This window comes from Mirounga leonina, unplaced genomic scaffold (genome assembly GCF_011800145.1).
Source record: "Mirounga leonina isolate KUSES-001 unplaced genomic scaffold, KU_Mleo_1.0 Mir_197, whole genome shotgun sequence".
Lineage (NCBI taxonomy): Eukaryota > Metazoa > Chordata > Mammalia > Carnivora > Phocidae > Mirounga > Mirounga leonina.
Window position 1 is genome coordinate 14,806,819 of NW_023270494.1, and position 138,938 is coordinate 14,945,756.

The following is a 138,938-nucleotide window of genomic DNA, read 5'->3' on the forward strand; positions in this document are numbered from 1 at the left end:
CGGCTCGGCCCAGCCCGGCCTCGGCGGCGCCGCTCGGCCCGCCCGCCCGCCAGTCTCTCAGTCCCTCAGCCGCTCCGTCCGGCCACCGTTCTCCACCTCAGGAACGCTCCGAAAAACAAACCGCTGGTCGCGCAGCTCGCCCCCTTGTCTGTCACTCACCGCAGCGCCCGCCAATCCCAGGCAGTCGCTGGACCTTCGTACCACCCCCACTCACTTCACCAGCCAATAACAGGGAGGAAGTCGCTGCCCCAGTCGCCCCCCAACCCCGCTCTCTCCCCAACACCCTAACTCTCAGTCGCCAGCTAATCATCAGCACCACACGATGAACCAATCCCGCCTACTCTCGTAGGATGCCAATGGGCGAAGCCAAGGCCGTTTCCGAGGGCTGTCTAACTGCCTGCCAATCATCGAAACAGCACCCGGTTCACTCTCTGCTAGCCAATCACGCAGAGGGCTCTGAGCACCCGCCTCTGCGCATCCCTCGCCGTCTCGCCCTCCCTCTCTCCCCGGGAGGTGTTGGTTGCTCCAATCACAGCTCGCGCGTGAGGCTCCGCCCACATTCCCACCTCCCGTGGGTCACTGAAGGCTCGGCGGGCGCGCGGGCTGGCGCTGTTCCCCTCCGGCTACTTTGGGGCTGGAGTTTGGGAAAGCGGCTGGAGGGGCCGTCGGCCTCCCGCCCTCCCTGCTCTCGGCCGCCAGGGTGGCCCCTGAGTCCGGCGTCCTGCTCCTCCCTGTGCCCGCACCGGGCGCGCAATAAGCGGGGAGGGTTCAGGCTCTGAGCGCTTCCCGGCCTGTGGCCCCCTCTGCCGCCGGATCCCCTGACAAGTCCTCCGGTCCGGACGCTGCGCTTGCCCGGAGGCAGGGGCGGCCTCACCACTGCCCGCCTTTTCCTGGGTCTCCTACCTCCGGGGTCACACCCTCCGAGGGGCTGGGGTAGTACTGGAATGTGGGTCCTCGGAAGTCTGGGAGTTCCGCTGCTGGCCAGGGCCAACACCAGTAAGTGACAAAGTCAGAGAGGTTCTTTCGGATAAAAGCTTTTTTTCTTTGGTTATGAAAGCAATACAAGCTCTTCGAAGTAAAACTGAAAAAAAAAAAAAAAATTCCACCCCAAGGATAATTTTATCTCTTTCCTACCAAGATATACGTTTGACAAAAATAGCTCCGTATTGTTTTGTAGTATGCTTACATTTTATTATAAGTGTTTTCCCGTGCCACTGAAATATTGTTCCGAAACAATTGTACTGGCTGCATATTTCAAAATAGAGAATGACCATAATTTCTCCAACCCTCATTGTTCAACATTTTATACACCCAGGTCTTCAGATGCCAAGTCCATCACAATCAATATGGGCTCCCTTCCTCTAGTCCTTGTTCCGGTGTAATACAAATCAGACGCCGGAATAATCTTCCTCTGATGCCATTTCCAACCGTCAACTAAGAATCTTTGGTGGTGGCTTTGCCTTGGGTGCCAAATCTCTCAAGAATTATCTTGGACTCCTCTCTTTCTTTACACTCCTTCCTCCCCCCAATATTTAATCAGGCCCCTTGTCCTGGTTTTTTTTCCCCCCTCCCCAACAAGCTTTTAAATCTGTCATTCTCCCACTTGATTAGATCCCTACCCAGTTTATTGTAGTTCCTGACTATAATAATCTTTTTTCTGGGAAGGGGAGAAAGAAAAAAGGGAAAGAAAATTAATAATTATGTCATTTATTATATGCCAGGCACATCATCTTATTTAATCTTTCCAATAACTGAGGTAAGCAATACTATTGGCATTTAAATGATGAAATTGAAGCTCAGAGAAGTTAAGGACCATGTCCAAGTGGTAGAGCCAGGATTCATACCAGGTCTATCTGCCACCCAAAGGTCATGTTCTTGTACCAGACCAGTGTTTCTCAACTTTTTCATTATCCGCCCCCCCAGGAGAAAATTTTGCATTACTTAATTAAATGTAAATTCTAATGAGAGAAATTAAATACTAAGGAATAAGATTTGGTCAAGTAGGGTTGAGCTTTGAAGGCCACATACCATTGTATTATCTAAGATTTTTTTTCACCCCTTAATCATTTTTCACTCCACTGGGGTATCACCTTGGTGAGAATGTGTGTAATAAGCCAGTGCTGGAGGTCCCAATCTACCAATCTGAAGCTCATATCTGACCCTTAATTGTATAGACCTGTGAGATAAATATAAAAGAAAAACAGAACTATGCAAGTGGAAATCTAGTACTCACTCCATTGCCTGTATTGGAAGGGTTATTCAGCAGCTTCTCTTAGAATGTCTGAAACACATCTCCAATTTCACAAGTTTCACACTGAACTCTTTATCCTTTCCCCCTCCCCCTAAAACAGCCTGCTCCTCTATTTTCCAATTATTAAAATACAAACCTAGAAGTCTTCCTTGGTTTTGCTCTTTGCCTAACACCCCTATATCTAATCCTTCAGCAGGTCCTCTCGCCTCTGGTTTCAAAATATATCTGAATCCAACCACTTCTCATCACTACCACCCTGGTCCAAGCTTCTACCCTCTCCTGGATGACTGCCCTAGCCTCCTAACCCGTTACCTTGTTTCCTCTGTGGTCACCTAAAAAATGATTCTCTACACAGCAGCCAAAGCAATCCTTGTAAAACGTAATTCAGATGCCACCGTCCTGCTGTTAAGCCTCCAATGGCTTCCCGTTGCACTTAGAATAAAACCCAAACTCTTTGTCATGGCCTTTAAGGCTCAAGAGGAGCTGGCCCTGCCATTCTCTCCTACCTCATCTCTACCTCTCTCCCACGATCACTCTTCCAGCCACACTGCCTTCTTACCACATTTTGGGCCTACCAAGCTCAGGACCTTTGCACTTTCCATTTGTTCTACCTGGAATGCTCTTCCCCAAAGTGTTCCCATGTCTAATTCCTGCATTTTATTCAGGTCTTTGCTCAAATGTCAACTCTTTTGAGTTTCTAAGCACCCCATCCAAAAGAGCCTCTCTCCTCTCCATCATACTTTATTCTGCCTTATTTTTCTTCATAGTGACTAAATTGTATTTTATTTGTCTTTCCTCTAACTACAATGAACATAAGCTGTGTAGCAGCAGGGATTTTGTCCTGTTTACTGCCTTATCCTATCACCAGCACTTAGAATAGTGCCTCACACATAGTAGAGAACCACAGTACAACCACATAAGTCTTTAGCTGAAAAGAGCCTTATGACTTTCCTTCCTTCTAGTAACTGCTTCCTTTCCATTTTCTGTCTCTTAACAGCCATCTCAAACATTCCCATGCTGAAGTTACCGTACTAGACTTTCTTCTGAGCTCCCAAGACATCATCCTCTAGCCTCCCATAGGCACCTCAAATTCTACAGGTCCAAACTGAATTCATCATTTTCCTCCATAGTTCCGTATTTCCTCTGCCATCTTCAGTTTCACAAGTTGGCTCTGTGAACTCTCTACCTTGGAGAATTCTTCCTCTCCATTTCCCTCCTCCCACAGCTAACCTTACCAATCTGTCCATTCCTCTCCCACCCTCAGCTCCACCATTCTAGTTCAAACCCACTATAACAGTGTCTGCTTACATCACAGGGTGATCTTTCTAAAACGGACACCTGATCCTGTCATGCTCTGCTTAAAAACTTTATAGTTTCCTATTGCCCTTAGGATAAGTCAAATATGTGGATGTAGTTAAGAAGGCCCTTCAGGACTCAGGCTATGCCTCTCTAGCCACAAGCTTTTCCATTTCCCACCTCTGCCAGCCCCATCCTTCAAATTCTATGTTCTGGCCACACAGAACCACTGGAGTTCATCTCGCCTCCACACCTCTGCATCTGCTATTTTGTTTTAAACACTCTTCTCCTCCACTCTTCCCCCCACCCCCATTCTTTCAGGAAAGAACTAAGCCTGAACATCACTCCCTCCATGAAACCTTCCAGACAAATACTCACAATTCTGGGTACCAGAGCACCTAGTACTTTCTTTATCAAAGCACCTATCCCACTCTGTTGTAACTGCCTTTAAGGAAGTAAGCATAGAGACAGAAGCTGTCATTCAAATTGGTATGCCGAGCATCTTTCACAGTACATTTAAAAAACAAACATTTCATTTAAAAAACAAACATTTTCTTGAATAAGTGAACCTCAACTGGGGTTGTTAGTAGTTGAATGTAATCTCCACAAGTGTGCCCTTTTAGTTTATTTTTTTCTCTTTCTATATTGTTTCTCTCCTCACTCTTCATTTTCCCCATGTGAAGCCTCCCATCTGGGCCATGCCTTCTCAAGTCTGTTCCCCCGGTTTCACACTGTGTAGATGCCCCTGGTTAAGTACCTGAGTCATACCTGATCCCAAGGATCACAACCTGCCCCTAATGCTCAGGGCTTCAGGCAGCTTGATGTACCAGCTGAACATTTTCCTTTTTCTCTTTCAAGAGCATAGGGATACTTGGACACAAGATAGGGAATAATAAACATGAATGAATTCTTTTCAGGGATAGCTCAATGAATTTGGTATTAAACAAGAAAACAAGGGGTGCTTGGGTGGCTCAGTTGGTTAAGGGTCAGACTCTTGATTTCGGCTCAGGTCATGATGTCAGGGTCAAGACTGAGCCCTGCGTCAGGCTCCAAGCTGGGTGTGAAGCCTGCTTAAGATTCTCTTTCTCTCTCCCTCTGCCCCCCACCCCTGCTACCACCTGATTTGGTGAAAATTCTTTTTTTTTAAAGATTTATTTTTATTTATTTATTTGAGAAGAAAGAGTGAGCATGAGTGGGGGCAGAGGGAGAAGCAGACTCCCCACTGAGCAGGGAGCCCAATGCAGGGCTCAATCCCAGAACCCCGAGATCATGATCTGAACTGAAGGCAGACACTTAACCAACTGAACCACCCAGGCGCCCCTAATGAAAGTCCTTTTAATTCAGAGGTAAAGAATATATTCAGATCACTAGTTCAACCAGTTATTTTATCTGCATTATTAAGGAATGATGTCTACCTCAGAGAAGATTTTTACAACTGTGATATTTTATATATTATTGACATTAACTAATAGGGAAAAATTGCTTTTCATTTAGAAATTCCATTTCTATAAATTTATCCTAAGGAACACTAGGCAAGTGAGCAAAGGTAAGTAATGTTCATTGCAGCATCCAGGTTACATTGTGAAATGAAAAAAACAAAAACAACTTATAAAGCAGAAATGTAGAAGGTGATCACATTTCAGTTTTAAAAAATGTTCATTCATACTTAGTGGGGGTGGGGGAAAGGCCAACATTTATTGAGCACTTACTATTGCCAGGCACTGTTTTAAGTGCTTAACATATGTTAACTTACTTGTCAAAATAGCCCTATGATATAGGTACTATTGTCCTCATTTTGTAGACGAGGAAATAGATGCAAAGAGGTTAAATTTTTGTCCAAGGTTGCTGGCAATTGGCAGAGTTTAAATCTGTTCCCCAGCAGATTGGTTCCAAGGAGTAAAATAATACAGAGTAGATTGTTAATGGTGGTTATATCTTAGGAGGAAGGGGGTAGGGAATCCCCCCATTTGAGGGTCACTTATTCATTCCAAAAACACAGACCTCTTTCACATGGACAAAAGAAAGACAAAAAGTGGAAAAGCAAAAACTACTATCCTGTTCAGCGTCTGGGGAGGGCATAAGGGGAGAAAGCGGTTCCGGTCAAGACTAGTATGGTATCTATCATAACACTCACTCTTGCCAGACCTACTGGCTCATTTATTTCCTCTTCAGAATGGCTCCAGAGGAGTCCCCAGGGATTCAAATAAAAGTCTACAAGTTGGGGTTTCTTCGAGTGTGAAGTTTTATTCACTGTTGTGCTATAAGTTTCAGAGAGTAAAACAAAACAAAACAAAACAACAAAAGAGTAACTCAGGCCATGGCTGAATTTCCATTGTGGGCTGGAAGCAGAGCCTTCATGGTTCCTGTTCGATTTAGCTGGGGCCTCTGGCAAAGGGAAGGCGGCTACATACCACGTGAACGCTTCTTGTGAGAGTCAAGGCTATGGACGGAACCTGTCACAAATACTCCCATCCTATGGAAGGTCACTTGAAAGTGAGCTGAAGCCAGCTGCAAAGCACTGAACGATTTTGTCTGCTAAGACAATGACCAAAGATAAGGCCAAGCCAAGACCAGATCTCATTCTTTGGAGTTTAAGGTATGCCTGACTCCTGGCCTCTCACCTGCTGTCACCCTAGCTGGACAATAATGTGACTAGTTTTCTTTTTTTAAAAATGTTTCCCCTGATAAAATATATGATTATAGAAAATAAAACTCAGTGATAACATCACCACTGAGAGATAACCAGTTTTGAGATTCTGATACACTTCCTTCTACTCTTTTTCTTTTAGAGTTCATAAAGTATGACTATATTTTTAAAATTGGGACCATATTATACACATAGCTTTACATCTTTGTTTTCCACTTTACATTGTAAACATTTTCTGACATAAAATTTCTTCAAAAAATAATTTTTAGTGGCAGAATAATGCATATCCTCTCTACTTAACTATTCAGTTAAATAGTTACTTAACTATTTAACCTATGTAGCTAAGGGTCTCTTTAGCAGTCTTAGAGGCAGAACAGGTCCAAATAAGGCTTCATTTCTGCCTTTCCCATATTAGCCACAGGAAAGACTGCAGGGCACCACCAGGGGTCAGTGCAGAGCCATTCAAAGCCTTGCTGTAAGAAAACTGGTTACACAAAAGTCCTGATTAGCAAATCCTATCTATTACATTAGAGGACTATTCACATGAATAGCCAAGTTCCCTACCAGAGCAGACTCTCCTGGTGCAGATTTCTCAGATCAGAAATTATCAGATTCTTCCAAATTATAATTATATTAAACATTTATAAAACAACTATTTTTATAAACCTAGGTCTATCAATGTAAGGTGTAGTATTAGACCTATTCTCACCTGCTTGGCTATGAGACCATTTGTGCATAAAATACTTGGCCTGATTATTTTATAGGTTTGCTGTGAAAATAAAATAAATAACACGTAAAAGTATCTTATAAATTACAAAGCAGCACTTAAACTTTGAAGTGCACTATTTGGATGAGTTATCTCCTTTAAAAACTAAGGAATGTGGGGCACCTGGGTGGCTCAGTTGGTTAAGCATCCAACTCTTGATTTCAGCTCAGGTCATGATCTCAGGGTCATAAGATCGAGCCCTGTGTTGGGCTCAGTGCTGAGTGTGGAGCCTGCTTCGGATTCTCTCTCTCTCCCTCTGCCCCTCCCCCTGCTCTCTCGCTCACAAATAAATCTTAAAAAAAAAAAAAAAACTAAAGAATGCCAGGTGGTATCATGATTATGAAATTAGGTATAAGAGATATGCTTTGGCATTTTGTGGGTTATTTCATTGGTTTTTCTTTCCTTAGCCTTTGCTCTCCAACTGTTAAAGTCATCATGGAATTAGTAATCTGTTTTCCTAGAAGCTGAAGTTATTATTTATAGTCAGCCAATTTGGTTTTTGTTCTCCTCATTTACCCGAAGCTCCTTCAGGAAAATTACTCTGATCTCAGAACTGGCTTACACGACTTATGAGTAGGTGAGTAACAGGGATCAAAAAGCCATTTCTCACCCAGCCTTTGGAATATAGACATGCATACTTCTTTTTTTTTTTTTTTAAAGATTTTATTTATTTATTTATTTGAGAGAGAATGAGAGAGAGAGAGAGAGAGAGCATGAGATGGGGGAGGGTCAGAGGGAGAAGCAGACTCCCCGCTGAGCGGGGAGCCCGATGCGGGACTTGATCCGGGGACTCCAGGATCATGACCTGAGCTGAAGGCAGTCGCTTAACCAACTGAGCCACCCAGGCGCCCGACATGCATACTTCTGAAGGAGATTATGTAGCTACCACCAGGCAAGGGAAAAAATCCAAACATATCCCCATCCCCTTCTTTCTGCCCTGATTGCAGTTTAGGGGATGCAAAGACGTTGCTCATCATTTAAGATTCCAGTCTTGGTGCTACATTTTAAGACCTGGACATCATATGGCTATAGAAGGGAAAAATGGGACAAAGGGCCCCTTCTCCACCTGATGACCAAGTCTTCTGGGTCCTGCCTAGTACAGAACGAATTAAGGGAGAATAAATGATCAAAAAGCCACTCCAGGCGTGACATGTGTGACAGGCCCCTGCACAGGTGACTGGCACTCCCGGTCTCTCTAAACCCAAAAGTGACACTTAGGAGCCAAAGGTACGAAGGGTCCTCTTTCCCAGCTGGCTAGGCTCTGACTCAGTCCTTCACCCTCCTTCTACTCTCATTTCCTCTCCAGTTCTGTGCCGCATCATTTGGCAGCAGGGATGAAAAGGAGCTAGGGCGGGCATTCTGGCGATCAAGTAGCTTTCAAAGCCAGCTTGGCGTAGCCTTTCCTGAGAGCAGTCCAATCTGCTGACAGGTCTGCTCTGACCAATCTCAGAACACATGGGGCCTGGGTGAAGCAGGGCCTGGGAGTCCCTTATCATTGGCACTTGATTTCCTACTGTGTTAGAGCCTTAAGCTGTCTGGCAGAAGGAGGGCACAGAGGCCCCAAGAAGAGACCAAGGATGCATGCACAGCAGTTCACACTGCCCTAGGGTAGTCCCAGCAGACAGCAGTCCTGTGTCTGACCTCTGAGGTCCTATGTCTTAGAGCAGGATCTAACACAGGGCACCAACTGAACAGCTTGTGCTCCTGGTTAAGTGCAGTTCCTGGCACACAGGTGTTTGACAAATACTATTTGCATGATTAATGACAGCTTTAGGCCACCAGACCAGCATTAGAGCACAGAGTGGTGCCTGTAGAGAGCTACATTTCTCTGGTCAAAAAAAAAGGGCTGGGACTGGAGTAGTGAAACTAAACCTACAGACTTCAAAGGAAGTCAAGAGCATCCCAACAGCTGGATAAAAACCCAGGAAAACTCAAGAGCCACACAACAGGAGTATAGCAACTCAGATCAGTCACATTATTTAAGAGCAGTTTCTAGTACAAGGGCCCTCAGGGCACCTGCCACGCCCACAAGGGCCAACTTCCTAAGATCAGAGTCTGGTTAGCCGGCTGGCTCCACCCTGCAGCCAGGAGGGCTCTGAGACACCAGCAGAGCTGACAAAGAGGCCCCACGGAGTTGGTGATTCCCTTGGCCACAAAGCTGCAGGTCTTGGTTTTATGCCTCCTAACCTGCTAGGCCTCCAATCTGCTTCAGTCTCAGAGTCGCTGCAGAAGCCTGTGCTCCAGAATGAGCTGCCAGTTGCCTAAGAAGGCCCCCGGGGGCACACAGAGCCTGGTTACTCAATGTTGTCATAGACCTGGATCACGTCGTCATGGTTGCCAAGAGCCTGGATGAGAAGGGCGGCCTGCTCCAGGTCGGGGTCAGCCAGCTGCACCTTTGTGTTGGGGATGAATTCTAGTGAACACGACACCGAACACAAGCCCAGGGAGTCCAGCTTCTTCCTCACTTGATGCAGTGAAGAGGCATCACAAATAAACTAGGGACAAAAGAAAGTCAAGAGGTGAGGCCAGGAGATAGCAGAATAAAGCCAGTCAGAACTCTGCAAAACCTGAATGGAACTACTGTATGAATCACTGTGTTTAAGTTCTTAATAGCAGAGATACAGTTTTCAGAGTTCTGAATCTTTCTAGTAGTCCTGAGTAAGCCCTATCTAGTATTTGCTTAATAAATGCTTATGCAATACGTGAACTCTTTATGTCACTTGTACCCCAGGGCATGAGAAAGAAGAAATAGAAAGAAGCACGCCTTAATGCATCTATTAGGACCCTCTCGAAAGTCCACCAAATGTCAAGCTTCATACTCACTTTAAAAATGTTCTTTTCCTCTTCGTCTTCAGTTTCCTTGACATCTTCAGCCCCTGCTTCGATTGCCAGCTCCAGGGCATGCTCTAGGTTCACAGCTTTCTTCTCTCTGTCCTCCACTCCAACCACGATCACCCCCTTTTTGTCAAAAGAGTGGCGAGCTCCATCAGCCATCATTCCCCTCAAAGGAAAGGAAACACGCCAGACTGAACGCCTGTAGACACTCAGCTCCACACAGCACCGCATTCTAATCACTCTATTTCTCACCCAGCCTTTGGAATATAGACATGCATACTTCTGAAGGAGAATATGCAGCTACCACCAGGCAAGGGAAAAATCCAAACATATCCCCATCCCCTTCTTTCTGCCCTGATTGCAGTTTAGGGGATGCAAAGACGTTGCTCATCATTTAAGATTCCAGTCTTGGTGCTACATTTTAAGACCTGGACATCATATGGCTATAGAAGGGGAAAATGGGACAAAGGGCCCCTTCTCCACCTGATGAGCAAGTCTTCTGGGTCCTGCCTAGTACAGAACGAATTAAGGGAGAATAAATGACCCCATTTGGATTCTGCTAAGGATGAAGTATGCTTACAACTTGAAACACCACCAGCAACAACTGTACTTTCCTTGCAAAGAATTGGAACCTCAAGGCTTCATACCCTTCCACTCTCCCCAGACCTACACCTACCCATTCTTGTTCAGGATATGTCTGATGTCTGAATAGCACTTGGAGCTACTGTTAGATAATGCCTCAATGAGCAGAGAAGAGCCACCAGGGCCTCGGCCCTCATACAGCAAATAAACATCCTTGGTTTTCTGCAATAAACAACATGAGCACATTTTCCTATTTCCCAATTCCCTCTTGCACCCCAGCCCAGAACACAGATACTGACTCCATGGGATGGGCACTCCGGGGTACAGCTTAGGGTCTCAAATCTTTATTGTCGCCCCCCCCCCCCCCCGAGAAGTAGCCCTTTGGGACCAACTTTTGAAGTAATTACAAGTACGACCCCTTACTGGGAAGGGAGTCTGTTTCTCTGGTCCCTGAACAATCAGTCATCTCCTAGTTTCATTTCCTCCCTGTCCCAGCTGAATCCCACATCTAACACACACACCACCCCCCACACTCCTACCAAGACTCATCCTCCTACACCCAACCCGCATGAAACCACCTGTGAAGTCTCCTACCCCTGGGGTGCTGAGTATCGCTTTAGGAAATAGCACACCTGGGCCCTATCATAAGAACCACTGAAAATAGCATGGCCACAAAATTCCAACAATTCATCAAAGGTCTAGTGACCAGTCTCATTGGACCTCCCGTGCCGCCTCCACTCATCCCTTGCCCACACATCTGACCTTCACCACTCTCTCCCAGCACCGCTGCCTTTCCAGGAATTCAAATGACAATTTCTTCCTTCTTCTTTCACAAAGGAAATAAAAGATCAGCAGGTGGGGAGAAATCCTCTACTTCCACTTTATCCGCACCAAAGCCCACATGAAGGCATGTGTATGTATAATGGTTAGAGAACAGGTTCTAGAGTCTGTCTGGTTTCAACTCTGTCATTTTCCATGGGACTTGGTCACCTAATCTTTCTGTGTCTCAGTTTCCACTTAAGGTTGCTTTGAGGATTCAGTGAGATAATGCATACAAAGTTCTTTCAAAGTGGTTGGCCTAGAGTAAGCACTCAATAATTATTAGCTATTAAGATGCTTATCACTTCCTCAAATCCTTCCTACTGTCCCAGAGGAAGAGGTATCCTCTCAGCTGGGCTCAAAGACAATTCCCATTACTGGGCTCTAACCCTGCCCCTCACTAATGCCCCGTCTCCCTTTCTACTGGCTCTTCTCCTTTACGGCATAAATACCTGAAAAACACATCCTTCCTCAATCTAACATTCCCCACATTGTAGCCCCTTCTTTCTACCTCATCTCCTCACACTTTGGCTGAGTAGTCCTAGGCCGTCTGGTTCTGTACATTGTCTATTCATCCTATTCCTGATTGTACGCCCATAACCAATGTCCAAGGTCAGAGAGCCACCAGAAGGCTCTGTATTGAGGGTATCAACCACAATGCTACCCGTCTCTCTGATAATCTAAGGAGTGTTTGGTGGCCTTCCAGACATGGGCCCTGGAGGGGCTGTGATCAATAACAAGAAGTCAAACTGAGGACACACCCCCATTTTCAGCGATGCCTCAATCGTTGACTTGGGCATGTGCTTGCTGCGACACACCTCTAAGATGTTGGCCAGACTGCTGTTGTGCTCAGGGTTGGGGCCTCCTTCTGAGATAGAGAAAAAAGAGTGAGTGAACACATCTCATTACAGCCGGGGAGAAAGAAGGGATTTCTGCCATTCTACCCACCCCCACCCAGCCAAAAGAGCAGCAAGTCACCACTTGGCTCTCAGTTAATTTAGAATATTTATTCAGTGTTTAAATGGAATATGGAGAAGTATTTTGGAAAAGAAGTTTCTAATTCACTATTTTATTTTTTTTTAAGATTTTATTTATTTGACAGAGAGAGAGACAGCGAGAGAGGGAACACAAGCAGGGGGAGTGGGAGAGGGAGAAGCAGGCTTCCCGTGGAGCAGGGAGCCCGATGCGGGGCTTGATCCCAGGGCCCTGGGATCATGACCTGAGCCGAAGGCAGACGCTTAACGACTGAGCCACCCAGGCGCCCCTCTAATTCACTCTTTAATGATGGATATCTTTCTGCTAGGTTTCAGCAAATACCACTTTGCATCAGATGAAGAGGTAAGGGATGAACATGGTACCAACATTTCCTGGACTTATTAATACCCCTTGCTGTGACTCTACTATTTTGTGTGTAATTATTGAAATGCTCGTATGACAGCAGGTAATCATGCTGTCTCTCAGGGTAGGGGCTATACCTCATTATTCTGTGTTACCAGTGCATATAACAAACAATAGTGTTGATCTCACTCAATTATCAAGAATTTAGAAGGAAGCCAAGAGAAATATCAGGCATGAGTTCTAGGGGTAAAGTAGTATTTACTGAGTGCCTATTATGTGCCAGAAACGACCATACGGTGGGTACTATCCGAGTTTTACAGAAGGAAACTGAAACTCAGCAAGGTTAAGCCATTTGCTCAAGGTCATACAGTTAGTAAGTGACAGAAACCAAGTCTTCCTGACCCCAAAGTCCATGATTTTTACAGGACTTTTTTCTCCACTCCTACAAGTATCTGACACTAAATACAAAAACAAAAAAGTCCTCTTGCAGTGGCTACACAATTGAAAAAGACAAGGTTGCAAACTTACCTTCCAGTAAATGTGTCTTCTTAGGAAACCCTAATGAAGCAAACTGAGACTGGGCCAGTAATAGATTTACTCCATGCCCCTTCCACAGCCTATGTGCTACCAGAGGGGACTAGAGGGCTTGATTTGTCTCTTCAGGCAAGATACACATGTGACCTTACTCTTAGGGTCTGTTTCTATGAAGTACCCGGCTACACACTAGAATGAAGTCACTTTTACCATTATTTATCGTCCTAAGAGCAACTCCCTGCCACGCAGGCGGTGCTCAGCATCTGGAAAGGTGAGTGGAGACATACAATGTAGGTAGGTGCCCTGAGCGTTTATGAAGTGGGAATTAGGGAAAGAAAAGGATATGAAGGACCAAGGTGGGGGGGGGGGGCTGGTTTAGCTGTGGGCGCAGAGAGGGCAGCAGCGGGTGACTTACCTTTAACTGCCAGGCGGATGCTCAAACAGAGCTTGGAGAAGATGCGACTCCTTTCGGCGTCCTTGGGACCCTTGATATGCCGGACTTTGGACCACTTGTTGTGCCCGGCGGGGACCGCCGCGGTGAGGTGCAGCGTCCTGCCCAGAGCGGGGGTACAGCCCGTGGGCTCAGGCTGGGAAGCCGCGCGGGGGGGCGGAAGAGCCGCCCGGACCCCGGGGCCTCGCGCCCCCGGCAAGCACCGGGCAGCGACCCTGCTCAGGCTGACGGCGGCCCAAGCTGCCATCGGCTCCGACCCTGGACCAAGGTCAGCAAGAACAGCCAACGAGCAGCGGCCAAGGTCAGCCCGTGGCGTCCGAGGCGGAAACGAGCAGGTCCTGAGCCTGCGGCCGCCTCTACCCGTCACCAGAGACCCAAGGGCTCAGGCCAGCCCCGGGCAGCCCGGACGCGACCGTCCCAATACCAAACCCGCGGAAGCCGGGCGCGGGTGCCTTAGATAATGTAGCGCACTTCCTTTCCCCGGTCCGTTCCAGAAACGCGCCCCCACCGCCCGAAAAATCCGTTCCGCCGCACGGTACTTGCTCCTTTCTCGCACCCGTGCAGAGCCGGGGCCGAGGTGGGGGCGACTTTTATCAGAGTCCAACTCAAATTTTTAGCTTTAACTAATATTTCACTTAGGAATTTATTATTGTTGTTGTTTATTATCCAAGCTACTCTGTGATGGGCTCGGCACTCTCCTCCTTGAACTTTGCCATATTACAAACATCAGACTGCTCTTGTACTTTTCCAAGTTCCTGTATTCAGCACAAACCTGGGGCTTTGCTGATCCTTGTTCCACTTGACTTCGCCTCGCTAAATTTTGTTTTTCCTTCAAGATTCAGTTCGGACATCATTTTCCACCAAAGGAAAACATCCCCTAATTCTCCTGTTGGGCTCAGATGCCCTACTTTGTGCTCACATGATCCTTCATACTCGCCTGTACCTTAGCACTTACCCAAAAATGTTTGTCTCCGCCACAGTATTAAATTCTTTGAGAGCAGGACGGGACCCCTGTGTCCAGCATAGTTGTTTTTTTCTTAGTAACAGCTTTATTGAAATAATTCACATGTCATACAAGTCACCAATTTAAAGTGTATAATGGTTTTTAGTGTATGTATTCAGAGATTTGTGTTACCATCACCATAATCAATTTTACATTTTAGTCACCCCAAAAAGAAACCCTGTATCCATTAGCAGTCATTCTCCATTTTCCCCCAATTTACTCAGTCCTAAGATACTACCAATTTACTTCTTCCTCTATGGGTTTGCCTATTCTGGACATTTCACATGAATAGAATCATACAATATGTGGTCCTTTGTGACTGACTTCTTTCACTTAGCATGATGTTTTCAGGGTTCATTGATATAGCATGTATCAGTACTTCATTCCTCTTTTATTGCCAAATAATATCAATAATGCCATGAAGCTACAATGTTTTATTTATCCATTCATCAGTTGATGGACACTTGGATTTTTTCCACCTTTTGACTATTATAATATTGTCATGAACATTCAAATACAAGTTTTCGTATAGATATGCTTTTGTTTCTCTTGTATATACCTAGAAGTGGAATTGATGGGTTGTGTAGTAACTCAGTTTAATCTTTTGAAAGGAACTGCCAGACTGCTTCCCAAAACAGTTGCATTATTTTATGTTCCCACCAGCAATGCATGAGGTTTCCACTTTTCTCCACATCCTTGCCAACACTTACCTCTTTTTGACTATAGCTGTTGCCACTAGTGAGTATAAAGTGATATCTCATTGTGCTTTTGATTCGTATTTCCCTCATGACTAGTGATGTCAAAGATCTTTTCATGTGCTTACTAGCTATTCATATATAGTATTACTTTTTTGTCATTTAAAAATATAGTTTAATATGTAACTTTGAATAGCAAAAAGAAAATTAAGGGAATTTATAAGCACAAATAAGCATGAAGGCCAAAGTAAAGTCTGAGATTGCCCTAGTCCAAGCAGCCTAAGTCTACCAGGGCAAACCTGTAGTTCAACAAAGTCAGGCTACAGACTCAGTCCAACAAGGAAAACTCCACACCAGAAGGATGGTGGGGTGTCTCACCAAAGGAAAAGATAATTATTATAGGATTGTGGGGAAAGGTGGAAGTTAGGTGAAATTTCAATGAAATAGAGTTTGATAGGCTCAATGGAACACAGAGCTGTATGAGAAGTGGGTCAACATCAGCTCTGGACTGCAAAGCAGACCGAGCTCAGTTTCTGTGCAAACTACGAAGCTAAATGGGGAGTGCCATGTTCAGAAACACCTGCTCTGAAGTTCTATACCTGGGTTGGAAATAAAGGCTGCTTCTCTGTCAAGAGTGACTTAGATTCTCCAAGCAAGACTACAAGTCTTCATTCTCCCTGATAGAATTTCAAACAGGAGTCTCTGATTTTAGAGAACAAAGTTTCTCAGTGAATTAAAAAAAAGAAAAGCAGTCACTCAGAGAAGGGAATTTTATAACACTCTTAAGTTGCAGGTGTGCTTGGATGAAATATTGTTTCCTGTTAACTTTGCAACTGGTTTTATGTGTCTATCTGTGATGAACAGCAGGGCAGAATTTTACTTTCTGTCTAAGCTAATATTCAAGATAAATTCACAGATGACTGAACCATCTCTAGAGCCTGGTTTTCAGGATCACTGAAATCATTAACAATGAGCTTGGCTGCTAATTTGATGGGTGTGGCAGAGACAGAACTATTTATCCGCCACTTTATTTCCTCTTCCTAGGCATACAGGCAGACTGTCTTTCTTAAATGTCCTTGCAGTTAGGTTGGAATCATGTTACTAAATTTGGCAGATATGGGCAAAACTATTCCTAACATAGTTTCCCCTTCTAAGCAACCTTGGAGGCCACAAGTTCTGGATGATGTAGCTGACCAAACTCGAAAGGACTTCACATAAGCAAAAAGTAAAATTTTGTTGTGTTCAGTCTGTGCAATGTGGGGGTTGGTTACTGCAGCTTAGCCCAGGCTAGCAAGATGAATACTGCCAGTACGACTCTCCCAGAGCTCCCCTTAAAACAGGAATCTCCTATTTCCCATACATGTTGTTGACCATATAGCACAGTTCTAACAGAGCCAGCAGGTGCTCATTTGGCCACGTAGAGTCTAAACTCTTGAAAGTGGTTTTTTGTTTGTTTTAAAAGTAGGCTTCACACCCAACGTGGGGCTTGAACTCACAGCCCTGAGATTAAGGGTCGCGTGCTCTACTGACGGAGCCAGCCAGGCGCCCCATAAACTCTTAGAGGACATACTTTTCCCCAGACCTACTGCCACCCCCAGCTCAATGCTTCTGACACGATGGCAGTTACTTGCCGAATACTGGCTCACAAAATCAATCACAATTTGCCCTTCTCTTCCCTTGAAATGACTAAGTGTGAATCCAGAATGAAAATAAAAATAAATGGAGGGAGTATTCAACCAGGACTTAGAGCATTTGAATAGCAGTGGGGACAGGCACTCCTCCATCTTACCACGCTGGGGCGTAGGCTGAGGAAACTGGCTTGGACTTGGAAACCCTAGCCAGTCATCAGAACCTGGTGTCCAAGCACACAGGGTCTGGAGTTATCATTTGCCATCCTTCAGAGCCAGTAGTTTACTGCATCCTGACTACCCTGTCTCTTAAATCTCTTCAGTTATGCCCCGTCCTCTCCTCTCCTCCTGCTCCTGCTTTAGGTCAGGCTTTTACTTCTCCTCGTCCTATTACAATAAGTGAACTGCCTCCCTGTTTCACCCCCTACTCAGGCATTTTCTTCACTGACTCCTAAAGTGCAATTCTGAGCATGACTTCCCTCTGTGTGAGTTTTCCAAAGTCTCATACAAAAGACTCTGTCTGATCTGGCTCCTGCTTACCTCTCTAGTCACACTCCCCATCATTCCCCATTCAAAACCCCACATCAACTTATAATTCTCTTAATATGGCCATATTCTTTCTTGCCTCTATAGCATTGTACATGGATGTTCTCTCTGCTTTAAGTATCTTTCCCTATTCCCAGAGAACTCCTACTCAGCCTTCAAAACTCAGCTTGAACATCCCTTGTCTTGTGAAGTTTTCCCTGACCTCCTCTGGCTCCTACCCAGACGTAGGGGATCACCTCCTCCTCAGGGCAACCAGTAAGCCTAAACACACAACATTGCCAGGAACTGTTTATCTGGGAGACTGCAAGCAACTTGAGGGTCATGGCCCCTGGCACAGAATAGGTGCTCTGTGTTTTATTAAAAGGGAGGACTCCGGCTGTCAGATAGTGAGATGGGCTGGGGTGGACTCTCAGCCCCCAGCCAGTATCTCTGGAACAGGACCACAGTGGCAGAATGAGAAGAACTGAATTCATCACAAGAAGAAATTCAGTCAATCTATACATGTTCAAGTTTTATTACAAAGTATGATGGGCAGAAAATACGGTACTTCTTATACAGGAGGCTGAAACAGAATGAAAGGGTGAAAATTAGGTTTAATATACTCAGGAAGCAAGAAATAAAGTCATAGATGTAACACTCCACTTTCAGGTGCCTTTGAAGTCGCCTTCAATGGAGATTTACCATTATGGTTTCACAGCACAGTGTTAACATTTTATTACAAGCCCTGTGTACAATCAGTCCTGTGATAATAATATTTTAAAAAGAAAAACGGGTGATAGTACAGTTCTGTAGGGGGCAGCTTCCTCTCCACCTGACCATGGGAGGTCACAAAACCTAGAGTATAGAGGAAAAGTTTAAATATGTAACAAGAAATGAAGTTCAGACGTACTAGGCTAGAGGGGACAGAAATTGATTGGCTAGAGCTTAACATCTCAGAGAACAAGGAATCTCCGTTTTCTACACAGAGGTTTGTACAATCATGCTACAAGTTCACACTCGGGGGAGGACAGGGGGAAGTCACTGACAAGGTCATAAAATACACAGGAACCCAAGCAAGTGATTCATACTCAACTCAACCGAGTCAAAGCTGTAGCTCAACAAGTCTCGTTGCACACCGGATTACCACAACCAACCCCAGGCTAGAGCATTTCTCTTAAACGGCAGACACCACAAGTCCATAGTCACTGGGTTGTCCTAAAGGTGGGTCCTTGTAAGTTTTCTAGCTATTACAACGACTGCCAATACCTTTCTTCTTGAGTTCATACTTTCACTAGCTTATTTGTTTCTGGTTTGATACACCAGTCCAAGCCTCTTTGGGAAGGCACCTGCACGTTTCCAAACTTAAAAAAGAATATCCACAAAGTAGCCTGAGAGGACAGGGCCCGCACTGTGTAGCCACACCTTTAACTCTGAGAGCCAGCGGCAAAGACAATCGTGGGAGAGGAAGAGGGTGCAGGAGGGACAGGTGGGCAAGGCTCTACAACAGGAGACGCTGGGGGCAGCTGGCCCAGCCAGTACGAAAGCCTCGTCCAGGGCTCACAGTGATGCTCAGCTCAGCTCAGCTCTCCTCCCTCGGAAATCCCAACTTAAGTGCCAGGCATGACCTTCCTTCCTCATCCTGGAGTGCACAGAGTAAAGGGAAGCATCTGCATTGAGAGAGGCGTCTACTTGAGTAGTCTCCCTTACTCCAAGCCAGGCAGGCAAAGAAGCTGCCACATTCTCAAACTGGGGATGGCCCTCCCAGGTGTGGTAAACCCTGCAGCTCCCACCTGTCTTCACCGCCTCCGACTTGAGGCCCAGGCTGTAGCAGAGAGAAAGTTCTACGGGGGCAAGGCCAGAGGAAGAGAAAAGAAAAGGGAGGGGAGGAAAATCGGCAGGACTGTTTACAACCTCTGCTCTGTACAGGCCTACAACCAAGGAGAGCCATGATGAGGAATGGCCACGGGACGCCCACTACCTGTGGATGTTGCCACCGAACATCACCTATAGCTCAGTGCTGCAGGAAGGGGCTCCCTGCCCGAGCTGCCATCCTGTCCCCACAGTTAGCCAGTGCCACAGATACCTGACGGATGGTCCAAAATGGCTGACAGAGGCTGTGCCCCCAGCCTCATTCCATGGCCACCCCAGACCTTTCATGCCCTCTAATATCTTCTCCCTTGATCTAAAGAAACACTTACCATGGATTTTCTCCCACATCCCAAATCTCCTCTGAAAATTTCAGCCAAAACTATCATCAAAACCTTGTAGGAGTCTCAATTTTTTCTGTTTTTTTCCCAAATTTTAACCGGTTCTTTGAGAGCCGATCCTGGTTCTGATAAGAAATTCTCACCCAGTGATCAAATATCTTCCCTCTTCAAGTCCTCGACTTGCAGCTCCCTTCCTCCCTAGAAGGTGAGGGTTCCAACTCTTTTGGGTGTAAATACTCAAGCCCCTGAAGGACTTGTACCCATTCACCAACTCTCTGATGAGGAACCTGAAGCCGAATTTATTTAGCACCTCTCCGTCCCCTCAGAGCAGACAAGGAAAACAAAGGCAGCTTCGGCCCAGGGGGTAGGAGCATACGGAAGGGCCACCGCCAGGAGAACCAGAGCCCGGACATGCTGCCCTGTGGCCTTTCCAGGGAAGCCCTGGCCACTGCTCTTCTCACACTTAAGGAGAGCAGATCCAGAGCCTCCCACCCATTCTCTCTGGGTGGCAATCTGAAAACCTGAACAAATTAAACAGACACTTGCTTTTGAAACTACAACAGATCTCTGCTTCCTGGAGCATGCCTGGCTAAGAGGCTTTCTCAGTCTTGAGACTACAGAAATCCCCTCCTCAGCCATGAGGCCACCTGGCCTATGGTGGAAACGGAGGGAAAGGGAGCTGGGACTTCAAAATACCGGCAACTCAGCAACCGTGAGTGTGTATGTGTTTGCTCAGGGAGACTGGGGAGTCTCACCTGGGCCCCAGGTCGATGCCAGCAGGAGGAGGACCGCACTGCAGGACTTAGGGAGGGGTGAGAGGTCTGGGAGCCCACAGGGCAAGGAAAAAAAAAAAACCACCAAAAGTTGCTGGTTTCCAGAGAAGTAGCAACTTTATGCAAATACATTCTAATTACTACTAATTTTTTCTCCTGATTGTTTTCCAGTTCCAGTTGACAAATCTCACCATGCAGACCACGTTTAAGTGTAGATCAGGAAAGGAATCTTAACTTAGAACTCAGTGCAGTTAAGCCCTGCCCCAGGACGACCAGCCCCTCCTACACTCTGACCTCCATCTCAGACCCTTCCCCAGGGGAAGGACCTGATGGCCTCCTAGAGCAAGCAACCATCAACTTAGACTTGCTACCCTTAAGAGAAGGACCCTGGAACCAGCAAATAAGAATTACAAGCAGAGGAGGGTTCTGACCAAGAACTGCTCACTTTACACCGCTGAATGACACAGTGCAAATCTGGTAGTAAATGAAGGAAAGTCAACCTCAAGTGGATGGCCAGCTAAAGAGCCTCAAAATCAGAGTAAGAAAGTGAAAAAGTAGAAGGGGAGATATGCTAAGAAAAGAGCCTTTTTCTTTGGACAAGTGCCTGTGTAGTAAAGCAAAGAGCTGTGACTTTGGAGATTAAAAATACATCTGCTCTGGAAAAGGAGACTCAAACAAAAGAGTTTAAGGGCCCAGGAGAACAAAACTGTTTTGTTTCTCAAGAGCAGGTGAGAACCCAAGTGGACAAAACCACCAGCCGTAAGGTCTGCTACTCTCCTACTCAACAGCTGCACAACTCAGAGGGGCTCAAAAACCTGTGGCAGAACATGCTAGACCAAAGTCCCCCAGACTCTGAGCATGTCCCAAACCCTGCCTGCCCAAAGACTCATCTACCACCGGAATCACACACAAGCCCTCTCCGTGGAACTCACTCATGTAACGGAAACAAACACTGCAGCCTGCAAGTCCAATACTGCTCAGCACCTAATGGTGGGGGTGGGGTGGGGATGGGGTGGGGGATGGGGTGGGAGGGTGGTGACAGGTGCACCTTAACTGGCTGGCCCTGCAGCTATCTATTTATTTGACGGCCTGGGATTATCACAGCCTATTAATCCACTCCTTCCAGGAGCTGACAGTCTCCCATATCTAAAGAAGATCTTGTTCAGGATTAGACACACAGACTATGTGCCTTTCAAGCAGGACTCTCTCACTCAAAGAGTGGCCAACCATCAGTCACAGTAAACCAACCAAATCGAGATACCAAAGTTCAGCTTACAGACTGTGCTTGCGTATCATTCAAGACGTGAAAGAAAATGGCCTGGGAATTACATCTGGAGGGAAACACCGACTCGGAAACTAGGTACTGGAAATGCACTCTAAGCTCAGCTTTTCTGAAACCATTCCCTTCAAGTCAGACACGCTGTCTCTCTCAGCCCTACCACATGGCCAGCAGGTCCCAGTGGGGTCGGACAGAGGTACTTCAGGAAGTAACAGAAGGCTTCACGTGTCTGTCTGGGAGCCCAGAATGCCCTTGAGAAGAGCCGGGCTGAGAACAGGTGAGAGAACTGGCCGACTTCAGAGCACCAAGGCGGTCTGGGACTCCTGGTCAGGTACGTTGCAGTCAGGCAGTGATTCAAGAAGGCAAACTGCTCATGGGGTCGAAGGCCCAGTGCTCGATCCAGGCACTGAGGGAAGAGAGGAAGTGCTAATGGGGTGGACTATGAGACAAAGGAAGAAACCGGGAAGAGTAAAGTTCTTTTCGTAAAAAAATCAGCCTGATAGGTAAAAAATATACAAAGTTGAAATTTGTTAAAGACATTGATAATAGGAGGAAAGACAACTCCAAATTGGTATTTGTTCCCACGTAAGTGCTAACAGGACACAGACACAGATTGCCGCCTCGGGCAGCAGACAGGTAAGAGACATCTGGGGCAGAGGAGTACAAACATAGCCAGTGCCTGCAGTGCTCATTAACACAACAGCTGACAAACAAATATACAGAAAAGTTTAATGGAGGAACCAGAGGAGAAGAGAAAGGGAGAGAAAATTGTAAAACTCGGCCCTGGGCTGAGGAGGCGCCACACTAGGACTGAGCCTGGCGCAGACGGCGACGGGACGACTGGCCAGGAACTCCTAGAGCAGCTTCTGCTAACAGTGATGCAAAGCAGTGAGACACATACTGGCCACCAGAAACACGCTTCTTCTTACTTTGGGGATGGGGCAGAGGCAGGAAACACACAAGCCCCCGCCTTGTGGGCAAGGCGCCGCCAATGCTACACTCGAAGTATTTCCAGGCAGTTGTTGTAGCAGATGGCAATCCAGTCGGGCTGGGTGGACGCCCACTGCACGTTGTTGATCTCTCCTTCAGCTGTGTAGGCCAGGATAGGGTCCTCGATGGCCCGGGGCATTTGCTGGATGTCCCAGATGAGAGCCTGGTGATCATCCGCTAGTGACAGAGAAAGCCAGCAGCAAGGTCACAACTTGGGCAAGGAGGAAAATGGCCCCTGCATTCGGGGAGGGTGGAGGGATCACAGTTCACAAAGCATTTGCTCACCAAGATCCCAGCCAGGGAGGTTTGATTTCAAGCCCCCGTTTTATAGATGAAGAAACTGAGGCTCAGAAATGTTCAGGCCCTTGCCCCGAGCCCCAGAGCTATGCAACCCGTGAACGGCAGAGCCAGCACTCAGAGCAAGGCCTCTGATGTGCCCCAGGGCCCCGGTCACTGCGGCAGAGCTAGGATGGTGGAACGGGACCTAGACGGGCACCTCTTACCCGGGGCAGGCATCAGGAAAGGACCACGGGATACAAAAATGATCCCCAAACATGTCATTTGCAGCCACTTAAAGTACTTGAGCACTTAAAGATCCCTTTCTGATGATTCAGCTTAATGGGATTTTACCCTATTTCATGAACTTTTATACTTCGATGAGGTGTTACACAGATGAGATGAAGTGCTGAGTGGACATGTGCTATTAAAAACAATCTTCCCTAGAAAAGCTACCTTCTTTGCCCTGGGAAATACCAGAAAGAACGCAATCACCTTAAAAAAAATACATAAGCACGTGAAAAAGGACTGGAAGAAAATATATCAAAATGAGAACAGTGGTACTATGAGGATGGCAAAGTTATGAGTTATATTTGCTTTTCTCTAGTTGGTAAGTGATCTGTAATGCGGTCATTTACTTTTATAATCAAAACAATAAGTTCTTAATTTAAGGGAAGAAAAATAAAAAGGCAATGACCTTCAATACCACAGTGTCCCCTGATCCCATCAGCCCATCCTGATGTGAAAACCTATCTCTGACACACAGGAGATTTGAGGAGCCTAACATGCCAGGCAGGCTCGTGTGGGCAACACCAGCCTCGTGCCACGGCCATATAACCCAGACGAGGTGCAAGATGCCCTTCCCAGGGGCCACCTCTGTCAGGGGCTCCGGGGAGCTGTGCACAACACTCAGCACATCTAGAGCACTAAGTTCTTTGTCCTCAGTGCCACTCTCAACCAAGCACATTCTTCAGCCATAGCTCCTTCAACTGAGGGACTCGGGACAGGTACTGTGGGCCCAGCAGTGAGCCGCACAAAGGCAGCCACCAGGAGCGGAAGATGGGCTTCTACTGGGGGGTGCTGGTACCGTTCTCCATGAACAAGGGACAGCGTTCTTTCTTCCTTCTCCCCCCCTTCCCTATCCACTCCCCTGGGGAAAAAAGAAGGCAATCATGAAGGAGTCAGACCACAACCTGAGGTACAGAGGAAGGCAAAAGGCCCCTAACTGCTCCTCAGTGACATACAGGCATGAGCAGAAGGCCAAAAACAGGAAAAGTTTCATGCCTTTCAAATGAATACTGAAATAGCACAAAACCACCAAACTACTCTGCTCCTTTGGCTTCATAATGAACAAGGAAATGAGGATGCTACGGATTAGTGAGGAGAGGAAAAAGAACGTTAGAGAGAAACCTGAGGCACCGAAGATGAAAAAGATAAGAAGCAGAACATTATGGGGTGAGAGTGGAATCCTGTCTGTGTAAAATAAAGGGGCAGACATTCGTACTGGGGGCTATATGTAGGCATGTACCCACATAAAAAGGTGTCGAAGGAGACACAATGACTGTTGTCAGAGGCCACCTATGGAGAGTGGGACTGAGGTGGACATAGGACAGGAAGGAGAAAAGATGACTTTCACCTTCCTATTTTATATACCTCAGTATTATTTTAATTTTTAATAACAGGCTTATATTATTCCTAGAATAAAAGCACACTGACAGCCAGCCTATTTTTCAGGGGTACTCTTTTCGGTCTGGCAAATGGTGAGGTGGGGACTACAAGTCACACACCAGTGATCAAGCCACGCAGGGCCTTCATGGGAGCAGCACTGCTGCCTGCCAAGTTGGGGCAATCCAGAGCCTACTGCAAAGTCGTTCTGCCTCCCCAGGGAGTGTCAACCGTGGCCATTCCCAAACATTCTGTTCCATCTAAGAGAGATTGCCCCCCTTCTCCACAGTCCTGGATCTGAGTCCTCTGGGCCAACCTAGATTTCAGGGAGGCACAGCCTGTAACTGATACATGATGTAAACAGCACACGGCAGGAGCTCTGCTATCACTGAGGGTACGAGATCGTCTGGAAATGTGGACTACTTCAATTTCACAAGTGGAGGGAGGCTCTCAATTGAGTTACTTTGCTTAGTCTCTCAAGCCACCCTTAGGAAATAGCAAGGATTACAGTTCTAAGGAGACAAGAGGAAGATCTCCTCCCCTCGCCCCCCCCCCATGGCTCCTCCCCACGCCCGGCCACCACGATTACCTGCGGTACAGATGTGGCAGGATGAGTGTGGGGCCCAAGCAATGCCATTGACACACGCTCGGTGGTTGTTCAACCTGGCGACAGGTGTACAGGGAACTCGGACATCCAGAATCACTACCTGCAGAAATAACAAGTAAACGGCGCAGGTACTTCAGGGTGTAACAGGAAAACAAACAAGACACCACAAAAGAAAAAATAATTCTAAAGCATAACGTCTTGGTTTGTGGATTTAAAGACCATTAGAGGCAGAGGGTCTTGGGCCCAAAAGCAGCTACAGGACTGAGGAAAAAGAAAACAAAGACACAGGCAGTTTATAGTCTCTATCTTAAGCAATGTAGGGCCTTTATTTTTTTTATTTTTAAAGGTTTTATTTATTTATTTGACAGAGAGAGACACAGCGAGAGAGGGAACACAAGCAGGGGGAGTGGGAGAGGGAGAAGCAGGCTTCCCGCGGAGCAGGGAGCCCGATGCGGGGCTGGATCCCAGGACCCCAGGATCATGACCTGAGCCGAAGGCAGACGCTTAACGACTGAGCCACCCAGGCGCCCCAATGTAGGGCCTTTAGACTGGTAAGGAAGGGAAGAAGCAGGAGTAGGTAACATGAGTTTGGATAATCCACCAAGTCCTATTCGGTGCGTGTGCTAAGATTAAGAATTCCATGCATGCTCAGCTGGACAGAATGAGAGGCCTCTCCCCACAACCCCCAAAGCAGAATTTGAAATGTAAGAAGTCTGAGGTACCGGCTTCCCCAAAAGTTAATCACTGCATCATCTCGACGCACACTTTACTGCTTTTATTAAGTAACGGGCTATGAAGAGTTGTCATTTCCGTGTCTGTTTGCTAAAACTGGAAGAATCTGTCCAGACCATAGAAGGGGAAAACTGCCTGTTTCTTTACTCAGCACCATAAGCACATATGATTTGGTTTGCTTTTTAGACACTGCTTTTCTTGGCTCCAACTCCAATGCTCCAGTATTAAAAGTTCTTAGCACACAGTCCTTGTTTTAGATCAGGCTTTCTCAATCCTAGCGCTACTGACATTTTGGGTCGGATCATTCTTGGGGTCGGGGGGCGCTCTTGCATGCATTGCAGGATGTTTAGCAGGACCCCTGGCATCTGCCCATGAGATACCGGTAGCACTGCTGCCTGCCAAGTTGGGGCAATCCAAAATGTCCCCAGAGAAAACTGCCACCAGCCAAGAACCAGTCTGCTAGGTAGCCTCAGTGGTGTCACAGTTAGGTGGCCAGGCCTATGGCAGCCCGAAGCAGGGTACTCACCTCCATTCCATCCATGGCCATGGTGGCCAGGTAGTTAGGGTCCTGCTTGTTCCAGCAGAGGCGAAGCAGTGGGTGATGCTGTGGGTCTTCATAAATGATGGTGCTGTGTTCTAGATGACGGAGGTCAAACATCCGCACCGAGCCATCAGCGCCCACGGAGGCAAACATGTCCCTGCCACCCCCAGCCCGACTAAACGCAATATCATAGACCTGTGGGTGAATAAGAAGCTTCAGTCAGATTCAGATCTGGGACCTTCTTTCCCTGTAGCAGGGAACCTACTATCCCTAGTTCCCCTAAACCCCATCATGACACAGAAGGAGGTGAATAAAGCCAAACGGTATCTGTGAGTTCTGGCGCCTGAGACCTCTAACCTCGGTGACTTTCTGCTATACAAACTGGCTGGCTTCTTCCTGCATTTTTGCTTTCTGAGTCTGTTTCCTCCAACCCTCGTGATAAGACAAAGAGTATAAACCCTGCTGAGCAACAGAGCACAGGGCGGAGTTTTCTATGTGCTGTCAGCCAATGGCTGTCCTCGGCCACACTACAAAATTGAGACATTTATTTCCCTGGCCTTGATGGCTTTCATTTGTGTGTGATCAGAGACAGATCCATGCCCACATTAAGGCCACTGATTTGAGAGGTAGAGGCAGCCCTCCTGTGGCCACTTAGCAGCCAAGCGGGTTCTGCTGTGAAACCCGGACCTGAAACTCATTTTCTTTTCTTTTCTTTTCTTTTTTTTTTTAATTTATTTGACAGAGAGATAGAGAGTACAAGTAGGCAGAGAGGCAGGCAGACGGGGAGGGAGAAGCATGCTCTCCACTGAGCAGGGAGCCTGACATGGGGCTCGATCCCAAGACCCTGGGATCATGACCTGAGCCGAAGGTAGTGGCTTAACCGACTTGAGCCACCCAGGCACCCCTTCAAGAAAAAAGAGCAGTTTTGAATCATGGGACACTCAGGTGTTCCTGTCTTCACAAAGAGGTTCAGGATCACTCTCCTGTCCTAGGACATGCTCTATTTCTTCTCCTAGTTGGTTTGTATTCATAAGTGAATCAATTTAGGTTTTGAATCATTGTTTTCTGCATTTATTACTTGCTGCAAACACTGCACACCACTAATACCTATGAAAAACAGGGGCAGAGAGCAACAGAGAGCTTCAGAGGAAAAAAAAGCAACAAAGCCAGAGCCAGAGTGGAAAGAGAGAAAAACTGAAAAACCAATTCCAAGGATCTCCTGGGGTCAAGGATAGTAACAGCTGACTTCTGGGGAGACATGAGTGGCATCTCTCACTAAATACCGCGACTCCAGCCTTCTTGAGGTTCTGCTTACTAAGGGACATTGCCAAAGAAGCATCTATTTCTATTCGACCTCATAAATTCCTTTTTCTCTGGCTGACTACTAAATTACACTTCTCTTTCTATGGTAGGAATTAGGAGTGGTACAAAAGCAAACCCAGCCGGTCATCACAAGGAGGCCTGACAGATCACGGCTCTGACCAGCACTGTCCACCCATGTCAGGGCAAGGGTATGTTTACAAGATGTGTTCCCCACGAGCTGGCTCCCAGGAATCCCAGGGACAGGGACACCTCGGCTGCCCCGCTAAGCGCTCAGGTGCCCCAGGCAATGCGGCCAAGCATGTCAAGCTCTCTCAGCTCTTTCTTCTTTCTCCACCTAAGCATTTCCTCCTAAACCTAGGGAAGGTGACAACTCCTGGATAGACACTCCCCTCCTCCACACCCAGCCCTGCGGCAGGCAGCAACAAGAAAGAGCTTCCAAACAAGTCTCCACTTTGACAAAGAGGTGGATTGAGGAAAAGCAAAGGTCTAGGAGGTGTCGCTGTTTCTCTGAGAGCCACCCTCCCAGGTCTGTTTCTTCAAGGCTGGGGTGCCAGGTTAAGATCCATCCCTGGCCCTTGCCCTAGGGAGAAGCTAAGGTATTTCTAATCCCCTCTCTTTGTTCCCGTAGTGTCTCTGTCAATGGCTGTGTCCCCTCCGTGGTTTTAGCTTTTGCCAGGGAGACCAAGCCCCTGGGCTCCAGGAACCCTGTCTCCTCCCTTCGCCCCTCTGGCCTACAGGCAGTAACAGCTTCCTGTGTCTCCTATTCTCCACCTTACCTCACTGTTGCCAGTGTGGCCTCCCAGCTTCACCATCATCTTTGTGAGCAATGCCCTAGGTTAAATCCCAAGTTTAAATATTTATAGTAGTTCTAGTCTTCTGGGTTGGACCCCGACAGAGAAGAGCAAACTAGGTTGTCACAGAACTAAAATGTAGCAACCTGTTCCACTTGATGTCAAGAGGGTTTCCAGAAGTTCCTTACTGGTCCTCTCCGTAGGACAAACTCTTCCTTTGCACTTTAGCCTAGCAGAAGCCAAGTCTGGCAGTCTTGTAACAGAGCTTACCTGAGGAGTGCAGAAAGCCAAAGACCAGCCCCTTACTAAGAGTGATAACCTGGTCACCATCTTCCCATTCTGAGGACAACCTCAAGTGTCTGACCTGAGGGCAAGGCATTCTTTATATCTGGACTAATACTCCTCGCTGAGCAGGGTAAGGGAGAAAAGAAAAGGAAACACGACCCACAGGAAATCAAGAGTACAAGAGGCATGCAGCAGCTCTGGGAAGAAAAAATTTATGACTGGTTTCCAAAAGCTCTCCTCAGAAGAATGCTTTGCTCAAAACACAATCACAAATAGCTCCCCTCGGCTTTTCCAATAAACACAGGAGAAACATCACCATGAAAATAAACCATGTTCCATTCCAGACTGTATTAAAAGTATTAAAGAACATACTAGAATTTCATAAAACAAGTTGAGAGAAAAAAATGGTGATTTAAGTTTGTCTGCCAAGAAATTTTCCCTCTTCCTGGTTTCCCCCCATTTCCCTCTCCTCCAAAAAGTAAATATATTTCAAGATAAGTGTTATTTTTTAATTCCATCAGGTCCAATAAGAGCGTTCATTATTACGAAACAGCAACCTCTGGCACAAAAACTATACATGTAGATTAAGTTGTTTACTTAAAAACAAAAAAAACCCACGTTAGTTTACAACAGTGTTGTTTCTCACTATTGGGACACACTACTATTTTCAATTTCAACAAGACATCAGCATTATGATTTTTCACATACTCTGCACAATAGTGAAAGGATGGTCTGACCTCGAACTGAAGGCACAGAAAGCAGCTAAGGAAAGCAGAAAGAGGAACAGCATCATTACCTCCTTGTCATGCGCGATCAGCTGGGTCTTCACATGACCAGACACAAGATTCACTCGCCCCAACACCTGCCCTGTCTCCAGCCCCCAGATGGTACAAGTCGTATCAATGCTGGAGGTACCTGGAAACAACCAGTGCATGTCAGTGGCTGACAGGAGTGAGGCTTCCCTCCTTGTGTCTACTGCTCTGTGTAGCCCAGGAGGCGACATGCCATAGATACTTGCGAGCCAACAAGAGTCAAGTATTTAATCCCTACCCCAGGACCTTGGACTCTGCTGACTGGAGAGATAAGATATATACACATGGGAAGCTCAGCTCCATATGAGGAATTAATAACCACATTCCATATTTAGCCTCTTTCCCTCTGGCCCATTTTAGGCTGATGCATGGACCTCAGGCCCAGTGTTATATCTGAGGAAATGTATCTTTGCTTCTTCAAACTGGAATACGCACCCCCTCGCTCCCTTACCTAACAGATAAGGATCCACCTCATTCCAGTCAAAGGAGGTTAGAGGAGCACAGAAATCTGAGTTCTTGTTATTGTTTAGCAAACATTCCAGCCGGGTTTCTGTTTCACCAACCTGAAGGAACAATAATTTTTAAAAATCAGCCAGTCTTATCTTCACAGAAAACCTTTAAAAGCTCCAATTAGACAATATATTACTAAACAGAAGACATAGGGGAAAACCATTTTTATCACAGAGTAATAAAAGCCAGAGGAACTCCCTGAATGCTACTTCTTTCCAAGCTTTCTCCTCTGCCCCGCTTTGTTTTTCCAAATGTTCACCCCTAGATTTTCCTAGAGAGGAGATCTTCTCACCTTGCCCGACCCAGAACCTCTGAATCCTGCCTGGCTGGGCACTACACCTCCAGGCTAGGAGAGATGCTGCGGCTGCTGGGCTCAGCTAAGAGAGGAGGTGAGGCTCCACAATCCACTCACATACTTCACTAGAATCAGTGGCCCGGTATTTTGTTTTTAATTCACTCAAAAATATCTCGGCTATATACAGAGTAAGAAGCCTCAAGCATCCCCACCTCCCACTCCACCCCCAGAAGGTTCTCTTCATTTCATCAGGTTAACCGAGCCTCCCAAGTTCCAGAGCCGACTGTGGCCTGACCACAGCAGGACTTCAAGGAATGTTGGCTAGATTTACCAGGGAATCTGGTGAGTCAAACGAGGTCATTCCAGATCCACTACCATTTGTTTCTCCTGGGCTACAATGGCACTCACTGCCTCCAACCCCATTCAGTTCTGTGACTCCACACTGCTTAGTAACAGCCAACACAGAGAAAGCCCGTTGGTCTGGCTCCTAATTGAGCACCTGCTTACCCTCCACACACGGAGATAGTCACCACTTGTCGCCAGTAGGTCTGGATAGACGCCTTTTGTGTCGGGGATCCACATGAGCTTTGTAGTGGGGTACGGATGGTCAAAAGTGTTTCGGCAAATAAACTCCGAACTCTCTTCATCTAAACCAACAAGCTGAACCTGTAACACAACCAAATGGAGCCAGGTAAACATTTGTTTTTCTGGAGCAGTATCAAATACATCAGCTCCTTCCCCCTACCTCCCAACACACTGGCTAGTAACAAGCTTACACATAAGCATGTGTCAAAGGAGCATTCAAGAAACCAAACCACCGGGGCACCCGGGTGGCTCAGTTGGTTAAGTGTCCAACTCTGGATTTTGGCTCAGGTCATGATCTCAGTCAGGGTTGTGAGATCGAGCCCTGCATCAGGCTCTGCGTTGGACCTGGAGCCTGCTTAAGATTCTCTCCCTCTCCTTCTGCCCCTCCCTCCACCCTTCCCCCCAAAAAGAACCCAAACCCACTGTAACTGGCAAAAAAAAGTGACTGCCATCAATGGCAAAGTTCCCTGGTTTCCAGCCACTTTTTCTTAGAATTGATTTGGACCAATATTAACTTCTATTCTTTTCTGTCAAACTCCATCTGGCTCAATGAGAAAAGCCACTCAGTATACAGTTGTTTATGAACTTCTACCAAATGGAAGATGGAATGGGGAATTTTTGGTAAAGATCCAAAATAAGTGGGTAAGCACCAACCACACAGCAGAAAAACAGAATTCCTTCTAGTGTTGCCTAACTTCAGGCTCAGATACCAGTATTTTCCTGCTTTTTTTTTTTTTTTAAACAATTTAGGTACAGTTGCATGCAATAAAACTCACTTTAAGTGTACAGTTCAGTGATTTAGAATGTATACATTTGCAAAGGTATACAGTTGGGAAACCTCTCATGATAATTAAGATATAGAACATTTCTATTACCCCAAAAAGTTCTCTTGGGCTCCTGTGCAGTTAATCCCTTACCCCTAGCCCCAAGCAACCACTGATCTGTACTTTTGGCTTTTCTGGAATACCATACAAATGGAATCATATGGTTATGAGTCTTGACTGGCTACTTTTAGCACAATGTTCCTGAGATTCATCCACATTACTGGGTGTATCAGTAGTGTCTCCTCTTTCATTGCTGAAAACATTGCATTATGTGGAAACACTATAATTTATGTCCATTTACCAGCTGATGAACTTTTAGGTTACTTCTAGTTTGGGACCATTATAAATATTGCTACGAATATTTATGCCTAAGTTTTTCTTGGACAAGCTTTCTTTTTTAAAGATTTTATTTATTTATCTGACAGAGAGAGAGAGAGAGAACAAGTAGGCAGAGAGACAGGCAGAGGGAGAGGGAGAAGCAGGCTCCCCGCTGAGCAGGGAGCCCGATGCGGGGCTCAATCCCAGGACCCTGGGATCATGACCTGAGCCGAAGGCAGCCGCTTAACCGGCTGAGCCACCCAGGTGCCCCTGGACAAGCTTTCATTTCTCTTGGGTAGACAACTAAGAGTAGAACTGCTGGGTCATGCTGTAAATGTAGGTTTAACTGGATTAAAAAACAAACGGCCAACTGTTCTCTAAAGTGGCTGTGTCCTTCTGCATTCCCACTAGCAATATAGAAGAGGTCCACACCCTCCACATCCCTGTCAGCACTTGGTATTGCCAGCTTAAAAAAAAAAAAAAATCATTCTAACAGGTGTATAGCAATACTTTAATTTGCATTTCCCTACTAACTAATGATACTGTGTATCTTTTTTTTTAAAGATTTTTTATTTATTTGAGAGCGAGAATGAGAGAGAGAGAGAGAGCATGAGAGGGGGAGGGTCAGAGGGAGAAGCAGACTCCCTGCCGAGCAGGGAGCCCGATGTGGGACTCGATCCTGGGACTCCAGGATCATGACCTGAGCCGAAGGCAGTCGCCCAACCAACTGAGCCACCCAGGCACCCCACTGTGTATCTTTTCAGGTGCTTATTTGCTATCCCTATTTATTCTCCACTGAAGCCTGTTCAGGTATTTTGTCCTTTTTTTAAAAAAAAAGACTTGGTTTTTTAGACTCAGAAAAATTGCGCAGAAAGTAGTGTTCCCATATACCTTCTGCCCCTACATGTGTACACCACCTCCACTAACAAAACACCTGCACCAAAGTGGTACATTTGTTCAACTGATGAGCCTACATTGACACATCATCACCCAAAGTCTACAGTTTACATTCGAGTTCGCCCTTTGTGTTGTACGATCAGAATCACACAGAATAGTTTCACTTCATTCTTTACCAGATTGTTTTATTTATTGAGTTTTGAGAGTTCTTTGCATATTATGGATACAAGCCCCCAGTTATGTGTTTTGCAACTATCTTTTCATAGTCTACAGCTGTTCTATCATTTTCTTTTGGTGATTTTTGAAGAACAGAGATTTTATTTTATTTTTAAAAGTTTTATTTATTTATCTCTACACCCAATGTAGGTCTTGAATTCACAACCCCAAGATGTAGAGTCACACATGCTCTACAGACTGAGAGAGCCAGGTGCCCCAAAAAACAGAAATAAATTTTGATGTCAGTTTATTGTTTCTTTTTTTAACTCATGGTTTTTGTGTCCTTGCTAGTAATTCTTTGCCCCACCCACAGGCCACAAATTTTTCTTATGTTTTCTTCTAAAAGTTTTATAGTTTTAGGCTTTACATTTAGGCCTATGATCCATTTCAAGTTAATTGCTTTATATGATGTGAAGTATGAATCAAGGTTCACTTTTTTTTTTAAAGATTTTATTTATTTATTTGAGAGAGAGAGAGAGAGAGAGAGAGCATGAGGGAGGGAGGGTCAGAGGGAGAAGCAGACTTCCCGCCAAGCAGGGAGCCTGATGTGGGACTCGATCCCGGGACTCCAGGATCATGACCTGAGCTGAAGGCAGTCGCTTAACCAACTGAGCCACCCAGGCGCCCAAGGTTCGCTTTTTTAATATATGAATGTCTGACTGTCCCAGCATCATTTGATAAAAACTATCCTTTCTCCTTTGAATTACTTTGGCCGCTTTGTTGAAAATCAATTGACTGTGTATTTGTGCATCTACTTCTGGACTCTCTATTCTGTCCTATTGATCTATATGCCTATCCATTTACCAGCACTACATTGTCTTGATTATAGCAGTTTTCCAGTGAAGTCCTGAAATCAGATGGTGTGAGTTCTTCAACTTTGTTGTTCTTTTTCAGAATGATTTAGCTATTCCATATATTTGCTTTTCTGTGTAAATTTTAGAACCAGCTTGCTAAATTCTTTTTTTTTTTTTTTAAGATTTTATTTATTTATTCATGAGAGACAGAGAGAGAGACAGAGGCAGAGGGAGAAGCAGGCTCCCCGCGGAGCAGGGAGCCCGATGCGGGACTTGATCCCAGGACCCTGGGATCATGATCTGAGCCAAAGGCAGACGCTTAACCGACTGAGCCACCCAGGCATCCCCAGCTTGCTAAATTCTAAAAAAGCCTGCTAAGATTTGGCTTGGGATTCTGTTGCATCTATAAATCAGTTTGGAAAAACTGCTTTCTTAACAATAATGAGTTGTCTAGCCCATAAACAGCATATTTCTCATTTAGGCTTTAATTTCTCTCAGCAGTGTTTTAAAGTTTTCAATGTACCAGTCTTGCATTTTTTTCATTAACTTTATTCCTAAGTATTTTTTATCCTATTACAAATGAAATTGTTTTAAAAATTCCATTTCCAACTGCTTACTCCCACTACAATGGAATTGACTTGATCATTAATCTTGAATCCTGTATCTTTGGTTAATTAGTTATTAGTTTTAGTAGCTTTTTTGGTAGATTCCTAAGGATTTTTCTATGTATATTTATAAATCTTGCCATCCATGTCTGACTTTTAAAAACCTGATGATGACTAAATCTAAATATTCATTTTTATGGAACACCTACAGGCTTTCAAAAATAAAAAAATATAATGTGTTAGGGGAGATGATGTATGAAGATGTAAAATGAGAAAAAACCCACTTTCCTAAAACACAGTAACACTGCCCTAAGACAGCAATAAAAGTGATACCACAGGTAATACATGATAAGCTGCTTATTTATAACACAGATAACTGGTAATAGTTTAGAAGAAAGAGCAATAACTCAAAGGGGGCAAGTGAGGAAAAGTAGAGATTGGATCTGAGCAGTCTTTAAAAGTGTGTGGAAAGGTTCTGGGGAGGCAAAGAACAAAGGGACTTCACCCCAGGCAGATGGGAGAGAAGGAACAAATCAATGTACTAAGGGGACAAACTAAATGACCCAAACTAAATGGCAGCAAGAAAACCTGTTTCAGAGACCATCTGAGAAAGCAGTGCAGATGGGGCTGGGAAGGTGTGCCTGGGGCAGGCTGCAGAGCCCCGAAGCAAACTGAGGACCTAGGTGGGCTTTCCCCTGTGAACGTGTCTGAGAAGGGGCAGGAGGACTATGAGGCCTTGGAAGTAAGAGTATGAGACGTGGTAATGACAGGACTGTCTGCCGGGCAGGGGGCTCAGCCCAGGGACCCACAGGAAAACTGGAAAAGGTTAAGGGCCTATGGTGACAGGCAGTGAGAATGACAAGGGACAACCAGAGATGATCACAAGAGGGATTTTGACCGAATGAACAGTTCTTTGAGAATTTAAAATGCGGACCTTTGCAGAAAATAATACATAAAGAAGGAAGATTCTAGATGGAACAGGGAAAACTGGCATCAACTGTGGTGGGGGAGGGAGGAACAAACAGATGAGAGGTTAAATTTTTGGGCTCATTGGGCAAAACAAAGAATAAGCCTCTCATATAGATTTTGAGCCAGATATTTCATTCATGTACTTATTCAATGAATTGTAATGTGTGGCTACTAGGTGCCAGGCACTGTTCTAAGTGCTGGGGATACAGGAGCAAGCGCAAGAGACAGAATCTCCCTAACCACGCAGATAACACTGTGAGGTTAAACTAGAGAAAACACTACACTCCCTTTTAAAAGCTACCTTTCAAGTCATCAGAGATTTCACCCCAACCCTGAAATATCAGATCCCGGGGCGCCTGGGTGGCTCAGTCGTTAAGCATCTGCCTTCGGCTCAGGTCATAGTCCCAGGGTCCTGGGATCGAGCCCCACACTGGGCTCCCTGCTCAGCGGGAAGCCTGCTACTCCCTGTCCCACTCCCCCTGCTTGTGTCCCCTCTCTCGCTGTGTCTCTGTCAAATAAATAAATAAATTCTTAAAAAAAAAAAAAAAAAGAAGTATCAGATCCTGTGAGCATTTGCCACTTAGGATTCTCTTAACCAGACATTCAAGGCTCTTCACCACCTGGCCCTAGCCTATCTTACTTCCACTCTTATTTATCTAGTCACTGCTTCTCATCTTTTTCAGGTTCCTTTCCTTACACTGCCCTCTATGCTTGTAAAACCCTCCTACCTCCTTTCCAACAACCTAAATCCCACCCAATTTTAATACAGCACAGTGGCATTAGGAAGCCAGGGCCCCTTACTTACCATTTGCTAGCTGTAGGACCTTGGACATGTTATTTAACTTTGCTAAACTGGTTTTCCAATCTGTAAAGTGAAGACGTTCACAGTACCTACCTCAGAGTTCTTTGCAACACTCTCTGTATATAAACACCTTTTGTATGTAAATTGTTTAGGCTAATGTATACTCGTACTCAGAGTGTTGAGCTTTTAATATTACTACTATGCCTCACCTCCTTCATAAACCATCTGTAGTCTTCCTGGTACAGGGATCTTTCTGTACTGATCTGTACCATCCATTTGATGACCAACCCCTAACTACCAAATGAAAGTACTTACATTACTGTCTTCTGCTATTTCACTTAGCAAATGCCTTAAAAACAGGCCCTGTCTTACTTCTGCTTGTACTGTAGACAGCAGTGGTCTCCAAATCTGGGCATCAAATTTACCTGGAGTGCTCTACACATTCCTGGGGCACCCAGCTCTAGCCCAAGATTCTTTATTTATTTAAATAAACATATAATGTATTATTTGTTTCAGGGGCACAGGTCTGTGATTCATCAGTCTTACACAATTCACAGCACTCACCATAGCACATACCCTCCCCAATGTCCATCACCCAGCCACCCCATCCCTCCCACCCCGCTCCACTACAGCAACCCTCAGTTTGTTTCCCGAGATTAAGAGTCTCTTATGGTTTGTCTCCCTCTCTGGTTTTGTCTTGTTTCATTTTTCCCTCCCTTCCTCTATGATCCTCTGTCTTGTTTCTCAAATTCCACATCAGTGAGATCATATGATAGATGTTTCTCTGATCAACTTATTTCACTTAGCATAATACCCTCTAGTTCCATCCACGTCGTTGCAAATGGCAAGATTTCATTTTTTTTTTTTTTTTTTTTATCTAGCCCAAGATTCTGATTCAACAAGTGTCAAGTAGGGCCCAGGAATCTATATTCTTTTTTTTAACATTTTATTTATTTATTTGACAGAGAGACAGAGAGCATAAGTAGGCAGAGAGGAAGGCAGAGGGAGAGGGAGAAGCAGGCTCTCCGCTGAGCAGGGAGCCCGATGCGGGGCTCGATCCCAGGACCCGGGGATCATGACCTGAGCCGAAGGCAGATGCTTAACGACTGAGCCACCCAGGCACCCCTCCTCTGTGCATATGCATATGTATGTGGTGGGGTGTTTTAAAAAACATAGAGAGGCTTGGACCAAAGTGTATTCTGTAACTTGCTCTTAACAACTTATCTTGAAAGGTCTTCTCAGGTTTACCTCATTCTTCTATAGCAGGCCATGTTAAGCACACCATAATTTATTAACCATTCACAATTACTGTGGTTATAACCCATTGTTTTGCTATTATAAACAATACTGTGTACACATGTGCAAATGCTTTATTGAACAGATTGCTAGATGTGCAATTGTTGCATCACATTTTAAATGTTAGTACCACAGAAACTACGAGATAATGTATGTTGTTTTAAGCTTAAAAAAAAGTTAATGGATTTGATCCAACAGCCTTCGAAAGGCTGCTTCCATTTACATTTTCTTGAACAGTGTATGAGGGCCAATTTCTCCATAACTTTCAAAACAGAAAAAATAATCTTTTACATTTTTGCTAATCTGATGGATAAAAATGCTATTTCACCATTTTACTCTTGAAGCTGAGCATATTTGTTTATTATTTCTACTTCTGATTAACAGTAACAAGTTAATTATGTGTGTGCTTATGCTAGTTCAAGTACAAGCACCGGGCTTACTGCTGTACATCACTACCTCTAACCCTCTCAACATCTTTATGACCCAGGTACTATTCTTCTTGCCACTTTTCTAAGATACTGAATAAAAGAGACAGTAAGTATCCTGCCCACAATCACGAAGCTGCCTTTTAAAGATTTTATTTCTTTATTTGAGAGACAGAGAAAGAGAGCGTGTGTGCCTGCTGGGGGAGGGACAGAGGGAGAGGGAGAGAGAATTTCAAGCAGATTCCAAGCTGAGCGCAGAGCCCCACTCGGGGATCAATCTCAGGACCCTGAGACCACAACCTGACCAAAATCAAGAGTAGGACACCCAACCAACTGAGCCACCCAGGTGCCTCCTGAAGCTGCCTTTTAAATATAGGTAATCCTATCCCACAGCCAAGCTTCAGTTTATTTTACTGAGTTGAGTCTATCTTTTTCTTATTGATTTATAGGAACTCTTATAGATGGTTACTGTGCCTTTGATAAATTTGCCCATAAAACTCTGAGGTGGTGCCTTTTTGTGAGTAGATCTTTGACTACATTTTCAGTTCTTCAAAAAATCCTTAGGAATTTAATTATTCAGATTTTCTACTGAAATTTGGCACTTTGTTTCGCCTTAAAACTATGCTTTAACTAGGCTTTTGACCATAGTCTTAAAAAACTGTTAGTAGCACTCTCGATCTTTACACCTCATCTCCTACTCCTTATGTCCGCCTATGCCCGTAGAAAAGGGTATTTCTAGGGCACCTGGGTGGTTCAGTCAGTTAAGCGTCTGCCTTCTGCTCAGGTCCTGGGATCAAGCCCTACATCGGGCTCCCTCCTTCCCTGCTCAGTGGGGAGTCTGCTTCTCCCTTTCCGTCTGCCACTCCCCCTGCTTGTGCTCTCTCTCTCTTGCTCTCCCTCTCTCAAATAAATAATCTTTATAAAAAAAAAAAAAAAAAGGAAAGGAAAGGGAGTTTCTGTCCCTGTCCCCCATGGGAAGAAATACTGAGGGTGAAGAGCTCTGCACTTGCATCCCCACTGTTAACTAGTTCCAACTGCTAAACTGACCAAAGCCCTGAGCCAAGCACATGGACATGTCTCATTAGGGGCCTGACTGCTCTGTTAGGCAGGCACAACTGCACTCTCGCTCTTTCCCATCCTGCTCCTACATGGAGAAGCAAACCAGCCTACTCATTATGGGTCTGACCATCCTTTGCTCTAGCTTCTCTTCACCTTCAGCTGAATAGGTGAGGTCAGGTTGGGTCTGCCCATAAATTAGATGTGGAAAAGCAGAAAGTCTCACTCAGGATTTAAGGCTAATCTGCATTTCTCCAGCTTAATTTACCAGGGAGTAGCATCACATTGGAGGTGCTTGTTCAGTCGTTAGTAGAGTGGGGCTAGATTTCTCCTTTGGCTATTATTATTACTAGTATATAACTTCCTTGATAAGAAGCTCCCAAGGGGAAAGGGGGTGACTGATAGAATTTAAACACCAAAATTCTACCCTAAACCCCTTACCATTATATCTTCTATTACTTTCTTGCTCAGACTTGAGAACAAGTCTTACAACTTGTAAGTTCTAACTAAACGATCTTTCTTTTTTATTTTTAAAATCTTTCAATTGGGTTTATTTTATTCTTTAAATGAACTTTTAGGGGCGCCTGGGTGGCTCAGTCGTTAAGCGTCGTCTTCAGCTCAGGTCATGATCCCAGGGTCCTGGAATTGAGCCCCGCATCGGGCTCCCTACTCCGCGGGAAGCCTGCTTCTCCCACTCCCAGTCACCCTGCTTGTGTTCCCTCTCTCGCTGTGTCTCTGTCAAGTTAATAAATAAAATCTTTTTTAAAAAAAATAAATAAATGAACTTTTATAGATTGTAAAAGAATTATAAAATGTATGACCATTGGATAAAACCAAAGTATAGGTATACAAAAAAAGTGATTAACTTCTCCCCCAACCCCTCCCCAATATATTACAATTATTTAGTGTATGTTGCTTCTTTATGCTCATATATATACACAAGTGTAGGGTTTTCCCTCAACTTTTAGAAAAATGGAATACTATATCCAATGCTATGAATCTTTTCATTAATTTAACAAAATAAGGACATCCCTCAGGTCAATAAATAGATCCAACTCATTCTTTAATTGATGCATATTTCATAGAATATATGTACCATATTATGTGGCTCAGCAACTCCCCTAATAATGTACACTGTTTCCCTTTTTTGCCACTACTTACATGGGCCTTGTACATATGTGCTTATGTACTGCTATCTTTATTTCTGGAGGCCAATCCCAAGAATGAGACTTCTGTATTAAAGGGTATGTACATTTTATTTTAATGCAGCAATACTTGCTTTATTTAATTAATTAATTTTTTATTTATTTATTTTTTAAGCAGGCTCTATGCCCAAGCCCAATGTGGAACTTGAACTCATGACCCTGAGATCAAGAGTCACATGCTCTACCAACTGAGCCAGCCAGGCACACCAAGGTATGTGCAATTTTAAATGCTGATTTACTCTCCAAATAGGCTGTAGCAATTCACACTCCTACCAGCATATGTAAGTGTTCATTTCCTCATACCATCAACAATACTAGAAGCAGTCAACTTAATTTTTATAAATTTGAAAGGAAAAAAAAAAATCACAAGATCAATTCTCATTTTCCTTAACTACCTGTGAGGTTGAGCATCTTTTCCATTTATTGAGCACTCACACTCACTACTATGAACTGGATATTTATACTTTGTCCGTTTTTCTTTTTTTTTTTAAGATTTTATTTATTTATTTGACAGAGAGAAAGAGAGTAAGCGCACAAGTAAGCAGAGGGAGAAGGAGAAGCAGGTTCCCCTTTAGGCAGAGAGCCTGATGTGGGGCTTGATCCCAGGACCCTGGGATCATGACCTGAGCCAAAGGCAGACACTTAACCAACTGAGCCACCCAGGCGTCCCACTCTGTCCATTTTTCTATCACACTAAGTAAATTAACCTGTCATGTTTTGAAAATATATCCCCTGGCCTATCATTTGTCTTTTGACTTTGTCCACAGCATTATTTGTATTTATTTGTATGTAGTTTTATTTGTATGTAGTATAATCTGTCAATCTTTTCCTTATTTGACTTTGGATTCGATGATTGGTTTTAAGACTGCCTTCTCCTCTGCTCACCCCCACTGCCTCAGTACAAATTTCCTAGTCAATTTTCTTCTATTATTGCTTGTAGGACTTAACATTTAAATATTTTATCTAGAATTGATTTTCATATATAAAGTGAATTTGCAGGCTCTAAATTCTTCTGCCAGATGGACAGCCAATTATGCCATACAATTTATTATTATTTTTTCCTAGTGAATTAAGGTTCTATCTTACCACAGACTACATTCCTATATACACTTAGATCTGCTTTGGAACATTCTATGTGGTTCCACCAATCTCTTTGGCTATAACTATACCAATTCCAATATATTTATTCTATTCTGGTAGGGCAATTGTTTCCCTCTGTTTTTCAACACATTCTTTTTCTTCATAATTTTTTTTGACATTTGTATATATTTATTTTTAAGGCTCTGGCGACAAACAATATTCCAATTCTGGCCCTGCCTTTACCACCTATATCACTTTGGGCAAGTCATTTATCATATTTGGGCCTCAGTTTTCTCACCCACCCTTAAGTTTTGATATGTAGTAATTTTTCCTAATCAACTGACTTCCCTTAACTTAAAAAATTTGTTTTCTTAATACATGGTCCATTTTTATAAACTGAGTTATCTTTTTAAAAAGTGCATTATTTTTACAACATAAATCTTATGTATTCTTAAGCATATTCTCAGGTATTTATAGTGGCACAATCTATAATAATTGCACATTTGTAGACATTGCTCCATTACCTGCTGTCATCAAATGTGGTATGCCTAATTTCTCCTCTTCAAGAGGAATCAACAATTTTGCCTGGCTGCCCAAGAGTCTTTCTTCACCCTTAAAACTGAGAAACTTTCCTAGAAAAGTTTTCAGTGTCAATTGTTTTGTATCCATTTTTCTTGAAAGATGGTTTAAACTCATTACTTCAAACCTTTATTTCCATAAAGTCTTTAATTACGTATTTGAGCTTTTGTGTTTTCTGCATCTACTGCAGTCAATTGTTTATTTCCATTTCACTTGCTCAACCTGTCTTTCTTATCCTTCACTAGGTTTTCAGCAGTTTGTATTTGTTTTTATTCTCTTTCCAATGTGGCTTTTAATTCTGTGATAACTTTTGTTTTCTTTTCCACTATTTTCCTCAGCTTTACCTGCTGATGCTCCATTTTCTCCTGTCACCGTGCCTTATTTTACCTGATCTTCTGTATCTCTGCTTGGAGTTCTTTACTTTCTTAAGTTCTTTGAATTTATGGTGGCAGGACTGGCCGTTAATTTTCATCTGAGGTTAAAAAACATTTTTCTAGTGTGGGTACTTTACCTGCCACTTGTTTCCCATAATTTCCTCTTTTTTATAGTATCTTTCTACAGCTGTTGTGCTGGTTCTTTTTGACTGAGGCATGTGCTTCTTACATGCTCTGAAGGAAGCCCCTATGGGAGAAGCCAGGGCCGTGTTCCAAGTTAACAGAAACACACGAAGCTTTTGCATTTCCCCAGCCAATCGGGATGATAAACTGTCAAGCTGCTCACAATTCACCCTCTCTTCCAACCCGCCTTATCTGCTGCATCTCGAGAAGATGGCACGTCTGTGTGTCTCCCTGTACAGCTCAGCTCCCCTCTTACCCCAGGTGTCCAATGGAGAAGCGCCTGCTACCGGTCTGTGCACCCTCCTCTCCCTGTCCCAAACAAAGGACAGTTGATTTTGCCTGCAAAATCCAATTCTGGAGAACCGTTTGAGCTCGAAATCTGAAGCCAAAGATCTCCTTTCTTAGCATCTTCCTATACCCACGCAATCTTCATTATCCTTCTGTCCTTCCTCACTTAGTATTGGGAGCATAAGGAAAAATGACCTAACTTTAAACATCTTAATTGTCAACATTTATGTTACCCTTGTCCCTTTTTCTCCATGTCTTCCCTGTCCTATCAAACTTTTATCTCCCACTTCCCCTGCCTTTGTGCAACTATTGCTTCACAAATGCTTTACCCCAACATGTGAAAAAAATGCCCCTAAGGGGCGCCTGGATGGCTCAGTCGTTAAGCATCTGCCTTCAGCTCAGGTCATGATCCTGGGGTCCTAGGAGTGAGCCCCTCATCAGGCTCACTGATGAGCAGGGAGCCTACTTATCCCTCTCCCTCTGCATGCCGCTCCCCTTGCTTGTACACTCTCTCTAATTAAATTAAAAAAAAAAAAAAAACTTAAAAAAAAAAAAGGTCCCTAAAAAGAAAAGGCTGTAAACATCATTTTTACTTATTTTAAAACTGTGGATATTACAATGTCAGGGGTCTCCTAAGATGTATATATGCAGGGCGCCTGGGTGGTGCAGTCAGTTGATCATCCAACTTTGGTTTCGGCTCAGGTCGTGGTCTCAGTCATGGGATGATAGAGCCCAGCATTGGGCTCCACACTCGGTGTGGAGTCTGTTTGAGATTTTCTCTCTCCCTATGCCCCTGCCCCCGCCGCCCCCACACGTGCTCTTTCTCTCTCAAATAAATAAATCTTTAAAGAAGCATATATGCAATATAAAATATTTATGAAGACATGACCACATCTTCACTTTCAAATGCTTTCATGAATAACAACATAAGTTACCATTCACATTACACACATCTTACATTTTAAAAAAATTTAAAAGGTACCATGTCTATCTTGTTATGAGACACTCCTTGAGGAAGGAACCTGTGTATTCCACTTTTATTACACACAGTGCTAGTACCAGAACATTAAGGTGAATGTGTGTGTGTATATATGTAATTCTTTTATTTTTTTTAAGTAGGCTCCACACCCAGCATGGAGCCCAATGCAGGGCTAGATCTCAAAACCCTCAGACCAAGACCTGAGCTGATGGGACACCTGGGTGGCTCAGTTGGTTAAGCGGCTGTCTTCAGCTCAAGTCATGTTCCCAGGGTCCTGGGATCAAGTCCCACATCGGGCTCCCTGCTCAGCAGGGAGTCTGCTTCTCCCTCTCCCTCTGCCCCTGCTTGTACACTCGCTCGCGCTCTCTCTCTCTCTCAAATAAATAAATGAATAAAATCTTTAAAAAACAAAAAGACCTAAGCTGCTATCAAGAGTCAGATGCTCAACCAAATGAGCCACCCAGGCACCCCTGTATATATGTAATTTTTTTTAAAGCCCCCAAGTTATGCAAATCAACAATACCACTCCAGTCAGTGGAACATTTTCTATGATTGTTAATATAACCAAAATTAGCTAAGCAAAATCCTGAGAGAATAAACTTAATCTTTTCCATTTGTCCTCCCTTCAAGCCTGTTCCTGACTGATTATTGTTGATCAATGTCTGCAGAGAAGTCCTGCCTTGTCAAACTTTGAGATGAATTCTGGCATAGTACCCCTTCAGCTCCTGGCTCAGAGGCTAACCAATCAGCTCTGGCATCTTGGCCTCAGGCAAGCCAGACTACCTATGGAACAGAGATTCATTCCTTGTTCAAATCACAGCATCTCCAGTAAGTCTGTATGAACCAGGTTAGGACAAAAAGGAATAAAGCAGCAGCACTTTTATCCAGTGGTCCCATGGAGGAATTAGTCCTCTCACTGTCTAGAAAAAAGAAAGGAGGAAGTTAAAACCAGAAGAGTTTTATATTTTAAATTCCCCTGCACAGTCTTGCGAGGGGAGGGACTGGTGGAGCACTGCAAAATTCTAAGTGTCTACCACAAACCCTTAGGCGTACTAAAACACTTAAGAGTCTTTTTTGTTGCCAATTTCACATCTGCTAACAAAGGCTACAGAAGGTTACTAAGTATCATCATTGTGCCCAAAATACGTAAGTATGTGTCCAATACATCATATCTGGTGAATTAAACGAAGAGATTCCTGAAGAGCTGCCACAAATACTAAGAAGTGAAAATTTATATGCCAGTCAAAATCATTATGTGCCAAATAGATAAAATAACTGCTTTAAAATCTCAGAGGCATCAACACAGGCTGAGAAGGCAAGCATTCGTCCCATGTATATTTCAGGTACAAGGTGGTCTTACTACCAGTATTCTTCAAAAAGCATCAGGTATACTATACCTATATTTCTCTCCTCAGAACCTTAAAATGTTTTCTAGATGCTAAATCTTAAAGCACGATGGTCAGTTAGATAAATATTAGGGCAAGATAAATCCCTATGACTCTGCCAATTCTATTCAAAACCAACTCTGAAACATGCAACTAAGTGAAACAGAAGCCTAGGAACTGCTACTCATCTTTCGCCCTAAAACAGGGCAAATACCACCTGTAAACTCAGATGTATCAGCGTTCTTGTATCAGGTACTGTATCTAAGTCAGGTAGAACAAGAAAAAATGGGCTTTAACTAGTACATTATGGTACTTGGAGTCTGACTACAAGAAGCTTCTAGACCACAAAAATGGGTGTAGTTGAAAGGAATCAAGGGAATTTTTTCCTCTGGGTCTTTAAAAGGCAGAGGAATGAACATAATGACATTCTGAGGTAGCTTTCTGGCCTGGGGTCCTGATTCCTCTCTTGAAAATATAAATCACATTTATATTAACACCTAATAATTCTCCTTGATTATATTTCAATTATACAGATATAGTAAAGATGATGATTAAATAATAATAGCAACATTTCTAAATTGCTTACCATGTATGTCCCAGGCAGAGTTCCTAAACCCATTACATATACATTAACTCATTTAATCTTATTACCTTCATTTTACAGATGAGGAAACTGAGGCACAGGTGTTAACTTGCCCAAGGCCACACAAACTGATCTCAACACAAAGTACCTCAAAGGGGCTATATGGTAATAGAGCTTTGTGCATGGGATGGAAGAGAAGAATCAATGTTCAGTGCATGTAGATGCAAAAAAAGGATAAGATTTCTGCTTCTGGTCAGCAGATGTCAAGGTAATCCCAGGGTAATGTTCTTAGAGTGCCATCTGTACCACCTGTTTCTGAATCCGCCGAGTGTCTGTTAACTTCAGGGGAGGAGCCCAGGAATGTGCAAACCCCTCAGGGGAGTCTCAGACACACACTAAGATTTAGGGAACCACCACTCCAACACCAATGCTGCTGTACGCCCCAGCAGAAACCACAAGAGGAGATGAAACACAATACTGATTATGGGACTTCTCACTCCAGGTGTAGTTGATAGAATCCAGTTCTTTACTCTGAAACAACTCCCAAATGTATTCAGATGATGGAACACTTGAAAGTCAAGTTGTTCTTGAAATGCAAATAAATTTAAATCTACTGAACTACAAATACAAATGATTTTACTACAGGAAAAACATGATTACATTACTACAAAAAATTTAGAAATTATAATCATGTATTCTTATGTCGGTGTCTCCAGAGTAAAAAAGATGAACATTTCTGGACTTTTTCACCCATGTTAAAAGCTGCGTCCCTTTATTTTGCCCTCTGCTGGCAATCATTATCAACAGCAAGCAGGAAACAAAGATCCGAAAATTCCAATAACTTTTAAATTCCTCTAAACTGTGAAGTCTGGCACCTCCTTGGTAAAAGTCTTCTCCAAAACTGAGCCTAAAAGGCACTGTGTTAAAGTGGTATTTACTGCTCACCAGCCCCCAGGCACAGATTCTTTTCATCAGGGTTTCTTAACTTGAGGTCCATGAGCTTGAATTGGAAAATCACATTCATATTTTCACTAACCTCTGACTGAAATTTAGCATTTCCTTTTATTACGAAGGGAGGCAGCTACTCACAGCCATGTCAATATCTGACTTTGTCACTGACCGAAATCAGATTTTTATCATATCACATTACTATAATTAAACATTTGAAATGCTATTTACCCTCATCACTACTTTAAAATTATAGCCATAGGGCGCCTGGGTGGCTCAGTCGGTTAAGCGACTGCCTTCGGCTCAGGTCATGATCCTGGAGTCCCGGGATCGAGTCCCGCATCGGGCTCCCTGCTCGGCAGGGAGTCTGCTTCTCCCTCTGACCCTCCTCCCTCTCATGCTCTCTGTCTCTCATTCTCTCTCTCTCAAATAAATAAATAAAATCTTTAAAAAATAAAAAAAATAAAATTATAGTCAATTACACTGGATGGTGTAATTTAATGAATTAATTTAAAAGTACAAGGGTGCCTGGGTGGTTCAGTCAATTAAGTGTCCGACTCTTGGTTCTGGCTTAGGTCATGATCTCAGGATCATGAGCTCGAGCCCCATGATGGGCTCTGCGCTCAGCAGGGAGTCTGCTTGAGATTCTCTCGCTCCCTCTGCCCCTCACCCACCCTCTAAAAAAAGTACATATTACTATAGCTCCACTTTTTTAAAAAATGTTTTTGATAACTGTAATTCAATATAATCGATTTCCTTCATATTCCTATGTTTTTTATGCATTTGAAAATGTAATTATGAAAAGAGGTCTACTGGCTTCAGATTGCCAAAGGTGTCCACGGCATGCGTACACACATACACATGTACACACACACACACACGTGTTAAGAACCCTGACCTGGACAGATTGGTGCACAAAAATAGTTTTAAGGGCGCCTGGGTGGCTCAGTTGGTTAAGCGACTGCCTTTGGCTCAGGTCATGATCCTGGAGTCCCGGGATCGAGTCCCGCATCGGGCTCCCTGCTCATTGGAGAGCCTGCTTCTGCCTCTCTCTCTGCCTGCCTCTCTGCCTACTTGTGCTTTCTCTCTGTGTGTCAAATAAATAAATAAAATCTTAAAAAAAAAAAATAGTTTTAAGATACTGTGTCATCGGCATCATGCAAGTGAGTTAAGATAGAAGTAAACTGCTTATGGTGTGATTACTGGGATTATTAGTTTATATTTCACTACCAAAACCCACGCTTCCTGTGTGCCTGGCACCCACACTTCCTGTGTGCCTGGAACAAAGGAGTTCCATCAGGTTGCTAAATGAAAGGACAAACTTTGGGGTAGAGTTCCTATAAATGAGGTTTGACCCTAGTTACTTCACTGATTTCACCAGCAGCCTATCTGTGGCTCAGTTCCTCCTTTCTTAGAAATGGGGCTGCTACTGCTTACCCAAATTGACTCTGAAAGACCTTGCAAGAAGAAAGGGGCCATCGATTTGTGTAAAAAATCTCAAGCCCTTTGAAAGATATATTTACTTTTTTAAAACATATATTCTTAAGTAATAGTTATAGTAGTCTCAATTTTACTAACACAGACCCAGTTTCCACATCAGGACCTTGAATTCCATTCCATTCTGCTGTCCACCATGGGGTGTAAGGAAGAGCGAGCCATTACAGAAAATGAAACTATGTCTCACTCAGGATTCTCTGCTTTCTGTGGACAGTGGGTGGACTTTAATATCAGTGTGTAGCCCCAGGGATTTGTGTGTAAATTGTGTGTGTTATGTCTGGGCAATGAGAGTCTGTCGCTTTCATCAATTGGCTCAGTCAGTTAAGCATCTGCCTTCCACTCAGGTCATGATCCCTGAATCCTGGGGGAATCCTGGGATGGAGCCCTGCTCAACGGGGAGTCTGCCTGTCCCTTTCCCTCCCCCGTCCTAACTCATGTGCTTAAGCTCGCTCTACTCTCTCTCAAATAAATAAATAAAATCTTTAAAAAAGGGGGGGGAGGGTTCCAGAAAAGTTGAGACCTAGACTCTAAATACTTCTGGAAAACTGTAAACAAACTCACAATGTACAAATGTTTTTTGACAGGACCTTTATGTGTAAAAAAGAACTCTTTTCCTACAACAAACTGTGGGTGAGAGAATAAAATTAACCTGTGCAACACCTTATAGCTAGTCAGTGGACTAGACAGAACCAAACTCCACCCGGCTTTCCCCCCTGCACCATGCCTATCACTGTCCACACAGTTTCATTCTTCTTAAGTCATGGTGTTCGTGGTGTCTCAAGCAGGAGTATAAGACTTTAAACACCACTAGCCAAGGCCCTCAGTTGCTCTGATCACTCTCACAGTGTTTAATACAGTAAGTGGAAGAGATTAAGGAATAAAGGAAAGAAAATTCTTCCCACTGACATATTCAACAACTTTCAAAAATAAATTCATGCTGCAATGTCAGCTTAAAAGCTTCCTCCCGGGGCGCCTGGGTGGCTCAGTCGTTAAGCGTCTGCCTTCAGCTCGGGTCATGATCCCAGGGTCCTGGGATGGAGCCCTGCATCGGGCTCCCTACTCCGCGGGAAGCCTGCTTCTCCCTCTCCCACTCCTCCTGCTCGTGTTCCCTCTCTCGCTGTGTCTCTCTCTGTCAAATAAATAAACAAAATCTTTAAAAAAAAAAAAAAAAGCTTCCTCCTACTGCCTGTGCTTCTATGAAAGATCCTCAAGTTGTCAATGTCCAGAAAGACTTACTACTCAAGGTTACACTTCTGTATCACCATGAAATAAGCCAAGAAAAGATAAGGAAAGTGTCATCCTTCTCTATTCAGAAAACAGTGGCAGGATCACGGTCACAGACCAAAATTTCCAAAAACAGATCACTTTTAAGAGGACAGATATGAGGCAGCAATAGCAGTGACACTCCTGGCAGACGGGCTGGGGGATCCATGAATGGTACCTGGGGGTGGGAGCAGGAGGCGGGGAAGCCCGCACAGTAAAGAGCCCTAACAGAAATCTAGTGTAGCCAAGAGTGTGTATGACCACCAACTGAGGCACCAGCATCTTTCTTCACAGCCATCCCTCTCTCCTCCCCTATCCGCCCCCCAAATGAAGCAATGCGGCGCGAAGGGAGAGGAGTGGAGTGATAAATGGCGTAGCTTTTGGGTGTAAAGTCGAGTTTGAGTGCCATCCCCCCCCCGAAATAGCTGTCTGACTCGGTCAAGTCACAACATGGTGCCTCAGTTTCCCCAAGAGTAAAATGGGGGTAATTACGCTTCTGATTACCCAGGAATGCTGCCAGGATTAAATGAGATAACGAGTGCGAAAGCTTCTGCACAGGGCCAGACACAGAGGAACCGCTCCGGGGGCGCTAAGGCAAGTCCGCAGCAGGGTCCTGGGGTCTGGGCTCCGGCCCGGAAAGGGTGCTCCCGGGGCCCGCTCCCCGCCAGCTGGGTTCCGAGCCCCTGCCCGGCCCACCTTGTTGTTGTACTCCTCCACGAAGCTGCCCAGCGCCAAGCGAAAGCGCTTGTCGGGCCGCACGCTCCAGTTCATGGCGTAGACGGTCCAAGGCGCTTCATACTTGTAGATCTCCTTCCGTTTGCCGTGCAGGGACATGGTGGCGGCGGCGGGGCCGCAGTGCGGGCCGGGACGACAGCAAGCTGCTGCGGGCCAGGCGCGAGTCAGGCGGGGAGCCGGGCCTGAGACTGAGGGGTCCGAAGGGAGGCGGGGCGGGGGCGGGCAGGGATGGCCTAGCCCGGAAGCGGGGCCGCGGCGACAGACAACGACTGCCGGGCCCGACCCCCAGTTTCAAACCTGCTTGGGCTCGGACAACAGCCACCTTCCGTTTGAAGCCCCGCCCCGCCCTCTCGAAACGGAAGCCACGCGACCCCCGTAGCGGCGCCGGCCGTTGGCTGCCTGACATGTCCTTTCGAAAGGTTCCTTCTCCTCATTGGCTAGTGCATCCGTAGCTTCTGAAACCCTTCGCTATTGGCGTAAGTGTTTGTCATTCCAATGACTTGCCCGGCCCAATTTCAGGGGGCAGGCGCTTTCTCAGCTCCAAAGGTGATTGGCTGAGAAAGATGTCAGTCAGGGAGATAACGGCGCACTGCGGGTGAATGGGGGCGTGGGTGGCCTAGAGGCTAGTTATCTAGCTGCGGCGGGGCAGGCCTCCGAGTTCTAGGCCAATTCTCTGAGAGTGGAAACCCCCTGGGTGACCTGCTCTGACTTCCTCTCTGCAGCTGCCATTGCGAGCGGTTTCTCCACGCTGTCCAGTGGAAATTTACATTCAGCCTGGCCCCAGCCAAACGGGAATCACCTTAATTTCCTTCTGGTGCCCACAGCCCTGTATACCGGGGAGCTGTTGTCCCAGTCCCCCCAAGGGCAGGAGGCGCACACGCCTTTGCAGACCGACCCACCTTTAGTCAGGCCTTCCCGCGCTTTCCTGGACATTCTAGAAACGCTCGGAATTTCAGGGTTGGTTTTCAGTTAAGTCCGCGGCCCTGCTTGCTTGGCCCTAAGTTTTTGTCGGTTCCCGTTCATTCCATCCCTTTCCCCGAAGCGGAGCCCAAGGCAACAGCTAATCAAGCCCTAAACAGATCTGTGTCCTCAGTTTGAAATGGAGAAGGGTCTGAATCTAGGTAACATCTCTTTATAATTTAAATGGTTTCCTATGATTTGCTTTCAACGCAATTAAAGGAGACTCTTAAGGAACTGCTAGGTGGTATCATTAAATATCCTTTTAAATATCGTGGATTGTTGAACAACTCAGAAAGAATTATGTGACTGCTGTATGTAACAAACCCCTTAGTGTTCCATCTGCTTACTTATTTGAACAAATTTTCTCTGCTTAAGTTTTTTAAAAAAAGGAAAGAAAAATAGGTATAAAAGTGTTGCTGAACCTTGTCTCACTCTAATAAAAAAGTGATATTCATCCACACACATGAGCTAATGAGAGGAAAATACCCTCCTTTATATATGCATTTCCAGTAAAATTTTAATTTCTATAAAAATTTGAAATATATTTGGGTTCCTGGCTGGCTCAGTTGTAGAGCATCCATCTATTGATGTTGGGGTCATTGAGTTCAAGCCCCACGTTGGGTGTAGAGATTAAATTTTTTTAAAAACTTTAAAAAGTAATTTAAAAAAATTTGAAATATATCTCTGTTGTTTTGAACAACTCTGTACTAATGAGTATAATCCTTAAAGCCTTGGTAAGGTTACAAAAATTTAATTTTAAAATTCATATGTATGTATTTGCTGCAAACAGTTATGATCAAGTTACTGATAATAGACCTTAAATCTGGAAATAAACTACATGTAGCATAAACTGTGGTGGAATAGAATGGAATTATGAGAAGAGAAAAAGGAATAATGTTAAAGAAGGGCTTATTCTCATGTTTTTATTTTATTTTTTTTAAGAGTTTATTCATTTGAGAGAGAGAGCATGAGCAGGGGGAGGGGCAGAGGGAGAGGGAGAGGGAGAAACAGATTACAGGCTGAGCAGGAAGCCCAACATGGGGCTGGATCCCAGGACCCTGAGACCATGACCTGAGCCCAAGGCAGCCACTAATCAACTGAGCCACCCAGGCGCCCCTATTCATGTGCTTTTAAAATGAATAGAAGATGCGGTGTGTATGTGTATATATGTACATATATATACATATATGTATATATATATAATGTAATATTACTCGGCCATCAAAAAGGATGAAATCTTACTATTTACAACAATGTGGATGTAACTGGAGGGTATTATGGTAAGCGAAATAAGTCAGTCAGAGAAAGACAATTATCATTTGGTTTCACTCATATGTGGAATTTAAGAAATAAAACAGAAGATCATAGGGGAAGGGAGGGAAAAGTGAAATAAGATGAAATCAGAGAGGGAGACAAACCATAAGAGACTCTTAACTATAGGAAACAAACTGAGGGGTGCTGGAGGGGAGGAGGGTGGGGGGATGGGGTAACTGGGTGGTGGGCATTAAGAAGGACATGTGATGTAATGAGCACTGGGTGTTATATGAGCTGATGAATCACTGAACTCTATCTCTGAAACTAATGATACACTGTATGTTAACTAATTGAATTTAAATAAAGTAAGTTTTAAAAAAAGAGAAAAAGAGGCAGCAGCTCTTTCTGCCCCCAGATCCTGTCCCCATGCTTTAATAAACCACCATTGTGGGCGCCTGGGTGGCTCAGTTGGTTGAGCGACTGCCTTCGGCTCGGGTCATGATCCTGGAGTCCCAGGATCGAGTCCCGCATCGGGCTCCCTGCTCGGCGGGGAGTCTGCTTCTCCCTCTGACCCTCCTCCCTCTCATGCTCTCTGTCTCTCATTCTCTCTCTCTCAAATAAATAAATAAATTCTTTAAAAAAAATTAAAAAAAATAAACCACCATTGTGCACTAAAAACAAAACAAAAACAAAAAGAAAGAAAGAAAATGAAGATGTGAAGGGTGCTTGGCTGTCTCAGTCAGTAGACATGTCACTCTTGATCTTAGGTTATGAGTTCAAACCCCACATTGAGCATGGATCCTACTTTAAAAAAAAAAAAAGAATGATGTTGGCTCTTTTTTTTTTTTTTTTAAAGATTTTATTTATTTATTTGACAGAGAGAGAGAGAGAGAGGGAACACAAGCAGGGGGAGTGGGAGAGGGAGAAGCAGGCTTCCCACTGAGCAGGGAGCCCAAGGTGGGGCTCTATCCCAGGACCCTGGGAGCATGACCTGAGCCGAAGGCAGACGCTTAACGACTAAGCCACCCAGGCGCCCCTGAATGATGTTGGCTCTTAAATCACTATGCTACTTGGATCTAAATGGATCGATATAAATGAGGCAATTTATAAAGTATCAATATTCACAATATACTGGAAATTACATGCTTGCAACTATTTAAACTTATCAATGAAATACTTCAAATGTTAACTTAAAAATGTATATGTGATAGGAGGGATTCATCTTCAAAATTCTTTCAAGGAGTACCAAAAAAGGACTGATTGACTGATTAGGTACTTTTGGACAACAGCCGTTTCATTGGAGCGATTAACTGCGCATGTTCTCAAGCCAGACCATATGGATTGAAACCGTGTCCTCATTTTCCCATAATGTTAGGCAAGATTCCCTTTTTTTTTTTTTTTAAGATTTTATCTACTTATTTGAGAGAGAGAGAGAGTGAGAGCACAGGTGTGTGGGAGAGGGCAGAGGCAGAGGAAGAAGCAGACTCCCCGCTGAGCAGGGAGCCTGACACGGGACTCGATCCCAGGACCCCAAGATCATGACCTGAGCCAAAGGCAGATGCTCAACCAACTGAGCCACCCAGGTGCTCCAGGACTCCTTTTTTTTTTTTTTTAATTGAAGTATAATTTACACATAGAAGTACACATATTTTCAAATATGAAATATACTTAATGTCACCAGCTCCTACATCAGGAAGCAGGAAAGTACTAGCACCCCAGACGTCCCCCTCATGCTTGCATAAATTTCTTAGCCTCTCGCTGCTTCTGATCCCTCATCTCTTAAATGAGGCCAACAATACCGACCCCACAGGGTTGTAGTGAGGCTTAGTGAACTAGTATCTGCAGAAATGTCAGCAGGAGCATGGCACAGGGAGAGCATTATGGAAGTGTTTGCTGTTGTCATGATTCTTGATTGTGACCAAGCCAGAGCCTCTCCAATTCCCTTTACCCCAGCCTGGCTAAAAGCCCCATGCCCCTGGGGTTCCTGGGCCCAGCAGAACACTTTGAGATTCTCAACACACAGATCCTTGTGGGAGGGACTTGAAGAAGACTACAATGTTGGACTCACAGCACAATCAGGGACAGATGACCCTTGGGTAAGTAACACACCCAGCCCAACATGAAATGTGCAGACTTTATTAGCTGTGAGATGTTCCACTGCCCAGTAGAGTCCCAAAGGGCATCACAGAACCATGAGGGGCAGAGTGGCTGGGGGCTGGAGCTCTGTGCCCTGATGTGTCTACTACAGAGGACACTTTCATCCCCAGCTGGTTCAAAGGCTCTTGGCAGGAGGTCTCACTAACCTTGGGTGCTGGGCCGTGAAGCGGTAGATAGTTCTGAGCCACAAGGTGATAGTACCCAGCTGAGAGCAAGGTTCTCATGCAGATCAGAAACTTCTTTCTTCAGTGACACCTCTGTCCTGTAAGCTACCTCTACCCCCAAGCCTCACCCACCCTCCACCAGGCCTACTGTCTAAACAGAGCCCTAGAGGAGTCTGGGAAAGTCCTGAGCCTCTTCACCCATGCCTTAGTGGGTCACTTGGGTTGGCAGTTTGTAGCTACAGTAGGAGAATAGTTTTCAGAGGCCCATTTGGCAGCTGTCTGCCTCCCCCAAATCCTTCACTCTCACCCACCTTCAATCCCCTCATGGTATCTTTTATCTTGGGGCTCAGTGGCTCTAACTCCCTGCCAATCCAGGATCTGAGCCGTGTCTCTGGAACTCCAGCTGCTGGGGGACCTGGCCGAGGTGTTCAGGAAGGGAAGGAAAGCGGGGACCACAGATGAGTCCCTGTACCTCCAGTGGATGAAGAGGTGAGGCCAGGGGTGACAGGAGCCCCTCAGGCTGCTCCTGTTCTGAGGATACTGTGAAAATTTTGTCTGTTGCCATGGCCAGGGGAGGCACCCTGGAGGAGGAATTCCTTTGTGTCGGCCAATACTTGTTCAAGTCATCACAGCTTGGGACCTGGGGGGTGGGGGTGGGCAAGAAAGGGGGAGGCCACCAACTTCAGGGATGGGAACTGGCAGGAGCTGTGTCCTGTTGCCCCTGCCCCAGCTGTGGGGTCTATGGTTGCAATCTGGGCTTTGCCACCGCCTGTCCAGGCTGCTTGTCAGGACATAAAGGAGGACAGCAGAAGCAACAGCTGCTCTCAGGCACAGAGGCTCTGGGCTTGATGCCACATTGAGACCAAGTTCAGGGTGGGGCAGACATGCAGCTGCCTCCAGGAAAGCCCTTGGGGATCCCTTCATCTGCTCACCTGTTCAGGGGTCAGACCGCCCTGAGGCAGCCTAGTGCCTGGACTCTGAGTGGCTGAGACTACAGGGAACAAGGTCAGGTCATCGGAGGTAGGGGCTCCCAGAATGTAGCCAGTGTGACCCTGGGGCAGGGACTGCTGAAGGAGCTGTAGGATGTGGCTGAGGTCTGAGGACATGCGGGACTCCAACCTGCCACACAGAACAAGGTCAAGGTCAGGGTCAGAGTCAGCGTCAGGGTAAAGGAGAGCCGTTCGGGTCCTGATGCAGCTCTCAATTTTGTAGCCTGCATGCCATTCCTGCTGGATAGAATGGCAGCCTGGGACCTCCCTGAAGCTACTTCCCTGCTACAATCCACAGCCCCTGCCGAAATTTCCCTTGGCACTGACTTCAATAATAACAGTGACCAGGCATTGTGCATACCTCATTTAGCCTTCATAGGGAGCTTTGGTACGGGTATTCTGATTATCCCCATTTCATGAAAGGGCAAACAGAAGCTCCGAATAGTTAAGTAACTTGTCCACATTCTTGCTGGTCAGTTGCAGAGCCAGGTTAGGAGCCCAGGACTTTAATGTCCAAGCCCTTACTCTACCACCGCAGCCCTGCCATCCACAGGCCACACCCCCTTTCCAAGGGCCTATGGAATTTGTTTCTGCATGAGGTTATGCCCCTCTTCCAAAAAGGCTCCCTTGGCCTGTTTTGGGGTTTCCTAGGACAAGCCATCCAAGGAACTGGGCTTAGTGACATAGGGAAGGGAAGGCCTGCAGCTAAATGGGGCTAACCATTCTAAAACCCACAGGGTACCCAGTGATGTCCCTGAGCCACCAAGAGGGGGCACCCGTGCCTAGCCCACTGCTGGGCCTGCTCTCTGCAGCCACCCCCATCCCTGGCCCACAGGACACTCACCTGTTCATCTGGGCCTGGAGCTGCTCTAGCCTGGAGCCTAGCTCCCGAGGCCAGCAGTCTGGGTCTCCCTGAGGGTTGGGGGGGCTGTGCCTTGGCCTGGGGGGCACTTCCTGCAGCAACTCTGGCCAGAGGCCAGATGCATCTGAGATGCTCAGGGAAGGGGCTGCGGCTGCAGGAGGGAAAGGGAAGCCTGAGCTTCAGTCTGGCTGGTTCCATAGGCATGACCTGGAGCAGAGCCCATCCCCTTCCCCTAACTGCCATGGGAACACAGGTTGGGAGAAGTGGATCTCCTTACCTGGGTGCCCTGGAGTACAAGGTCCTATCCCCACAGAGGTCTGGCTTCCAGTTCCCAGAAAGCTGTAACCCTGGGAAGGGGGCTGGGTGCCCAGCTTGGGGGCGCTGACTGGGTGGGGACTGTCCAGCTCTGGCCTCACTGTCCAGGGAGCTGCAGTCCAGTCACTCCCCTGGTGCCCTGATGTGAAACCCCAGGGGGCTGGCTTGTATCCACCCCTGGGGACAGCCCTCACTCAGGCTCTGAGCACACAGGGGCAGGAAGGAGATAAGGGTGTCTATTACTGAGCCTTGGAGAGGGAGCCCCTCTCCTCTCATCAAGGGGCTGGGGAGGTCTCTCCCAAGGTGAGGCAGATCAGGAAGGACCTGAAAGGGATAGGAGGCTGGGCAGGGGCTTCAGGCTGGGCTGGGGCTGACGCTGGTGGAGGCTGGCTTTGCTTACCTGACTGGTTGTCACCAAGGAAGAAGCCTTGGTGGTCCTGGGTGCCTGGAACTGGCTGGGGTGATGACTGCAAACCCCCACCTGCCTTGTGGGGAACAAAAGCATCAAGTAACAGGTACCAAAGCTGGGACAGGGTCTCTTTTTCCTCCCCTGCACCAACCCCCCTCCTGTGGCCCTTGAGACAACTAGGTGAGAAAGTGGTAACAGGTGGCCAGGCTTCCCCTGATGCTCCAGGAAGCTTCCTGCAGGTTCTCCCCTGCGCTGGTGGGCAGGAGATTAACAGGGGCTTAGAGATGTGCAGACCTCCCCCCTCGCCACCAAGAGTCTTGGGAGAGGCAGCCTTGAGTAGCAAGATTTGGTGGGGTGCAGGGGGAGGGGGACAGAGGAGCTGTTCTTGCAGTCCTCCCTTTCCTGAATGCCCTGGTGCTCCCGTCCTTAGCTTGGGCTACTGGGGAGTTTCCTCTGGGTCTGGAATCCCCAATCCATCCAGGATACCCTCAGCAGCACCCTTGGCAGACCACCCTCTTGGCACTATGAAACTTGGGGGTACCCGGGGGCTACAGATGCCCAGGCCACAGAGACCACATCCGTCTTGCCCTAGGGTCCAGCCACTGAGCACTTGGGCCATCTGATGGCTCCTAGGGGCTAGAGCCCCCAAGGTAGCATCCTTACAAGACGTCTCCTAGACCGATCAGGTGGGGAGAGGAGAGACTAGTGGTGGGGAGAAGAGCAGAACGGACAGGGTGGGGATGGCTGTCCATAGCAAGAAAACCTGCCTCAGCGCCACCCTCCAGGAGCTGGGCGTGGGGCTTGAGCCGGCAGAGCCCCTCCTCCTGAGGCCGGGGGTGGGGGGCTCAGTGCCAGGGCCTCAGCCACTGCTGCCCCTGCCAGGCACGCCTGCCCCCTCCTTCGCACTAGCTGATTCCAGACCCCTCTGTCCATACAGTCCCTTCTGGGCCCTTCCAGTCTGTACTGGTTGTCCCACTCCTTGGTAACCCTGAGCTCCCCAGAAATTTGGTCTCCCCACACATCCTCATGACTTCCTTGGTTATTTAACTATGAGGCTCTTTATTTTCCCTGAGTTGTTTAAGTCTCTTCCACTGAGTGATCAGCTTGTGAGGAGAGGCTGCTCTATCTCTCATTTACACCCCTGGGACCTGGCACTGTGAGACCCTGGCTGCCAGACATCGCCCCCTTTCCAACTGGGTGCCACGGGGTGGAAAAAGCCTCAGCTGTAGATTCGCACAGACTTGAGTCCACTCTTTGGCTCTGCATTTGACAGTATGGCTTCCTGTATGGCGGTTTGGCTTTGGTCAATGTATTCATCCTCTCTGACCCTCAGTTTCTTCATCTAGAAAGTGGGGGAAATAACACTCTGTGCAAAGAGAAGACTAAATGAGATCATGTAAATGAAGCCGAGCTGGTGCTCGACAATTGGTAGCTGTCATCATACTCGGCATTATGTTGGCCACGGTAGACACAGAAGAAATTACAGTAAAGGACGCAGGATGGGGTTGAAAAGAAGGGAGGTGGTCGGGTGGGTCCCCTGAGGCCAGGCAGGCCAAGTGCTCAGCAGGCCCCATTGCCTGTTACCAGCTGGCGGAGGGCCACTCCCCGCCCAGGTCCACCCAACCCAGACTCACGTCCCGCAGGTTGAAGGTGACTTCCAGCTTACTCCAGAAGCTGTCTGCAAATGCAGGGTACATGTCCAGCACCTCCAGCAGGTCTGCCCGCTGGATCTTGTGCAGGTCACAGTAGGTCAGGGCCCGCACATCTGCACTGGACTTGCCCGGCCGGGCGTGAAGGCTAACGGGCTCCCCAAAGATGTCATTCTTTCCTGCCAGCCAGAGGGGCAGGGGTCTCTCCAGGGTCTGGCTCCAAGCTCTCCTTGGAAGAGCCTCCCTGAGGGCCCCTTGATCATGAACTAGCCCCCCCCCCCCTCCCCGGCCAACTTCAGAGATCCTGCCAGGCTGGGGCTTGGTGCTCAGGATCAAGCTCTGGGGACAAGGCTAGATGTGCTGGCTGGGGGTGGGGAGGGGTTGGAGGTGAGACCTGCCTTTTCATTTGTTCTCTGAACTCTGCAGAGAGCACATACCATCCTAGCATGTGGGTCTCTCCCAACACCAGTCTCCAGGCCCCTCAGGACCACCCTCTATCAGAATCTGCTCCCTTCCTATTTTCCATGTCTTTGGTACTGCCCCTATCCACCCCTCCACTCCAGGAGACAGTGGGCAGGAAGGGACACTAAAGGCTCCCTGCTCAACCTCTTCCTTGCTCCTCAGCCTGGTGGTGCTGTGAGTGCAGGGAGCCCAGGGCCAGGAGCCCCCTGTTGCCCCCAGGGCAAGGCCTGAGGCTTCTGTGTCTTTGTGTTCCCACTGCCTACTGTGGGGCCAGGTAACCAGCATGGCCCTGGCAGAGGAAGCCTGGGGAAGTCACTTCCCCTTTTTGGACCCCACTGTTCTCATCTCTAAAATGGGTATAACCATATCTGCCTTGCCTGCCCCACTGGACTGTCCAGAGGAACAGATGTGTTGCTTGAGAAACTGCCTCAAATAGCAAGAAGCACCAGACAGGTTGGTGCCAGGCGTTGGGGGGGACAGATGTCCCAGGGTGGACATAAGCTGGTGACACTTGGAGCATGTGGCAAGGGTAGGAGTCCCTCCTGGTGCCAGGCCCACTGTGCTGGTCACAGGATATAAGTATGAATAAGATGTTATCCCACCCACAAAGAGCCCCCAAAGCCCCACAAGACAGGCACCTAAGCCACCAACTAGTTTACACATCATCTATAGAGCCTTAGGGCAGGGGAGAACCAAGAGCTAAGGAGGAGGAGGAGGGGTTCAATCTACCAGGGATAGTTGAGGCAGGCAGGGAGTGCTTACAGAAGATGTGAAGTGGGGACTGGGTTGTGACAATGAGGGCTGGGCCCCCAGAAGAAAGGCAATCAGAGCAGAAGAAACAGCTGTGTGCTGCACAGTGAGGGCAGATAGAGGGTCCAGGGCTGGGGTGCCAGGGACCATGATTGCCTGACATCCACTCCCCACAGGGAAGTCCAACCCCTCAGCCTGGCAATAGGACCAGGACAACGGTGGATGGAAGCCAAGACCTGTTGTCCAAGAGAACAGGATCAAAGATCACTCAAGAGGAGGGGACTGAGGTCCAAGGAGGGAAGGGACTTGCCAGAGTCACATATGAAATTCATAAGCTCGGAATGTGGGCAGCATTATAAAATGATGGTTATCCAGTAGGTGAAGGATTATGCTCTAATGTACATTTTCACTCAAGACAAAATGAGAGGATTTCAGGTCTCTAACTGAAACTTAGATTGGACTAGCTTCTTCATTATTAAATAGAATTATCATCCTTCCCACTTGGATGGCACTTCTAAAGTAGGCTGGGAGGGAGGGAAGGTTTCAAAGAGGAGCCCATGGCTTGAACTCAGTCTTGAAGGATGACCGGGGTCTGCCAGGCAGGTGCTCCGAGCAGAATGGCAACATGTGCAAAGGCAGCGAGGTGAGACAGAGACTGCAGGTTAGAGAACTCTAAGTAGTTTGGATGGCTGCAGCATGAAGTACCAGGGGGGAGGGTGGCAGGATTTAGGGAGGTCAGACTGGGGAGGACTGTGCATGCTGTGATCAGGGGTTTACATGTGTCCTGAGGGTCATGGGGAACCATGAGAAGATTTTGAGCAGAAGAGGAATATGCACAGATGTGAATTTCAGGTCACTGGCAGAAGGTGAAGATGGAATATGGGGGTAGACCACATGCAGGGACACAGGAAAGGAGCTCTTGACATGTGCCCAGGGAGGACACGATGCGGGCTGGAGCCAGGCAGGGACAAGGAGACAGGGGTGGGACAGAGAGGTATTAATGAGGGTAACACACAGGAGTCTGTGGCTGCCTGGATGGTGGGGGTGGGGCAGGAAAGAAGAAGGGTGCTCCCTTGGTTGACTCCCAGATCTCTGACCCCAACAACGGACAGTTCACAGTGATGGGGATTCTGAAGGAGCAGCTTTTGAGGAAAGATGATGATTTCAGACACAGACATGCTGTTTGTTCTGCCTGTGGAATATAGGGTGGCCAGACCCAGGAAGGAATGGAATATTCTGGTCCAAGAAGAGATTGGGGCCAGGACAGAGCTCTGCTGGTGCTTGCGGACAGATGAGGCTGAGAGCGTGGGAGCAAGGAGGTAGCTCAGGTGAGGGTATTGGGTGAGGAAAAGAAAGCAGAGCCCACACTTGGCGGACACGAGCTGAGGGCAGACCAAAGGGAGGGGACTGAGCAGAGGAACTGGAGGGGGCCTGTCCAGTGGGCTTGGAGGAGAGCCAGCCACGGAGACCAAAGGAAGGAGAGGCTGACATCCTAATCAGGGTCTTGGGGTAGGCTGAAGTCAGGGACATGGCAAGAAAGATGAGAATCATCTCAGAGAGGTGAAGTGACCTGCTCAAGGTCACATGGTTGGTAAGTAGTGGAGGCTGAGCATGCCTCCAAATCTATCCCCTGTCCAGTGCTCATATCCTTCCTCCAAAGTGTCTAGCTGTCCCTGTAGCAGCAGTGAATGAGACTGGGGTCCTCCCTCCACCCAAGACAAACCTTTGCCCTCTCACACTGAGCTCCCCAAGAGTGGAAGAAGGTAGGAGCCTTCTCCGACTTCAGAGTCAGACACATAGCCCTGGAATCCCTGTCTGGCCACTTGTCAGCATGACCTCTCTGAGCCTCTACTTCCCTATCAGGAAAAATGGAACCTATGGTAGAGGTTTGTTTTAAGGATTCAGTGGCCTGGGTAGGAGGAAAAAAAAAAAGAAGCTCTCCACCGTGCATGTGCACATGGCAGGCCAGTAAAAGGTGCCACCATCGTTTAGAATGGAGAAGTCCAGGCAGGACATCTCTGCTTCCACCCCACCCACCCATACGGGTCTGGCCCTCCCTGCCCGACCCACCTAGGATGGCCACGACCATGTCGTCGCGCAAGATCTCGATGGAGCCACGGGAGATGAAGTAGAGCGTGGAGAGCACGTCGCCGAGGTGCACCAGCGTGTCTCCGGGTGGTGCGTGCGTCGTCTTGAACTTGACGGCCAGTGCGCGCAGGCAGCCCTTGCTCGCTCCGCGGAAGGCAGGGAAGTGCTGCAGCAGCGCGCGGTGCAGGTGCAGACAGATGTCGGCCTGCAGGCACTCGGGGAAGCCTTTCAGCACCTGCGAGGGGCGCGGCCGCATCCACCGGGATGCGGCTGGGCCTGGGCCTGGGAGAACGGGGCGGGGGGGGGGGGGGGGGGAAGGGGTGGGGAGGGGGCTGGGGGTGCCCTGTGCCCAGGGGACCTCAGCCTCCCCCCGGGGGCATTTAGCCAGAGCTGGGACTTGAGCTGGATCGCCTGCCCTGCCGCCCCCCCCCCCCGAGGTAGGGCGGCGGGGGCTCACCGCGTTCATGTCAATGCCGTTGGTGTAGGACCAGGCATGCTGGAAGTACTCTTCCAGGCGCTGCCGCAGCGGGTTTGGGATCTGGTGGAAGCGGATGAACTCCTTGACACGCAACATCTGCGTGTGGTAGCGCGCAGTGCCCGAATACAGGCGCTGGATGATGGCTGACACGTTGCCAAAGATGCTGGCGTACATGAGGGCTGGGGTGAGGAAGCAGGGGTGCGGGGAGTGAGCTCCTCCGTAGCCCCACCAGGCCACAGCACCCCAGGGCCTGCCCCAGACCTCCTTCTCCTTAGGAGCCCTCTGATCAGGGGCCCCTCTGTCCAGAGCCAAGTCAGAGCACCCAGAACAGCGCCAGGGCACACAGAGGGACAAAAGGCCCTGGGCTTCCTGCCCTCCTCTCTCTGTGCTGTGTCTCTTGGCACCTTCCTGGGCCCAGAGGCCAGACTCCTGAGAACTAGGGCAATGATTTTCTTAGTACAGATTTGTTTTCCTCCTTCAAGTTGTAAAAAAAAGAAAAAAGAAAAAAAAAGGTATAATGAAGGGAAAACTCTTGGTCTCTGTTTTCACCCATTTTTTTTTCTTGTTTTTGTTTCTCTGGGCTTTCACATCTCTAAATACTCTGAACACGACAACTTAATCTACGTGTAAAATTCCACACTGACTCTTGTGTTGCTAGACGAGGGGTCTTGGGAAGCAGGCAGCACAGCGCAGGGCCTGGGGCACACACAGCCGGAGGAGCTGACCCCCTGCGAGAAAATTGGGTCTCTGTGTAATCCTTGGCAAGTTAGGACCTTCAGTCTCCCTGGTCTGTACACTGGGCTTGTAACATGGCCCCCACGAGGTAGTGATGAACACGAAGCATGCACCTTTGGCAAGCACTTACAAAAATGCCTGGGGGGCCAGCTTCATGAGTGTGTGACCTGTGCTAAGAAGGGCCCCATGCTTGGTTCCTGGCTCTGCTGTCACCATTCTGGAAACCCTTAAGACTTTTTAAGACCGTTTATGGTCCCCACATTTTCATTTTGTACAGGTCCCTGCAAATAATGTAGCTGGTCCTGGTACCTGGCACAGAGCAAGGGCTGTACGTGTGTTAAATTTTGTGTATCGTAGGTGAACACATGCAAAATTTCCTTGTGCCGCATGCTTAGTATTTGCCCATCACACACAACGTTACTGTGTTATGTCTCATTACGAAACTAAAAATTGAACGCCATGGGTAAGGCCTGGGCATGAGGTGGCACTCACAGCCAATGAGCATGACGCAAATAGAGAAGACCTTCTCAGAGTTGGTGTTGGGTGAGACGTTGCCGAAGCCCACGCTGGTAAGGCTGCTGAAGGTGAAGTAGAGGGCCGTGACATACTTGTCCTGCACCGAGGGGCCAGAGGCTGGGTCACTCCCATTGTAGCGCTTGCCGAGCTGCGCGCCCAGGCTATCCAGCCAGCCGATCTTGGGCTCCAGGTAGGGCCGCTCCACGTTGCCGATGGCATACCAGATGCAGGCCAGCCAGTGTGCAATGAGCGCAAAGGTGCACATGAGCAGGAAAAGTACAGCTGCCCCGTACTCAGAGTAGCGGTCCAGCTTCCGCGCCACACGCACCAGCCGCAGCAGCCTCGCTGTTTTCAGCAGCCCGATCAGGGTTGTGGTCTGGAGGGGCAGGGAGGGGGCCGTAGAGCCGAGGGTCAGCCCTGGAAAGGCTGCACTTAGGGCCACATTTGTTCACTTGTGCATACGGTCACACAGTCATTCAACAAACACTTATAGAGAACCTGCTCTGGGCTCTTGGACAGTGCAGCACAGAGCAGCACAGCGGAGGACCTTAAGGAGCTCTCAGCCTAAAGCTCCAAATAGTGTTATGGTTGTGAGGACAGAAGTCCAGGGGAGCACAGAGAAAAGAGAGGTCAATTCTACGGTGCAGGGCAGGGGAGGCTTCATAGAGGAGGTGACCCATGAGCTGAATCTGGAGAGATGAGGCTGAGTCTGCAGGCAGAAGGAGGCAGAGGGAAAGGCATTCTAGGCACAGGGAGTAGAACGAGCCAAGCAAGGCGTGGAGGCGTGAAACGTCACAGCCCACACGGGAAACCAAGTGAAGTGTTGCAGCGTGGAGTGCGGGGTGGAAGATGGTGGAGTGGTGAGAGACGAGCCTGGGAGGTGGGTGGGCAGGGGCTGCTCCTGTGGGCCTCAAGGTCCAAAAAGACTTTGGCTTTTATTTCAAGCCACTGGGAAGCCACTGAAGGTTCTATAGTCTCAGATAAATGATCTGAAACTGGTCCTGGCTTCTGTGGGGAGGAGTGACACTGGCAGGGGCAGGGCTGGGGCAGAGGTGGGTACGGGGGCCACTCAGTGTTCTGGTAGGGCAGTGGGGGTGGAGAGGAGGGGAAGAGATTGGCTGGAAGTGGGTGGGCATGGGAGCAGGGAGTGTTGATGGACCCCTCCTGCTGGACAGGCCGTTGAGGGGGTGGCTGGTACACAGAAGGCAGAGCTGATTTGAATGGAAAGCTGATCCCAAGGAGGTGGGGCAAAAGGACATCGTGGGACTAGAAGCCATGAGAAGAGCCTTCAAATACCTTCATGTCAGCTGTAGGAAGCGAGTGGGCATAGTGGAGGGTCTGGGCATGACAGAGGGGTCAGGCTGCCGTGCGGAAGCTGCCTGTGGATTCCCTTTCCGACTCCAGGGCAAGTGTGCTTTAGAAGCCAGCACAGGGGCTGGGACTACAGAAGTGCCCATCCCAGAGGGGGCAGCATCCTGGAGCACAAGGAGGGCATCCAGGCCTAGGGTACAGCCTCGGCTGGTCCTTCTCTGGGGCTGGGAGACGACACATGCTTGAGGCCCCCTTTCTACCCCCACCTGCTTTGGCAAAGGTACCCAATGCCAGGTGCTCTCTGCACCCAGGACCGTGGGGCTGGGAGGCCGAAGGGCTGGGACACGGGGGATGGCCACAGCAGCTGGCCTGAGTAGGGTGTGCTCACCTCATCAGAGCCAGTGCGGAAGATGAGCAGGTCGAAGGGGATGGCGGCCACCATGTCGATGAGGAACCAGCCTTTGAAGTAGTGGACAGCAATGCGGCGAGGGTGGCTGACCACCTCGTCGTTGGTGTTGACGTAGGTGGTGCGGAAGTTGATGACAATGTCCACAACGAACATGATGTCTACGATGAGGTCCACCACGGTGAGTGGACTACAGGTGTAGCCGCAGTCCACGCGTTGAGACTCGTCCTGGTCACTGAGCAGAAAGGCGGCTGAGTAGGGTGTGAAGACAGCCGTGTAGATGACCAGCAGCAGGATGAGCCAGTCCCACACGGCCTTGAAGGGGCTATAGTGCAGGAGGGTCCCCCGGTGGATGCGTGGTGCCTGCAGCTTGTATTCTGGCAGCACGTCGGCGCCCAGGGACAGGACCTGGGGGTGGGGGCCGTAGGGAAGTCAGCAGGGTGTCCATCACTAGTGAGACAGGTCTGGGAGGGATGAAGACTTTAGGGTGAGGCCTGGGGAGGGGGATCTGGGACAGGGTGGGTGATGAGGGCTGTGGAGGGCAGAGGGGATGAAGCAAAGATGGGGTGGAGCCTGTGTGAGGCAAATTCATAAGGGGACAGGTGTGTTGGGAGGAAGTGCAGAGAGGAGACCGGATACAGAGGGAAGGACGCAGCTCTGTTGCCTAGGGACCCCAGGCTGGAAGCTCACCAGCTCCCTCACAAACGGGCCAGCCTGGAGTGGAGACAGGGCTGGGGGAGGGGGGGGTGGGAGGGCGGAGGAGAACCAGGCTCAGGGTCATCTGTGGGCATGTTCCAGAGAAGAACCTAGATCGAAGGGGTAGCTCGGGGTTCGATCCTCTCTGGTGGGTTTGGGAGGTTCCCAGTGGTCAGGATTCCTGATGGGAACAAGTCACTCCCAGAATAACCTCTTCACTCCTATGGAGCCTAGACCAGGGAGGGGCCTCCTTGGGGCCAACTCACAGAGCCTTCCATGGGAAGAGTCAAACTTGGGGTCATGTAGCTAATCTGAGCCCTCGACAGGTCCTGGGCACCAGGAAGCCCCAACTATTTTGCACATGTACCAGGGTGTTTCGCTCATTACTTTCAGCTGAGCCCCCTTTGCTCTGCCCCTCCCACCCCTGCCTCTGAAACTATGGCCAACATAGGGTCACCAGGCCCAGCCCAACATGCCCAGGCTCTGGCCAGCTACCCAACACAAGAAATAGCTGGGGCATCAGGAAGGGCATGTGTTTTGAAGCCAGCCAGACCTTCCAGATTGATCCCAGGCCTGATATTGCTATATGAATTTTACGACCTCTATGAGCCTCAGGTCCCTCATCAGCTGAATGGATAACAAAGCACAACCAACTGCAGGTGAGATGGTGCATCTCGGTGGCACCTACTGGTCTACGATAATCCCTCCTCCCCACGCATCCTATGTCAGGCATTGCCCCAACAGGATGGAGCCTGAGGAGTGGCCCACTGACCCCACCACCATCACTGGATAGGCCCTGGCAGATGGCCCCTGTTTGAGCAAATCTGCAATACAAGGTTCTGACCTTGCAAACCAGATCCATTAACAGATGAGGTCACAATAAGGAAGGTCCATCAGAGGGCTGGTTTCACCCTGTGGCTCCCTGATCAGCCATCTAAACCCCTAAAAGGGGTCACAGGGCTCCCACCTAACAGTGACCCCCTACTCTGCCTTCAGGCCTCAGCTCCTATTCTGCCTCTCAGGAAGCCTCCTCTGACCCTCTTTCTTGATTTTTCTCCCTGTCTCCCGTAAACATCCCTGAACACAGTTATTCTCCACTAAACAATAGGCCATCTTATATGCCCAGCACTTAGTCCACATGGGGGCTCAACTAAAGGGAGCGACCTCAGCCAACTGAGAGTCTGGGTCGCCATAGCTACTCCTCTCCTTCCCTGGCTGCTCAAGACCACACTATGATGGAACCCCAAAGCAGAGGACCTGGGAGGGAGGCAGCAGGAATTCAGAGGGTGGGGGGATGGATGAGAAGAGAATGTCCACTTCCTTAGGGCCCCAGACAAGGGTGCCCTCACCCCCACCACACAGACCTCCCTAGTTTCCCACTGCTTCTGAAGCCAGCATGAGGGCCTTTCCCAGTGTTGCCCAGAGCTGCAGGGTCCTCAGGAGGTAGGAACTCAGGTGTGAGGGCCCAGCCCTCTGAGCCCTGGTTGAGGCCCGGGTGACTTCCCTACTCTGGGCCCAAGCCAGCCCCCTCCCCTAAGCTCTGTCAGGCACCTCTCCTACCTTAGGGCCCTTACGGAGTGAGCTAGTAAAGCCAAGACCAGCTGGGGCAGGGAGCAGGATAGGAGCAGGTGGGTTGGTGGAGCAGGGACCACAGGCCCCAGCCAGGCCTGTCAGTCTTCATGGGCAACTTTCCAGTCTAACAACCCCCATCACCGCTGTGCCAACCTGAGGGTCCTGGGGTGAGTGGCCCCGGCGGGGTTCCCGTGGTCAGGCCACTGGGCCACGCTGCCTGACCTCTGAGGGCCCAGCCCTGCAGCCTGGGATGCTTCCTTCCCAGAGTTCTCACGTTTGGGGTGGGGCTCGGTCACAGGGAGTTTCCATCCCACCTGATCCATCACAGGTGAAAGGGGGCACAGGTGAAAGGAGGAAAAAGAAATGTCCCCATCCCCCATGAAGGCAAAGCCTCAGAGAAAGCTGGGTGGATGCCCTCTCATGCCTCCCACCCCCATGACCTGTATTTCCTCGCTCAGGCCTGGCCTAGCCCCCCTTGATGCCTCCTGGGGACTGCATTACTCAATGTTAAAAGGGTCCTCAGAGACCATGTAGTCCAACTCTCTCCACGTGAGAGCCCTGGGGCCCAGAAAGGGGATAAAATTATTTGTCCAAGGTCATACAGCAAGTCAGAGGCAGGACTCTGGTCATCTGAACCTCAGGCAGGGCTCTTCTAGGGTTTCCCTCTAGAATGGTGGGGGGACCTGGGGCATCAGGCCCTATGCAAAGGCACATTGGGGTCAGCTGAAACAGAAAACCCAAGAAGGTTGGCCTTGGGCTGGCTAAGGAGGGGCTTAAGGGGAGGGAGGCATTCAGGGCATGATCCCCAGGAAGCTGCTCAAAGAGAGATTAAGATGCCAGGGCCAACTCCCCTCTGCCTGGCTGGCGGGAGGATCCAGTTGGGGGTGGGGGTGGGGGTAGGGAACAGGGACAGGAACAGGGCCCTCCATCCTTCCTCTTCTTCTCCCCTCAGTATGGCTGACACTCCTCTCTCTGCTTCTCCTTTTCTGTGACCAGCAGAGGCTTGAATAGGCCCCTCGTGGTGGCCTGGGTGTCCCCCCATCCCAGGCTGCTCCAGACTAGGGAGTGCCACATAGGATGTGGCACTATTCACAGGCTCTGTCGATACCGACCTCTGCTGGCTCTACCGTCAAGATGGTGGCCTCTAGGTGGGCCTTTAGGTCTAAAGAATCAGACTCTGGCAGGACAGGGGGCTTGGGGCTCAGACCAGACACCAGGGAGCTGGACAAGCTGACTGCCTCTGCCATCCCCAGCGCCAGGCCTGAGAAGGGACCCTTGAGGCCCAGCACAGCCACACCCACCCTGCCCTGCAGCCCGCACCTGGGTGACCTTCTCGGTGACGTTCTGGGTCCGCTCCACCACCTTGTGTGGTGCAATGATCTCGATCTCCGTAGTGGAGCCTGAGCGGTGCTTCTCCAGGTTGAACTCCACGAAGTTGAGCGTGAACTGTGGGATCTGGCCAATGGTCCTGTACTTGACCCTGCCTGTGCCAGGCCCCTGTGCACCTGGTCTGCCATGAGAGCCCTCTGCAAGCAGGCCAGGGTCAGTGCAGCCAGGGCCAGAGGACCAGCTGCCCCATCTGGTATCCCCAACTCACCCTTCCCACCACCACCTGCACCCCACCTCACCGGAGCCCAGGAAGCTCTGGGACAGCAGGCACTGGGACAGGCTGCGGTGCTCACTTTTGGCCAGGAGCTGGGCCAGGTCCTCGAAGTTGAGGATGAACATGATAACGGCCCCATCCTCATTCTTCACAGGCACCACGTCCACCAGGCAGCGGAAGCTAGAGGCTGCAAACATCATTGGGAGGGGTCACAGAAGGGATCCTTTCCTGCAGTAACATGGCCAGGGGAAGCCAGGGAGGGGGCTGGGTTAAGGTCAAGTGAAGGGCAGCCACGGGACTATTGGGCAGAGGGTTGGTGATGCTGCCCAGCAGGTGTCCCACCCACAGGGTAGAGGTGGGGAGAGCAGCTTAGCTGCTCATTAGGAGATAATGTAGCATCAGGCCCAAGTCCATACTCAGCCCTCCGCTCAGGGCTTAACCTTGAGGTTTGCTTCCACTGTAATTAAAGCTGAGCAGATGGGGTGGATTAAGTGGGGAGGTGAGGTCGGGCATTCTACCCTCATGTAGCTCTGGCTGGCCCTGGGTTCAGCTCCCATATTCCTATCAAACAAAGATGCCCCGCTCCCTCAGTGCTGGAAGGAACTCTTGGGGAACATGCTAAGTACTGTGCATGGAGTCAGTTGGCAATTTAGGCCTCAAGATCCATGGTGGTGCTCTGTGGATCCTCAGGTGGAGCAGACATTGACCCCCACTCCTCCGTTCTGCAGAGCCTGGGGTTCTGAGAAACTGACTGGCTAGGGCTGAAAGGGGACATGGAGTGGGGCTCTCTGAGCTCTCAGCACATAATAGCTTGGAGAGGAGAAGGGACAGGTCCAGGATGAAGACACTGGAGTGAAGCCCAGGCTGCTGCCCCAGGCCTTGAAGGCGCTCGGGGTCCCAAGGCAGAGGTGCTGGGACTGAAGAGCAGGCAGGGCAGTGGCCTGGGGTCTGGAGAGGGAGAGAGATGGCAGTGTGGGGGCAGGCCAGGCCCCTTCTGCCACTCTCACACCCTCTTGGGCAGCTTAGACCTAGCCGTTGGCCCTCTGTTCTGTCTTGGCTTCAGGGTCTCCCCCACTCCACGTAGGTGGATGGGAAAAATCAAGGCTAAGACAACCACATACCCCCAGAGCCCAGCCTCTGGGCTGAGAGGGTGGGTGGGTGCCCCATAATCCCCCTCTCCCTGGTACCCAGTGGTCCCATGTCCGTCAGCTCAAACTGTTGGTGGGTATCAGGCCCAAAGGGCAGGATGTTAAGAGCAGGGGCCTCAAGTAAATATGCAAATCAGAAGGCAGAGCTGCCCTCCCTGAGGGCAGGTTTAGGTCTGCCTCATGTGTGAGGGGTCAGTACCTGTCCCAAGTGTTGTGTGTTGGTTGAATGAACGAAAGAATGTATAAATGTGAGTGGGCAGGAGGCCGGCTGGCAGGAGCATTGTTACTTTGGGGTCCATTAGGATCTCGCTTCCCCCAAACTGCCTCCTCACACCATTAGCCCTGGGGTACAGCTGAGCAACCCTCATCCTCCCTCCCACCTTTTCTTCCCTGGGAACAGGAATCTCCTGGATCAGATTCCCCGACTCCCAGGCACCAGGCACCCATCTGTCAGCTGCTGCACTGGGCCCCAGGGGAGACATCCACACAGAGGAGAGGCCACCCACCTGCCTCTGTGACCACTCCTGGGCTCACAGGGCTGTAGGCTCAGCCTCCCAGACCACAACCTGACACTCCTGTCAGCCCGGGACACGGTGAGCCTTGGATACTGGGACCTAGGCAGGAATCGTCGTTGGCCAATGGTCCGAGACATCCCCCCCCAAGCCAGACTGTCTCCTCACTCTCTGGCACTACAGAAATCTGGCCTGGGAGAGGGCAGGGAGAGGGCAGAGCTGCGCAGAGGAGCAGGGCCTCCAGGCTCTCTATGCTGCTGGGGACCATAGAGGCCCAGTCTTCAAGTGGCACCCACTGATGCTCTCTTTGGAGAACTGAGGCTGGGAACAGACCAAAGACCCGTCATATCAGTGACGGCTGGAGGGGAGTTATGCATGGCATCCCATGCCCGACCTTCATTCTTGTTGCCTGTAGGGTGGGCAGAGATAGGAGACTGTGAGGATTTAGATGAGTTCCGAGCATTCTTTTCCCACAACCCTAGGCTGTCCTTGCTCACAAGTAACTGTGTCTGGGTGACCAGAAGCAGGTGGGTGTGTTGCCCCAGGTTGTGCCCAGGCCTGGCAGTGTCCCTGTGCTCTTGCTTCATGCTGGAGGGGGCGCCACAGTCTCCACCTTTTCTCCCTTCCAGGGGCTCCTTCCAGCACCCACCTCATCTCTGACCAAGGGCAGCAGATTTGTCTGCCCCCTGGGACACAGCTCTTCTCTCTGCTCTTCCCTGCCTCCTGGATGTGCTTCTTCCTTCAGTTTCCCATCGCTCCCACCCCCTGCCCCCTGGCCCTTGCTCCTCCTCTGCACAGCCTCCTAGTTGTCTATCACCCCCATCTCTTTATGCCCACCCCGTCCAGGGGTGCAGGGGGCCTTCAGGGAGAAGCTGGTACTGTAGAAAGCTGCCACTAAGAGGGTAACAGGGGAGGGTGGCCTCCTGCTTGGTGCTTCTGGCATGCATGAGTGAGTATGTGGAAAACACTGAGGCCTCTGACCTCAGCCCTTACCCTGTCCTCTTCCACAGCTGAGGACTGGAGGAGCCCAGGCATCCTCTAGTGTGGCTTGGAGATTAGGAGAATCTCTGGTTTGGGGTCATTAGTGAAGAGGGCCTGACAAAGGCAGGCAGGGCTAGGCTCCTCTGGCAGGTGCCCAGTGGGAGCAGACAATGAGGTGGGGGAGATCTGAGTGCTCTCCATCCCTCCCTCCAGACTCTCATTAGTTCTAGTCTTGTGACTGTCCCCATTCCTCCTTATCTGTTATATTCTTACTTTCCTTAGTAAAGGCAGATTGAGGAAGAGTCAGGTTCTCAGGGGTCTCTGAGTCCTGTCTCATGGGGTAATTTTTGCCAGGTGCCCCGGCTTCTTTGAATCCAACATTGTGCAGCTGTATAATGTGGAAATAAATGAACACAGACCTTTCATTTTGACTTGAAGAACCGTCAGTGGATTACTCTTTTAGAGGAAAAGAGGATTATAAATAAACCAGCTAGAGTTCTGGTCAGGACCCCTTTCCACCTCCCTGGCATCAGGGGGAGGTGGTGAGAAGAGGTACTGACTGGAGGAGAGAAGAAATCGCCATTAGGATGCCTGTCAGGAGGACTAAAAGATGTATGTAAATATGATAAAAAAAGAATCAGGTGGTCAGAGTGGACCATAGATGAACATAAGTTATCTGAGCACCACATCCTTTCCTTAGGGTAATGCAGGCCAAGAAGCTATCTTTTCTGGGTTTCAGGCCATTCTCAGGTAGGTCGAAGGGGTCAAACGCTTGGGTAACAGGACAGAGAAGGGCTTAGGATTGGGTGGCATAGGCTGGGATTTGGGGGCATCAGATATGTGGTAATTTCCCATTTTCACACAGGACCAGCCTCCAACACTAAGTCCTGGAGTGTCTTCTGATGGCTGGAGGACCCCAGCAGGGTTCTGAAGATCTGAATCCTGATCTCAGAGGGCCAAAGCCTGGTCTTGATCTCTGCCCCCTGCCCAGGCACATGCAGGGTGCTGAGGAGACCCTAAGAGACCTGATCTGACATCCCTAGGAGTCTGAGATCAGCCCATACCACTCTGGGGCCCAGGTAGAGCTCTGGGGTCAAAGAGAAGGACCTGTTGTCCCTCCCCATTTCCTGCTGTCCCATCCTATTCCTGGGGGACCCTTCTCACTCCCCTGACTGTCACCTCCTCCTTGCAATGATGTGAGGAGGTGAGGTCACAGCTTTTAAAAATATTCGAACTTCATTAACCCCGTGAGTGCTGCTAAACTAAGCCAGATTCTTCCTAGACCCCTAATCACTACCCCTGCATCCACTTGGTTGGCAGCAGCAGGAGACAGTCAGGGAGACAGCCAGGACCCGCCCATGAAGTACCCTAGAAGCCCTTAAACACAAACATGCACGCACATACACACTCATGTTCACATTTGCATTCATGTTCTACGCACACCCCTGGCCCCTAGGACCCAGGTTCTTCTCCAGAAGTCTGGCCTCTGAGCAGAGGCAGTTGGGGTCCTTTCTCCCTTCTTGGGATTACTCAGAATAAATATCTCAAGGAAAGAATCCAGAGACTTGGGTTCTGGCCCCAAATTGGACCCCAACAGTAGGACCTTGGGCAAGTCCCTCCTTTGTCTTGGGCCTTGGTTTCTTCATCCATGAAATGAAGGGATTTATCTAAGCCAGTGGTTCCTCAACTTGGCAGAACATCAGAACCGCCAGGGAGATTTCTCCAAATGCACCTGCTTTGGTTTCAACTCACACCTCTGAGTCAGCCTCTCTCTAGGGAAGGTGTGTTTTGGAAAACATGCCCCAGGTAATTCTGATGCAGAACCAGGGTGGGGGGCCATTAAGTGATTTCAAAGGGACTTTCAGGATCCTAGCTCCCACTCATGTCTCCCTTCCCTCTCACCCACTGTCTGAGACTCTGAGGTCCTAGGGGCAGAGTCTTAAAGGGCCACAGAGCTCTGTCCTCAGCTCCTGCTCCATGCTTCTGTTCTGCTTGCAATAAACATGGGCTGGCAGTAACATCCCAAACTGCATGAGCCTCTGGGTACGGGCAAACTCCAGACTCTATCTCCCCAAGGATCTGGGGCTGGGTGAGACAGGTCCACTCCTGTTTACCAGCCAGTAGCCCCCAAGCCTTGCCTGCCCACAGAGGCATTGAGGGGGTGACTCCTCCTCTAATCCCCAGAGCAGACGGAGATGAGGAAAGGTTAATTTTCATTCCAGCTGCCTGACAGCTGGGGCTGACAGTACAGAGTGGGCAGCCAGGAGACTGCGGACATGGGGGAGGGATGGTAGAGCGGGAGGCCCTGCCTGGAGTGAGGATCAGTCTGTGAGTCAGCCTGGTCCCCAGCTTTGGAAAAGGACCTCAGAAGGCATTGAATTCATTGCCCTTTGCTCCCCCCGTGCAGATAAGGAAACTGAGGTGCAGAGAGGGGCAGGATTTGTGGGGGCCTCTGGTCCCTGGGTCAGTGCCCTCCCGATGGCCACTCTGGCTGGACAAGAGAGGGGCCGAGTCAGCCCTGCAGAACCTGTGGGCCGAGGGAGCCTCACCATCCTTGCGGTAATAGAGGATGTCCACCTTGCACTCCTCGGTCCCCAGCAGGGCCTGTGCTAGGCGGGACTTGGCGCTGCGCGGAGTATTGGGGCCTGTGAGGAAGTCGCAGGTGCAGGGTCGCTGCATCACCTCCACTCGGGAGTAGCCGAAAAGTTCACAGAAGCCGTCGTTGCAGTAAATGATGGCACAGTTCTCCATCTGCGCATTGGCTATCAGGAACTTCCGACCTGGGGTGGGATGCGGGAAGCCCATGGCAACGAAGACTGGGCAACAGGGGGCGGAAAGATCATAGGGATTCTTGGTAGCAGTGAGGGGGTGTCTAGATGAGGGAGCAGAGCAGTAACCAGAATGAGGGAGAGAAGTCAGGTCTGGCACGGGTGGGAAGACCTAGGAGGCCAGAGTCACGGGGGATGGTCATGCAACTCTTGAAAGTAATGAGGGTGATGGTAAGGATGGGGGATCAGAACGGTGACCAGAGAAGTGGGGGAGGGGAAGTCAGGCCTGGGGGTCGTGGGAAGACCAGGGCAGTAATGGGGTCAGTGAAGTGGGAAAGAGGCCCAAGGCTTCCTGGAGTCAGTGTAGGGTGTCAGGAGGAGGGAGCAGGGATGTGAACAGATGGGGCCCAGGCCTGGCGAGAGCTCCTAGAAAAACTAGAGTGGCTAGGGTCAGGAGGTGAAAAGGAGGGATCAAGGAAACCTCTGGAGGAAGTGTGTGGGGGGGTGTCAGGAGGAGGAAGCAGGACAGTGATAGAAGGGAAGGTCAGCGATTGGGGTGCCAAGAAATCAACTCAGGGGAGGGGAGGCGCTGCCCTCTGCCTCTTCTGCCCCAGAAGAGAGCCTGGCATTTGAGGTAAGTGGGGCTCGCTGGAACAGAAGGTGTCCGGGGACATTAAAGCGAAGGATTTTGCATTCAGCATCAGTACCCCCCACCCAACTCCAGGCAAAGTAAGTAAAGGGGCCTCGCCACTCCTGCCACCGAACGAGGAGTTCAGATCGGCCCCCACGTCAACGCATACACTCACTCTGGCCCTCGAACTTGCGGATGATGGTGTCCAGGTACGTGTTTTGGGGCGCGACGTGGCCCCTGCGGACAGGCATCTTTCTGTGGCAGCCTCCGCCAGGAGCCACCAGAGTCCCGGCTCCCTGCGTCTCCGTCTGTCCTCGGGCTCAGCGGCGGCCGGTTCCGGGTGGGCGCCGCCCCCGGAGAGGGCCGCGGGGCTCCGTGCCCCGGCTGCCCGCCTGCGCCTACCCTCTGCTGCCCTGCTCGGCCCTCGCAGGCCGGCCGCTGCCGCGCCTCACTCCCCAGGCGCCGGCCCCGGAGCTGTCCGCGCCGCGGTGCTGAAAGAAGCCGCGCGGCGGCGGGGCGGGGTTCGCGGGGCGGGGTTCGCGGGGCGGAGGCAACTTCTCCTGGACCCGACGGGGCAGGGGCGGGGCCCTGACTCCTAGGGGGCGGAGCTGGGCAGAAGTGCAACACCAGGAATGGGTCTGGGCTCCTCTCAGGAGTTTCTTTCTGCTCCTGTCCCACCGGCCAGTGGCCTCAGCCCCTCTCGGACCCTCTCCCGCTACCGAAGGGCAGTCCGTACGTTGCCGGGCCGGGTCTTTTAGGCGGAGGGTAGGGAGGGGGGAGCAGGAGTTGTTAGAGCCCTCAGGTGGTCTTTTGCTGACTGTTTCTTTCACGGTTAAACAACATTTAACCCGCTCTTGCTGCGTGCCCTCCAGCTGAATCCCAGTGCCCATGCTCCTAAGTGGCAAGCTCAACGTGGGCCTGGCCCTGGGAACATGGGGTAGGAGTACATATGAAGGTGTACAAAAAATATACAATCAGGTACCCTCTTCAGAAGCCTGAGAGCTCTTAGCATACAGGCACTGCTTAAGGGGGAGAACGGATTTAAAGCCACCTATTAGCAAGTGACCACTGATAAAGTGTCTTGACTATTGACTGAAAATGAATACACTAGAAGAGCAGATGGGGATGGGGTGAGGTTTATTGAAAGAGGCTTCTTGGAGAGGAGGGAGAGAGGGGGATCACTATTCACTGAGCATCTCCGTGGTCTTGGAGCTTTGCAGAGGGTCCAGGGAACAGTTTTGAATGCTTGGAAGGCAAGCATTCAAATGGGGTATGCACCTTAGGCAAAGGCCAATGGTGGCATCAGTGCAAAGGGGCTGAGCTCGGGCACGGGAGAGGTGAGGTTTGGACAAAAAGGGAATTGACAAAGACCCTCAGATGCCATTTTGAACATCTAGATTTAATTGATGGACAACCAAGTTCTTAAGCAGTTAGACACGAAGGAAATATTCCAGGGAAAGAAATTTTACAATGGCGGATGAGGGAGAGAGGATGGACAAGGAGGCTCAGTGAGGTTTTTGCTGGAGTCCAGATGAGAGGCTTGGAGTCCTGGGCTGGGTATGTCTTTACCACGCAGAGCCACAATGCCTGATGGGGGCCTGGTTGGCCACTGTGGCTGGGGAATGGGAGGGCTGCAAGTGTGGCCTCCTAAGGGGGCAGAGTTGTCCTGGCTGCCCCTTATTTGGGGGTGCAGGCTGGCTGTGGAGGAAAGGTGGGGCTGTTTCTCGTGGGCTCAGAGCAGGATGCTGAGCTCTGAGGAGGGACTTGGGCAGTGGGATACTCATTCATTCACTTTCTCATTCAAACAGGGCAACAGGCCAGGCAACAAGTCTCCACCATATTCTATGGCCTGTGCTGGCTAAAGATATTATGCAGAGGCACACTCCTGATGATGGGTGTCCTGCCCTTACAGAGCTAACAGCTAGTAATGGGGACAAACAAGGACATTACAGCACAGCAAAGTCAGAGCACTGACAGACACATCAAACAAGAGTGCTGTGGAGCCTGCAGTCAGAGCAGGAATTTCTTGGGTTCAGCTAGAGCTCAAGAAGACATCTTGAAACCTGGGGCAGAGGTAGGGTCCATGGAGATCTTAGCCCAGTCCCTCTTGTCCCCTGAACCCTTAACTTCTAGGTTCAGATCCTTAATCTAGACAGAGCCAGTCCCATCTTTTGACCGCCCTCCCACCAACTCAACGTTAGCCCTAGTGCCCCATCTCTGTGGTTACTGCTATGATGTTACTTGCCTCAAGACCTCCCTAATCTCTGACAGGTACTGATTTTCAGCCTCAGGGCCTCAGTCCAAACTCAGTGAGCCTACATATATTGGATGTGGCATCCCCATGGTGGGAAGACCTGGGCTGGAAAGAAAGGGCTAGAAGGGGAGGGAGCAGAGGCCCTCTCTCTCTCTTCTCAAGCTTGTCCCTAAAGTACTCATTTCCCAAATGCCCTCCTACAGCTCTCTCCATCCCGTTTGCCCTTCCCCCACTGAGCCTGGAAAGGTGCTGTTTGCCTTGTGCTCCATCCCCAGGGCAACAGGCCAGGCAGCAGGTGTGTGTGTTGAACAAGGCCATCTCCAGAGCGGAGTGGCTGGAGATGAGCTTTGTTTAAATATTAAAGAAGTCAATCATTAATCAAGCCTGGCTTAGTGCCCAGGCTACCCACTGTCTCCATTTGGGAGGGCCTGGACTGGGGCAGGGAGGGCCATGGGGTAGTTTGTGAGGATACTTGCATCTCACACAACTGACAAGCAGCTTTGGGGGCTGGATTATGCAGCCCAACACAGGGTAGGCCAGAGGATCAGCAGGAAGATGTGCTGGATAGCATACAGAGCACAATGTTCATGAACTGGGCACCAGTGATTCGTACAGAATGTCCAGTTCTACTTGAATACATTTTATAAGGGGACTGAAGCAGTGTCCTGTTTCTAGCCAGACAGGGTGTTTCTTGGGCACTGCAGTCCTGGCCCAGCCCCACAGTTGGGCTCCTGAAGAAAACAAGGCTGTGTGAAGAACAGTTTGGGGCATGAATTGGGGTGGGGGCTGGATTGGAGGGACACAGTCACTGGGTCACTAAAACCATGGTTCCTGAGCCCTCCCTAGAGGAGGGAGATTGGTCTGGAACTCAGGGCATTCATGGAATTACACAGAGTCAGTAGCTATACACATGGCTTCACATACATGAGTTCCAGACACACAGTTACAAACCCCCACGTACCCAGATCGGCCACAGCTGCACCCAATTGCAGCTGGACACTATGCATGCAAGCTGTTCCCTCCCCAGCCCCCAGTCCTCTCTGCCTTGGCCACCCTCCTCTTGCCCTCCAGCCTCACCAGTCGTACTGGTGTCTAGTCCCAGCTCCACCATTCAGCTCTCATCCACGGAGGCTTCCTGTAGTGCTGTGTGAAAATCCGAATGGTCAGGATGATTGAGCACAGCATCAGGATGAGGCAGAGGCCCAGCAGGATCCACTGTTTTTTGGCAACTAGGCGGGGCTCCATGGCTACGCCCAGGAAGTAGGCCTTGGGCTGTGTCTCAGGGGCACTGGAGTCCTGTGAACTGGTGTCCTGGGCATCGATGTCCTGGGACAGTGACCTTTTTTCCAGGGCATACAACCTGTGGGCCAGCAGTAGGGCTACCAGGAACATGACCAAGCTGAGGGCCAGCAACACCCACTGCCCAAATTTGGCCTGGTCAGAGTCCAGCTCCAGACTCAGAAATGTCACTTTGTCTGTGTCTTTTCCTGTGGAAGATATGGGAGTCTTGTAGAGCAGGCAGAAGGAGGGAGGGAGCCCTAGGGTGCCCCATGGAAATCAGAGTACCTGACTGCCACTGGCCTCCTCCCTCAGCCTCAGGCTCCTACCTTCCAAGCCATAGGTGAGGGCATTGCCCTGGAAGGAGGGTGAGAAAGAGGCGTAGAAGGGAGAGGAGGAGGATATGGGCCTAGATAGGGCTACGTCCCCATGGTGCCCCGTGGTGGCTCCATGCAAGGGTGTCAGGAGGAAAGAACCCCACCCTGTGCTCAGATGCCAACCTGGCCCTCTAGCTGAACAGTGTGCAAGGAAGCAACTGAGCCAGTGGCTGGGCCGTGGGCTGTGGTCTTGGCCAAGGCTGCAACAGGTGCAGACAGGGTCATGTAGCCACAAGGCTGTTGCTTGTTCAAGCCAGGTCATAGATAGGCTAGGGGTTAAGGCTGGGTTAGGGTAGGGACTGGCCTGGGGCAGGCTAGGGTAGGGCTTGGGGCTGTACCAGACCTAGCACCAGGGTCAGATGATCAAACCTTCAAAGGTACAGCTGAAGTCTGGCCAGCCCAGGATCTCCCCCTGCCGCACGTTCTCGGTGACCAGCCAGTTCAGCAGGGGTTTGAAGTAGGTCATGAGGGCCTTTGTGGACACTTCAGTCTGCCCAGTTATCTTCTGCAGGACTTCTGGCCAGGGCCTGCTTGAGCCCATCTTTAGGATATCTCTGGGAGAGTGGATACAGCTGTGAGGCTGTGTGGGAGCATCAGCTGGTGCTGCTGGGAGCCCTCCGTGTGCCCCACCCTGGCCCTACGGCTTTGCTAACCAGACTCTTCCCATAGAGCTCAGCGCTGTGGATAAAATCACGAGCTCTGAAATAAGACCCACCTGGGTTTGAATCCTGTGGGGCTTTGGGCCAGTGACTTAACCTCTCTGAGTCTCAGTGTCCATATTCATAAAATGGAGATTACAGTACTACCTCCTAGGGTTGGCATGATGATTAAATAGACACAATGCTGGGATCATAGTAGATGGACGATAGATGTTAGCGGCTGATTATTATTACCGCCACTGTGATGATCATTATTCTCCTGGACTCAGATAGGCATCAAGTCTTGAGACGCTGTTTCCCATGAGGTGCTCTGTGTCAGTAGGAGGAGGGGCCGCTCCTTTCTGGTCTCATGGGGAGTGTGTGGGAGGATTAGGGAGATGGCGAGCGTGGGATGTGCTGTGTATTGCCTGCAGCATTGTACTAATGTCAGGTGTCACCAAGCACATCCGGTATTTGGTGGCAGGGGGACCAGCCTGAGGCTTGGTGGGGGCACAGAGTGTGCTGAAGCCAGGGCTCCGGGCTGCTCCCCACTGGGGCCCCCCACGGAGGCAGTGGGGGGCATACGTTGATCCTTCTTAACCTGTGTCCCCATCTGACCAGGAGAGAGATGGGCTCTAGAGGCCCACAAGTCAGACGGCGGAGTCTAGACCAACAGGACTCAGGTTCAAGACTCAGCAGTGCTACTTATGGGCCGTATAACCTCAGGCAACCAACTCAACTCCTCTTAGCCTCAGTTTCTCCATCAGCAAAATGGGCCCCATTAATACCCACTTTTCACTGTGGTGCAGATTAAGCCAATAATGGTAGTGAAGGAGGGCTTTGCAGCATATGCACACTTGTATGCATCGTTTCATAAACGACGGAGAAAGAATGAGGGGGAAACTAAAGGTTAGTGGATCCTTGACAGAAACTGCTAGGGAAAAATGTAGTTAAGATCCAAGAGAAATGCAGGAGAAAAGTCATGAAGGCTAAAAGAAAAACAAAACAAAACCCCACAACTAACTTTAGGTAAGAGGATTTTATCAGATGCAGGGTCCTTGGAGAAAGGAAGGACCCGATGAGAGAAACATTTTGACCACTGAGTCTACCCATTTAGAAATAGTCCTTCAGGCTCAGTGGGACAAGAGGTTTGACCCAAACCCAGCCCACAGCCAACGTGGCCAGCACATGAGACTTGCAAAGGTGGTAACTAGAATCCTCAACTCCACGGCGGCTGTAATGGGCCCCATGGACAAGGTCAGGCTTACCACGGCTGGCTGGATGAGCCAAGGGCTTTGGGAACTTGGACCAAATCCACTTCAACTCTCCATTCCCAGCAGAACCAACCCAGAGCAATCACATATAGGAAGATGAGTCAAATTCTAAGATGTATTAGGTAAAAGAGCAGCCAAGAATCTTGCCCTCCCCCTTCTCCTCTGCAAGCACTCACCCCACTCACACAGCACTCACCCAACCTATATTCCACTCTGCTCTGTCTCATTTCTCCAAAGCTCAGGACATCCCCCTTTCTCAGAGCCCTCTCCTCTGCCCTCTGCCCAGAAAATAGCATTCAAAGTCCTAAACCTGGAACTTGGGGTCTTCCCTGTCATCCAGGAGTCTGGATGGCAACATGTGAGGATGGGTGAGAAATGACCTGTGTTGACTGGCAGGTGCTTTGGTGCCGAGTCAGATCCTGGGAGCCTTGTGTGCCCTGGGGGTGGTGGTAGGACAGGGGGTGGTGCGAATGACCGAGGTCAAATGTCCCACCAATCAAGTGGTGAAGGCTCAGAGTTAAAAGTGAGTTGATGTATAGAAAATAGATGTCTGCCATTTCTTGCACTTCTGCTCTTGGGGACAGAGATCCCCTACTGGTCCCCGGCATGACCTCCTCTTCCTCTCTGCATGTTCACCAAAACCCTTTCCTACTGTGCTAACTCCTTTCTTGTAGTATGGTTATTGATTTATCTTGTGGCCCATTGCCCCCTGCTGGACACAGGGCAGGCTGATTGGCACGTGCACAAGTAAATGTTTGCTGAATGAATAAATAATGGGAGGCCGGAGACATGAATGCAGAGAGCAGAGAGGCCCTTATGTTCCACACATTCAGCAAAGCTCAAACATGGGCAGTTGGCTATCATAAACCCTTGTGTGAAAAGATGGAAAAGCAAACAGACTAGGTTGATAATCGGCATGCACGGTGCAGCCCTCCCTGGGAGCCAAGCCAGGGGATCAGTCCTGCAACCCCATCTGGCCTAGTGGTTACTGACAAAATCCATGGTGGAATCACACATATGCTCATTAAATTCGCAGAGGATACTAAATTATGTGGCTATGTTAATCCTCTGGGAGACAGGAATAAAACTCAAGATGACCTTGACCAATTGGGAAATGGACCCACTGAAAGGGGTTGAAAATTGGTGGGGAAAAGACCATGTCAGTGGGTGGGCTCTGCATCCCAGTGGTTGGAACACTGATCTTGGAGCCTGCCGACCCAGGTCTAACCTCACCAGCCCTGTATCCCTTGATTGGTGGAAGCAACAGTGTGAATGAGAATGTGCTCTGGAGTCAGTTTGGGACTCAAAGCCTGATTTTGCCACTTGCTAGATCAGTGATGGGCAATCATATTATCTCTCTTAGCTTTAGTTTCATTATTGATGAAATGTGGCTAATCATATCCACTTTGCAAGTTATGAGCTGCTCATGTGAGACCTTGTAAGAACGCTCCTTAGAAAGCCCAGCCTCTAATAGCAAATGCTCCCCACCATCGGGTCAGCCTCCCACCCCTCCACATTTGCTTCAGGACAAAACCACCTCCGCGGAGGCAGGAATGAAAAGGATAGCTGGGGACCAAGTGCAGGAAAAAAGATTGGGGGTTAGGGAGTCAAAGTGGACCACATGCTGACCAGAGCATTCCAAAGGTTGATATGAAAGCAACCTGCAGCGGCCTGGGAGCTGCATCCGGGCACCCCAAAAAGAGGTGGGAAGAGCAGTGTGGGCCCAAGGGTGCAGCAAATGCTGCCGAGGCTAGGCGAGCCCCTTGGGAGGGAAGGATGAAGGGATTCGGATGGAAGTCTGGGGGCTGAGGCCTGACTCCAGCAGTGACTTCCCATCTGGGACAGTTTGATTTATTGGCGTGTGTGTGTGTGTGTGGGAGGGAGGGAGGGTGTAGTAGTGAATGTGTGCAAGTTTGTGTGCGAGTGTGTGGGTATGAGAATGTGTGTGTGTGTGAGAGAGAGAGAGAGAGAGAGCAGGAGAGGCTAGATAGTCTCTCTGACCACGAGGGGCTACACACAAGGAAATGGGCTTCAATTATTGTAGGAGAGACTGCAGTCTGACAAAAGGAAGAACTTCCACTGAACTCTAAGGTCAATGAGGCCTGCTCGGGGTGCCTAGGGTGGCCTGGTGAGGAGAGGGGGCCGGGGGCAGGCATCCAGCAAGGGGCAGGGAAGCTGAGAACAGATGAGGGAGGAGAGCACTCACTCCAGGAGCTTGCCAGCCGTCTTGGAGTTATAGATGTCGCACTGGTGCAGTGGGCCCACGTGACCCGAGGCCTTGCACAAAGCTTCGTGGAACTGGAACTGGAGCACGAGGCTGATGAAGTACCTGGGTAGAGGAACGGGAGGGCAGGCTGGGGAGCTGGTGCCAGGGGCGGAAAGTCCAGAGCCATGTGGGGCCTGGCAGCTCTGATGGGCAGGGGCCCGAGGGCTCTGCCAGGGCCCAGTCTTCCTGGGCGGAGGCTCCTTCGGCAAGGTCCCACCTCAGCCAGGGGCTCTCCTTCTTAGCCTTCTGAACCAACCCTTACCTTCTTCTTTTCTGCCCTCCTCTTGGGGACAGTACAGATGCTTTAGAATATTCCCAACAGCTCTGCCCCCCCCCCCCAACAGGATCTGATCTAAAAGCCCAAATTATCCTAGGGTGGGGCCCTCCGGAGGCTGTGCGACCCAACAGAGGAGATCTGGGGGGAACATTTGGATCTAGGGCCTTCCTGGGAATCCTCAGCCTGGTTCCCATTATCCCCCAACCCCCAACTCCCAGAGTTGCTTCTGCTGGCAGGGCCCAGACCGTTACCGTATATAGGGCATGCTGGCAGAGATGTGGAACTTGGCACCGGGGTCAAAGTCTTCCTCTGTCCGAGGGATGGGGGGACACAGGCCCTGGTACTTCAACCTGCCAGGGAGAGCAGGGGGCTGGTACCACCTAGCTGGGTTCTCAAAACCTTTTCCCCTGGAAGCACTTGCATAGCTACCAAAAGTGGACTTGGCAGACACAGGACACTTAATGCATTTTTATAGATTAAATAAATGAGTTGAAAACACGTGGGATTGGGAATCAGAATCAAATAGTAACAGTAGTTAACACTGACTTCCTCTGTGGAAGAACCGTGCTAAGCTCTTCACACAGACTCACTTGACACCATCATGGTTCTGGGGACTTGGGAGGGAATGGGCTAAGCAAGGTCTTGCTTATAATCTTAATGATGGAGATGGTTAGAGACCAATCCACAAGGTCGTTTCATCTGGCAAGAAGTGCCAAGAAGAAAACAGAATAGCATCTCTGTGGCATGGTGCTGTTATTATTCCCAGTTTACAGATGAGGAGACCAAAGTTTAGAGGTCAGGGAACTGGTGGGAGGTCACAGAACTAGTCATTGGCAGCTCCCGTTAACTTTCAGATCCCATTAACCCTCTGCGCTGTGTGACTGTGGGAAAGTTACTAATTGTCACTGAGCCCTGTTGCAAAACGCTGTCTGCAAGATGGGGGTAAAATGATCCATCTTTGGGGAAGAGACAAAGTCTATGAAAAGTTCTCATTGATTGACTATTGGCCCACTGGTCGCCTCTGAACCATTCTCTGGGGTCAACAGACAGTCGGGTGGTTGCTCTCCCAGGCTTCCTTGTTCAGGCCCAGGAACTTGCCACCTCTCTCCCTTCGCCCCTGGTTTCCACCATTGGTGGTGGTGGGTGCAGTTGACCCAGGGAGGGAAAGGGCCCCTGCAGGTACACTAGAGGGCTGGTGGGGGTTGCCCTTGGAGGAGTACAAGGTCAAGACCCTGCCAACCTCACCAGTAATGCTGGGGCCTGAATTTGGGGTGGGGGTAGGAGGGTGAGTGGACGAAGAGAGGAGCGCCCAGCTTTGCCACCCTCGGTTGCCATGTGACCGTGGGCTGGTCACACATTCTTCTCCTGTGAATGACCATGAAATGTTGCACAGGTTCAAAGAAACATAAGGGCCTTGTGCAGAGCAGGCAGCCCCTTCATGGTCACCCCAGACCATGCTGTGGCTAGCAGACTCGAGCAGGTCAGTCTGAGGCCTGGTGGAGATGGAGCGCCCTGGCCATGGGCATTCATTATCCCATCAGACAGCCAGTGGTCGGTGAGGAGATGCACCATGGACACCCCTCACCCAAGAGTGGTGCTGCCTGACTGCTGGCGGGCTCCTTCGGCAGCCAGTTCTGACCTTGGACATGCCTAAGAATGCTAAACCAGAGGCAGTCATGCATGTGCGTTGGGGCGGCAGGAAAAGGGGCAGTGGGCTTGCCTCTCTCCCATGCGGACTCTTTCCACGGAAGGGAAAGAGCTCAGGCCACCAAACACCCTTCTGCTAGCCCCACTGGTGGGAACCGGAAGAGAGAGGAGGAGCAGGGGGGCCTGCCCAGTGGTCAATGTTTTGTTCTTGGAGGAGCCCAGGTGCACCCTTGTGTGAGCTTCCCAGCTACCCAGGAGCAGGCAGGGCCACTGCCAGGGTCCCTAGAGAGGTTAAGAGGTCAGCTCAGTGCTGGTCCCAGATTCAGCGTGAGGCTGATCCCCTTTAGTAGGGGTCCACTTTAGCAGGGATGCTTTTATCTGAGGATAGCGAACAGCCAGTACTATCCCAGGGTCCCCCCCACCATGGCTGCCAGGTCACCAGCATGGGCACACCTAACTCTGCCCTCCCAGGAGAGGCAGCAGCATCCTATGGCGAGGGGCAGTGCCCTTAAGGCTGACCGGAAAGCCCAGCCCACCAGGGGTGGAGGGGGCAGAGAGCCCAGGGCAGTCATCCTCTCCCCACCTGAGGTTCCACCACTCCTGGTTGTAGGTGTCCTTCCGGATGGTGCCATCAAAGACCTTCCAGCGAAACAGGTCCATCAGGTAGGCGAAGGGGATGAAGGCGATCTTCTCCAGGGCAATGCCCATCAGGAAATTGACCTCCTCCTCTAGGGAAGGGGGGGCAGTCAGGAGGTGGCCCCCGGCTCTCCCTCCCTTTAGCCTTGCCCAGAGAGCCCCGGCGGCAGCCTCAGGCTCAGCTGCCCTGCTACGGTCCTCTTGGTCCCCATCACCTGAGTCCTGGTGCTGGTGGCTGAGCAGGCCTCTGTTGAGCAGGTGCTTGTGGGAGGAGGCCGAGAGGGTGATCATCGACCCCACGGCCTCTTCAAAGGCTGGGTTGGCGCCTGCGCGGAAGATCACAGAGAGGTTCTTGTACTGCAAGAAGTACTGGATATGGCCCATCTGGTGGAAGATGGAGAGCAGGTCTTCTATGGTCACCTCGGTGCACTTCTTTATCCTAGGGTTAAAGGGCAGGGGTCAAGGAGCATGGGGAGGCCCCGGGAGAAGGGGAGATCTCTGCATTCAGACTCCATGGAGGGATTGGGGTGGTTGGGCTAGAGACCACCAGGGCCTTGGGTGCTGTCCCTTCTCACTCCAGGTCTCCCTTGCCTATGTTGCCAGCTCACATCCCCCTCCGCTGCCTGGCTCCAGCCCTGCTCGCACACCTCCTTGCACACCTCCTAAGACCGGCAGACAGAGGGGGAGCGGACCGAAGAGAAGAAGAGCGAGAGAGGGGCGGGAGGGTGGTGCTGGCACAGGGTGAGACCTGAAGTCCTTGCCGTTGTAAAAGTCCCAGGCGGAGGCGTGGCACTCCACCTCCCGCCCATCGGCTGGCCTTTCCATCATTGATTTTTTCCAGAAGTCGGGAGGGGTGGAAAGCAGCCCCAGGGAGGTGAAGAACTTGTCTGCCTCTTCGAACATTTTGGAAGGCTTCCAGTGCTGTGGGGAAGAGGGGGTGTGTGGGGCCCTGCCCGGGGACCGGGGCAGGGAGGGGGGTGGGTGCAGCACCGGGGGGGGGGGGGCAGACAGACGCCGAGTACTAACCTGGCTTTTCATGATCTTCGTGATATCCTCAGGGGGCTTCCTCGGGAAGGGCAGGACCAGATCTAAGATGTTGACCCAGGACTGAGCCCACATGTTCCCTGGAAGGGGGCATGCAGGGGCTCAGAGGAGGCCGGAGAGCGTCCCTCCCTTTACTGGGTGCCCGCTTGGAGGCCTGCTCCGCCCACCCCACTCTGCTACCAGCTAGGGCTTTACCCAGCAGGTGGGCAGGGATGGGCCCCCTTGGGTCGATAAGCTCGGGCCCGTAGTGGCGGTGCAGGGCCCGACGCACGTAGGCGTGCAGGTTCAGGTAGAGCGGCTGCAGCTCCTGGTAAAGCTGCTCCAGATCCTGTTCTAGCGAGTCAGACTCGTACTTGGACCGCCACAAGGCCCCCATGTCTTTGTAACCTAGGACAGGAGAGGGGGCTCAGAAGCACTCACCACCCACCCTTCCTTCCGCCCTGGCCTGGCAGGCAGGAGACCCAGGCACTTTCTGGGGAAGCCACTTGACCTCCCTGTTCCTCAGGGTCTTCATCTGCCAAATGGGAAATGTGCCTCCCAAGGTCACTGTTTAGATTGGATGAGATCGGGGGTGGAAAAGCACTTGGCAAAGTACACACTCCGTGCTCCTCACCGTGCCTGGTTGGATAGGACCCGGATGAGGCCCTGGTCCTCACACCCACCCCGAGCCCCACCCATCCAAGCCCTCCGACCACCCTGGCTCCTTTCAGATCCTCCCAAACACTGGCTCCTCCCATCGCAGGGCCTGGGACGCTCTTTCACTTCTTGCTTGCCTTCTTTCAGGCCTTGGGGAAGTGTCTCGAGGCCTCCCCTTCCCCTTCTCTCTCGGCACTTGTCCAGAGATGTGTGTTTGCATGAATCTTGTCTGTCCCCCAGACCGTAGGCCCTACCTAGAAGGGTGGACACCTTCTCTGTCTTTTCACCTACAAATCCTTAGAAACTCTCCAGGGCCTGGCACACAGTAGGTGCTCAAGCAATGTCTGTAGACCAATGGTGAATGAAACACCTTTGCTTCCCCCAGCCGCAGGGCTCAGGGGCCCCATCTCCAGGTCCTACTACCGCCCTTACCCTCTGCAGACTCTGCTTTGCCCTCCCCACTGTGGCCTGTGCCCTGGGCCATCTGCACAGACTGGGCTGGCCCGGGAGGGGGGCGGGGGCCTCACCGTTGAGCTTTGCAGCCTTGTTGCTGAGCTGCACGTAGCGCTCAATGGTGATGCGAAGCTGACGACCCACAGCGTCCCGCCAGCCCTGCCAGGCCCACAGCAGCTCCTTCGGGTCCCGGGAGGTGGCCATGACTTCTTCGAGGTCTATGCCCAGGAAAAGGAGCCAAGGTGGGGCCCCCCCTTGCCTGCCTCCTGCCCTCACCTGCAGACCCTCCTCCCCCAACAAGTGAGTGCAGTTGGGGCAGGGAGGACAATAGTAATCGGGGGTCGGCTTGTGCAAGGGGCTGATGCTGGAGACTCTGGGGTGGGATGGGGGCAGGGCTTGGGTGCTCACCAGGCTCCAGGGGCAGGCAGGGTCCCTCATTCAGGCACACCTGGGCCATGCTGTATGTCGTCTCCATGTAGGCCAGAAGCTTGTTGTACTGGGGGGGCAGGTGTCACCTAGAGCAGGCCTGCGCCCTTGCGCCCACCCCCAGCACGAGCCCCACAAGCTGGGAGGGGCAGGCCTGTCTGAGGCATCTTCCCACCAGCCTTTGTTTCTCTCCTCCCCCCAGAGGAAGCTCTAGCCCTGCCCGCCAACCTCCCTCCTGCCCAGGCAGCCTGGCTTCCCCCCAGCGCCCACCCCAACCAGCCCACCCACCCCTGGGGTGGGGAGCATGTGCCTGGAGACCTGGGGGTTCCGTCCATCACCTCCTGGAGCTCGTCCTGGGGCAGGGCCGCCTTGTCTATGTTCTGCAGCTTACTCAGCATGCGCTTCACGGCCGCATCGTGGAACCTGGAGGTCTTAAACAGGCGGGCCCGGGTGCCAAAGTACAGCATGTGCTGGGACCTCTCTGAGTCCTTGTGCAGCTGGAATGAGGGTCACCATACTTATCATGGGAAGTTAGGGAGGGAGGAAGGGCCCCACATTGAACTCCAGGGTCACAGTCCTTCCAACCTCCTCCCAAAACCTACTTTAAGGGTTCACAATCCCTGGAAATTTGCTAAGAGGGAGAAGGGAAGGAGCCTGGGTCTTTAAAAGCAAGGAGGTAATATTTACAAGGGGAAAGAAACAAGAGATTCTTGCCCAGACTGCTTCTGGGGCCAGCAAGAGGCCCGGAGCTTGCAGCCTGCTTTGACATGTACTTTGGGGATTCCCTCCTTCCTCTAGCTCTGGACAGGGGCAGAAGATATGGTTCCCCCATTTCCTCCCACCCCCCACCAGATCCCGGAGAAGAGCAAGGGGAGAAGGGGCTGAAGTTGAGGTGGTACCACACCATCTCCTCCCGATTTTTCTTGGTGATGTTGGTGACGTAGTTCCACGTGGCCTCCATGAACTGGTTCCACACAACGTGGGCGGTATGCTCATAAAACTGCAGGAACGCCTTTGCCACGGTCTCATTGTAGAACTTGTCTGTGGAGAAGGAGGTGGGCATCATGCTGTCCTGGGAGGGGCCCGCCCCTGACTGGTCCCCTTGTCTGGTCCCAGGTTCCTTCAGGTCCCAGCCCCACCTAAGCTCTGATCACCCTCGGTCCTGAGCCATGGCAAAAGCTGCCCATAACAGAAGAGGACAAATAGAGAAGGTCCATGGCAAGTCCATCTTGTGCCCATGGCCAAGAGAACAGCAGAGCTGGGTGAGGCTATGGACCAATGGCAGTCCAGCTCCATATTGTGACATCAGGGCCTGAAGGGCTAGCCATGGAATGTCAGAACTGGAAAACCCCCACCCACCTTCTGGTCCAACTGTTCCCATTTTACAGGTGAGGAGACTGAGGTCAAGCCACATGACCTGGTTCACACAGCTAGTTAGTGGCAGAGCCAAGAAGAGAACCAGGGCTCTTGATTTTTAGGCCAAAGCTTATTCTGGTCTACTTGGTCACTTTTCCTTGGCATTGGAATCACCCTTGGACCTTGGCCAGGGATTGATGAGACCCTTGCCCTCCACAGGCTGGCATCACCTCTGAGAAGGCGGGTAGGATGATGGATGAATGGATGAGTGGATGGATAGATGTATCGAAGTGACATCTCTGGGTCTCTGGAATCTGGAAGCACAGGTGTCTCTCCCTGTTCTTCTGACTTGACCTCTTATGTTCTCATTTTTGGCCTCTTTCTCTCTTATGAGATGTGTAATCACTCCTAGGGCAATACAGGACCCTTCCTCCCTTCCCCTTGTCCTTATATCTGTTTCCCCAGGGATAGCTGGACACTATGAGTTTGCAGTCAGGAGGAAGCACAGGAGGTAGAGGGCTGTGAGGGCTGCGGGGAATGTGTGGCTGGCACCTTCCATTCAAGATGCATGTCCCTAAGTACCCGAGCCTGGTTTGAACACCAGCTGGCAGGACCCCAGCTCTCTGCTAGGCTTGGTGACTCCCCACTAGCCTGACACACTTAGTCTGGGGGAGATGAGCTCATCTATCTCACCTTGGGATTTCTTCCTCAGATTCACTTTCCTCCACACTCACATGCCCTCCACCGTGTGTTCCTTTCACTCTCCCTGCTTGGTCCAGGTGCACCCACATCCTCCCAGATGCTTCACCTCTTCACATGAGCTGACATCCCCCAGAGAAACCGACCAAATAACCCTCCAAATATGATGCTATGATCAAAATTATTTAAAACACAAAGAAAGAAAAAAATCAGTGACACTTTTGGTTAAGCTGCCAACTGAGTTCTGCTTCAAGCATATAGACATGCTTGATAAAATATAGTATTTTGTTGTCGTTAACGATAGTCATCATGCTGTACCTTACATTTCCCAGGACTTATTTATCTTATAACCAGCAGCTTATGCCTTTTGCCTACCTTCACACATTTTGTCGACCCTCCCACCCCTGCTTCTGGCAACTACTGATCTGTTCTCTGTGTCTATGAGCTCAGTTTTTGGTGCATATGTATACCACATGTATATGCATATGTACACCATATGTATACCTTTTCATTATCCATTCACCTGTCATTAGACACTTAGGTTGTTTCCACGTCTTGGTTATTGTAAATTGTGTTGCAATGAACATGGGAGTGCAGATATCTTTTCAAGACAGCGATTTTTTTTTTTTTTAAGATTTTATTTATTTGTCAGAGAGAGAGAGAAAGAGAGAAAGCACAAGCAGGGGGAGCTGCAGGCGGAGGGAGAGGGGGAAGCAGACTCCCCGCTGAGCAGGGAGACTGATGCGGGATTTGATCCCGGGACTCTGGGATCATGACCTGAGCCGAAGCAGACGCTTAACCGACTGAGTCACCCAGGTGTCCCGCGATTTTATTTTCTTTGTATAAATACCCAGAGTGAAATTGCTGGGTCATATAGTAGTTCTGTTTTTCACTTTTTGAGGAACCTCCATACTGTTTTCTGTGGTGGCTGCCAATTTACATTCCCACCAACAGTGCACAAGAGTTCCCTTTTCCCCACATCCTTGCCAGCACCTGTTATTTCTTGTCTTTTTGATAACGGCCATTCTACCAGGCATGAGGTGCTATCTAATTGTGGTTTTGATTTGCATTTTCCTGATGATTAGTGATGTTGGGCACTATTTCATGTACCTGTTGGCCATCTGTATGTCGTCTTTGGAAAAATGTCTGTCCAGTTCCTCTGCTCATTTTTTAATTGGTATGTTTGTTTGTTTTGGAGTTCTTTATATATTTTGGGTATTAATACCTTACCAGATATGTAATTTGCAAATATTTGCTCCCATTCTATAGGTTGCCTTTTCATTTTGTTGATGATTGGCTTTGCTTTTTAAAATGCAAAATACAGAGCTGAGATGGAAAGCAAGAAAGGGAACTCTTCAGATGCTGGGGAGACAAAGAGGGCTCATGCAGCAGTGAGTAGGGGCCCATGTGGGAAATCAGAGTACGTCTATTCCCAAAATGCTGCAGCATGGCTGCCTGTATGGGGAGAGCTGATCCTCCATCAAGCTGGGAGCCAGCAGATGGCTTCCTTTCTAAGGGGGTCCTGCAAGAAGCAACCATGAATTTGACCCTGGGGACATCCTCACAACACATGCACATGCCGTGCGCATGGGACCCTGCAGAAGAATGTTCCCACTGAAAACGGCTCATAGGTCAAGATGACCAAGTATAAGAGAAAGTGTGTGCCGTGAGGGTCAGTAATGATCACCGGTCTCCTCTGAGCCCTTTTCCAGGTGTTAGGGACCCTTTGAGAGCTTTTAGTATATGAATCCTCATAAAAAATATATGAGGTACATACTGTGATCAACACTCCCACTTTATAGATGAGGAAACAGAGGCACAGAGAGGCTGAGGAACTTGCTTACAATCACACAGCTGGCAAGTAGTGGAGGTGGGACTCAAATCCACATGGGCTGGCTCCAGAGCCTGTGCTAAATGACAGACACACCTGAGGAAGGACAGGTCTTGGAGCAATCTGAAAGGGGTTTAAAATATAGATCTTGGGCGCCTGCCTGGGTGGCTCAGTCGGTTAAGCGACTGCCTTCGGCTCAGGTCATGATCCTGAGTCCCTGGATCGAGTCCCGCATCGGGCTCCCTGCTCATGTGCTGGCCTCCCCCCTGACCCTCCCCCCTCTCATGTGCTTGCTCTCTCTCTCACTCTCTCAAATAAATGAATAAATAAAATCTTAAAAAAAATATAGATCTTTACACCATATGGAAAGATTAAATGAAACTGGATTAAAGACCTAAGCATAAGAGCTAAGATCCTGAAACTCTTGGAAGAAATCATTTGGGAAGAGCTTCCTGACATTCGATTTGGCAGTGCTATCTTGGATAGGACACCAAACGCACAGACAACAATGACCACGAAAACCACACTGGACTTCATCAATTTTAAAAACCTTTGCACATCAAAGTACACTAACAACAGAGCACAAAGGCAGCCCACGGAATGGGAGAAAGTGTTTGTAAATCACATATCTGGTTAAGTGATTAATATCTGGAATATATAAAGAACTCCCAAACTCGGCAATGAAAAAAAAGCAACAACTCAATTTAGAGGGGGGCAAAGGACTTGAATAGGCATCTCTCTAAAGAGGAGATATAAACAGATAATAAGCGCTTGAAAAGATGCTCAATATCATTAATTATTAGGGAAATGCAAATCAAAACCGTGAGATACCGCTAGGATGAGTATTACCAAACCACCCAGAGAACCTCATCTGTTGGTCAACACGTGGAAAACCTGGAAGCCTCGTGCAGCTGGGAATATAAAATAGTGCAGCCACCATGAAAAATAGTATGGTGGTTCCTCAAAAAATTATAGGATTACCATGAGATCGAGCAATTCCAATCTGGGGCCCGTATTCAAAAGAATTGGAAGCAGGGTCTAGAGCAGATACGGTGGTGATGGTTGCAGGGCAATATGAATGTACTCAATGCCACTGAACTGCATGCTTAAAGATGGTTAAAATGGCATATTGTATGGTATGTACATTTTGCCATGACTTAAAAAAAATACAGATCTTAAAGTGATAAAAAAAAAAAAAAAAGAATAGAATCCATGAAGCAAGAATGGGCTTTTGTGAACACACAGGAGATTTGAAAGAGAGATGTGAAAATGAAAAATATAGTTATTAAATTAGAACAACGAAAATCCCTACGGACAGGTGAAGCAGCAGACTGAAATGCGAAGACACGACTGGGGAATCTCCTGGAACGCAGGACAGAGAAAGAGACAAGAACTATGAGCAAGGATTTAGGAGACACAGAGGGCAAAATAGAAAGCCCTGAGCAGTATCTGGTAGAAGACCCCCAAGAGGAGCCTGGAGAGAAGGGGGAGAGTGGCATTCAAAGAGATGATGCCCTCATTTCCAGAACTGAAGGAAGCCGAGTCCCCAAGTGAACAAGCTCATTGCACTCCCAGGAAGTCAATGGTGCAAAAACCATGAGAAAGTTCCTAGAAGGCACTGGAGGGAGATGTGAGCATTCAGCTGTCTCCAGCAAGCTGCTCTGGACATTTTCCTCCATCTGTCTAGTGAGGGGCTGATCTCTGCTTGACTTTCCTGCTCTCACAGTCTGTGACTGGGGGTGGTGATGCGTTCATTATCAAGAGAGGAAACTATATACTTGAAGTTGCATATTATCTCATCTAATCTTTGTAGCAATCATGAGAGGGTTTGCAAGAACCGTTTTACAGGCTCAGAAAATGGAATTCTCCAGGTCACATAGGTGGTAAGTACAGAGGCAGGATTTGACTCGGGCCTAAACCAAAGCCACGGGATTCACTTACGTTAGAGCCAGGGTGGGACAAGAAGGGGTTTGAGAGATCGGAGAAACTGTCCAGCGACCATACCCACCTTTGGCCCTTGTAGGTAAGAGCTGGTCACGGAGGAGTGATCAGCTGTCAGACATTAGCAGGTACAACGCAGGGAAGGGCTCAGACTTCAGGGCCATCGGTAGAAAATGCCAGAATGGCTTCTCTTTCTGCTGTCACCCCCTCCCCTTCCTCTGCCTTCTTCCAGGTAGACCCAGTCTTACCCTCCTCACCTGAGGCAGCAGCAACAGGTGTCTAAGCAATTTTAATATTTCAAAAGGTCTAGGGGATAAAGCTGGTCAGGCGGAACCCAATGTTAAGTTTCTTTGTCCTCAGTCTGTAGCTCAGATCTCTGGGTGTCGAATGCTGGTACCCTCATGCTGTTCTACCAGCTGGGACAGGCAGTATGAACGCCCATGTTCACAAAGATCGGAAACCGGGTGTTGTGACAATGACCTTTGTCTGGCAGGCCAGGAGCTTTTAAAACATCAGGCTGGGGAGGAGAGTAATTAAAAAGTCATTGGTGGTAGAAGGCTTGGAACTATTTAGAGGACATGTTTATAAATTCCATTGTCCTAAGTAATCATAAACTTCTACCCGCTTGCGTATCCAAAATACCTCAGCTCCACATCCTGCTCCATGGAATAGGCCTGTATAACCTAGTCTACCCACAACACACACACACACACACAAGCATGCCCACAAATACACAAACACAGACACACATAGCAGCTGGAGACTGGGGGGTAAAAAAAAACTGCGGACTAAAGGATACTGGGGGACAGTCATTGGGGGCTCGGCCTGGGTGGGGTCAAAGCTTCAGCAAAGCCGGGGACAGGCTCTGGGCCCAGGGTCCTGACAGAGAGAACCAGGCTTACAATGGGAGCCTCTGGCCCTGGAAAACTGCCAACTTCTATTTGACCAGGTTCTAGACTTGGCATTTAAATATCTGAAAAATAGATTGTATGTTAACTGGAAAAAGGATACACAACTGTCGATATACTAGGATCTCATTTAAAATATGTGCCGAGAAAAAAACAGTGGAAAGTCAACTGTCAACGGTGCTTGTCTTTTGGTGTTCATATAAAGGGCTTTAACCTTCTTTATAGTTTTCTGTATTTTCCGAATTTTCTATAATAAAGGTATTAAAGCGTCCCTCAAAATTCTAGTCCCTCAAGCCCACCTTGGCTTTCTGAGGGAAGGCTCAGGGTGAGAGCGTGAGCTCGGGGGAGGGCAGGGGTGGCCTCCGGCAGTTAATCCCTACCTGAGCACTAGCTCCTGCCAAGCTCCAGCATTTAGGGCCCCTCTCCAGCTGAGGTGAAGGGATCTGGCCCGGGACCCCATGGGCAATACTCAAAGAGCTCTGTCTGGTAACACATCTGGTAACACAAGTGGACACGGAGCTGGGGCAGGCAGGAGCCTGAGGTGACTAACGGGAACAGTTCTGCACCCTCAGTGAGTCAGACACGTGCAAGGCTTCCCCCTCAGGGACCCAGAGGACAGCCAGGAGCCTTCCATCTTGAGGACCTGCCATTTTATGGGAACAGCTGGGGCAGTGCTCCTGAAGCACTGGAAACGCAAGGCCGGAAGCCCAGAATGTCTGCTCCCCCTTTGCTTCCCAGAGTCCCCTTGGGTGGGTGCCGAGGCTGGCAGGGGCTGCCTGCCGAGGCAGGACATTGGCTGACTGCCTGGGCTAGAGGTGGGTGCTGGGGCCAGAGCGCCGGGGCATTTTCCCAGGCTCTTCTTGGAGGAGGATGAAGACGCCCAGTGAAGTGACCCACTTGACTGCCAGGAGGCGGGACAGCGTCCCTGTGCCTGCCCCTGGCTTCCCCACGAGGGACACAGACTCAGATGGGGGAGGCAGCTCCTTTAATTGTATTCACAGAGAGACTGGGAGGGGGGCTCCACGTTAGGCGGCCTGCTGCCCGGGGACTTGGGGGCAGGGACCGTGGGGGTTTGTGGTCTGGAGGGCGGATTGTCAGCACAGGATTCGAGGCACGGTGAGGAGCGACAGGGTGAGAGGAGGAGGGCGGGCTGGGGTGAGGCATGAGAGGGGCGGTGGGTCCTCTGCCTACGAGCCCGTGCCCCTAGTCTGGTCTCTCGGTGGCAGACGCTCCCCCACAGGCCCAGCCCGACCTGGTCATCTCAGGAGTGTCTCAGCTCCACCTCGGAGCCAAACTGGGGCCCGCGGTGGGGCCGGTGGAGGCTGTGGTGGCGGATGCTGAAGAGCCGCTGGGTGAGGCCCAAGGTGGCCACCAGCAGGGCGACGCCCAGGAAGAGCAGCACCCACTGGCCCACGCGGGCCTGCTGCTCCTCCAGGTCCAGGCCCAGGAAGTTGACGCGGCCGGTGCCCGGGAAGGGGCCTTCCGAGCGAGCTGGGCAGGGGAAGCAAGGAGAGCAGGCGGTGGGCAGGCCGGCAGCTTAGGCTGGCTTCCCTGTCCCGGCTCGGAGGTCGGACTGCAGGCTGCCCGAACTGGGGAGGGGCCCAGCCCTGGGTGAGCTCTGGGGGCTGGCCTGGGGCCCAGGGGCACAGGGAGTAGTACCGGAGGTGGGCGTCCAGTTGTACTGAGGCCAGCCCAGCTTCTCCCCGTGCCGCCCGTTCTCGGTGAGGAGCCAGTCCATCAGCGGCTTGAAGTAGTTCATCATGGCTGACGCGGACATGTTGGCCTGGCCAGTGATCAGCTTCATGGCTTCTGGCCACGGCTTACTGAAGCCCAGTTTCATGGCATCCCTGGGGGAGCACCAAAGAAGGGAAACTGAGTCAGAAGGACAGGCGGGGAGGCTCACCCCTCCTGCCCTCAGCCTAATTCCCACCCTCCATCCCCCCCTCCGCCCAGTCTCAAACTCCTTCAGGATTGGGAGGGCCTGGGCAGGTCTGGGGGTGGGAGTGGGAGTAGGGGAGGGAAGACCAGGGCCCAGAGGGCTCTACTTCCCTACTGGGATGGCACAGACTCCACCTGGGATCCCCAGCCCAGGCCCCCAAATGGCATGTGTTCCCAGAAGAGCCCCACCGGGCTCCTCAAAGCTGAGGGGTTAGAGTGTGGAAAATGGTCAAAAGAAAGCCAAAGACTCACGCCAGGCGCTTCCCTGCCTCCTTAGAGTGGTAGATGTCACATGTGTGCAAGGGGCCCTTGTGGCCAGCCGCCTGACACAGAGCCTCGTGGAACTGGAACTGAATGACAAAGCCAACGAAGTACCTGGCGTGGAGGGCAGCGAGGCATGGGGTGGGGTGGCTGGCGACCTGTGCCCCTCACCTTCCTCCGCAGACAGGCACCCTCTGGTCTGCAGGGTCAGCAAGATTCCCCAGTTCCATGCCTTCCCGCCCCCTCCCCCCCCCTCCCGAGAGGCTCCCTCTACATCTCGGAAAGACTGTTCTGAGGAGCTCTGGGGATCACTCATGGGTGAGAAGGGTCAGGGCAGAGCCCCTCAAAGATTTGGCAGGTTGCTTCCGAGGCAGTGAGGTCTCAGTTCCTGGGGTAGATGCAAGCAGAGGCCAGGTGTTGCGTCCAGGGTCACGTGCACCTGGCAGGGTGGTCTGGGCAAGGAAGCCAGCCCAAATGATCTCCTTTATCCCAAACAGCAGGGATTCCCTGGTAGAAATCTGCTGGTCAAGGCCAGAGCAACTTCTCCACACTTGGTTCAGAATGTCCCAAACCAGCAGTGCGGGCCTCCCACTTTGAATGCTGGGCACAAGCCATGTGCCACTGACTTTTCTGGCATTTCTTAAAAGTGCTTTGCCAAGGTTGCTGGTCAGAATTTGGAATGTGTCTCCTTTGCCCGCCCCTGCCTGGAGAATGATCTACACTAAGCTCAGAAGCTAACCATCACTTGGGCCTGGCTTCCATGGGAAAGCTAGTGCCAGCCTGGAAGCGGGAAACCAGTGGAGAAGGCAGGTGGGGGTCCTCCCTACAAGTCAACCTTGTGCACTGTTCAGGTTGGGCCTGTTCTGAGGTGCCCTTGTGTCCCCTTGGTCCCCTGCCCATGACTTGCTCTCTGGAACGTCTGAGCAGGCTTTCTCTCTGGGAACACAATTCACCCACCCCACACTTATGTATTAGGTCTTGACTATATGCGGACATCATGCCAGGTGCTAGGGTGGAAAGGTGGGCACAGTGAGCACAAACCCTCCCTCACGGGCTTCTTGGGAATACAGGTGGCAAGGGCTAGAGGCGGCCACAGCCCTCCTGGGGCAGCCCTCACCGCCCACTGCTTTGCCTCATGGGTAGCCTGGGCTCCCTGCAGCTCAGAGACATCCGGACCCCTCCCCCTTGAGGTTTCTCTAGACCCTTCTCTCCCAGGGAGGGCCCCGGATCCAACTGGGTCTCTAACCCTGGTTTTAGTGTATAGAAGTTCTTCCAGGCACAACTCAAATTATATCACAGGCAATATGTTGAGTATAGGGTACCTTTACTATATAATCACAATCTTGTTTAAAAACAAAAAGTGCTTAGGTCATGATCTAGCCAAGATCATGGTCATGGTTAATAATGTTAACTATCCAACCAAGGTCTCGTAACCATTAGCCAATTATAGTAGAGTTTCTCTTTTCAACTGCCTAGAGGGGAGAGGCTCTCATCACGTCAAAAGTGTGAAAAAACAGGGAACCTTGGTCTCAGGTGAGTGACCTATAGGCAGTGTGTCATGCAGCCAGCCCCCCAGGGCACCCAGACAGGTAACTCCCCACAGCGCAGCGACAGCACTTTGAATACTGAATGGCCTCCTCCCTTCCCCTTTACCTGATATAAGGCACATTTGAAGGAACGTGGAACTTGGCCCCTGGGTCAAAGTCACCTTGAGACCGGGGCACTGGGGGGCAGAGGCCCTGGTACTTCAGCCTGTCAAGGGCAAAGGTACGTTGGAGGGAGGGTTTGGGGAGAATCAAGTCAGGAAGAGTTGGTGTTTTTGAAGTAAAGGGAGGTCCTTGCCCCTGGAGCTACACTGGACATCCCACACTCTGGTGTGTTGTGCCTCTGCGCACAATCAGCCCCTGTGTACCTCATCACTTACACACACACACACACACACACGACCCATGTGTCGTTCATAGACACATATCCTCTCTAAACACCAGTCCCCCCCCACATGCACAGACACTGACGGAGACCCCTCCCCAACCCACACCCTCACAGGAACATTCTAGAACCTGAGGTTCCACCACTCCTGGTTGTAGTTCTCCTTGGTGATGCTTCCATCGAATACCCTCCAGCGCCACTGGTCAACCAGGTAGCTGAAGGGGACAAAGGCGATCTTGTCGAGCGCCATCTTCATCAGAAAATTGATGTCTTGCTCTGCCAAAGGAAGGGAGCCTGGTCATCAGATCTCTGCCTGCCTCCTGCCCCGTCCCAGCAGCTCAGCCAGGATGGGTGTGCAGTGGGTGGAGAGGGGAGGAGCAGGCTGTGCCTCTCTGGATCTAGCGACCTGCCTCTTGGGATGCTCTGAGGGTTCCATCCTCCCAGCTCACCCTGCTGGTGACCTCCTTATTCCCCACTGTTCTGCCCCAGCCTCTGCCTGTGAGCCCTCAAGGGCCCTCTCGCAGCCTCCCAAGCTCGCTGCCCCTTCTCAGTCCCTCTGCCCACCAGGATCTCCCATTCCTCTCACCGTAGCCGCCACTCTCGCTACTCAGCAGGTTGATACTGTGTAGGTGCTTGGGGGTAGACACGGAGAGTGCCAGCACATCTCCAATGGCCTCATGAAAGCCAGGGTTGGCACCCTCCCGGAAGGTCACAGGCAAGTCCTTGTACTGCATGAAATACTGTATGTGGCCCATTTCGTGATGGGCCACCACCAGGTCCTCCATGTTCACCGTGGTGCACTGTTTGATCCTGGAACACGGGGAGCAGGGCAAAGGGACCTGCTGTCCTTACTGCATACAAAGCAGACCCCCATCGATGCTCTATGCAGGGAACACAGCATTAGGGGAAGGGAAACCAAAGGAGGTATGCAGGAAGCCTGAGAAAGAGGGAATCTGAGGGGTGGAAGCCCCTAAAGTATGGCCATTCAGGCCATCCCTCTTTCTCCTACTGCCCTGGAAAACTCCAGCCCTCATTGCCATGTTGCTTTCTAACTGTGCAAAGTACTTGTTCTAGAGGCATTGCAACACTCAGCTCTAATTGTGCAGGACTTTCTAGAACATGGGGTCTGTGGTTTTTCATGCACACATTTTGTTTCTTCCAAGACTTAGGCTTCCTGAAGGAAACAACAGTAATTCTCAGCTATTCTGCATCCCATGTGCCCAACACCAGCAAACGTATTCACCCCAGAGCGCCTCTGGGTAGGGCTGAAATGTCATCTGCAGAGCCGTCCATGCCAGAGGTCCCACCTCCCTCTTTGTCTTTCCTCATTCTCTTTTGTGAACCAGTGAAATTCTCCCTTGGATCTAACCAGAGCCCTTCAGTTCAGTTGACCCCATTTTTCTGTCATTTGTATTGGGAAGGGAAGAGCTTCTCAGCATCCTGGTTACATTGAGATTGGGGTCTGTCCACCTTCTCCTATGACTCCCCATACAAGGGAAGCCCCCCACCCCAAAAGGGCTCTCACCCTCTTGATTCTGTCTACATCCAGCCCTACACTCAGTCCTCATGCCTTTGAAGGAGGGGCCCAAGGACAGGCAGTCCAGTGAATCCTGGCTGCTTTGTTCTAGCCTCTCTGTGTCCATTCTTAAAAGAAGACACTTCATCAATAATGGCAGGTCATCTTTGCCACTTCTCCCAAGAGGTGGGGTCTTCTTTCCTTTCTTCGAATCTGAATTGGCCTTGTGACTTGCTTTAGCCAATAAAGTACGGCAGAAGTGACTTGGCCAGTTTTGGATTTAGCCTTTAAGAGACCTGGTTGTTTTTGCTTTCTTTCTGGGGGATCCCGACAGCCAGGTAGGAAATCTGACTGCCTGATTGTCATACTGGGAGGAAGCCCAATCTAGCCTGGAGAGAGAGATGTTCCGTCAACCCCCAGCTGCTCCAGTCATCCCAGTCCAAGGACCCAACACGTGAGTAAAGAAGCCAACTTGAACCTTCCTGCCCCAGCACATGCCACATGGAGAAGAATTGAGGGACCCGACCAAGAGCCAGAACCTGGTCCCCACCCCACAATCCCCAGCCATCAGACTCTCCATCATAGTATGGCAGGAGTAAGCCACGTCCACTGCATGCTGCCTGCGCTCCTGACCAATAAAATCATGAACATAAACAGATGGTTGTTTTATACCACTAAGTTTTGGGGTGGTTTGTTATGCAGCAATAGATAACGATCCTCTGACGAAGACAGCTTCTGAGCCTCTGTCAGTGTGTATGTGAAGTGCCCCCAGTGTCCTCAGGTACCTCTCTGTGTCAAGGCACATGTAGCCAGGGAGATGGCCTGTTATATGCAGAGGCCACCCCAGATGAGGGAAGGCTGGGCAGTTCACACAGTGCTCACACCCAGGACTGGCCAGTGTCTGAGAAGAACCTCGCTTGGTAGTCAAGGTTCTCCCTCCGGAAGCCAATGGCCAAGCTGGGGTCAGGCCCAATGCATTTGACCCTCCATCCTAAGCTCTGGTCCCTGCACTTGTTTCTGCTTGCTCTGGCTGAGGGGACAATAGTAGGACCTTTACTTGGCTCATCTCCTTGCTCACTGGGCTCAGGCTACTGTCCCCTGGCTACTACCTGGACACACCTGAAGTCCTTGCCATTGTAGAAGTCCCAGGCAGAGGCATGGCACACTACCTCCCGCCCATCAGTCGGCTTCTCCAGCATTGACTTGTTCCAGAACTCAAAGGGCACGGGCAACAGCCCCAGGGAGGTGAAGAAATTGTCCGCTTCTTCAAACATCCTTTTGGGTGTCCAGCCCTGCAAGCAGAGGGAGCTCTGCCCAAACTGGGGACTAAGGGGACGGACTGTGTGCTGCAGTCGGAGTGGGGGTTGGGAGAGGGCCAAGCCAGAGGGAATTCCTGAATCAGAGGGCCCTCTCCCACTGAAGCAGAGGTGTCCCTTCCCCCGTGCCCTGGGGCTGCCCTGGAGGAGCAGAAGTATGATGAGGGGCCCAGTGTGCACCTGCTTTATCATGGCCTCTGTGGCATCTATCTTGGGGGCTGAAGGGAAGGGCACCACCAAGTCATAGATGTTGGACCAGGTCTGAGCCCACATGTTCCCTGGAGGCAGGTAGGGGAAGAGAAGGCAGAGAGAGAGGAGAGACGGATGTTATTTCTTAGACTCAGCACCATCACCCATGGAAGGGGACTGGATCCCAGCCTCAGGATCTTAACACCGTCTCTTGAGCACCTACTGTTTGCAAACTGTGCTGGGCATTCGACACACATCGTCTTCAGCCTGCACATCCAGTGCACCAATCCTTGCCTGCTCTGAGTGCCGAGGTCTGAGTTCTAAGCCCCAGATCTGCCCCTGCTCCTGGGGCCACTTGGGCATGGAGCCTCCCCTACGGGGTCTGTGTTTCTCAGTCATCAAGCTGATGTTCCCTCTGATATTCTTGGTCTCACCAGAGCAGGATCAAGGATGGCTGGGCTCTTGGGCTACAAGCTCCCCAAACCTGGACGAGCTTTCTGGGGTCTCCCTCGTGATTGATAAATGGTCTGTGGCCCTGTCTGGCCTCTCTGCTCACAGCAACAAGTCTCCCAGGGCTGTGTCCTCAGTGGCTGGACAGGGACAGGAACCTGGGAGCCTCTGCTTTGCTCCCCTCCTTGTCATCTCTCACTGTCTCCCACCGCCTACTTCCTGCCTTCAGGGCATCTGAGTTTACAAGCCCTGGAAACACGAGGGTCCAAAAGTCGTGATGGATCTACATTCTCCATATTGTCCTCTGTGCTCCGAACTCCCCTTAGCCTGAGCGTCCTTTCTGCCCTTGTCCCTACCGCCACTATTTTTCCATCTGTCGGAGCTTCTCTCATCTTTCAAGGCTCTGCTCACGTGCCGCCTCTCGGGGAGGCCCCGGTTCTCACTCCCAGCCCCTTCCTCGCCACCACCCCCAGCATCATGCTGCCTTGAGCTGGGATGGGTGATACGGTCTCCTGCAACAATATTATGAGCTCCCCCACAGCTCCACCTGGGTGGTCTGTACCCTGTGGCTCCGTAGCAAATGAGGTGCTCAAGGCCAGCAGAGGTTTGCCTCCCCACACCCAGCTGTCACCCCACCCCAGCCCTGGCAACATTCCCTCAGCCTCAAATCTTCACTCTTTCCACCTGATGGGCCCTCTGAAGATCCCTCCCAGGCTGCCCTCTGCCCCCTGGGCAGCACTGGCCCCACGCTCCCTCACGGCATCTGTTCCCCGTCCCCGCCCCAGTACTTGTCCTCACCCAGCAGGTGAGCGGGAATGGGGCCCTCCAGGTGGATGTGCTCGGGCCCGTAGTGGCGGTGCAGGGCCCGACGCACGTAGGCGTGCAGGTTCAGGTAGAGCGGCTGCAGCTCCTGGTAAAGCTGCTCCAGATCTTGCTCCAGGGACGGGATCTCGTACATGACCCTCCAGGAGTCCCCTGCATCCTCGTAGCCTGCAGAGGGGATACCCGACCATTCCCTGAGCACCCTCCGCCCCACCTCCTCTAGGGACCTCCCTCTCACCGAGTTTAGGAGGCTCAGAGGACCCTCCTGAGGGCCCCAGCGGGGCTGGGGCCCGAGAGCCGGGAATATTGGCTGGAGGAACTCACCGTTGAGCCGGGCAGCCTTGTTGGCAAGTTCCACATACTTGGGGAAGGAAGGGAGGATGGCTCTCCCCACCTTGTCTCGCCAGCCCTTCCAGGCCCACAGCAGGTCTTCATATCTCCGGGATGTGGCCATGAGATTCGTCACATCTGCGGTGAGGGGTTGAACGGTTCAAGCTTCCAGCCCTTGGCTCACCTCCCACCTCCTATAAAGTGGACTCAGTTGGAGCTGGGGTCAAGCTGGGGAGGTCCCGTGAAGAGGCCTGTCCAGGCAGCCAGTCTAGTAACATGGGAGAAAGGCTCGGGCGCTTTCTACAGAGGCTTCCCGGGGCCGGCCCAGGGCTCAGGGGGCACCCACATCCTCTCAGGGTTGCAACAACCCCATGAGGGGTGCACTGGCTTTCACATGAGTGTGCTGGTGACATGGCGGGGGCCCCTCCAGCCAAGAAGTGGCCCAGCCGGGCACAAACCAAAGGCTCGGACTCCAGAGCTGCCGCTCGCCACGGATTTCCTGCTCACCCCCTCCGTGGGAGGGACAAGTGGCTTGGAGGGCACAAGACCTGAGTTCCTGTCTAGTCTCCCACTGACCCCAGAATAACCTCGCAAGTCACGGGACTCTTCTTCCCCTATCTTTCAAATGGGGATAAGCCAACACTCATGGGGGGGGGGGGGTGCAAAAGTCAAATGGGAGCACAAGGGCCCTGAGCAGGGAGTGTGCCTCATTGGTCTCTGAGTCTTCATGGGGCCCAGGACATTTGTACGAACTGCTAGTGAGCCAGATGGAATACAAGGATGGCTGTGGAGACAAAGTACAGAGAGCCATCCCAGCGCCGTCCGGGAGCCCAGAGTCCCGGGTCTGTGTCCGGTCAAAGCCACACTGTGCGTGCAGCCTCCTCCATATGGATTACACAGAGCTGACACGCACCTGGCGGAGCTGGGACGAGGAGGGCCTGAGCTCACGTGTCACTTCCGGACCCCACACAGACCCGGGGTGGCTCCCCTTCCTGGCCACCCGGCCTGAGCTGCAAGGCTGTGGATGCCGTCGCGGGGCCAGCTGCATCTCCCTATCTGACTCGTGCTTTCTCCCTGTTTTGGAATATGCTTCGTGATATCTACTTCTCACAGAGAGAGTACATTCAAGTGAATTGTTTGGGGGAAAAAAATGTATTTTGAGAATTTCACCTCTGTCCTCTGCTGATGTGAGTATTCTGTTTTGTGGGTGCTTCTTCATTTTACTAATGGCAGTGATCTGATGGCCGGGGCCTGGATTAAGAGGCTAATTGACGGGGGGCAGCGGGGAGAGGCTGAAGGTTACTCTCTTCCACATACACGTGCACACACAAATGCACACAGGCAGACGTACACCCCCGCAACAGGGTGCGTGCATCCCCATGTATACAAACCGCAGGCCAAACCCTGTCTCAGGAAAACTGCCTCTCTCTCCTGTTTATTTTCCATTTCCCCTCTATTTGTCATTGTTCTAATATGGGAGTTGGGCAGAGGGCCAGGAAGAGATGGTTTCTGGGTAGCGATTCCTCAGGAAGAATGTTTATGCCCCTGGCTCCCCAACCCTTGCAAGGGTGGGTCAAGAGGGAGGACAGAACATATCTGGGTGCAGGTACTCGAGTGTCCAGGGTGAGCTCTTCCAAAGGCCGGGGGGAAGCTAAGAAGGACCAGCCGGTGTGGAGAGAGGAAGGGAACGAGCAAGAGCCGGTGCATTCCTTCGAGCGGGTTCGAAGTGGGTTCCATGAGCTGTGGCCTCAATGTGGGGGTGTGGGGGGCAAGGAGGAGGCCAGAGAAGGTGGGAAAGACATGGGTAGGGTGAAGGAAGGAAGGTCCCTAGAGTTACTATCCCTAGTTGGGGGTCTCAGCACTCGGCAGACAAATCTGAAGTATCTCCTACTCTGAAGGGCGGAGTGCAGAGAGGAAAAGAGAGGAGTCCAGGGGGGACCCAGAGGGGGCAGAAGCGCGGATCCAAGGGAGGGGTGTGATTAGAGCAGAGATGAAGTAGGTGCCCATCCTCAGTGGTGGCAGAGAAGCCCCCATTGGTGGAAAACAGGGGAGTGAATCCCCTGGGCATGCTGGCCCCACGAGTTAGGAGCCCCTGACCGCCCCCTCCATGGGCCAGCCCCGCCCCCATTCCCCGCGTGGCTCACCAGGCTCCAGCTGCAGACAGGTGCCGTTGGGGTGGCAAACCGAGGCCACGCTATAGGTGGTTTCCATGTCCAGCAGGATCTGGTTGTACTGCAGGAGGAAGGAGAGAGGCAGCAAGCTGCACCCCTTTGCTGCCTGTCCTGCCCCAGGCACCATCATGGGCAGGGGGGGACCTGTGGAGCTGGGGGAGCGTGTTCTCAAAGGTGCCGCCTTCTCAGGAATTCTGCAGGTGATGTCAACATGGCAGATAGAGGAAGAAGCAGGAGCAGGAAGGCCAGACCCTGTGCTGGGCTCACTCCCCCGAGCTGGGACCTGGTCTTGACCTTGGACCTTCCATTCCCTGCTCCCCGCAAGCCACATACCTCCTCCAGCTCCTTGGCAGGCAGCGCTGCCCGCTCTAGGTCCTGAATCTTCTTTATCATCCGCTTGATGCTGGTGTTCTGGAAGTTAGTCACATCGAACTGCCTGGCCCAGGTGCCGAACTTGAAGGTGTGGTTTGCCATCTGTATGTTCTTCTGCAGCTGAGGGCACAGGGGGAACCGTGCCATTGAGGCCCAGGAGCTTTGGAGGGGCCACAGGGGGAGTGGAAGGGGCTGGGGGTTAGAGTGGGGAGGGCAGTTTTATCAAGTTGTTGCCTTTGCTCTTCCACTAGGACTGTCCAGAATGTCTTGGATGCAGTGTGTGCCCCTCAGCAGAGACCCAGTATCACGCAAGACATATCCTGGTAGACAGAAGGGGAAGTCCCCCCCTGCCCCGTATCCTGTTCGGATGGGAACAGGCTGGTATTAGTTCTATGGCCTCTCTGAGCTTCAGGGTCCCATCTATAAAATGGGAACAAGATCACTGGTTTTGCAAAGGCTGTTGAGGAATAAAGGAGGCAACAGCCGTGAAGCACACAGTGGCCATCGAGAAACGTTGGTTCTCTGTGGCTCACGTCTGTGTCACCTGCGCTCACCACACAGGCGGGGAGGGGGGTGAGGGGCAGCTAGTCCTTACTGTGGCGGCGAACAGGGGCTTTCAACCTAAAAATCCACCTGTAGCCTCACCTGTGTCTGGGCAAATCATTCTACTACGAACAACAGATCGCTTGCTAAAAAAAGACAACCTTTTTAGGCATTGAGTATATGCCCACCCAAACCTGAAGTTGAGTATTATTTTAAATATTCCATCTGGATTTTTCACAAATTCTGACAGCCTCCCCCTCCGCCCAACCCCCTGCACCGAGGGAGGGAGGGGGCAGCCTGCTCTCTGCTCTGTCTTGGGTTTTGAGGCTCGGTCCCTGGGGGGAGGAGCACGCACGTGTGCTGCACGTGTGCATGAGTGTGTGCATGAGTGTGTGCGTGCGTGTGTGTGTGTGTGCATGAGCATGGGGCACGGGCAGGGCCCCTACCAGGATCTTGCTGGTCTCTGTGGTGATGTTGGTGTTATAGTTCCAGTTAGCCTCGGCATATTCGTTCCATATCACCTGGGATCTCCGGTCATATTCCTCCACAAACCTTCTGGCCTCAACCTCATCGGTCACCAGGCCTGCGGAACAGAGTGGAGGGAAACAGACAGGCCTCCCCTTGCCCTCTGCTGCCGGGTGGCCCGAGCCTGCCGCTGCCCCGGCCTCCTGCTCCTTCCCCCGCAGGCCCCGCCCCGCCCCCCAGCTGCTCCCACTTGGGCTCTGGGTTGTCTGGCTGTCGGTTGTTGCCTGGCTGGTTGTTGTCTGGCTGCTGGTTGTTGCCTGGCTGGTTACTGCCTGGCTGGTTGTCACCTGGTGGGTGGTCTCCTGGCTGGGGACCAGCATGGGGTACCCACAGCAGAGCAGGAGGAGGAAGAGGCTGGGCAGTCCTGGGGCAGCCCAACCTTGGCCCATGGCCGCAGGAGAGCAGAGCCCTGTAGCCAATAAGCCCCCCTGCCAATAAGAGTGGAGCCCGCAATGTGACCTCATAGAGCAGTGTGCCCACCAGCCTGCCCCCGGGGGGTGGGCACACCCTCCCTAGAATGCTGGAGACAAGACATGCCCATTCCCACCCCAGGGCCCTGGGATAAGCTGAGAGCGCTGCATGGTCTTTTGGGGCAGGGCGCCGGGGCCCAGCAGGGAGCAGCTGACCAGGAACCAGACCAGGGGCCTGGGTCTAGAGCCCAGAACCGAGAACTTACGTTAGCACCCGGCCCACCCTCACTCCGGGCTTTACCGATGTCCTGTGGGTAATTATTGGGCATCGGTGGCCGCCACTGGTATTCCGGCCACCCCAGCACCTCCCCATGACGCTCGTTCTGTTCCCGCAGCCACTGGTAGACCGGCTGGAAGTAGTCAAGCAGGGGTTGAGCGTCCAGGGTATCTGTGCCAATCGCCTCCTTCAGCACCTCCTGCCAGGGCCGCGAGGAGCCTGCCCGCAGTGCCTCCCTGTCGGTGGGCACAGGGGGCTCAGGCCAGCGTCAGATACTGGCCCCGGCCCACCTCTGACCCCCACTGGCCTGCCAGAACGGCAACATTAAGACTCTGGGGACTAGGAGCTCTGGCAAGGGGGAAGGGACATCGTCCTGTCCCGTGCCAGCCAGAAGGCCTACTCCGTAAATCCTCGATGAGAGAAAGAAGGGGGTGGGAAGGAAGTCACCCTCCCCCAGCAGGGCCTTGTGGTTTTCCCATGGGCAGCTGGTTGCCTCCCAGACGCGTCTTCCTCGCCCCCTCTCCCCTCATCGCCCACTTGCCCTCCTGCTCCCCCTACACACCGGAGCTTGGTCCCTGCCTGTGTGGACTGGTAGATGTCACACTTGTGCAGGGGGTGCTGTTGGCCCGCCTCCCTGCACAGCGCTTGATGGAACTGGAACTGCAGGACAAAACTCACGAAGTACCTGCAGGCACAAGGGGGCGTTAGGGCAAATGGTGGGGGGCCCTTCGCCCAGGAACCATCCAGCCCCTCACAGGGCAGAGGCCAGACCACAGGGGCTGCCTTGGCGGAGAAGAGAGAACCAAGCCTGGCTCGAGACAGAGGCCCACTTAAATCCCAGACCCTTGGGTGGGGGTGGGGAGCCAGAAGAGTGTGGGGAGCAGCCCTGAGAAGGGGGGGGACTAACGGTGTGGGGGGAGGGGCACTGGTACCTGATGTACGGTGTCACATTTGGGACATGAAACTTAGCTCCGGCATCAAAGTGGGTTTCATTTCGGGCAACTGGAGGACAGATCCCCTGATACTTGGTTCTAGAGGAGGATGGTTCAATTGATTTAGGACATAAGCATTGCAAACAGGCTGACTTAGCCTTTGCAGAAAACACTGTGAAGCAGGCAGTCCCACCAGGCCATCCCTTCCCCCTCTGTTGAATTGTGGAAGACTTCCTGGAGGAGGGAGTTTAGGTAGGAAAGAATGAGTACAGAAAAGGGTAGAGACAACATTAGAGAGGAGGGGACCGGGCTGATGGAAGCAGGAGGCTCCAGGGTGCCCAGGAGAGGGAGGAGGGCCACTTGGGGTTAGGCCCTTCCTGATCCCTCTTTACTCACCGAAGATACCACCAGTCAAAGTTGTAGCGGGAAGGGGGGGTTCGCCCACTAAAGACCCCCCAACGCCACTGGTCTACCAAGTAGCCAAAGGGCAGGAAGGCAATTTTTTCCAGTGCCATCTTCAACAAGAAATTGATGTCACTTTCTGTTGGAAGAGGAGATGAGAAGAGAGAGGTCAGAGGGAGACAGGGGTCCAACTAGGATAGGGTGGGGTTGGCAGATGCAGAAGAGAATGGAAGGCCGGCTTTCATGACCATGGAGCCCTGCTTGGAAGAGGGCCCTTGGGCAGTGTCCAGTTGGGACTTGGGGTGAGCTGTGAGGCTCCAGGTGGATGCCCACACCTGCCTGACCTGGGGCGGAGAGGCAGAGACAGGAAGGGCAGGTGGGAGCGTGGGCAAGCTGTCCCGCTGTGGGATGGAATGGGGTGGGGCCAGGCTGGGTCCTCTCCACCCCCCATACCCATGTCATTGCTGACATTGTCCAGCAGGCCAATTTTGTACAGATGTGCAGGAGTAGAGACGGAGAGCGCCAGCACATCCCCGACGGCCTCGTGGAAGCCAGGGTTGGCCCCTTGGCGCAGGGAGACAGGCTGCTCCTTGTACTGCAAATAGTACTGCACGTGGCCCATCTCGTGGTGCACCGTGGACAGCTGGTCCATAGTGACCCGTGTGCACTGCTTGATCCTGGGGCAGGGAGATGGCGAGGGTGAGGGTGAAGGACAGGGCAGGGCAAGGACCAGAGCGTGGGGAGGCTGGTACCTAAGGGAAAGGAGCCAGCTGGGCACTGCCCTGGGCCTCGAAGGAGCTGGTGGAAACACAGATCTTTGCCCTGCCCCAGCCCACACTCAGGGCCTTCTTCCTCCACTCCAAAGTATAGAGCTGCCACCTGTCAAAGCGGCCCAGGGAAGGTGGCCTAAGGGGTCTCATATGCCCAATAGCCTTGGAATAGACCCAGCCCCCCCAAACAGTGTTGGGGCTGGGGGTAGAGGCCCAGGCTGCCCACCCTTCCTGGAGCTCCAGACCCCCCTTTCCCCTCCCATGTCTAGACCTGAAGTCTCTCCTGTTGTAGAAGTCCCAGGCAGAGGCATGGCACACCACCTCCCGTCCGTCGGTTGGTTTCTCCAGCATGGACCCTGCCCAAAACTCAGGAGGCATGGGAGAGAGGCCTAGGGAGGTGAAGAACTCCTCTGCCACCCGGAACATGTGTGTAGTGTTCCAACCCTGGTTGGGGGGGAGGGGTGCAGGCACAGGTCAGGGACCAGCTGTGGGAGTTCACTGTGGCTCCCATCCAGCTCAGCTCCTTGCCCACGAAGGGAGTCTCTGCTCTTGTGGCCTCCCTTCCCAGAGGCAGGGCCCCTACTAACCACAGTGGTTAAGCAAAAGTAGACGGCTGGCCACACCCCACCTGCGGGGTCCTGGAGGGAGGGGTTGGCGCCTCACCCCAGACACAGACCCCAGCTCACTGCTTGTACGCACACTCCAGGCTGCTGCTCTGTAGAAAGGGGGGGACCCATCTCCCTCCCGTGACTTCTTCCTGCCCCTCTCCCCATGTCAGACGCTTTCCTGCTGCCCCCACCCCGGCCCGACTCCGAGCTTACCTTCCGCACCATTGTACTGGTAACATCGAGACTCGGCTTGTCAGGGAAAGGCACCATCATGTCATAGAGGTTGTCCCAGCTCTGGGCCCACATGTCCCCTAGACAGAGGAAGGGAGCCAGTCAGCTTAGCCCTCTGCCTGCTTCCCCATGTGTGTCACTGAGCAGCCCCCTGGGTCCCTGGCACCCGGGCCCTCGGCACTCAAGGTAGCAGCCTGCTTGACACCTCAGGCCCACTCATGCTCCCGAATGCTCCAGGCTCCCCGGGGTTGGCAAGAACCCTGGCACCAGCGGGAGGGACCCCAGCAGCATCACTTGCCAACCCCGGGCTTGCTTCCTGGGACAGAATCTAAGATGATTATTCCTCCCCCACTGGACCTGGAGTCAAAGTCTGCAGTGTGACTCCTAGCTCCACCTTTCACCAGTTCTCTGTTCTCCGCCCTCTGCCAAGTCTACGCGCCTCAAGGCTCGGGCTCCCCGTCTGAAAAGCAGGGTCATGATTGAGAAGGGCCACCTGCTTTACCGGGTCGTGGGGTGAGCCACGTGGGCTCCTATGGGGGGGGAGTGCACAGGATGGTGCTCTAAAACATGAGACACGAGGAGGATGACCCGTGGGCTGCACGTGGAGGCGAGGCAATGTCCTTACCCAGCAGGTGAGCAGGGATGGGTCCCCTGAGATTGATGTATCTGTCTCCATATCGGCGGTGCAGCGCACGGCGGACGTAGGCATGGAGGTTCAGGTAGAGGGGCTCTACTTGATGGTAGAGGTGCTCCAGATCCTCCACGAAGGTGGGTGACTCATACCAGGAGCGCCAGTAGGCCCCTGTGTCTGAGAAGCCTGGGGGGGGGGTGTTAAGGTGCAGCTCAGGCCCAAGGCTCTGGCACCTCCTTGGCCAGCTCCTACGTCGCCATCCTCCTGGCTCGGGGCCCGTGTACCTGCCAGCTAGTTGGAAAAAATGCCTTGGGGACGGCTGCTCTATGATTTTCCCACCAGGGGTTGTTCCAGCTCCAGCTAAATAGATCCCAGAGAGGCAAAGATGAGGGTTAGGGCTCCGACATGTGCCAGGAGGGGCAGCGTGAGGGCCACACGGCAGCCCCCAGCCCCCGAGGAAGGCAGATGGGGCTCAAGCCGGTCCCACCATCCACTAGCTGTGCGACCTTGAGTTGGTATATGGAGTCACTGTAACAGCTGCTCTGTCTGCCTCGGGTCAGGCTCCGTGGGGACCATGGATGGGGAGAGCACCTGGCAAGCTGGGAAGGGAAGCACTGACTCACGCCACGGACGGGGTGGGTCAACTCACCATCCTTCTGGTAAGCCTCGTTGCTGAGGGCAGTGAAGTTCTGGTACAGGGGCTTCAGCGGGGTGCCCACCGCATTGTGCCAACCCTCCCAGGCATAGAGCAGCAATGCGTAGTTTCTTGAGATGGCCATGATGTGGGTGAGCTCTGAGACACAGGTGAGCGGGGTCACTTGCTTCCACTGAAGGCAGCAGCTCTCGTCAGTAGACCTCCCACGCCAGTCCTCACCATCTCTACCTGCTTCCTCAACACCAGGATGCCCCCCAAGCCAAGGGCCGCCTGCAGGCTGGGGGGGATGGGGCTGGGAGCTATACAAGGCAAGCACCCAAGAGGGGCCCTTGTCCCTAGGGAAGTGAGGCTCTAAGTGGACACCAAGAGGCCATCCAGAGGCCAAAACCCAGACAGACCGTTCACGGCTCATTGGTTGGAATGGCTAACTTCAGGCTGCCTAGTGGATGGGGGTGTCGGTGTGGGCCTGTGGAGGGCCCTTGGGAGACTGAGAGGACCCATGAAAGGGAAAAGCCAAACAGCCAGGAGGAAGGCTAGTGGGGATGGGAGAGGCCAAAGCACCCATGGGGGTGGGGGTGGGGTGGGAGTTGGAGGTTGGAGGTTTCAGGAATCAGTGTGCCAGGAGAAGCAGGGGTGTGGGGGGTTCCAACAGTCCAGCCCCAATTGGAGATCAATGCCTTTGGGTTTACCCACTCCCTCCGTGGGCCCACCCATGAAACACACCCTCTTCCTGGGTGCCGCAGAGCCGTGGGGAAGGGCCGGGTAGCCCCAGCAGAGAGAGACAAGTAGAGACAAAGCCATACCTGGGTCCAGGGACCAGCAGATGGCAGTCTTGTTGGGATAGAAGCAGACCCTGGCTGTGGAGTAGATCCTGTTCATGTTGCTTAGCAGAGAGTTGTACTGGGGGGTTAGAGTGGAGGCAACGTTAGCAGCGAACAGCCCCCACGGACAATGGGGCGGCCCCCTCCTCTGTTTGCTGGGATGAAATGGAGGCCCGGAGAGGGGATGTGGCTTGGGCAAGGCCCCTCCCTCGTGGCACTCAGGACACGTCTGATCACTAATATACTGATTTCCCTTTCCGTGGAGACAGTCTGTGGAGGTGGAAACAAGTGTCCTTAGAATTTGGGATGGGGTTCAAGTCCAAGCTTGGTCACCACCTTGCAGGGAGGGCAAATCCCTCTCACTCTCTGTCCTCGATGGCTTCTCAGTCCTCCTCAATCTTTCGGAAGCCCACAAACCACACCGGACTATGGAGAAATTTTGAAAACCCCCCTTTCATCTGTTTACTTGAATTTCGCTTTCTATACCCCATCTCCAAGGGAAATCAATGTTGCAGGGAGCCATTCTGCGCTCACCGAGGCTTCCCCTACGGTCAGGGCACATACAGATCCCAGGGTCCCTTCCTGCCAGGCTCCCCCACCGCCAGCACACGGCGGCCCTGGAAGGCATGCTGGCCACTTCGGCATCCACCCTTCAGGTCCGCCAGGCCCACCTGCTGCCGCTTTTCCACAGGCAGGTTGGCAGGGCCCAGGGTGCGCACACCGCTGATGACCCTTCTCAGGATTGGGTCGCTGAAGTTCTGCCAGATTGGATCGTATAGCTCCTTGGCCTTCTGGCCCCAGACCTCAGCAAACTCCTGGTTGAGCAGGGCTGCTTCCTCCTGTGGGCACGGGAGGGGACACGGGAGACCATGGCGCTGGGAAGACCAGGGGCTCCTGGACACTGGGGCTTGTGGGAGCACTGCTCTCTCCTCTGGGGGGTCAGGAGCCGGGGTAATCTGCCTCAGGTGAGCGGTGGAGCAGAAACTGGGGCCGGAAGAGAGGCGGGCGGAGGGGAGGGTAAATAGTGATGAGCAGTGACAGGAACAGTGAGAGAGGGGTGGGTAGGCTGAGGCTGCAGAGGATGAGGGCCTAGAGCAGAGCCGGCACCCTCTGACCCAGCCCGATGTCATTCCAGGGCGCTGCCACCCGGGGTGACTCGAGGTCAGGCGAGCCAGCCCTTATCCACTTGGTTCTTGGATTGGGCACGGACCATGCGCCCAGTACCATGCTGGGACACCCACCGCCCGTCTGATGGGGCGCAGCGGGGTCGGGGGGCGCGCGCCCGGCGGTGACTCCCCGCCCCCCAGCGCCCGGCCGCAGGCCTGTGATTGGGCGTCGGGGCCCCGCCCCCGCCCCGGGCCCGCGCGCCCACCTGGCGCCGCGCGTTCTCCTCGGTGATGTTGGTGTCGTACGCCCAGCTGGCGACCGTGCTCTGGTACATCACCAGCTCGGCGCTCGAGTTGAAGCTCTGCGCGAAGAGCTGCGCCCCGGCCTCGTCGGCGGCAAAGTTTCCGGGCTGCAGGTCGGGGTCGAGCGCCAGGGCGGCGGGCGGCGGCGGCAGCAGCAGCGGCGGCAGGAGCAGCAGCGGCGGCAGGAGCAGCAGCGGCGGCGGCCCCCGCCGCGTTCGGCCCGACGCGGCCCCCATGGCGCGGTGCGCGGTGCGCGGTGCGCGGCGCTGCCCCTTCTCCGCGCGGCGCTCGCCTGCGGGTTATAAAACCCCGCCGCCGCCTTCCGACACACCCCCACCTCCCCGCCCCGCCGCGCTTCCTCCCCGACTCCAGAGTCCCCGGCTGCGGGCCTAAGCGAGCGGGGCGGGGACCGACGCTTCCTGGCCCGCCTGGGCAGGGGCGCCTGCCCGGGGAGGGGCCAAGGCGGCCCCCCGCGAGCTGCAGCCCGGGGGGTGGCGGATGGGGCTCAGGTCAGGCTCTCACAGAGGAGGCTGGAAAGGGGAACCCCCCCCCGGCACACACACACCTCCGAGGCTGAGGGAGCCAGCAGTTTGCCGGAACACCCAAGCCTGCACACGGTGCCCTCTCCTTGCCATCACCCAGCCTCGGCGCAGGCACCCGGGAGCCCCGCAGTCTCCGGGGCTCAATCTCCCGGCCTAACCGCCCCAGGCCTCTCTGGGCTCCGGAGGGACAAAGTGGGGAAGCCGTCCGCGGCGCCGCAAGTGCAGCCGAGATGGGGTTAACGATCGGTCACCCGGTCCAGCTTCTTCACCAGGCCTCAGGGGGAGGGGGTGTGGCCTGCACCCGCCGCGGAAAGTTTCGACTTTGGAGGCGCGGCGGCGGCGGGGGGGGGGGGGGGGGGCCACGACGTGCGGCCCCGGGGCTCACGGGGGACGGGGGGGGGGACTACCAGGAAAGGGGGGAGAACGGAGGGGCTGTTCTAGAGGCACGGGAGCGCTGGCGCCCATGCCCCTTTCCCACTGGGGACACGAGCTGTCAGGGGCTTAGGCGAAAACCACCACACAGACTTGCAGCTTTCTCGGACTACAAGATGAGCCTCCAAGATGAGAATTACCCCCTCGCTGACAGATGAAGAAATTAAGACTCAGGTTTGAGTGGCTTGCTTCAAGTCACCTCAGGTCTCCACACTAGCCATCATTCTTTTCCTGTGTCATCCACGTGTCCCTCCAAGGGACAAGCACAGGGAGGGAAGAGAGTGGCATCTGCTTGAGGTGGTTGTGGAAGCTGAGGGTCCTCCCCTAACTCCTCAGCACCACGGTGTCTGTCCCCAGAGGTGGGAGGACCCTATACCCTAGCAGACCTGGACAAGGGTGTGGGAGGGGTAGTGGAAGGAAGAGGAAGCAGGAAAGGGACCAACTGGGGTGGTTCCCCAACCCATTCAGCTGCTGAGGAAGTTGGGAATCCTGAGGATCTGTGTGGGGACAGTGCCTGAGGCTCCGAGGGAAACATGGGCTCCCCTTGTCATATGGAGGGTGCGCAGGAGGCTGTGACCTGAGTACCCCTGAGATGACATCAGATGACATGGTGCCAGGGAGAGGTGTGTGAAAGATGATGGGGTAGAGGTGACTGCTCCAGAAGGGGAGGCAGGTTGGTGTTGTCCTGAAACTGGGTGTGGGGGGAACAGGCGGGGGGAAGAGGGTGGATAGTTGGGGGCCCTCTGGCTCTTCCTCATGCCAAGGGACACTGGTGCACCTCAGGGCTGGCTAGGTGGACCCCTGTGACTAGAGCTACCCTAGCAAGGGGGAGGGCCCAGGCCGAGGGTGAAGCAGTGGGCCTGGGCTCTCCTTCTCAGGACCACGTGGCTCTTGGGTGTTCCTAACAGCTTGGTTTTCCACGCTTTGAGGGCAATGAGCCACGTGCACACAAGTGAGCAGCTGTCTTCTGGGAGGGAGGAGTCTCCACTGGTGACTTGCAGTGGTGGGGTGGGGGGAGCCCGGTGTGGAGTCTCACACCCCTTCAGGCCCTGAAGGAAGGGTCAGGGTGGGGGAGGATGGATGGAGTGGAAAAAGAGCCTGAGGCTTAGCTTCTAACTAGGGAGCCTTTCTCTGTTGTCAAAGAAGAAACCCAAGGAAAGCAGGAGGGAAGTAGATTTCAGCCTGGACTGGCCTCTGAAGAGCTTCCATCTGAGAACCCGATGTAGGAGGACAGTAGAGCAGGCTGGTCCATTCTCAGGTCTGTGTGGCATTGTGATGTTCATAACATCTGGGTTAGGGACTGAGTTCAGCACGGAACAGCCTCTGCCTCATTGAAAAATAATAGGAGCAAAGGTAAATGGGTTGGAAGAGAATCTCATCCCCATGATACCAGGGCTGGTTGGAGGCGTCACTCCGCACCTCCCAGTGGTCACATTGACTATAATAGCCTGCTTGCCCACTATCCATCAGTGCCAGGAGACAAGGCTGGGTCTGCCTTAGTCTCTGGTTTTCCCAGAGCTCAGCACAGTGCCTGGCACAAAGTAGGTCCTCATTCAAGGAAGGGAGGGTATGTGGATAAAAGGAATAAACATCATTCATATTCTCTTTCCAGGTGGCAGGCTCCCAGCCTCCTGCAAGAATAACAGGAAGGGCCAAAGCTCACTAATGTGGGATTTGCAATAATATTGAGGCTGTAACCTTGATCCCAATGAGTAAAAGTTTAAAATAACTTCTTTCTCTCTCTTTAAGGTCTTATTCACAAGGGAGAGGTATAATAAGAATACACATTACATTTGGATAGCACTTTAGACCTCCTAAATTCTTTTGTGGGAATTATCTAATTTGATATTGGTAATAAGCTTGAGAGGTAGGAAAGAGAGAAGGTCCCTCAGTCAGTTACTTCTCAGCTGCCATCAAAACAATGGAGGGTGTTCTGATTCCTATAGGAGGAGGTCATTATGATTAGGTCAGTGCAAAGAGTTGTGGATGCCAGACACAACAAAGGAAATGCAGTCTGCTTGGGAGACCACTCACTAGCTCCACCTTTCTTCCAGGGAAGGAGGAATCACCAGCTATCACAGAGAAAAAAAAAAAATCCCTTAGAAAATATGTCCCAAAATGGAATAAAATTTGAGAGTCTATAAATAAGCCCTTACATTATATTCAATTGATTTTTTGATAAGGGTGCCCAGACAATTAAACAGGGTAGAGGGAGAGGGAAGAAATTCTTTTTAACAAATGGTTCTGGGACAACTGGATTTCCACCCACCAGAGAATAAAGTTGGACCCCCACCTCATACCATTTACAAAAACTAACCCAAAATGGATCATAGACAATGTAAGGGCTAAAATCATAAAAATCTTAGAAGAAACATAGATATAAATCTTTGCGACTTTGGATTGGACAGTAGTTTCTTAGATATGACACCAAAAGCACAAGTGACATAAGAAAAATTAGGTAAATTAGACTTTGTCAAAATTAAAAACTTCTGGGCTTCAAAGGACACCATCAAGAAGATGAAAAAGACGAGCCATGAAATGGGAGAAAATATTTGCAAAGCATGCATATGATAAGGGACTTGTGTCCAGAATATATAAAGAACTCTTATTAACTCAACAAAGAGACAACTCGATTTAAAAATGGGCATAGGATTTGAATAGACATTCTCCAAAGAGATACACAAATGACCAATAAGCACATGAAAAGATGCTCAACTTCATTAATCATCAGGGAAATGCAAATCAAACTACAGAATGAGCTACCACTTCACACCCACCAAGATGCCTAAAATAAAGATAGGGCACCCGGCTGGCTCATTTGGAAGAGCATGTGACTCTTGATCTCTGGGTTGTGAGTTCACGCCCTGCGTTGGGTGTAGAGATTGCTTTAAAAAAATTTTTTTTTTAATTAAAAAAAAAGATAGACAATAACAAATGTTTTGAGGATGTGGAGAAATTGGAACCCTTATACATTGCTGGTGGGATTGTAAAATGGTGCAGCCACGGTGAGAGGCTGATTGTCAGTTCCTCAAATTGGTGACCGTAGAGTTACCGCATGACCCTGCAACTCCATTCTGAGGTATGTACCCGAGAGAACTGAAGACATGTCCACACAAAAACTTTTACACAAATGCTCAAAGCAGCATGGTATTGTTCATAATAGCCAAAAATGGGAAACGACCCAAATGTCCATCAACTGATGGATGGATAAACAAAAGGTAGTATATTCATACAATGGAATATTATTCTGCCATAAAACAAAATAAAGTATTGATTATATGTTACAAATATTGATGCTATTACATGCTATAACATGGATGAACCTGGAAAACATTATGCTAAGTGAAAACAGCTGGTCACGAAAGGCCACATATTTTATAAATCCATTTATATAAAATTTCTAGAACAGGCAAATCCATAGAGACAGAAAGTAGATTAGTGGGTACCAGGGACTGGGGGGAGGGGAATTGGGAGTGACTGCCAATGGTATGGAGTTTCTTTATGGGAGGATGAAAATGTTTTGAAATCAGCAGGGATGGTGGCATAACTGTGAGCATACTGAAAACCACTGAATTATACACTTCGAAAGGGGGAATTTTATAGTATATGAATTATATCTCAAGAAAGCTGTTTATTAAAAAATATGCCCAAATATTGACTTCTTTCATTCTATGTTCATCAAGAAATCTCCTGATTATTGACAGGTTTTCAGAGAACCTGTGGTTCTCTGACTGAATACCCATCTACTCCTTCTTGCTTAGCTAAAAACTACCCATCTCTCAAAGCCCAACCCATACGTAGCTCTAGTTTTCTTAATCTCTGCTAATCTCTCTTTTCCATATTTATTCAGCATTAACTCATACAGGCACCCAAAGCAAAGTGTAGGGGAAATAGCACTGGATCAGGAGCCAGAAAAATCTGGGCCACACTTAACAAGCCTTATGACCCGAGCAAAATAACCTTTCTGAGCCTCAGTTCCGTCATGTGTAAATGGCTGTAGACACTTTTACCCATCCTCCCTCAAAGGGTTGTGAGACAATGAAGACCGATCCCTTGTCAGTTGTCACACAAAACCAAGATGTTATTAATATTTTAAAAAACCATCCACTCCCATTCGTTTATATGCAAGGCACTGGCCTGAAAGAGAAATACAAGATTATTGCCTTTAATGTAAAAAATGGGGTGAAGAGTAGATTAGTTCCTGAGGCCAGTGGTGAAGGTTGGTATCAGTAGTAGGTGCTAAGGAGTTGGGAGGAAGAAGGTTCCAGCAGGCTGGAGGGGATAGGCAAGACAGCTTCCTTGGGAAGAAGGCAGAATCTAAGAGAGGTAGGCCCCCAGGCAGAAAGCAGGAGCCCAGTATGGGAGGGGAGTAACAAGGATGCTGGGAGGCCAAGGTGACCACAGTTTGTTTAGACTCAACCAGCACTGTCCAGTGGAACTTTCTTGTGATGGTGGAAATGTCTGTCCACCAGAAATATAATGAGAGCTGCACATAGAATTGTATATTTTCTGGTAACCACATTTAAAAAAATAAAAAGCAGTAACATTCATTTTAATAGCATTCATGTAATAATAATTTAATATTTTACTTAAACCAATATATCCAAAATACTATCATTTCAATATGCAATCATTATAAAAATTAGTAACGAGATATTTTACATTTGTGTGTGTGTGCGCTAAGTCTTAAAAATCTGGTGTGCATTTTACACATCACAATTTGGATGCTAAATTTTCAACAGTTAGAGTGAAATGTAATCCTACCAAAGCAATAGTGTTGTGTTCAATGGGAAAACATTTTGTACTGCTTCTGTTTTTAAATTAAAATTAATCAAAGAAAATTAAAATCCAGTCACACTGGCCACATTTCAGACGTTCAATAGCCACAGGCGGCTAGTGGTTTTCATGTTGGTCAGTGCAGCCCTAGAGTTAAGATTATGAGAGTAGATTGTGGGGTTGAAGCTGGAGAACTTCTAAATCCACACCTCCAGCCCGGACCTCCCTGGGCTCTAAGCTCATGCTCCACTGCCTTCCAGAATTATCTATCTGGGGTCTGGATTATGATGGTGATGACCATATGACCCCTTTCCCCCAGAGGCCACCCCACCATGGAAATGTGGAATCCTAGCTTTGCAGGGTATTTTAAGGCTCACCTAGCCCAGTTGCCTTCAAATGGGATCCTGGACCCTTAGGGGTCCTTGAAGGTGCTCATGAGGGTCAGAGAAGCACTTCCAACTGAAATCCTACATTTCCCCGAGGTGCATCTGTTCCCAGGTTACTTAGGGCACACCATTTTGTGCCTTCAGTGAACACAGAGCAGCTCAGTTGGATAACACAGTAGTCTCCATCTGATCACAAGCTTGGCTTGCTTTACTTCCCTCTGTATGTATTTACCGAGACCCTGTTACAGCCAGGCACCTCTGCGTGCTGGGGTCTCGGCAGAGAGCAAAACAGAGCCCCGCTGTGCATGTGTCTGTGGCAGGGGGATGACAATGCTATGTTGCAAAGTAAACGAGGCCGGGGTTGGGGTGCAGAGAGGAAGACAAGCAGACATGCTGTCCCACCCAGAGCTTCAGGGAAGAAGCTTGCGGACCTCTGGGGAGGGGCTCTTGTGGACCTGCAGGAGCTGCGCCCCACCTTCGAGAACCAGCCAGAGAGAGGGCCGGTGTGGCTGGTACACAGGGAGCTGTGAACAGGCTGAGTGCGGACAGGTGGCCAGAGCGTGTGTAATCTTGTCCTCCGGAGTGGGGGCCTGGTTATCGTGAGATGAGAACCCAATGGGATGAGGGTACTGGAGATAGCCTTTCGTTTTTAAAAATGTCTTCTTTTTATATAATATATATACATTATAAGCAATATAAATATGCATGTAGACATGATATCTAATGTAATGTATGTTACGAAGCACAATAAAATGTACACCATAAATGCCCTCTGCCACATTATTCTTATCTAGCTGAGACCCATCTTTCCCTTTTCCATCTTCTGCTCCCACATGCACCCCCGACTGGCCCCCCTCAATGTTGTGTTTATTACTCTCTTCACTTTTAAAGATTTATTTATTTATTTGAGAGAGAAAGAGAGGGAGAGCACACAAGCGGGAGGGACAGAGGGAGAGGGAGAGAGAGTCTCAAGCCGACTCTGCACTGAGCGCAGAGCCCGATACAAGGACTCGATCCCGGGACCCTGAGATCATGACCTGAGCCAAAACCAAGAGTCTGTCGCTCAAGTGACTGGGCCCCCCACGTGCCCCGACTCTCTTCACTTTTAAAGAATAGTTTCAGTAATGGGGCACCTGGGTGGCTCAGTTGTTAAGCGTCTGCCTTTGGCTCAGGTCATGATCCCAGGGTCCTGCGACTGAGCCCCGCATTGGGCTCTCTGCTCAGCGGGAAGCCTGCTTCTCCTTCTCCCACTCCCCCTGCTTGTGTTCCCTCTCTCGCTGTCTATCTGTCAGATAAAAAAATAAAATCTTTAAAAAAAAAACATTAAAAAACTTATAAAAAAAGAATAGTTTCAGTACTTTATATTTCTAAACATAACACTGTTTAGCTTTGCTTGTTTAAGAATTTTATAAAAACACTGTCACCTAGGAATGTACCCAAGAGAAATGAAAATACATAGTCGTGCATAGACTTGCATGCAGTGTTATTCAAAGCAGCCGAAAAGTGCAAACAACCCAGATGTCCATCAACTTGTGAATGAGTGAGCAACATATGGTATACCCACATCATGGAATATTATTGGACATTAAAGAGGAATGAAGTTCTGACACAAGCTCAGCAGGGAGTCTGCTGGAGATTCTCTCTCTCCCTCTCCCTCTGTGTCTCCACCCCACCACATGCGCTCTCTAACATAAATAAATAAATCTTTAAAAAAAGGAAAAAATACACAAATTACACTCTGATAAAGCTTTCTTCAAAAAGGCATATTAGAGTCTTCTGAGGCTAGTTTTTTCTCTCACAGTTATGATTCTGAGACTTTATGGGTGCTGTTGCATAGAGTTGTGATAGTCCATCACCCAGCGTGATGACACCACGATTTATTTCCCCAGTCTCTAATTCTATCACTGGACACATGAGTTACCTCTTGTTTTTTGCTGTTACAAAACAATATGCCAGTAACACGCTTGTACACATCCCCTTGGTATACATAAGTAACCATATGTTGAATTGAATAATAAAATATCAGGGCTTGTATATTGTAGGTTTTTTTTTCACTTCATTTTTCAGAAATTCATTTTTATTGTAATTTACAAAACGACTGTTTCCCCCAGCATACTGGAAAGTAAAACAAAAGCAAAACTGGTCCTCATTGAGAAATACTGCTCTGGGGAATACACTGGGAATAAAATCGCTGAGTCAAGGGTATGCAGATGTTCAAAGACATGCAAAAGTTCAAGGGTGTCCAAATGTCAAACTGCTTTCTAAAATACTTATACTGGGGGCGCCTGGCTGGCTCGGTCAGTGAAACGTGTGACTCTTGATCTCAGGGTCATGGGTTCCCACGTTGGGCATGGAGCCTACTTAAAATAAAAATAAATAAGAGACAAAACAAAACAAAATACTCATACCGATTTGCACTCCCGCCAGCAAAGGATGAGAACTCCTACGCTGCTCCCCATCTTCACCAATACTTACTCTTGTCGCATTTTTAAGTTTGTGCCAGTTCTGTGGGGAGGATGTGTTTTCGGTCCCTTGCTGCTAATGAGGTTGAACACCTTCTCCTGTGTCTAGGGGCCATTTGTGCTGCTTCTTCCGGGCTGTTCCTGATGTTTCCCTTGCCCACGTCTTTTCTTTTTCTTCTTGATTCATACAGTTCTTCAAATATCCTGGCTAGTAGTCCCTTGTCATTTCAAGGTGCTGCAGATAGAATTCCCAGCTTGTGACTTGTTTGCATTTCCTTGGGGTGTCTCAATCACAGAGGGTCTTACTTTTAAGGTAGTTGGGTTTTACCTTTTGGGCTGGGCTCCTCTTCACTCCCTGTAGATCTTGTCCCCTGGAGATCATGGTCAAAGCCCCTACTGAACTGACAGGCTCTGGAGCAGAGCATAGACAGCCCCTTGGAATCTGTACCCTCCTGCCCCCAGCCTCATGTCAGCCCCACTGTATACTTAAGTTGTTTATTCTGGAACTTTTTTTTCCCAACCAGAGTCTTTCCCTGCCCCTCGGACCCCCCTGTCGGCTTGCAGAACCCCAAGTTAAATCCCAGCTCAGTCATAAGCTCCTTTTGGGAAAAAAAAAAAAAAAACAAAAACAGTCCAGAGGTCTTTTATTTACTTATTTACTTACTTACTAACTTATTTTTACACCTATAAAGCCACAAATTCTTAGGCAAAGGTTCCAGAGGCTCAGGCTCCTGTCCACCTGTTCTGCCCAAGTGTGCACCTCGGGGCGGAGCAAGTTGGTGCTTCTGTTGAACCCAGGTAACTTTCCCTCTGGCTTCTTTCTTTTTCTCATCATTTTCCTTCCCACGTTTCAGGAAGCTATCTTGGCTCTTGGAGCGCTTAATATGCTCAGTACGTACGTTAATTCTCTTGGCAAGAAACTTGCCCTTAACTTGTTTGTTTACAACAATGCCAACAGCATGCTGGGTAACACTGCAGCCTCTTCCAATTTTGCCATGGTAACATTTGTGGGGCAGTCCTTTTTGAACAGTGCCCATTCCCTTGATGTCGACAATTTCACCTTTCTTGAAGATTCGCACGTATGTGGCCAAAGGAGCGACTCGGTGTTTTCTACAAGGCATAGAGCACATACAGTGCTGCCTCTCTTCTTTCCCTGTGGGCCGGACGTTTTGGCACCTTGTTGGAAGAGAGGGTTCTGGCCGAAAGGCACACCTCCTCTTCTTAGAAGCATTTCCAGCCCCCCACGGTTGAGTCACTTCTAGTCAGTGGGCTTAGCCTGCCTAAGCATCTGATGATTGACAGAGGACAGGTGTTTGACTATTAAAATGGGATATTTTTTCCTTTGAATAAGTACAGCTTATGAAATAGATATAGTATTTCAAAACATGGGATTCCTTAACACTGGGATGTTTGGGAGGAGAAAAATGGTTGGGAACTCTTACCAGTGATGCCTACAGTAGCCTTGACACCCCCCTGCCTCCACTTGAACATTTCCAGCGACAGGAAGCTCACTACCTTGGTGGGCTAGGCTGCTCTAGTTGTTAGAAACTGTTTCTTATGCTAACTGCATCTCCTGCCTCGTCGTTTTTACTTGGCTGTTCTTCACTCTGTTCTCTAGAGAAACACCTAGTGAGTCTTTCCTCTCTTTGACCCGACGGCCCTCCAGCACAAGAGGTAGGTAGCTTCCAGGTCTATCTGTGTCTCCTTTGCTCCAGGAGAAATTTATCACCTTCAGTGATTCCCGGGAAGAGATGGTTTCCAGATTTCTCTGCACTTGATCACCCTCTTGTGAACAGACTGCAAATTTTCTGCATCCCTTGTAAACTGTATACCCTCAGGGCTGGTCTCACCGGTGGGTGAGGAGGGGGCTGATCCCGTTAACTCGAGTCTGTTGGTGCACCTGCAGAGGGTGGTGGCGGTTCCGACAGCCCCGTCAGGTCCAGTGTTCCCACAGAACCTGGAACCTGGGAGCTGATGAAAACCACTTTGTTTATGTGCGTTGTTACAGTCTCATGCAGAATATCTGTCGAATTCACTCTTTGGCTTGGCCTCAGCACTTCTCTCTTTTGAATAAGTTTTCTTAACTTTCTTTCTTTCTTTCTTTCTTTTTTTAAAGATTTTATTTATTTGACAGACTCAGCGAGAGAGGGAACACAAGCAGAGGGAGTGGGAGAGGGAGAAGCAGGCTTCCCGCTGAGCAGGGAGCCCGATGCGGGGCTCGATCCCAGGACCCTGGGATCATGACCTGAGCCGAAGGCAGACGCTTAACGACTGAGCCACCCAGGCGCCCCAGTTTTCTTAACTTTCAAGTCTCCTTTTAACTCTCCCCCCACAGCTTCATGTCAAGCACAAATTGGATAAGCAAGATACTATTTTTAAAAAATGCTGGCATTCCATAGACAATGTCCTGTGGCAACTAAGTATCCTTGGACTCTGTCTCTATATTACCCTCTGCCTTTGGGGTGTCAGGCCCCTGGCTTCCAGGAAGCAAGGCAGAGGGGAAGGGGCGTTTCTTCACTCCGGGCCTAGGGTGAAGCTCAGCTTTGCCATAGTTGTGGACAGTGATAACCCATCTCTGCCTCCCAGCCAGGAACCTCTGAGTAATCTTTGACTCATAGCTGTCCTGTGTCCTATTACCTAATTTTGCCTGGTCTTCATTAACAATGTCTCCCTGCTTTTCTTTCTCTCACTTGTTCCTCTGCACATTTCTCCTGAGACCACTGTGCTTAAGTCAGAGATGGTCTCACCAACACAGACTACCCGGATGTTTAACAAGCAATTCCCGAAGACATGATGGGTTCTTGAGCCCCTGCTAGGGGTGTTGCTTGGGCTGAGCCCTGACAGAAGGGGTAGGAATTGATCTGATTGGGCCAGTTGTTGGAAGACACATTTCAAGCAGAGGAAACAGAAATTCATGTGGCTCAGCACTAGGCTGTGAACAGAGGCTGAGGCTGCCAAAGCCAAGGTGGCCGGCCAGACTTCCTCCTAAGGAAGGCTTCAGGCTGGGCAGTGCCCTGACTACATTTGTATCTTAGAGCCATCAATGAAGATGAGATGAACAAACTGAGAGGGCCTGGAGGTGGTGGGAAAAGACAGTGGGCTAGGGTCCCGCAGAGTCTGAGGGAAGTGGTAGATTGAGGGGGTGTGCCAAGGGAGGTGGGACCGAAAGGAGGCAGGGGCTGGCTGGTTGGAGGAGAAGGGTGGAGGAGTTGAGGGGGGTGACAATGCTTTGAAAGCTATGTTCCTAGAAGAGGAACATTCTAGAAGCAGGTTTGAGGGGTAGGAGGGAAAGGAGATGAAGACTCAGTGTTGGAGGGTACGGTCCTTTGGTGTGAGGAGGTGGGTGACTGAAGAGCCAGCTCTTCTCACTCCCACAGCTGCTATGGGTCCTCTGGTCCACTTGCCCTCCACGGGATCCTTTGTGCTTTTTCTCTGCCTGCCTTCTGCCTGTTTGAGATGCTGCTGGATCCCAGAGAACCTTCAGGAGGTGTGAGTACCCCCCCCCGCCCCAAGCCCACCAAGGAGCATTCAAAGTCCTGTCCTAGACCCTAGTCCTTCCATAAAGCCAGGCCTGGCATTTGTCCCGGTCATACCTCCTTATCCATTTCACCAACATTAAGGGTCCCTCCAATGCTGTGGGTGCTGTGTGGGTGCTGGAGATACAACAATGTACAATAATATCAGGCCATGTCCATTGAGCCAAGCATCTAAGTGCTTTATGTATCCTTTTCTTTTAGTGCTTTATATATCTTAATTCATTCCAATCTCCTAGCAACCCTATGAGTTAGCTACTATTGGATTTCCATTTTACAGATGAGGAAACTAAGGCACAAAAAGGTAGTAAGTTGACTAAGGTCACCCAAGTGGTGGAGCCCAATTGCAAAGTCAGATAAATGCCCCCACTGTAAGCCACTGCGCTGTCCCCGCCTGCTCTCCAGGATGCTCACTGTCTCCGTCTACTTTCACGGGGTATGTTGAGTGCCATCCTCTTTAGAGTCAGGAAGTTCTTATTTTTAATCCCAAACCTCAAACCCGCGTCTCCCGGTTTTGCCCCTGGTGAGGTGACCTCTGCTGCAGTCCCTGCGTGAACTTGGACAGACACGACACCTTTCTCTTCCTGGCTCTGGGCGGCTCCTCTCGCCCCACCTGCTCCCGGCAGTGCCCAGCCCCCCTCCCAGTCCCAGGGCCACTGCCCCCACCTACAGACCCTCATCCTCTCTCAGGGGCCCCTCCTCTGCTCTCCCCCTCCGACACTCTCCCTGAGGGCCATTCTCACGGGCAGCCTGGGAATGGATGCTTGTCCTAAAGCACGAACCTGAAAACACCATGGGTTGGCAAAACGCTTCCCTCATCATCTCAGGGATAAAATCCGCACTCCTCAGGGTGAAGTCCAAAGTCCTCCCTGGTGTGGCCCCTGCCTCCTCACATCCCCGGTCCTGGCCCTCCCTCCGCAGGTCCCTGTATCAGTGCTCCCAGGAGGAGACCCATCGCTGGAGGCTCCGGCCTTGATAAAGTGTTCGAGAGTCAGCAAGAAAGGGAGCAAAACAAGAACAGTCAGATATAAAAAGTCAATCAGCATATATCAGCCAAGTGGCCAGTTGTCCTTTCTTGGTCACATTATCTTTTATCCCAAATATCCTTTCTATTTTTTTTTTTTTGGCAGTTAAAATATTACTTCTTTCATAAAATGGTGGTGTGAGAAAACAACGGATTTTTGTAAATGTCTTTACTTGGCAAACTAAAAAGCGTTTGCGACTCAGTCAGACTCGTCTTTCTGCTCATGACTCAGGGGTCTACGGAAGCCGCCCCACCGGAGTGCCAGGCCGACCCTGAGCTCTCGGGCCCGGGCTCCCTCCCGCCCCTCCCGCCCCTCTCGCTCCTTCTGCCCTGAACGCCCCCCTCCTCGTGCTGCCTGCTCCCCAGCCGTCGTCCCCCCAGGCCGGGCCTGCCCTTTCTCCCCCAGAGCGAGGCCGGGCATTCCGCAGGGCATTCCGGGAGGAGCGCTGCGGGCGCGGGCGCGCGTCTCCCCGCGGGCCTCGGCCGGTGGACGCCGGGCGCGCTCACGCTGCCGGGGGCCTGGCGCGGCGGCGGCGGCGCAGGTACGGGCCGCTGGGCGGAGACTCCGACTGGAAGGAGTCGGGCCCCCGCCCGTGCAGCAGGCACGGCCGTGCGCTGCTGAGGGGCCGTCGCGGGGCCCGGGCCTCGCTGGCTGCCGCGGGCAGGCGCTCCTCTCCGAGGGCCCAGGGCACGGCTCCCGGGCGACCCCTCCCCAGCCCCAGCGGGGCCCCGAGGGGAGCTCAGGGGCTGGGGGGGGGGTGCTCAGGAGTCTAACTGTCCCCAAAGCACGACGGGGCCTTCCTGTGGCTGTGTGTAGCTGGCTGGCGCAGTGTTCCCAGAGAGGGGCCGGGAGACTGCGCACACCCGAGCTGCTGAGTGTCACCCGCCTCCCGGCAGCCCCGCGAAGCTCGCCAGGAAGACAGGGAGGGAGGGAAGGGAGAGAGTCCCGAGAGAGAGAAGCTGAGAAATAGGCGGACGAGAGTGAATCCAGGCCGAGGGTGGCAGCAGAGGCAGAAACCTGGGGGGCCCACAGAGAAGCGGGGAGGGGAGCTGCCATCAGAGGGGCGTGGCGCTGGGAGCCTGGGGCTGGGGGTCCGGCCAGCCTCCCGCTGGCTGGAGGAGAGGCGCCTGTCTCTTGGCTCTAACACAGCCTCCATGGTGGGACCCCGGGCACAGGAGGCAAATTCATCTCGGGGTCCACCCCCCACCTGTCGATGCCCAGGGCCCTGGTGAAGTCCTCACCAAGGAAGAGCACCAAGGACCCCTGAGGGGCCTCCAGCCCTGCTGTCAGCCCCCGGCAGCACCCTGACCCTGCCTGGCCTCCCCACCCTTTCCCTGAGGGTATCAAACGTGGGTCAGAGGAGGGACTCCTAGGGAAGAGAATGACATTCTTCGTTACTTCGCAGTCGTTTGTTTCAGGGAGTACTCTTGAGAGGGCATTTTAAACAGCTGTCAGAATGTCCCAGGCTGAGGGGAAGGTGGCAGCGGACTTCTGCAGTGAGACAGAGGCCACCTCATGTCACCCCCCTTGAGAGCGAGGAGGGTTGACCAACATGCCCGGGAGGAGGAAAGAATGTGAGCTGAGGACCTTCTATCTTAGCAGACCTCCTCCAAGGTCAGAAGGCAAGAAGGGTGTGAGCTTCAGGGCTTCTGGGGAGAAGCCTCTCCATGGAGGAACCTGCATGGGGCCAGGCTCCGCAGTGGCCTGGTCATCTCAGGGACGGCTTGTGACCTGGCCACCTGAGCGCTGGGGATGCCATGGGGGTGGTAAACAGAGCACCGGGCCACCACAGAGCTCAGGAGCTGGGCTCACTCCCATGGGGCCCCCACATTTGCTTGTGTGCAGGCAGGCGCAGCTGGGTCTTGACTTTGTGGTGAAGGGAAGCCAGGACTGAACCTTTGGCCAAAACAAGCCCTGGGGGTGCCTGAATTTATCAAATGAGGAGAGGCCCTTGGAAGGGGAGAAACACTCAAGATACATGAGAGTGCTCAAAGTCCCATCAATGTCAGGACGTGACATTGCCCTTCAAGCTGTAAAGGGCTTCACTTCACAGGAAATAATGGGATGTTGGGATGGATGACTTATTAAAGCCTCCAAGTAGTATCTTTGCCTTCCAAAGATATAGTCTTAGGTTCTGGAACCTAAGAGCCAGCCCTCGGGCAACATTCTTGGGCCCTGGAGCTTTAGAGTGAGACTTTGAAGCAAGCCTACCCAGGAGACCTGAGCTACGGGCTGCTGCCAGCCCAGGAGGCCCCAGTCCCACCCCTGCTCCAGAATAGGCCCCTCGGATCGGTGCTAGAGCAGGAGGCATGACTGGCTCACAGGGCGCAATGAGGCGAGAGAAAGGATCAATTTGAACTGGGGGACCAGCTGAGAGGGGTGCAATTCTCCCTGGCTGCAGCCCACTTGTTAACGTCTCCCACTGATCGGCTGGGAGGGATCAAAGGAGCGTGGCTTCTTGGGTAAGGGAGATTCTGAGCTAAGGTCAAGGTGCCTTCAAATCTAATCTGCTCTCAAAAAGCACCAGCTGGGCTGATAGGAGCACTCAAGGTAGGAGGTGATGGCCAAGGTCAAGAGAGTGTAAAGGATGGAGGTGGGAGGGATGGAGCAGGGTTAAGTGAAACCTCTGACTCAGGACAGTTATGCTGCTAACTTGTTAGGACCTTAGAAGAGTCATCAGCCTTAGTGCACTCATCAGAGACAGTGTCTTATACAAGTGCCCCCCTTTTTTTCTGCTCTTCTGGGCCCAGCTGAGGTCTGACTTGGAGAGGGATGCCGTAAAGCCACACGTGGGGAATGCTGCCTAAGCCTCTGCCCATCTCCCACCCACTGGGGGCACCCTCTGGGCCATGGCTTGGTCACCCCTCACTTTTGGCTCAGCGTGGCCACCACACCCTTGCTGCACTCCCGTCACAAGAAGGTTGCCCAGGAACCAGAGGGTGTGGAGCTAGAGTTGGCACAGCTTTCAGGGTCAAGACGAGAACACAGAGCTGTCACAGGCTTTGGACAAAGTGCAAGAGTCCTAGCCCTGCTATTTATAGCTGGTTTGTGGAGTTAATTAGATGGCTCCCATTATCAGGATCTTCCCTCCCTCCCCATGCCCCTGCTGACAACACCCAAGGCTCTGGCCACCCTTCACCCCAGGCCTCACACCCGCGCTCTCCATGGTGATTGCCCCTAGCACTCACAGAGCAGGTCTTCAATGTTCGTTGACTGCCCGACCGACTTGATCTACCCAAGGAGAAAAGAGGAAGGTGGGGATGGAGGACGCCACTGGGATACAAACCTCTTCAAGTTTTCTTCCTGGAGGGGAGAGCTGGCCCAGGGGAGTGAGGTCCCGGAGCTGGGCTCCAGTGCCTCCTGCTTGGGCCATGCTGGACAAGGGGAGCTTGGCGGTGCCCTACTAACTGTGACCCTCCATCCAGATTCTCCATTGTGTGAAGGACGTGCTCAGTAATCAGATACAACTATGGGCCTGTGGACACTTCTCAGATGCCCCACGAACCGCCGCTGAGTCCCTGTGACACACCTCACGTTTTCAACCTCTGCCCTCCCGGAGGACCTCTTGGCATTCTTGTTTCACTTTCTGTATACAGCGTGTCCTCTGTTGGGGGAAGGGGAGTGTTAGAGGGCAGGGCAGGATGGAGTTGACAACAATGCACAGTCCTGCCTCAGGGCCTTTGCCCTCCCTCCCTCTTCCCTCTGCTGGACTTACCTTCCCCTAGATCTTCACAGGGCCTGCACCCCTCTCCCCTCAGAGAGCCTTCCTCCTGTGACACTCCAGCCCTTCTCCTGCTTTATTAATTCTTCATAACACTTGGCTGGTACACGCAACTAGGTTTCTGTGTGTGGGTGTACACGTCTGTGTGTGTATGTGTCGTTTGTTAGTTTACTTTTTACTTATCTGTCGCCCCCACTTCATATAAGTTACATAAAAGCAGGACCTTCTGTTAATTGATTAGTATTTCTCCAGGGCCCAGACAGCACCTGACACAAATTGGTGCCCAATAAACCTTTGTTGAAAGAAAGGAAAAGAAGGGAGGGAGGACGGAAAGAAGAAAGGAAGGGCCAGAGAAAACAGACTTCCTCCTGATCCCTCCCTCCCGAGGGGGCTGCACGGAAACACCCTGGGAGGTTGGAAAGCCCACCCCTTTCATGGCCTCCTACCTTGGGTGCCCAGGGCCATCGTGCCCCCTCTTGCTCCAGGCTGGTCCTCACTGTTTATCTAACCCACGTCCAGTTCCCTCAGAGCCTGGCAGAGGGAAAGGTTGGCCTGACTACGCTGATTCTCTTCGCTTCTCCAGCCGTCCCACAGTGTTAAATTGGTTTGTGAGCAGGTTACTCTTGTTTGTCTGAGTCTTGTCTTCCCAGACTGGGCCAGCTTTGGGGTCAGCCTGGGACGCGCAGCCTGTGACATCCCTCAGCCCAACGCCCTGGAACTCGGGAGGTCCTGGGTGACTGTCTTCATCGTGGCCAGCCCCCTGCGTCCCTGCCACGCCTTCACTGGACCACTGGACGCTCTGGCTGCCCCTGCTGGGGCTGCTGCCCCTGAAGCAGAAAGACAGGTGTTTCTCCCGGAGTGATTCCAGTCCCATCTTCAGCTCATCGAAGTGGCCGTGTACTTTCAGAATCACACTCATTTTCCTTTCGAGGAAGTTGGACCGAGCTCCTCAGGGAGCGGGCCTGAGGGGGCTGCCCCGAGCAGCAGGTGGGCCCCGCTCTGTAGACGGGTCAGGGGAGGTGTCCGTCCGTGATCGGCCATCCCGCGGCAAGGCCCAGCTCCCAGAGCCTGCGCCGGCTTCGGTTCAGGCTTGTCGCTGCTGTCAGTGGCCCAGGAGCCCCGAGGCTGTACGGTCAGGCCGTGTCCATCTCCTGCGTGGCACACTAGCCACTCTAGCTATTTCTTTGGCCAGGACACTCCTGCCCTCTCCCTACTGTCCCTCTGCCAGGTGAGCCCCTGCCGTCCTGTCGCTCTCTGAGTCTACATCACAGGCTCCAGAAGGCTTCCCTGACCCTTGCATCTGGGTTGCCTTTCCATGAGCTGAGGCCTGAGAGAACAGGGCTGTGCCTGTCACGTCCACTGATATTTTCCCAGGGTCGCCCAGCACCTGGCACGCGATCAGTCACTGTTGTACAGTGTGAATGAATGCCGTGTGTGTGTGTCTTACAGAGCTTTGGCCTGGCGAACCTCATCTCCTATGCCTTTTGCATTCTCTGTAGCCCAAGGTGAAGGCCTCTGCCTGCATCCCGTGCAGAACAGGAATGTGCTTTGGATGCACCTTGACCTGACTCTGAACAGGAGTTAACTGGGTAATTCAGCCTGTTGGAGGTGGGGAAGCTTTGCTGGGAGGGGCCAGAATGGCTAGGAGGCTCCTCTCCTGTCCTTCCCCCACAGGAGCAAGGTAGGCTTGCCAGGTAAATACAGGATATCCAGCTACATTTGAATTTCAAATAAATGACGAACACATGTTTAGTATATTACACCTAATAAGTGGAGCATGCTGATGCCAAAAAAATACTAAATTCGAATTTAACTGGGAATCCATCTTTCTCAATCTGGGAACCCTAGTAAGGGCAGCCCTGATCAGCCTGGTTCTCCAGGGGGATCTGAGGTCCTACTCATGAGGTACATTCTGCTCACCCTCTTGGTTCTTCCTGTCCTCTCAATAAATGCTTTTGGACAAAGAACAGGGTGAGCGCCAAGTGTGGTTTCCCAGAGCTGTCATGAGCACACTTAATGCAAAGCCTCTCCCTCCATCTCAACCTCGACCCCAGCCACTGGACTGGATGATCAGGGAGGCCTGTCTCAGAAGTGGAGATCTGAAGGAATGAGCCAGGTGATGATCAGGGCATTCCAACGGAGAGGCAGGAGTGAATGTGGTGAGTCTAGTGTGGCTTTGTGAATTCGAGAAGGGAGAGGATTGCATGGCAAATGCCCTGGACCACAACCTCTGTCCTCAAGAAGGCACCTTGGTGCTGCTCCACTGGCTTGCTCTTTCCTACCTCTGCCCCCAGCTGTAGGGTGGAAGCTTCTCTAGCTTCTGTGGCAGGAGTCTCAGCAGCAGGGAGTGGGGAGAGAGTGGGAGTGTCTGCCATCCTGGGGTGGGGATTCTTGTGCTTGATGGCAGTTTAGTGGGATCACCTGCTCTTTAAAATGGTTGAGTGTGGGGCGCCTGGGTGGCTCAGTCGTTAAGTGTCTGCCTTCGGCTCAGGTCATGATCCCAGGGTCCAGGGATCGAGCCCCGCATCCGGCTCCTTGCTCAGCAGGAAGCCTGCTTCTCTCTCTCCCTCTGCTTGTACTCTCTCTCTGTCAAATAAATAAATAAAATCTTAAAAAATAAAATAAAATAAAATAAAATGGTTGAGTGGGGCCCTGAGCCCTTAGAGCTAAGTCCCAGTGTGCCTGATCCCCAGGGAGGCACCTTACCTCCATCAGAGCACCACCTCCATCCCCTCCCCACTGTAAGCTGGCAGGGTATTCTTTCCCTTCTAAGAGGGAAATGCTGCTGCCCAGGGCCATAGGACCACGGGGGCAGGGGGAAGAAGGACCCAAGGGGCCCCATCATGCCTCAGCAGGCGTCTCTCTCCCAGCTTTGGAAGGGGTTGAAAGCCCTATACTGGGAAGCTCAGCACTCAAATCACAGAGTTCCCAGCAGGCTCTGCTCCGCTGTGCCACCCTGCCCACTCCAGTCCTCCTCCCCTAAGCCCAGATATACACGCCAAACAATGGGAGATGGCTCAGTTCCACATTTAACACACAGAGCATTTGTTGCCTGCTGTTTGCCTGTTGGCACGCTAAGGAAGCTGTTTCTTAATTTAAAATGTCCATTAACTCCCTCCAACTGGAAAGCTACTCCAACAAATTTATGCTGTGGCAGGTTTAAGCTTGGTCACTCTGAGGGGTGGGCCCTGCTGTGTTTGCCCCTTTAGGTGTGCCCAGGGCAGTGGGCACCCTTGGGTGTCTTGCCATGGGCTTGACAGTATGTTCTCTCTGTAAGGGGGAATTAGATCCCCAAGGCCCCCCTTGGCCAGGGTCCTTCAGGAGCCTTTGGCCACTGCCCATGGGAAGCCCACAGTGTGGGAGGTAGGGGGAGGGGGAGCGGCACCCTGGGGGAGGGGTGTCTGTTTTACAACTCCAGGGGAGGAAACCCCATTTCCCTCCTACCCTCAGGCTCTTGGTGAGCCTTGCCAGGCATCTGACAGGAAAGAACCTTTTGTTCTGAGCTTGTAAGAAGTCTGAGCTGGACTTGTTATCTACCCACAGCATTTCCTGGATAGGGGGCTGCGGTAGGGGCTGGCCCCAGCTTGGCCTTGGCATCCTCCTCTCCGCTGTTGGGACAGGGGAGGCTGCCGCTGGCAAGGTCTAGGCCTCCATGAGCGGCTGGTGAGAACTGGTATTTATCCTTAGGCTGGTTTGCCTGGGGGGTGGGTAGTCAGTCTCAGACAAGGCCCCCTGAGAAAGGGGCGCAAAAAAGAAGTCACCTAGTGTGTGTGTGTGTGTGTTGGGGAGGTGGTACTGGGGAAGGGGTGAGTCCAGCCTTCCCCTCCAGTGATATCTCCCTCGGGGCCAGGAGGGAGGGGATGTGTCCCCAGGGCTGCGGGAGTTGCAGGGTGGGCCCAGGCCCGGGCCGTGTCTGACCCCTAGTGGCCACCTGAGCCCGAGGCGGGGCCAGGGGAAAGGGTAAGAAGGTAGGAGGGAAGCGGGGGAGGGGGAAGGCGTGGAGGGACTCAGGAAGCGCGGAGACCAGGCCCAGGCCCAGGCCCGGCGGCTGCTCCCCGGGCGGGCAGCCCCTCCCCTCGGCGCCCGGGCTCCGTCCCCGTCCCCGTCCCGGGTCCCCGCCCCGCAGCGCATCCCCCCAGCAGCGCCCGCGGCCTCCGCGTCAGGCCTGGGCAGGAGGCCCCCACACCCACGGGGTCGCAGACCCTCTTGCGTCCCTGAACGCGCCCCGGGTCGCGAGGCCCGGATTTCGAAGGTTACCCGAGCTCGGGTCCAGAAGGCCGGGGTCGCGGTGGCCGCGGCTGTCGCCCCTCAGCGCCCCGCGCCGCAGCCCCTGTCGCGCGGCGTCAGGGTCTGGGCCCGGGATCCGGCGGGGCCCCGTCCGGAGAGCCGGGCACCAGTGGGCGCCGGGCCCTGCCCCGAGTGCCCGGACGCGCGGGGGGCACTTCCGGCGCTCCCTGCCCCCGCGTGACCCTCGCCGCGCCGCCCGCCTCGCGCCCCACCCGCGGCCGCCGCCCCGTCGTCATGGCGACGCCGTAGCTGGGCGCGGGGCGAGGCCGGCGGAACCGGCTGAGCAGCCTGGGCGCGGCGCGGGGGGCTCGCCGGCCGGTGCGCGGGGCGGCGCTGCGCGGCGGGACGAGCTCCGGGCCCGGCGCCCGGCCAGGTAGGCGGCCCGGGCGGGTGGGTGCGAGCCGAGCCCCCGCGCGGAGCCGGGGGCGGGGGTCCAGGTGCGCCCGCAGCGCAACGGGCCCGCCCCCCGCCCCGAGCCGCCGCGCGGCTTTCCCCAACCCCTCACCTGCCACCACACCTGCCCCTCGCCTCACCTGCCCCCGAGCCCCACGCAGCAGGGCCAGGGGTGAGAGAGCAGGCCGTGCGCCCTGCGGGAGCTGTCGGCCTCGGGCCCTGGGTCAGCCTCCGTGCCAGTCTGCGGCAGTGAGACTGGAGCGCCAGGCGACCTCACGTTCATCCAGGGGCTCACGCCATATTCTAGAAACAAGGTAGGGTAGATGTGGCTCAACCAACTTTTGCCACGACTGTTCTTTTGAAACCTGAAACCAAGACTGGCCGAACTGCTTTGCTGGTGGCGGGGCCTCCTTCAACCTGTCTCTCTGGCCTCTTGGTGGAACATACCCGGCCAGGAGAGCCTTTCCTCGTTCCGGAACATCCGCAGCTTCCTGGTGTGAGGGTAGGAGTTCCTCGTTCGGGAAACCCTGGCTCGTGGGCTTGGCCCTAGTGGGCCCTGAGCTGTGGGCACAGGGGATACAGAACTGAGCCAAGGGAGGGGTCCGCTGCTGCCTTTGACGCCTGGGTCATGGCAGGGCCACCTCCCCTCTCCACCTGCTCTTTCCCCCAGGGCGCCGCACAGAAAGCGATCCCTGTGGACCCTACCCCCAGCCTTTCTCCTTGAGGTTGCCCCTTTCCTCTCATACACCCTTACTTGGCAGTCTTTGAGGAATTTCTAAGTCTCATTAAATGTAGCTCCATCTCAGGACGGCTGGATTCTGTTCCTTTGTTTTCATAGCAAATGAAGAAATGCCAAAGCTTTGCCACCTTCTCTTAGATACCTTGATTTGTCTATTGACATTGGATTTGAGACAGAAGATACAGAAAGAAAACTTGTAAATGCCAAGGTGAGACCCACATAGAGAAAGGGTGCTGCAAACCCCCACCCTACCCCACCCCACCCCACCCCACCCTGGCCACGGCACCACGCAGGAGGAGCCTCCCGGACTGGGAAGTGGGACCATCCCCTTCCTGCCCCACAGCTTCCCAGCCCTGGCCACCTTTCCTTGGCTGGCAGAGCTTGGCTTCTGCCAATATGGAGAGGCGCAGCAGCAGCAGAAGGCATTGGTGGAGGAATCTGCCCCAGATCCAGGGGTTTCTGCCCGGCGGGGACCGAGAGTGGACAGAAGAGGAGTGTGGATTTATGAGAGGGGGTAGTGCTGTCTGCTGCCTTCTGGCTCTTTGTGGCCCCAAACCTCTTATGTCAACAACTTCTGATGTGTGACTCTTCCCAAGGTGCTATTAGGACCAGATTTAGTTCTTATTAGATTGTTATCTGAATGCCTACCGTGGGGCAGGCACTTTGCTAGGCACCAGTACATATTTATCCCGCTTAATTTTTGCTAGGCCAGTGAGTAGTAAGGTGGGACTCAATATCCCCTATCTTGTGGATGAGGAAGCAGGCTCAGAGAGGGGCCCTGGCTTGACCAGGAGCACACAGTCATAAACAGTGGGGCTTGCTCTAAAATCACATCTGTTTGACCAGAGCTGCAGTCATGGGTCCCAGGCACTTGTGCCTTGCTGGGACCCTTCTTCCATTACAAATAATAACAATAAAAAACAAAACAAACCTATATTTTACAACTGTGTTGGTATAAAGACAAATATAATCCAGGCTGGATTAAAAATTAAAACATTTTCTTCAACACTGAATTTGTTTTTCCTCCTGATTTTAGCAGAAATCAGAAGAGTTTTTGTGGGTCCCTACAAGTATTGGGAGCCCTGGCACCAAGCCCGCTGTGTCTAATGGAGAACCAGGCTCAGTGTCTGACGTCAAGCTTTGCTTTCTTCCCTCGGGCTTCTTGGACCCCTGCCTGACAGCTCAACCTTCATTTTGCCTTTTCTTCCATCACATTCTAGGACATTCTAGGGCAATTGAGTTGTCCCTTCCTCCCGGCACTCACCCATCAAGAAAAGCTTGAACCTCCGTCCCCACTATAATCTTCTCTAACCCAATTTTAAAACCCCGCTGTGGACAAGGAGGGCCGTGGCCACGCCAGGCTGCCTGCTTCCAGGCTCTAGGACAGGGGCAGTGTCTGGTCCCCATAATGAGATTAGGCCTGGTGGCCTTTTAA

At 51.1% G+C, this 138,938-nt stretch overlaps 6 protein-coding genes across 16 annotated transcripts in view; 1 reads left to right on the plus strand and 5 right to left on the minus strand.

Moving 5' to 3' along the window:
- Positions 1–7,718: 7,718 nt before the first annotated feature.
- On the minus strand, positions 7,719–13,961 carry LOC118024388 (translational activator of cytochrome c oxidase 1). 2 transcript variants are annotated; one of them, XM_035026315.1, is made up of 5 exons: positions 13,484–13,961; positions 12,015–12,064; positions 10,472–10,599; positions 9,784–9,961; positions 7,719–9,455 (listed from the first exon to the last, which is right to left on the minus strand). In XM_035026315.1, the coding sequence occupies exons 1-5, from the start codon at positions 13,764–13,766 to the stop codon at positions 9,255–9,257; spliced, it is 840 nt and encodes a 279-aa protein (XP_034882206.1). In that variant the 5' UTR covers positions 13,767–13,961; the 3' UTR covers positions 7,719–9,254. The 2 variants fall into 2 exon arrangements, with proteins under 2 accessions (XP_034882206.1, XP_034882205.1); XM_035026314.1 differs by having other exon boundaries at positions 11,958–12,064.
- Positions 13,962–17,889: 3,928 nt separating this feature from the next.
- On the minus strand, positions 17,890–50,658 carry DCAF7 (DDB1 and CUL4 associated factor 7). 2 transcript variants are annotated; one of them, XR_004683100.1, is made up of 8 exons: positions 50,304–50,658; positions 30,964–31,122; positions 30,103–30,214; positions 29,636–29,754; positions 26,426–26,635; positions 25,150–25,267; positions 22,559–22,796; positions 17,890–17,953 (listed from the first exon to the last, which is right to left on the minus strand). XR_004683100.1 is itself a non-coding variant. In XM_035026317.1 (7 exons), exons 1-7 carry the CDS (start codon positions 50,439–50,441, stop codon positions 22,624–22,626), a joined length of 1,029 nt encoding a protein of 342 aa, XP_034882208.1. In that variant the 5' UTR covers positions 50,442–50,658; the 3' UTR covers positions 21,366–22,623. The 2 variants fall into 2 exon arrangements, 1 of the variants encoding a protein (XP_034882208.1); XM_035026317.1 differs by lacking the exon at positions 17,890–17,953 and having other exon boundaries at positions 21,366–22,796.
- Positions 50,659–55,232: 4,574 nt separating this feature from the next.
- KCNH6 (potassium voltage-gated channel subfamily H member 6) lies at positions 55,233–76,009 on the minus strand. Of its 3 annotated transcripts, none has more exons than XM_035026410.1 (14): positions 75,934–76,009; positions 74,909–75,139; positions 69,744–69,905; positions 69,436–69,641; positions 65,830–66,255; positions 64,352–64,506; positions 64,107–64,192; positions 62,859–63,058; positions 62,384–62,636; positions 59,087–59,280; positions 57,444–57,528; positions 56,711–56,879; positions 55,810–55,996; positions 55,233–55,517 (listed from the first exon to the last, which is right to left on the minus strand). In XM_035026410.1, exons 1-14 carry the CDS (start codon positions 76,007–76,009, stop codon positions 55,233–55,235), a joined length of 2,715 nt encoding a protein of 904 aa, XP_034882301.1. The 3 variants fall into 3 exon arrangements, with proteins under 3 accessions (XP_034882301.1, XP_034882299.1, XP_034882300.1); XM_035026408.1 differs by adding an exon at positions 57,006–57,124 and having other exon boundaries at positions 57,440–57,528; positions 64,107–64,506; XM_035026409.1 differs by having other exon boundaries at positions 64,107–64,506.
- Positions 76,010–79,104: 3,095 nt separating this feature from the next.
- LOC118024420 (angiotensin-converting enzyme-like protein Ace3) lies at positions 79,105–90,203 on the minus strand. Its single transcript, XM_035026360.1, has 15 exons — positions 90,104–90,203; positions 89,869–90,005; positions 89,303–89,461; positions 88,947–89,034; positions 88,613–88,756; positions 87,645–87,836; positions 87,432–87,529; positions 87,154–87,326; positions 86,621–86,844; positions 86,353–86,497; positions 84,374–84,472; positions 83,786–83,908; positions 80,037–80,221; positions 79,346–79,499; positions 79,105–79,315 (listed from the first exon to the last, which is right to left on the minus strand). The coding sequence occupies exons 1-15, from the start codon at positions 90,201–90,203 to the stop codon at positions 79,105–79,107; spliced, it is 2,232 nt and encodes a 743-aa protein (XP_034882251.1).
- Positions 90,204–96,669: 6,466 nt separating this feature from the next.
- Positions 96,670–115,443, minus strand: LOC118024390 (angiotensin-converting enzyme). Of its 4 annotated transcripts, none has more exons than XM_035026318.1 (25): positions 115,171–115,443; positions 114,470–114,637; positions 113,781–113,877; positions 112,972–113,115; positions 112,317–112,508; positions 111,674–111,771; positions 111,124–111,296; positions 110,536–110,759; positions 110,077–110,221; positions 109,681–109,779; positions 109,311–109,433; positions 108,773–108,984; positions 107,983–108,119; positions 106,955–107,113; positions 106,595–106,682; positions 104,445–104,588; positions 104,097–104,288; positions 102,840–102,937; positions 102,463–102,635; positions 100,414–100,637; positions 99,959–100,103; positions 99,552–99,650; positions 97,890–98,012; positions 97,359–97,546; positions 96,670–97,190 (listed from the first exon to the last, which is right to left on the minus strand). In XM_035026318.1, the coding sequence occupies exons 1-25, from the start codon at positions 115,441–115,443 to the stop codon at positions 96,961–96,963; spliced, it is 3,948 nt and encodes a 1,315-aa protein (XP_034882209.1). In that variant the 3' UTR covers positions 96,670–96,960. The 4 variants fall into 4 exon arrangements, with proteins under 4 accessions (XP_034882209.1, XP_034882210.1, XP_034882211.1 ...); XM_035026319.1 differs by having other exon boundaries at positions 111,683–111,771; positions 115,171–115,356; XM_035026320.1 differs by lacking the exons at positions 110,536–110,759; positions 111,674–111,771; positions 112,317–112,508; ... (2 more) ...; positions 114,470–114,637; positions 115,171–115,443 and having other exon boundaries at positions 111,124–111,252.
- Positions 115,444–136,698: 21,255 nt separating this feature from the next.
- The window catches only part of LOC118024391 (cytochrome b561), a 13,717-nt gene continuing 11,477 nt past the window's right edge, over positions 136,699–138,938 (plus strand). Inside the window, exon 1 of one of the 4 annotated variants that reach the window (XM_035026323.1) lies at positions 136,699–136,744. Coding sequence is in view for 1 of the 4 variants with exons in the window: in XM_035026322.1 (XP_034882213.1) it covers positions 137,704–137,711 (8 nt within the window). In the remaining 3 variants the exon portion in view is untranslated. Of the gene's footprint in view, positions 136,745–136,884; positions 137,712–138,938 lie in introns of those variants that run through there. The other 3 variants (XM_035026324.1, XM_035026327.1, XM_035026322.1) reach the window with 3 other exon arrangements.

Excerpts from the sequence above, each read along its gene's own strand:
- LOC118024388 (XM_035026314.1), bottom strand. The coding sequence starts at position 13,766 with ATGGCAGCTTGGGCCGCCGTCAGCCTGAGCAGGGTCGCTGCCCGGTGC. Across the intron at positions 12,065-13,483 it reads CATCCGCCTGGCAGTTAAAG|AAGGAGGCCCCAACCCTGAG; the intron begins GTAAGTCACCCG and ends TCTCTATCTCAG. Across the intron at positions 10,600-11,957 it reads AGGCATCGCTGAAAATGGGG|AAAACCAAGGATGTTTATTT; the intron begins GTGTGTCCTCAG and ends TGTTTATTGCAG.
- DCAF7 (XM_035026317.1), bottom strand. The coding sequence starts at position 50,441 with ATGTCCCTGCACGGCAAACGGAAGGAGATCTACAAGTATGAAGCGCCT. Across the intron at positions 31,123-50,303 it reads TGGAGGAGTACAACAACAAG|GTTCAGCTTGTTGGTTTAGA; the intron begins GTGGGCCGGGCA and ends GTTGTGTTACAG. Across the intron at positions 30,215-30,963 it reads ACTATCTCCGTGTGTGGAGG|GTTGGTGAAACAGAAACCCG; the intron begins GTAAGCAGGTGC and ends TTGTTCCTTCAG.
- KCNH6 (XM_035026408.1), bottom strand. The coding sequence starts at position 76,009 with ATGCCTGTCCGCAGGGGCCACGTCGCGCCCCAAAACACGTACCTGGAC. Across the intron at positions 62,637-62,858 it reads ACGGCATTGACATGAACGCG|GTGCTGAAAGGCTTCCCCGA; the intron begins GTGAGCCCCCGC and ends CGCCCCTCGCAG. Across the intron at positions 57,529-59,086 it reads TCACCTTCAACCTGCGGGAC|GCAGGTGGGGGTTTGCAGTC; the intron begins GTGAGTCTGGGT and ends GTTCCCCACAAG.
- LOC118024420 (XM_035026360.1), bottom strand. The coding sequence starts at position 90,203 with ATGGGCACAAGATGGACTTGCCATGGACCTTCTCTATTTGTCCTCTTC. Across the intron at positions 86,845-87,153 it reads TACAACGGCAAGGACTTCAG|GATAAAGAAGTGCACCGAGG; the intron begins GTCTCACCCTGT and ends CTTTAACCCTAG. Across the intron at positions 79,316-79,345 it reads GCCCTGGAAAAAAGGTCACT|TTCACAGGACTCCAGTGCCC; the intron begins GTCCCAGGACAT and ends CCAGGACACCAG.
- LOC118024390 (XM_035026318.1), bottom strand. The coding sequence starts at position 115,443 with ATGGGGGCCGCGTCGGGCCGAACGCGGCGGGGGCCGCCGCCGCTGCTG. Across the intron at positions 110,760-111,123 it reads TACAACAGGAGAGACTTCAG|GATCAAGCAGTGCACACGGG; the intron begins GTCTAGACATGG and ends TCCCTGCCCCAG. Across the intron at positions 100,104-100,413 it reads TAGCGAGAGTGGCGGCTACG|AGCAAGACATCAATTTTCTG; the intron begins GTGAGAGGAATG and ends TTCCTTTGGCAG.